Source organism: Pyrgilauda ruficollis, unplaced genomic scaffold, assembly GCF_017590135.1.
Source record: "Pyrgilauda ruficollis isolate IOZ18807 unplaced genomic scaffold, ASM1759013v1 scaffold41, whole genome shotgun sequence".
NCBI classification, from domain to species: Eukaryota; Metazoa; Chordata; class Aves; order Passeriformes; family Passeridae; genus Pyrgilauda; species Pyrgilauda ruficollis.
Window position 1 is genome coordinate 9,128,286 of NW_024525601.1, and position 110,850 is coordinate 9,239,135.

The 110,850-nt window shown below is 42.1% G+C and overlaps 1 protein-coding gene across 1 annotated transcript; it reads left to right on the plus strand.

Moving 5' to 3' along the window:
- The first annotated feature begins 19,268 nt into the window (after positions 1 to 19,268).
- Positions 19,269 to 90,691, plus strand: TAF4B (TATA-box binding protein associated factor 4b). The gene is given in 16 exon segments (XM_041477801.1): positions 19,269 to 19,554; positions 19,557 to 19,679; positions 34,506 to 34,654; positions 35,401 to 35,508; positions 39,711 to 39,878; positions 39,984 to 40,106; positions 42,180 to 42,269; positions 45,396 to 45,974; positions 51,060 to 51,195; positions 51,794 to 51,899; positions 56,913 to 57,082; positions 59,785 to 59,915; positions 64,344 to 64,469; positions 65,430 to 65,486; positions 77,749 to 77,868; positions 88,768 to 90,691. Coding segments are annotated over 16 exon segments (2,469 nt in total). The 5' UTR covers positions 19,269 to 19,436; the 3' UTR covers positions 88,933 to 90,691.
- Positions 90,692 to 110,850: the final 20,159 nt, after the last annotated feature.

Genomic DNA, 110,850 nt, shown 5'->3' on the forward strand with positions numbered 1-110,850 from the left:
TGGGTCTAGGCTGGCTCCTGTCCCCGGCCCCATGACGATTACTTGTGCTGCTCTGCTGTCTGAGGATGTGCTGTGGCTGCCCCTTGCTTTTTCCCCTTGACAGCCAGTTCCCGGGCTTGCTGGCTCCAAGCTGTTGTTGCATTCCTACAGCGTCCCACTCCCTAAGGGCTCGCCAGCTGGGCCTGATGCTCTGTGTTACCTGAGTGACACTTCTTCTGCCCTGTCTTTTCAGATTATACAGGTCCCAGAGTTGATGTGATGCTCATCTGGCTTGCTTTTCTCCAGGAAATATCTGTGGCTCAGTGCTCGCCCTGTAGGTTACACTAAGATGGAGCAATGCCAGCATCTCCATTACTTTGTGTTTCTAGCCATTTCACTCATCACTGTGGTCCATTTTTTGGACTATTTTGGTCCATTTTTTTCAGTCTGCTACGTACTTTATCATCACCATCATCATCATCATTGTCACTACTATAATACTTGTAGGAAACCAAAAATAAAAGAGGAAGATTTGAAGAAACCGTATTTTTCTAAAGTTGATATGCTTCATGGTGATCTGTGGTTATTATTACGTGGTCTTGGAGTGGACTCAGAGAGTAACTGTTGTAGTACCTGTGTGTTCAAATTGGTACTTCTATAGTTACTACAAACAGCAGCAAAGAACCCTTCGAGTGAAGAATGCATGATGGCCATGGCCAAATCAGTGTGTAATCAGAACCAACCATCTCCTACCCAGTTAGTAACAGAATTATGAAGACTGGTTTTTTTAGCATATACTTGTCCCTGGAGAACTGGTGAGGTATCTGAAAGTGTCCCAAGGCATAGCAAACATGTTCCCATGAAATACACTGAACACTGGGAATGCCACAAAATGTTTTTCTTTTTCCACAAGTGTGACGTCCAGATGTCATGCTCTGGTTACCCAACCCTGTGTATCAAGTATTTTGCACTGGGGTTTCTTGGTGATCACAGTGTTTGAGACGATGTGGGTTGGATGCCAGCCACATAAACACTGCTCTTAGGATCTGAATGTTCCATTTTGTTCTTACACACTTTCAGGTTGGCTTTTGAGTTGAGGAAGAAAAAAAAAAAAAAAAAGCTTGTGGGAGGCCACAGGTGAGGAACCTTGAAACAAAAGGAGTAATTTCCCATTTTATTTCCACAAATGGGCCAAACTAAATATGTGAATTCTTTTAGTACATTCCTATTTCCATGCAAAATACAGGAGAGCAGTATTTGAAATGCAACTCTGTCAGTTTCTAGAGGGAAGATATAAGATCATTCATTCATAGTTGTTAAAACTATCTCCTTTGCCTCATTTTGTCTGAGGATTAAATTAATTTTTTTTTTTTTTTTGCCATTTGTGATGTTTTTTCATTCATGTGTTTAACATTTTGGACTTCCACATTCATAAATAGCAACAAATCTAAACAAACATTGAAAAAAGCAAGTCTGAAGCTCTGGGGGTTTTTACCATGTAAAGGGAAATTCACATTCAAAATCAACATTTAAATAATGCCACAGATGCATACAAGCAGGGAAATAGATAGCTACAATAGAAATGTGCCACATGTCTCAGAACACATAACCACAACAGGGTGTCTATTTTATGACTTCCTTAATGCACTGCAATATGCCTAGATATCAAAGGACATATGGTATATTTTCCCTTTAATTGCACATTTCTTTGCTCTTGTGACTTACTCACAACCTTAACATTATTTAATTGTATTTTAGATGCATAAATCTCAGTCATCATCAAGAGTTTCAAATGCAAATATGTTTCAATCAGATCTTATTTCCACCTCTATTCTAACTTTTGTCAGTGTAGTCTTTCTTTTTTGTTGATCTGCATTTGAGTATGTCATACGTTTTGGAGAGAGAAGAATTCAGACAGAGGAGAATCAGTCCTATTCTGAAAGGCTTTTTCCTATGTTTCCAACTTATATTTCTCAGTAACAAGTTGTTTTCTGCCACATGTATTATCTGAATTTCCACAGAGTCATGGACATATCCATCCACAAGAAGGAAAATATGGAATGCTGATTCATTAACATTTTCAAATGTACATTTATGCTGGTGTTTTGTAACATCAACTATACCATCAAGTAACAGAACAGATCCCAAGGAAGAAGGGTCTTCCAGTAGATGAAAAAGAAATGGAAAAAATGCCATTTTTGGTTTAATATTTCTTTACCAATTGAACTTGGTGATCTCATAACTTTTTTTTTTTTTATTTTCTACATGCCTTGTCTCTGTGTTAATTAATCTTAAAATGAAGCTTGCACCTGAAGGTCTGCCTATGTAAATGGTTGATGTTCAAATTCTGTTTATTTAAAACTCAGCAATTTGTTATCAAAATACACAACAATATCAGAGTGGTTTTTAGGGTAAATGGTTCTTTTTGCTTCCTAAAAGGGAGGATGCTAACAGAATAAATTTGTCTGGAATTTATTCTGCCAGCTTCTTACCTGATTGTTTGGTTTGGGTTTTTTTCACGGAATTTTGTAACTTCTGTTCTGCATTGGCTATTTTATGGAATAGTAATAAAAAGTAGCATGTGAAATGCAAGCTAGTATGATCCAGTATAAAATGAAGTACTCATTTTATACTGGAACAAACAGCACTGCACACTTCAAGGATATTGGCGGCTCTGCCATATTCCAGAGCGGCAATAACCAACCAGGAAAAAAATCATTGGGATGCTAAACTTTTATTCTACTACCTGTCATTTTAGTCTGCAAATATAAATATTTAGAATAAAGAAGCTCACAGCAGGTTCAGCAGTTTGCACTAATGTAAGTGCAGTATCTAAAGTGAGAAAATCTTTCCATGTCCTGATTTTATTCTTCAAAAGGGAATCTCCAGCTACTAGGAACATATGTTATAAATAAAAAATAGCAGAACATCTAATCTAAACCTCCTCAGAGCTGCAAATTCCTCAAGCATTCTTAGAGGTTAATATTTTATTTGATGGCACAGAAGCAAAGTGCTACAGTTCACTAACTTCTTCAGTTTTTGAATGTTGAAAGCAAAGCAGGAAAGACAAACATGAGAAGGCACTGCCAAGCCATACTGAAGAAAAGGCAGCGATGATCTTGAAGATCAATGAACTTTCACATCTGGTAAAAGGCAACACATTTGCAGTGGAGAGTCATACTGTTCTTCTGGGGACTGTCACTTCTGCCTCATCTGCATCATCTCCAGCATCTGCCAGTCTCCATTCTGAAGACTCATGACCATGGAGGACAGAGGAGACCACTGAACAACTAGAGGGCAGTACTTCCCCCTTGTCACAGTTCCCATCAACTTCCTGAGGGGAAAGTGCAAATTATGTCGAGTGTGATTTCCTTTCAGAGACTCTGATCCCATGAGGTAAAGAAGAACCCCCTAATTCTGTTGGCAGTGCTCTTTCCAGTGCTGTCCAAGATTCTCTTGCCCTTTGTGGTGAGGGCATGTTGCTGGCTTACAGCCACCTTGTCCGCCAGGACTCCCAGGTGCTTTTTGCAAAGTCATCCCTCAGCATGAGCATGGGGTTGGTTCTCCCCAGGTACAGGACTTTGCTGTCCCTTTGTTGAACTTCATATGGTTCACGTCTGACTATTTTTTCAGTCCGCTGAGGTCATCCAAGAGCCATGGTGTATCAACAACTCTCACTCTTGGAATATCTGTGAATTTGCTGAGGGTCCAATTCCCTGCTGTCATCCAGGCCAGTAATGAAGAAGCTGAGCAGCACTGGCCCCAGCAGTGATTCCTGAGATGTGTCACTGTTGACTGGCCCCGTGCTGCTGATCCCAACTCTGTGAGACTGACAGTTCAGCGAATGTTTGGTGTACCTCGCTGTGCACTTCTTTAGTCTGTACTCCATCAGCTTGCCTATGAGACTGTTGTGGGAGATAATGTCTAAAGACTTAACTAAAGTTGAGACTATTAAAATACCCCTCTCTGCTCAGACAGTATTTCTGCATTATTCCTTCAGATTGCCTGTCCTTGCTTCCATCTCTGGTATGCCGCATTTTATGTTTAGGTTTTGTCAGGAGCTCCTTGCTCATGTTCATCCATGCAGACCCTTTGCATCTCTCCATGTGCGTTTCTTTTCAAGAATGAGCAAAAAGGAGAAGGAGGAGGATGCTTTGTGTGAGTACAGTCTGTAAGAAGAGAGTCCCAAGGCAGAGAAAGTCTGCTGTGAAAAACAGGAGAAAACATAGAAAAAATAGTAACTATGTTGATTTCTGGTATTTCTTTTACTGACGTAGCAATGCTTTTTACCGCTTTCTTTTCCTTTTATCCAGCATGAAATTTTAAAGCATGCCTCTCATAAAAAAAGATACTTTAAAAAAGTGTTATCCTATAATTGCAGTATATTCTTTTGCAAGTAAAATAGCAATATATCTTACTATTAAGTAAGTCTGAAAATCAAGTTGAGTTTGCTCTTGGTGTCAGTAAGAAAAATTTTAAGTTACAAGACTAATTAGAAACTTTGCTAATGGGAATGTAGGCCATAATAATGCTTATGCCTCTTTTATGTTAATTCTATAGGAATAAGAATTTTTTTTTTCCTAGACTATAACCTTCATTAGTAAATACTACTAGTCTCCTAGTAATGACAAAATGTGGTTCTGTGTAATTTTCTAAATACATTCACAGTCTAGCTATTAGTGTGTATATATTTTTGAAGGAATAAGGTACTATTGCTCAAATAAATTCATTATCCCATTTTGCTCTTTGCTACTCATAAATACTCTATTCTTCCTTAGTCATTCCAAGTGAGCCTTTAATTCTCCATCCATGATGTATCATTTTACCCTGTTGATTTAGCTAGTGAGAATAATTCAGTTTGGAATAATTATCTTTTGTAGGATTCAGTATTTAGATATCTATTGAAAATACTAAGCATGGATTTTATTTTTCTTTGTCTTTCTCAGAATTCCTCATAATACTTGGTCAGGAAACTTGGAAAGTTGATTAGATACAGTCAAGGAAAATAAATTATAACCCACAAATGAAGAATTGAAATAACTTTGTTCTCTGGAGAAGCAAACAAAAAAATTTGAATTAATCAGAAATTAGGAGAGCAAAGTGGAAAGGAGAGGTCAAATCTGATGAGGAGAAGCAGATTAAACCTTCTATGTTTATTGATATTTATTGGTTTAGACCAAATTTTTCTAAGCAATGTAGATAATTGTAAGGCTAGAACAAAGGACAAAACTTTAGTGGACTGACATGTAACACGAAACTGTCTATGAAAACTTCTCTAAAACAAGTACAATTGATGGCTAGATTGTATGTACCTATTGGTTTGGACTTTTGAAAAGAGCAAACATTTTATATTAGAAGTATGAAATCATAGCCTGTTATTCTTCTTAAATGACCAAAATATCAGCTTATGTCTTTTAAAATAATACACCATTGCCTACATTTTTGCATGTGATATTTTACCCTGTGTATACTTTATATAAAATAGTCACAGAAATTGTAAAGTTTGATGTTGGTTTTGATATACCAAAGCTCTGGTCTTAGGTAAATGATAAGGAGAATATTTATCGTAAGAAAGTTGTGTAAAAAAGGGATGAGTTTTGTATGTAGTGTACTAAAAGAGCTTTTCTTTCTTGAGTACTGGATAAGAACATACATTTCTGCAAGGGAAAGACTATGTGTATTCCTGTAAGCCCTCTTTTACATCAATTTATTAGTGTTAGTAGGAAAGCATCTTTGAGGAAGGCTGACTAAGCAAGGGGGGGGAGCTTATGTTGTATTTCAATCATGCTTGAGATGTTCAGCTCAAAATCCTTGTTTATCACTGATCCTATCATTCATTTAATTTCTTCGGTCCATTGCCAGATCTGACACAGTGCTGGTCAGTTTTCCTTTTTGCATCTTCTGAGAAAAAGGCTTTATGAGGGGAAGTTCTGAGCTTCAAACAACTGGGAAAACAACAAAGTTATTATCTGCTCTTGAGATGCTGACTAACATTTGTTCCATTCGCCTCTCTCAGAAATTTTCAAAGCAGCAGTTGTCACCTTTCTTTCTTTCCTTTCTTTCCTTTCTTTCCTTTCTTTCCTTTCTTTCCTTTCTTTCCTTTTTTCCCTTTCTTTCTTTGTCTATAAAAGGAGCTTCTCATAAATCTCTGTAGTGCATCTGCCTTCAAAACTCATCGCCACCAAAATACTTATGACACCAGTCATAAGCAATTTAAGCATTTAAGCTCCAGTCTGGTATTACCTTACAGCTAAGTAAACCTCACAGCAAGCTGTTACCAAAATTCATATTTTTCCTTCAGTCCCCTCTACACTCACTTGTGTTCCCACTCTGTCTCCTGTGCCATCACTTTTACTTGTCACATGTAGTGAGATGTTTAAGGAAACAAAATTGGCAGAAAACCATTTGTCTTTCTTTAAAAGTGCTTTTCTGCCTCATCAGTTTCACAGACTGGGAGGAGATGAGTTTCAATATCAAAGCAAGGGAAGATTATTCCAGGGCAGAAGAGTGGAGCAGCTTTACCCTTCTTTGTCAGCAGTTAACTTTTAGAAGATTGTAGCCATGACTGCACCTATAAAGAGTGCATATACTGAGAATACTACTCACCACACTGATCTGTGCTGACTTGCTGTCTCCCTAGGCTCTCATGTCTGTAACCACCTTATTTACTTTGAAAAGATGAACCAATATTCGGAAAATTCCAGGGCCTACCTATCTGTACTGTATTTGTAAACTACAACTTTTGCAACTTCAAAACTTTTTGGTGTGATCTTTATCATACCTTAGAATTTTTTCCTTCTTAACAGGTGTCAGACATTATTATTATTATTTCTAATTTGGGGAGGATGACACAGCCTCCAGATAACTGTTTGCCAATATCCTTGTGAAAAGACTTATTATTACAATGTCTCCTCTGCATAACATAAATAAATATTTGGGATAAGAAAAATTTGTCCTTGTTTAACAGGATGGAATTTGAGGGCCTGATACAGCTGTGTTGTGTATATAAAAACACAAATGCTGCCAAGCTTCAAGAGGAAAGAGCTGTGAGGAGAACGTGTGCACTGGTTGATCACGCCAGTTATTGGTAGATTATTGATCCCACCAGTTATTGCAGGTATTGTTACCAGATATTGCACCACAATATGTTGCCTTGCAAGTATATGGTACACAGGAGACCTTTAAAATTGAATTTATGAAGATTGAATTTATGAAGATAATTGAATAACTATGAATTTATGAATAATATTGTGAGGATGGACACTATGGTTTGGGACATTGATGCTAGGACACGAAGGCTTCTACACAACTGTTTTGAGCGTGGCCAAGGGATTCATATGGGGCCAGTGGGAATAATTATTTGATTTTGCAAAATTAGTGGTACTTTTTTTTTTTTTAATCATCTTTAAGATGTCTGTTTGCATCTCATTATTAGGAGCAAGCCACTTGGATAGCAGAAGTTGCTCTTTACTAATTCCAATGTCAATAGGCAGACTGAAAGGGACAAGAAATGCTAACCTACAGATAAAATTCATCAAAACAAATGAGGATGATATTGGAAATATTTCTGGAGACTTGGAACACAACTGTGGGCTTAAATCTCTGCTGCTCTCCTCCTCCCCTGCCCTAGCTGCTGCCTCTTGACAAGTCCATCTCTTAAAAGAGACCCTCTTCCAAACATATATAAGCCAATGCTTTAGAACATTTTTCTCCACAAGGAATATTTTTCTTCAGATGAGGACTGAATGAAGGCAAAACTGCATGGAAGCTCAGCAGATGGTTAGCAGAACTGCCTAGAGCACACATATCATCCCCCTGCACAGTTCCATGGCACCCCTAAACCAGCTGGTCATTGCTACCTGGCATCTCAAGGCAAAGGTCTTACTGCAGGTTGTGCTCTCCCACTGCCACTTCTGTGCTGGCCTTGCTGCCTGGCTGGGGTGTGGTAAACCAGGCTGGAAGCCCTGCAGGGCAGAGAGATAAGCCAGGAAAACCAGAGAAGTTTTCTGCAGTGTCTCACCCCAGCCAGGTGAGAGCCACAGACTCAGAAGAGGAGGCAATTCAAAGAGCAGTGCCACAGCACTGACTTAGATCAGTCTAAACTCTCACATTAGTGTGTGCTACTGGGTGGTGGCACTTCTTCCTGCCTCTGCTCCATCCTAAGCACTGTCATCTTCTTCCTGGTGCCCTTTCCGATGCTGCTTTGGAGCCCTTGTGAGTTGACTCAGCTCACCAACCTCCCAGAAAAAAAAAATTTTAAAAATCTTCACTTTCTTGTTGCATTGATTCAGTGGGCAGCCATATGAATCCCATACCTGTCAGGGAAAGGGGGAGTGAAGGAAGAAGTTGGGGGAGGAGATGTAACTGTCCTTTTTTGGGGGTCAGACCATTAATGTCACCCACTGAGGGTGCAATTTGATATTATACCCAACCAGCTGTGCGTGCAGGCTGCCACTGGAGATAATTGTGCTAAACTCAGCTGATCTGATGCAAAGTGAATTCTTTTTTTTGGTGAGTTGCCACAAAGCTGTGTGGTTGTTAAATCCAGTCCAAGGAAAGCTGCAGGAATGTCTGTGGAAGTGGTTGGGAAGAACAGAACTGCTGCATTTTGTGGCAATCTCCATTTAGGTTATGCTATCAGGAGGTGAAGCTATCCTCTTTGTGTGCATTCAAAGGGATGAAAACAAAATTCAGCTTGTCAAAAAAAATTACTTTTGAGTTTGATCCACACACAGGTGGATCCACAGTGATTTAACATCTGTAGAACTGCTCATCTTAAAATAGGGAGAAAATCAAAATATGCAGTGAGAGGCAGGAGAGAGGAGAACCTCTTCTTTTGTAGCAATGGGCTCTTAGATTGGCTGATGCTAAATGTGGAACTCCCAAGAAGGGGAGTCCAAGTGATCAAAGAAATTTACAGCTTTTTGTAGTAAACAGCTCATCAGAATGATCCAGCTTAAAAAAAAAAAAAAAAAAAACTATCTTTTTTACCTTTGGAAACTGCATGTTTTCACTTGCCTCACAAAAAAAAAAAAAAAAAAAAAAAAAAAAAAAACCTATCTTTTTTACCTTTGAAAACTGCATGTTTTCACTGGCCTCACAAGCAGGTGAATTTGTGGGACAACGAGGAACTACACCAGAGAGTGAATAATTTACTAGGAAATTGGGAAGTAAGGAACTTACTCAACTTGCTTTATCATCAGGAACTTGTGATGTGGTACTGTGCTTTGGATTTTCTACAGCATCTTGTAATGAAGAAGAAAAAGGATGTACCTCAGTAGCCCTCTCTTCTTACACACTATTATGCTGCTGGCAACCCCCATTTCCTGGTACTGTGGTTGGTGGGAGTGGTACAATACCAAAACCATGATATGTGGTATCTCAGGAAGAAGGTGCTTTTCATATGTGTTTTTGGAGTGGCTAAACCCATATTTAATTATGCAAGTTAACTTTCTGTAAACTTAAAAGCTGCTATGGCCTGAAATTTACTTAAAATTGCTATTTCCCAGAATAAAGTTACTTCTGTGTCTGGTTTTAAATTTGTCTGTTTTCACCTATGTTGCTCTCTTAGCAGTTTTTGACTTTTAAAAAAAGTTGCAATGGTTTCCTCCTTCTTGAATAACAATTTGTTGTTAGTTAATGAAGGACTCTTTGTGAGGACTTTATCACTGTGATTATGCAGACCTGACTGCTGGTGCCACAATAGTGATTTAAAGCACCATAAACTGAGCCTTGAGAGTCCAGCCACAGCAGAATACATCACACACTGCGTTGCAACTTTAGCAGATAAGGTCTGACACTTTTAGGTTTCTGCTTAAAAGTGTCAGATCATGGTGAGTATCATGAAGAAGCAGGGAAGCTGGTTGAGGAAATCCTCTGGCTAAAGGAACAGTCACACCTGACAGCAGCTGGTGCTGTCCATAGTTTGTACTCAGTCCATCAAGTATTTACCACTATAATCCAGTGGAGTAATTTCATTGTTGAGTTGGTGCTGAGTGGATTCTGGAAGCTCTCACAGTGCCTGAGCTGATGGGTGCCTCTTCACTAGTGAACAAAACTGCTGAAGACCAGGTTTCGTCCTCGAGACCATGTTCCAACCAGAGTCTGCTTGCCTCCAGAATGGACCAGCTTGTGCCCTGGCTGCAGGTTCCCAATATATGCCAGAGACGACTGAAGAAACAGAGATGAGCCTGCTCCAGTGTCTGGTGACCTTTCTGTTCTGGCATAGGTATAGCTAAGGCAGCTGGACGTTGCTGCACTGGATTTGTCTCCCAATGCACAGCAGGAGTGGCGTCCACCTTCGCTGCTCAGTTTTAATTAGTTCTCTTTGGTAAGGCTTAGTAGAAGAGGAGGGAGAAAAATAGTGCATCAGCACATTTTGTGATTTCTTCCATTCTTTGGTTATGAGTAAATTGGAACAATTTTTCTGTAGAATTACAACTCCCCCAGACCTGTAAGAGTATGTGCCTTGGTGAAGGCAAAATCAAGTGTCTTTGAGGCAAAGGATTGAGGGACATAAGGATCCTTTAAAGGCTTACACTAATTTTATATATGTTCTGTGTATTTTATTAATTTCTCTGTATTTGTCCATCAATGAAATAAAAAAAAAATTCAAGGCTGAATTGTGATAATCACTTCTGTATTGACTTATCTTTATTTCTAAGTGGGTAGTTTTATTACATAAGTACTTCTCATTACTGTGTTGATACTGTAAATGATAGTTTTATTAATTTGTTATTTTTGACAATTTTCTTTAACCTCTTAATGTTATTGATGCTTTGAAGTAGTTGCTAGAACTGGTAACTAAGTACACACTTTGTGTTGTCTCTACTTAAGAACCTTGGTGGGGAAAGTTGCTTTTTGATAATTTTCCAGGTGGTAGCCATTCTTGTTGTTACCATTATCTCCCTCTCAATTCCTTTTTGCTCAGAGATTTGGGCTCTTAACTTGGAGGTTATGGACAAAAGGTAATGAAGAATCCTAATTCCTTTTTTTTTCATTCCTTAAGTATTGCATGTTTGTTTGTGTGGATTTATTTTTCCCAAGATAAGCATAGAGTAGCAGAGTTACTTATCAATGCAAGTGGTGGTGTTTAACTTTGCAGTCTTCTACTGTTCTATACACTGATGTGCCCATCACACCTTCTTGGCTCCCTGTCCTGCTGGGACCTGCCTGTACTTGCCTCTTATTCCCTAGTTTTTGCCTCAAGAGTGTAGTTAATTGGATTACTGTTCTCATTCTCTGTTTGATTCCCAAAGGAGAGAAAGCAGGGAAGCCCTTGCCCCATCTGCTTTTCCCATCCTCTGAATATACTTTTTTTTCCCCACTGTAAAGAGTGCAGGACACCTTTCTTGCCATTCTGATTTTAATTTTTAAAAAATGCTGATGGAAGAGGCTTGTCTTCAGGACTGGTGAACATGTGTTGGCAGTGGGACACCAGGGATACAATTTATTGAAAAAATCATGGCACAAGTGAAAATGGTTATAATCAGCTCTTCAGTAAACCCAGGTGAAGCTTCTGCCCACCTTCTGCATCTCTTCTAAATGAACAAATGCTACTGGGTTTTTGTTTTTGGTTTTTGTTGGTTTTTTTTGGGTTTTTTTTGTGCTATTATATTAGAATAATTTTTTATTAATAAACTTCAGGATGGGAAAGATAAGCATTGAACCACTACAAATATCTATTCTCTAGATAATGTGGGAAAAGAAAACACAGCAGTAGAAGCTAGTCTTGCACATTAGACCATGTGGACAATCTTCAATTCACTAGGAAGTTGATAGTGATTTAGATGCCAATGAAACTGGAAAAAGTTTGGAATTCCATTTGAGAGAAACCCTGTGCATGCCTTTTTTTTCTTCTCAAATGTACAGAATTATGTACCAAACTTTGCAGTTATTTCAAAAGAGCTTCTTGGCTGTTTTTATAAAAAAAACCCTGCCTAACTCAGCCACAGCATTCCTAAAATGCTGAATATAGATCTACATGTGTTAGTGAAATAGTCTACATCCCACCATACTCGGGATGCTTCTACGATGGACAGAATTTGAGCTCCTTCAACTGTTGTTCACAGGAGTGTGTTAAAGGATTGAAGTTTTTGTGCTTTCCACAGCTGTTGATCAGAAGAGGTTTTGGCTAACAGGAGTTGCCAGAGACTAAAGAAAAAGACATGTGGCATAAAAATAGCTGAGAACTGCTGCTCTCATGTATTTATGTTCCTAGATATCCTACGGTGAAGTACTGGAACATTAGCAGAGTCTAACTATGAGCTGCAAGGGGAAATGGTTGACCTGTCAGACAGAAAAGTTGTGCACTGCATGTTGCACAGTGACTGTGAGGGAGTCCCTTTGCAAAACGTACATGAGCCTTTATAAGATCAATTTCAGCAGGTAACTTCATGTGTGTTGGTATGATATTTGCAACTTCCTTTCTTTCATCTGCAATTGGTGGCAATGCTAAAGCTGGGAAAGAGTTTTTGGAACAGAAATACCCTGAAGTTACTCCAGGAGCTCAAAGGATACCATCAAATTAGCTAAGTCATCCAGTACTACGTGCACGCTAAAAGCTTCAAGAAAAGCCTGGGCTTCTTTCCTTCATGAAAATGCAAAATACTTGGTAAATATACTTGTTTTAATGTATGCTACACTGTGAAACCTGATGGAAAAAAATATTGAACTTGCTATAACAAGGAGAAACCAGCCATTCCAGGTATGTATTAATAACCCTATAGGAAACAATTATATAAATGGTATGCAAAATCTTCTCACAAAAATTATTCCAGGTGACACCTGTGCATCCAATTTGATGTATGAAATCTCCCCTAACATCTGGTGGTACAATGTTACATGACTTTTGTAGTGTCTCTGTAGATTGATAGTGCTGGGAGCTATAATGGTTGCTGCTGATTTATAATAGTGTAAGACACTGTTGGGAACATTTCAGGCAGGAAGCTGTGTAGGAAGGTGTATGGCAACATGCTACTTGTGTGGGTTGTATAAGACATTATCATTGTCTTTGAAAATGATGAAAATTATAGCCGTGTTTCATCCAACAGTGATCCTTACCACAGTGTTTCTGACATGATGTTGTCCCTTTGTAGCTTAATAGCTTCTGTTTCCATCACAAGTGGAAGATACAGGCTGTATAGTGTATAAAAAAAAATTGCATTAAAATATTATCAGAATGCAGTATTGTCATTTTTCATAATAGTTACTGTAATACTACCTCTATAAAGTACTGCCAGCAGATTAAAGGAAGACAAACTTTCCTCTCTGCTCAGCACTGGTGAGGTCACACCTGAAGTGCTGTATTCCCTTCTGGGCTGCCCAGCACAACAGAGACATGGATATACTGGAGAGAGTCCAGCAAAGGGCCCCAAGGATGATGAAAGGACTGGAGCATTTCACCTGAGAGAAAAGGTTGAGAGTGTCAGGACTGCTCAGCCTGGAGAAGAGAGGGCTCAGGGAGATAAACTCAACGTCTATAAATATCTGATAGGCTCAGACTGAAACATGGTAAGTTATACTGAACATCAGGATTTTTTTTTTTTTTTTTTTTTGCAGTGAGGGTGATGGAGCACCAGAGGGTATTGCCTATCTCTAGGTATTCAGCTTGAATAACAAATTTTTTAACAAGTGTGTCCTTTGAAATTCAGTACACAATTCCTCTCTCCCAGTATGACAGTACAGTATGTGACTGTGACTTGGATGTTTTGGAAACAGCACAGAAAAAACAGGGGAGGGGACAATATGTAAATGCATTTTCCCAAGTGTTCAAATAGGGCAAACAATTTGCTTTGCATTAATACTTTTGAAATTAGACTAATTTTTCAGTTTTAACATTTGTTCAAAGTTTAAAATACCCCTCTTTCCTCCTTCAGATATGAAAAATGTGTGAGGGAGGGAAAAGGAAGGGAAAAAAATCTCAATCCTTTTATTAATAACCTAAAGGAAAAAAAGATAAATCCAGATGTTCTTTGCAGGCACTTTTTGATCAAGTAAACCAGTTTCTTTGAATTATCCATTGAACAAAAACAAGGAAACAAGATTGCACTTCCAGGTTCAGAAATCATTAGCTTTCTATGCTTTTATGCTCTTTATGCATCAAGGGTGAATCAAATTATGAATTCCTGGTGGGAGATCAGCAGTTCAGCTAAAAAACATGCACCTGCTTAATCTAAGACAATATTCAAGCATAGGGAGGTGAAAACACGTCACTCCAGCAATAGTCTTCTACAATGTGATACTTGTGAGGATAAAGGAAAAATAGATTGGAGCATCACAACTGGAAATCCATGGCATTAATAATTTTGTTTTACTCAGATTTTTAATGCAAAAGATACTGAAGTGCAAGTTACAGAAGCAGAGAAGGAAAAAAGATCTAAGTTACAGAACAATTATGACAGCATAAGGTTTTTGAAGCTTTAAGAGGCAGTAATTGTCCACAGCGAACAGAGTTGCTGAATGAACTTGTTTCTATCTAAGCCGTTTTGTGGTTTTCCTGAAACATGATAGAGCTAGAGTTGTGCTACTTCCAATATGCTTGAGATGTGTAAAATGAGGATTTTATTTTTCCCTTGCACATATATTTGCCACAAAAAATTGCTGGCGTGTTTCCAGAAGCTGATGATTGGCCTGGCTTACTGGCGATACAGGATTTGTAAAATCTGTCAGAACCTCTTTTTTCCTTCTTTTTTATTGTAATTTTTGCAAATGGGCTAATTACTGCTCAGTGGTACTATGAGTCCAGTAAAGATCCTATTTGTGTTCTGTTTCATTTACTAAGTGTTGCAATACTGTACATTATTCATGAGCAATATCAATAAATAAATAAATAGCAATGTCACCTTACATAATGCTGTATTATTATAGGGCACTGCAGCATCAGTGATAAAACTATTTTTTTTTAGTGAGTTTGACTGGATAGCAAGTGGTATCCAGTATAATGTCATAGTATAGTTCTGTAATTCTTAACATATTATGTCTGAGATCAATTGGTTTTATTCTGTGTTCTGTTGAGAATATATTTGTGCCCATTGGCTAAGCTTTAATTTGTGGATCTCTTTTGTAGAGGCATTTTTACTGTACCTATTTCCTGTTACAGTATATTTTCAGCTCCTCTTGGCTACCTCTCATGCCCATTCCTCCCTTCTTTCTTCCTTTGTTCACTTTTTCTGATCTATCTTTCTCACTTAGAGCCAAGCTTGTGAGGTGCATGTGCTTTCCAGACCTTCCCACCTCACCAGGTCACTTCCAGCTGAACGTGAGCCAGCTGTGCCCAGCTGGCCAAGAAGGCCAGTGGCACCCTGGCCTGTGTCAGGAGTAGTGTGGCCAGCAGGTCCAGGGCAGTGATTGAACCCCTGTACTTGGCACTGGTGAGGCTGCACCTCAAATCCTTTGTTCGTTCTGGGCTCCTCAAGGCAAAAAGGACATGCAGGTGTTGGAGCATATCTAGAGAAGGGCAACGGAGCTGGGGAAGGGTCTGGAGCACATGTCTGGGGAATGGCTACGGGAGTTGCTGGGAGAAGAGGATGCCCTTATTGCTCTCTACAACTACCAGAAAGGAGGCTGTAACCAGGTGAGAGTTGGTCTCTTCTCCCAAGTAACAACTGATGGGACAAGAGGAAATGGCCTCAGATTGTGCCAGGGGAAGCTCAGATTTGAGATCAGAAAAAATTCCTTCACTGAAAGGGCTGCTGAGCATTGGAACAGGCTGCCAGGGAAGTGGTTAAGTCATAATCCCTAGAGGTATTGAAACAATCTGTACGTGTGGTACTGAGGGACAAGGCTTAGTGATGGACTTGGCAGTGCAGGGTAATGACTGGACTTGATGGTCTTGGTGGTCTTCTCCAACACATATTTCTATGGCTCTGAGATGTAGCTTGGGGTTCCTCAAATCAGCTGGCACTGCAGGTGCACAGCCAGACAGGAATTCCTTTGCTGGGACTTCATGTGCCTCACTGTTAACCCTTGCTTAGTAGCTCAGTATAGTCAACCAAGTTTTATGCCATGTAACAGTATAAAAGTATATGCGCAATTCTTTTATTATACCTTCCTGTTGTACTTTTAAGTGTTTTATAAGGTTTTAAACCTGCAGGGTATTGTACCTCATGGAACAAAGACTTTGACTTATGCAAATCTGTATATACATTGTGACCTGAATACCTGAAAGAGGCACCTCCATAAAAAGATCATCAGTCAAGACAAAAAACAGGGCAGACTGTATCTCTGACTATAAACAAACAAACAAACAAACAAATCTACTAAAATTGCAACCAAAATGAAGGTGTGTTTACTGCTGATATTAAACAGCTATCTGTGATTTCACTTCATTAGTAAATAGATACACATTTACAACTTTGATTCCCCTTACTTAGTCTTTTTGCTCATGTATTCTATTCCTGAATTTCTAACTAAGAGAATATAAAACTTTTGTAAAAAGAATCGTGGACAGATAAAAAACCCTTGATAGATTTTATAGGATTATGGGAAGCTGAAACCATTGCTCTATGTGAAACTGGCTTAACACCTAAGGACTTAAAAAGAAGAGTTAAGGCCCGCTGTGTGGACAGAAATTTTGGAGGGCAAGTGGCTTTATGGAGGGTGGTTTGTGTTTTAAATATGCTATGTGAAAGCCTCCAGAAAGCTTAGAACAGCACAGACTGATTCAATGTGCACTGTGAAGGTCTCAGCTGTTGGAAACAGGTCATGCAGAGCAAACTATGGGCAGTATCTATCCAACCTAATAGCTCCTGGAAAGGAAATCTGAGCTGCTGTTTGCTGTAATGCTTTCCTGTGCCTGGAAGGTAAAGAAGGGAGTTCTGTATGAATTTCAGATGCACCCATTCATGGGGTATTTGAAGTAGTAGAGCAGGTCAGTTTGCCAAGGCCGGGTGTTCATGGAAGGAACAGTTCCATGGTGAGATGCATCTTCAGCTGACTTTGAAAAGCAATTACCATGTTTAGCAGTATCCCCCAGACAAGGTCTCAGGGTAAAAAAGAGTGTAGACAAGAATGATTATTTAATTCAGTGTTTTTCAGTGTATCGGGGTTTTTCTGATGGTGGCATTTACCCAAGAGAATAAAGATTTTTTAAAACCCCAAAACTCCACGTAATGACAAAAATAATTTCCTTACATGTGCTGTAACCGCTTCAGTTATGAAAACAGCTTTCAAGTTCCAGATTCTTTCTTCCTTTATATTCTGAATGATTTTTTGTATTTCCCTTAACTTTGTATTTCCTTTCCCTTGCTAATAAAGAGTGCATACTGGGCCTCTATGATAACACACATTTCCAGTGTGGGAAAAAGACTCTTCCTTTTATTTCCTGTGCAGTTTCATACAATGATGGTGCCTCTGCTTTGTTTGGAGAAGATACTTATGGCACTTTAACTTTTTAATTTTTTTAAGATATGTATATTTCTACATTTTCTAGGTATTATTTGTTTTCCTCTTTATTGTAATTGTGGTATGCCTTTTCTTGTAATGCATTTCATATTGCTTCCTTTGCTCCTTGATTCATGTATTTCTTTCTCTCACTATGCTGTATTTTCTACTTCTCATTTTCACACAGTGCTGTGCTTTGCAGCTTTGGTGCATACACTTCTGTTGTCTTTCTTTTTGCCTCCTTCAAATATGCTTTCACTCCTGAGCATTAACATGGGGGTCTCAGAGGTTCCCTCTAAAGTCCAATGGCTGCAAGAAGATAAAAACTTGGCTTTAAGCAAGAAGCCAGCTCCACTCTTCCTGAAGTCCAAGAATAACAAACACGATGCCTTGCTTTGCATCCTCTTCCCTTCTGCCATCAGTCACTGCTGGTCTTTGCTGAAAATGAAGCATCCCTCTCTCCTGGTCTCTGTGCATCCTTTGGCATGTAGGAGGTAACTCGCTGTACCCTGGTTGTTACTTTATGTGTGTAACACAGCTTCATATGCGTAAGAAGTGATGTAATTTGGTCAGACTTGGCAGAGCTGTAAAAGGTACAGAGGATGCTCTCTCTTGCGTTACCACCTCTTCTTTTTCACCATCTTCTTAGCTTGCTCTGACACTTGGAAACTCTGACCATTGCTGCTGCCACTTCTTTTGAGATTTTGGGCTGATTTGTTCTGGAATAGAGTAGGCATGGCAAGAGGTGAGCAATTTCTCTTCTCTGTTTCTGTTGCTGCTGACAGCAATACAACACACTAATGCTGTGGAATCGCAGGCCAAGTTGTTACTCGAAATGGCCAAAAAGAGGAGTTGGCAAGAGGTGAGCAATTTCTCTTCTCTGTTTCTGTTGCTGCTACAAAACACTAATGCTGTGGAATCGCAGGCAAAGTTGTTACTCGAAATGGCCAATGGTTTCCCTTTCTTGTCTACATTTCTATCTGAAAAACATAGTTGCTAGGGAAGTGTAATACAAGAGTAATTTTTTTTTCTCCTAGTATTTTTGGACTTTGAGCTTTTTGTACCACTTTAATGAATCATACAATAGGCCCTGTTTTTTGTAATTGCTTATGTTGTGCTCAATTTGGGTAGTTATATGCAATACCCCTTAAATTTTATGCATAAACTAAAGCATGTGCATCAACATGCTTCAGAATGTAGTGAAATTTAATCTAGACTTGGCTATGATACACAACAACCTCAAAGCAGAATTACTGAAGGTCATGCCGAGTTCCCTATCACACATGCAAAAACTTTCCATTATATTTTAAAATTTGTTTTTAGAGCCGTGTAGTGTGTATTCTGTCAGGATGACCCTTGCTTTACAAGGGCGACCGAGTTCCACGTCCTCCCTCAGCCTTTCTTCAAGTCGAGCCCCGGGCATGAAGGTCAAACGGGACAACGCTGTCCCCTTCATCCGCACAGGTCCGCGCTGCTTTCGCCGTCTCGGCCTGTCAGCAAGTTCCCATCACGACACGACGAGCTCTCACGCTTGCCGGAGCAGCTCACGTTTTGAACGGAAGCCCCAAGGGCACCTGCAGCCCAGGTACAGCCGGGGGTGCTCTGGCGCAGGTAGGCGGGCCGGAGGCTGGCACGGCGGGAGGAGCGGCTCCGCGCCTCACCCCATCCCGGGGCTCCGGGCGCGTCCCCCTCCGGCCGCCCGGACTCCCCCCGCTGCCGCCAACTTCAACGCGGCACAAGCGCTGGAGTCCGCATGGCTCCATAAACACGGGCGGGCTCAAAGGGGCGGCGGGGCTGGGCCGGGCGCCGCCGCAGTAGGACGCGCTGGCGGCATTGGCCCGCCCTTCTTCCCTCCTCCCTTCCCTCCCTCCCTCCCGCCGCCGGCAGGGGAGGCCGGGCCGGCCGGGCCCACGTGCGCGGCGCCCGGGAGCCGGAGGAGCGGCGCTGCCATGTGTTTCGGCGGGCGAGCCGCCGGCCGGGGCACCGCCTGAGCGCCGCCCGCCCGCGATGCTGCGGGGCGCCGCGGGGCTCTGCGCGACGCGGCCGCCCCCCGTCCCCTCGCCGCCTCCTCCTCCATGAGCGCCTCGGCGGCCCCCGTCAGGCTGATGCCCGGCGGGCACCCGGAGCAGGCGGCCGCCTGCGCCCCAGCCGCGGGCTCGGCGCCCGAGCGGGGCAGCCCCGCCGCCCGCGTCCCGCGGCCGCCCCCGCGGGCACCCCGGTGGTGCGGGGGGCCGCTCCCGGCGTCCCGCGGCCGGTGGCGCCCAAGGGGCCGCCCGCGGCCACCCTCCAGTTGCCGGCCAACTTGCAGCTGCCCCCAGGTGAGTGATCCCTCCCGGGCTGCCCCAGTTGCGGACATGTCCCGTGTCGCGACTTAGCCGGCATGTCGCGGTCGTCGCTGCCGGGGGGCCGGTGGGCAGGACGGAGCCCGCCGCGCTGCCCTTGCTGCTAGAGACGGGCCGTGGCGAAGGACGGGCAGGGCGGCGGGGGTGGCGGTGGTGTGGTGGCGGTGTGTGTTTCGGGCTGCTTGTCCGCCCCAAACTTCTGGGAACCGGCGTGTGCGTGTGCCTTGCTGGGCACGGGCAATGTGACTGAGTTCCGTCGGGTAGCGCTGGGGATGCTTACAGCCTGTCTGGAGGATAGATCTGGAAGTCTCTGGATAAAGGCAACTTCTTACTTTGCTGGATAGCACGAAGAGCAGGAGAAGTAACCAAAAACTCAGCGGCCAAGTTCCCCGTATACGTGACTTGAAAAGGACTGCTCGAGGCTTTAGTGGAACTTGGATGAAGGAGTATCCCGGGGCGGGGGTGCGAGCGTGGCTTGGCGGCTGCAGAGCGGCTCCGTAACTCACCGGGCGGGTCAGGCTGCCCGCACTCACCTCCGGCCGGGCTGTCCCGAGGGAATTCTTGTCACCGGCACGACCAGGCCGATGCGACTGTGGATGGAACAAAATACCGCCGTGCCTAAGGAGGACAGAGTTGAAAGTTCATTACGTGTTGCTCCTTGAAACCTTTTTTTTCTATAAACCCTCCGTGGGAAACGTAAGGGTTCGGGGAGATGCCGTCCTTGCAGATGTGCTTCCTATAACAGCAGTGAAAATATTTATGTAGGAATTGCACAATGCTGATACAGACATCTTAATACTTTGGATAGCAACAGAGGATTAGCCAGGTCTTCCACCTGCACTTTCTCTTAAGAGGGAGAAGGTGCTGTTGGTTCTGAACTTCCCACTTCTCCCTGATGGGCTGTATTTAAGTGCTTTAAAAATAAAAAAAAGTGACTTTGCTTTCATTGGTTTTGGTCTTGCTCTGTTGAGACCCCAAGATATGTAATGACTTCATTGCTATTTGATGCTATAATTATTTCCTGCCAGGATAGTTCTGTTGTTGGAGCATCTGTTGCAATTACTTTCAGGTTGGATATTGCTGAAAACATTGACTGGCTTTACAGTAATCCCTGTGCTGGTAGTGCATATTTGGTTTTTTTTCCTATGCTCATTTTTTTTTAAATGCCAGTGTCTTTATCAAAGACATGCACCTCCCAAGGAAATATATAATGCTAATTTTTAAAAAAAAGTCTTTAGTCAGTCAGTTTCACTGTAGATTTCCCAGCACTCGTGATGCTGTAATGTCTGGGTAGTCAGCAGTCAAGGATGGGTTTAAATCCTTGCCAACTTTCCTCTGAAATGAACCTAATGGAAATATATTAACTTCTTGTAGCAGGGCTTCCCAGGTATTCAGGTTTTGTATCTAATACTTTTGCTTTCTGGAACGTATTGACGTTGAGTTAAATACCTATCTGTGAAGGTGGGTGATCATGCGAGTTGCCTGTGGTTTGGGAACTACAAGTTAGCAAAACTTACGGGGTTTTTGTAATGGCTTAAGTTTGACTGCATCCAGGTATACTGTTGAATGTCATCTGACTTGTGTTGTGGTAGGAAGCAGATGTCACAAAAGTAGTATTACCCCTCAGTTGCATCAGCTTGTTTTCCTTGCTCCTGGGACAATGCAGTCTTTGTATCAGAAGTTCAGAGGTGCTGGTACTCTGCAGCATTGTAAATAAAAATAACTGTGTGGACTTCAGTGCTTCAAAAGAAACTGGACGTTGTCAGATTTCAAATGGATCAGTGTTTCAGGGGAACTTGTCTATGTAATTGTTGCAAGGTTATATAAAAATGCATTCTGTCTTGAAATGGTGTTAGTATTTTACCTCTGTCTCCTAGGTGGATTCAATTTTTAATTAATAATAAAAAATGCAAGATGGATAGCATTAAAGCTACAAGTCTTAGCAGCATTAAGAAAAAGAAGTGGAATAAACCACCAAATTCCTAGGCTTGAAAAGTTTTTTATTTCAAATAAACTGCCAAATCTAGCCATACAGGATAAAATACAGAAGGGAGGATGCACTTAGGTTTAAAATCATGGCATTCATCTTTTGTGGCACGTGTTAAGAAAAATGCATACAGAAAACATCCTTCCTTCAAGTTTCAAAGGGAAGTATTTGAAGTGGCTTGTTCTGAGGAAGGCTGGACAGCACTGCCCTTACTGGTCATGCTGAGTGTGTGATGAACTGATTGTGCCCAGGGTGGGCATTGCTTCCATAGCACTGAAGTCTGGGGAAGGAAGGGCACCAGCCGAACTGTGTTTGACCTGGAGGGCAGCGGAGGTTCATGGAAATCTGGGATTTATGCTGTTCTTTCTCTTCCGTCTCTACCTCCCCCTTTCTCTTGCTCAGCATAAAGCCAGGAATTGGGAAAAGCAGATGACTAGCTAATGATGGACTCCTCATGTCCCTGAGCACAGATTGCCCATCTGCCAAGTGCCTCTTTTTGTCTGATTTTGTCTGATTTGTCTGAAAGACCACTGAGCTTTACAAGTTCTCTTGGTCTTGAAGGACTCAGGCTTGCTCATGAGTAGCAAGGATTTTTCATCACCTTCCTGTGATTTCCTCCACAAAGTGCTGGTTTTCAGCGGAGCAGCCAGCTGTCAGAGCAGTGCTGCTGCTACCCAAGGCCATCCTCCTGCTCCAGTCCATCCCTGGCTGACCACCACTGGAGGCTTGAGCACGAAGTAGGACTCCAGCTGGTCTGACTTCAGGGATGAGTTTAGTCTTCTTGTCGTGCATACCATCAGCTCGCAGACTCAATGGCTGGGCTGTATCCTCCCAAATGAAGAAGGGGATTTGATCTGCCAAAGGGACCTTTCCTCAGTTGCCCTCCTTGCTGACAAGAGCAGCGAGGCTAGCAGCATTTCAGAAGGCTTTGCACGTAGCAGTCTGGGTCTGCAGAGAGCAGAGCGGCGTGGTGAGCACAGTGCTGCCTCAGTCCTGAGCTCCATGTGGCCTGTGCTGATGCGTACAAACCTGCAAAAGTCTCATGTCATGGACCATCTGCTTAACAAGAAATTGTGTCCTTGGTTAACCTGAGCTTAATGGGGGGGAGAAATGGATGGGCTGTGCTATTAGACAGGAGGAATTAATTGGGAAGGGGAAGGAGAGACAAAGGGCCGTGACAAATGTCTATAGTTCTCCTTAGTGTCTTTGGGCCCCACACTGCTTTGGAGAAGTGGAGGGTAGAAAAAGAGCATAAAAAGAACAAAAAGAATGTTGTTTCTTGGTTTTGTTTACTTTTTTTGAACTTAGGTTTTTGCCACTTCTGTGCCTGTTCTTTCAGTCTATCCCTGGACCTGGAATGTTCATAACAAGCAGGTGTTGAAAGAACAATTAGTAGATATATCTGCTTCTCTGCTGATAGGATGAAAAAGGACAGAACTGAACCAGATGCCAGGGATCCTCCATTGTTACCTTCAATTCGCTTAGAGCAGGAAAATTCTTTGAAAACCTCACCTCATGCCACTGTGGCAACAGCTGCCATTCTCTCCACTGTAGCATTGGCTGCCTCTGGTGTGTGTATTTCTGTTTTATGCTTTCCATTACTGCTAACACCAGTGGGGCTGAGCAAGCACAGTGTCAGCAAAGAAAAGGTGCCCTGAGTGTGCTGTAATTTCGCTAGCAGTGTGGTGCAAGGCATGGTCTCCGTGTAAGGTTTCCTTCGCGCCTGACTTAGAGGGGAACAGCAGCAAGTTCAGCTTCTTGGTTTCTGTTTGCAGCTCAGTTGTCTTTGCTTGGATGTTTTGCCTCGTCTGTGGCAGGTTTTCCACTGCCTGCAGCTTATCTAGGCTGATAGTGGGTAACTTCAGAAAGCACAGCCACTGTTTGTGTCAGGTGGCTGGGCTGTGTGGCATGAAGTAGGCAGGCAGCGTGTGGACTCCTGTGGGTGGGAAGGAGAGAGCCGGTGTGGGTATTCCAAAACTGCAGTGGGGTGGTATGGAGCCTGGTCTTGTCGAGTTTCTCTTAATTGTCTGTAGAACATAAGGTAGGTAACCTGAAGAGGTAAGGGCTGATAAGCATCTGGATGCTGCTGCCTTCTGCTTTCGAAGTTGATCTAATAGGTCTCATGCAGTGCTGTGAATCTCCCTCGTTATGTTCTAGTTGTTGTTTTTCAGTGGTAAAACCGTGAAGAATTCGATATTTTCATATTTGTATCTGGTCCGTCACTTTAGAACAGGAGGAAACACTGATTTAAAAATACTTCTTAATTTATATTATGTTGAGTAGGAGTAGGTTGTCTAAAGACTTCTTGTTTCAACTGGCAGAAAACCCTAGAAATTCCTTTAAAGTATGCAGTTTCTGGTTGTTGGTAATCCCATGAAGTCTGAGCATAGTGCTTGTGCTTAGACCAGTGGGGGCTAAATAATCGGTGCTTGTAACTTTTTGTATCCCAATAAGGACGTCTGTTTAGCAGGCTTCTGGGAATGGATTCTCTGCAAGCTTCTCTCTTCGCAGTAGGTGACGCTGACCAACTTCTTTTTCTTCTGAGGAGGGGTGTGCAAAGCTTTGAAAAGCTTGAAGAACTAAGTCAAACTTAGATAATAGCGAGGAAATGTGTTGTGCTGTAACTAGTTGAAATTTCAGCTGCACTGTAGGACTTGATTTTGCTTTCAGGACTGAGTGTGTCTAGCAAAATAATGCCTTCAAATTATTAAATGCACAGCCATGTGGGAATTAAGATTTAAATCTTGGCAGAAGATGCAAAGCTAATGTCTAGATTTATTGTTTTCCAACACACAGAAAAAAAATAGATGCATTCTGAATACTGAAGCATGGAAATATGATGCTCAGTAAAATTAATGTTAAATGCTATTCAGATTTTACAGTCGATTGGAGTGTATTGCAAAGAATTACAGCTACAGTTTGGTGAACAGTAAACTTTTTTTAATCCTTAGAAGAGAGAGAACGTGAGCATGACTTGTGTTGCTTTTGCAGTATTTAAAGGACCTTTCAGCTTGTAGCAGTAAAAATAGCATCACTCACACAAGTGACAGCTGGAAGAAATACTAATTATGTTTCAGTATTCTTTTTCCCAAAGATGCTGATAAAATCTAGGTAAGCTCATGTGTTGTTATTTTGAGTAGTAACCATACCAGGTTTTTAAAGTCATTTTAGAGAACCAGGTATTTGTTATGCCACTTGACTGGAGTCTGTGCTGTGCCTAGTGGGTAGGATTGTATTTACAGATATATGTGTATGCAGGTTTTGATGTAAAAAGCAACGCTTTTGATAACTATCAGAGATGAAGAATTAGTACTGCCTTAACCATTTAGACAGAAGCAAAAGGCAAATACTTTTTCGAGAATTCTCTTGGCATTTTCTGAAAATTGATGATGTCAGAAGAAAACCAGGTGTAATTTGCAAAATGGAGAAGATCACCATAGATGTTTTTTAAGTGTCTTACTGTTCAGATTGCCAGGATTAAGGTCTGCTCTGCCATCTGGATCACCTTTAGAACAAAGTCCACTAACAGATCTTTTCCAGTGTCTTGAGGAAATAGTCTCTGATTGCAACTGAAGTGGGGTAAAAATAGCAATAGATGGAAGATCCTTGTTGCTGATGAGGAAATCTAGGGTCTGTTAAGGCTGGAGAACTGGTGAAGCTCAGTGATTTTACTGTGCTGTAAGAACAGTCCGATGATATGGTAACACTTAATTTTCAGAGCTCATGTTTGCAGGCTTCTTCCCGAGCACACTTCCAGTTTGGTGGAGGCAGAGGAGATGGTTTTGTTAGTATTGGCTGCTCCTAGGAGTTGCCTGGGAAATCAGAGTTCCTTGGGTGGATGTCCAGGCTGGAATAGCGACTGGATGAAACGGCATGCCCTGGTTGGCACAGCCCCTGAAGACTTTCCCTGGCAGCTTGCCCAGTGGCAGTTGCAGCCTGTTCCCAGTGGAGCCCTGGGAGCCAGGTCCAGCTGACTGATGGGTGGTGCATTCATTACCAGGCAGTCTCAGTGGGGCAGCCAGTGCTCTCTGTTGAAGGGGGTTAGTGCACTCAAAACACCTTTATACACAGCTGGCATACTAGGCACTTCACAAATATCACAGAGTTTCCACAGTGACAGTTTCCACAATATCTGTGCAGATGGAAGTTAATGCTTCCCATGGAGGTTTTGCTGTCTTCTGCAATAATTTTTGTTTGCTCCGTCACACTTAGGGCAAGGTGGTGAACAGTGTTAAAATTCAGTGTTGATTTCTTGTTTGCAAGTGAAAAACCATCCAGCTGAGTAGTGAATTTGCACTTTTAGAAGTGGAATTCAACTTTCTTCTGGTCCCCAGGTGAGCAATGAGGAAACAAATGTCCCATTGTAAAATTAATCTGAATTAACTGACTTGATTATCTTCTTATTTAAAGGAGATACAGATTTAAAGGGAACTGATTTTGTCCTTTGTTAAAACACTACCGAGGCACCAATGATGTTTTCGGTAACTCTTGGTTTAAAGTTAAGATTTGTGGTTCAACATTTCAGCTTCAGATTTCTCTGTAACAGCTAGATGGCTGTTCCAGAAATGGCAAGTGCAGGGTGTTGTTTCTGGTCCTTAGAAAGCTGTCTGCTGTATATATATGGCTGCAGTGTGCCAAGCATATCACTTGCTATTTGAAGAATTTCACTCCACTGAGTACTAGGAGTACACAAGAGAATGTGGTATAGAGACTCAATGCTCCTTTCAGTGCAGTAGGAATTGTCTTGAGAGTAAGGAAGTGTCTCTTGGCTCCTTTGAAGTACTACTTCACTGCCATCAGCTGAGTCCCCAGCAAATATTTGAAGCTCCTGTATGAGGTAATTTGGGTCCTGGAGAATGCTCAAGTCAGATCATCTTAGCTATAGACAGTCCTAGAACTGTCTGATTACTCAGATAGGAAAGCAGCCAAGCCTCAAGGTGCAAAGTTGCAAACCACGAAGATGCGATGGGGAAATGTTGATGGGAAATGATCCCACTTGCTGAAAGACGTGGCCCAAGGACAAGAGCTAGATGCTATCACAATATCAAATAAGGCTCTGCCTTTTGGTGCACAGTGTTGGCTGGGAATCCCTGATGCTTACATACAATAAAAACAACACTTCTTCGATTCAAGTGTAATAAATACACTCTGAATCCAAATAGAAATGGCAGTGCTGTCTTGTAACTATGCCCAGAAAACCTATTGGTTGGTTGTTGTTGGTTGTACAGTTATACTTTTGCTTAAGAGTTCTACTATAACTGTAAAATTATGTGGATATAAATGTGTTCTCAAGGAAAGAAGCTCAACTGTGTGTGCAGTCAAGAAGAACTCTTTAAGCTGAAACGTGGGCCTGTATTCTGTGAAAAGGCATATGAAAATGTGAAAATTAAGGGGGCCTAGTTGCTAGACTGTTAAACAGATATCCATCTGGGCACCAAAATGCATTGATGAGCAGCTAGTCTCCAACAGCTTGGATAAGACTTGCTTGTTGAGCAGTGTGTGAAACTTGGCTTCAGATTTTTGCAGTTTTAGCACTTTGTGTCTAGTTCCTGCAGAAAGGGAGGGAGAGGGGACTTCGTTTACACTCTTGAGAAAGATGTGTGGTGTCCATTATTCCAGACCGTTTTAAACAATAGGACACCAGTCTGCTCCATCCTGCCTAGAAGAGATAGCAACATCCCTTTCCTAGCTCCCTACACTTGGAAAGTACCCTGTACTGGATATCTCAGGAGCTGGTGCCTGCTGTTAGCGCAGAAAGATGCTTAGCCAGAGAAAGGTTTGAGTTACTGGAGGCAGCAGCCTTTGCTGGGACTGTAAACCCCTCGAGGTAAGTGTGTACATGGTGGTTGTTTAAAACACTGCTCACAGCAGCCCAGACAGTCTGGGGAACATTAATGCTGGTGGAACTGTGCTGTCAGCTGGGCAGTGATCTCTGCAAGGAAAGCTGGTCACTGGCTTTGAAAAGGTGAGATGTCAGACATCAGCCTTGAAAGTTGTATTCCGGAATCTGCATGAATCTGCAGTGCAGTTTGTGCAGTTGGCAAAGATGCCATCAACATCTTTAAAGAACTTACAGGTATAGCATTGTGTGTAGACTGTGTTCTGTTGTAGCATGAAAGAATATGGGCATTATGGCCTTTGAATTTTTCACCTGACATGGAAATTAATGATTTTCATGTCCATGTGCAAAACAAGGTGTCTTTCATTGGAATTCAAAATCTGACATTTCTTTGTGACTCTGCAATATCTACATGCTAGTCACTGGTCCTGAGCCATTACTATGAAGACCCATTAGTTTAGAAGCCTCCCTGGAACAAAGGGAAAGAGCACAGAGGGTGATTTCTGATATGTAATTATTTAGTTTGTGAAACGAGATGTGAATGGAATTAATTGGTTGATGGCTGGGATGTGTGGTGAGTGATTCTTGTTGCTGCAATAGCAGTGCTCGATTGTGGGTTGGACATTGCTGAATTCTTTTTATATCAGCTAGAATCAACTTCCACAGGTTGGAATGATTTGCTGTATGGAGTAAAATGCTTTGTGGGTGTAGTGTAGATGCTGAACAACTTATCTTGATCCCGTATAGTGTAGATGAGCCCTCTGTCCTGCTTATATGGGAAATATGAGAACAATCACAGGTGCTTTTCCCAAGAAAAGCCTAAAACAATCAATCTTTGACTTCACAAAAGATCTGTTGTCTGAAGTCAATTGCATTTAAAAATAGAAGTTAGAGATCATTATTAAGAGCCTATGATAAGGTAACTTGGTGTAGAGCCTCTAGATCATTGCTGTAGCTTCATTCCTAAAATGGTGAAAAGCACAGCTGGCTGTTGCCTCCAAATTGTGCTGTTGTCCTTGTTTTTTAATCTCCACTACATAATTTGCAGTAGACATCTAGGAAAATTCAAGTACTGAGTGAGGTTCATAGAGAGTAAGTAGTCCTCCTGCGTGAACTACAGACCATACTTCATCTGAAAACATTCCATATCCTTCATATTAGAAGGATCGTGTAAATCATGTAGAAGTTGAGTTACTGTCTTTCCCAGTATTTCATTAACACTTTGTGCCTCTTTAGCACTCTTTTCCAGCTAACCTACTGACATAATGCACCTTGATGCAATCACTGCTGGAACAGTCTACATCTCTAATAATGCCCTTTTTTGGTCTCTATTATTCAGTCCTGTGATGTATTTTTAAAAACTTTTAAGTTTTTAAAGACCTATTCTGTGGGACTCAATAAGTGGAATTGAAGAGGAAAAAACAGGCTTTATTTCCTAAAGGATAGCTTTAGAGAGAAAAATTGTATCCTATCCTGTTGCATTGATTAGTAGTGTTTGGCATGTTATTTTCCAAGTTTTGAATGATCCTAAATAGTCAAAGGAACTTAAAACCAATATTCCCTTTCAATTGCCACTTAGTTTCCTATTAAAACATCCCCTTTAAAGCTTGGTTTTAGCTTGAAATAACTTCCTTAAAAGCTTTTGCTCTGTTTTGAGTAGCTCAGTGAAAGAATGGAATTTGTTTAGGAACAGAGAGCTCTGACACATTACTGTTGTTTTAAAACATTTTTGTTGTTTTTTTACTGATTTGAGACCTGGAAGTCCCCATTTAGCCTTGTTTTTATAATTGGGTTTAAGTGTACTTTACTAAGATTGGCAACATACCTGATAAAGGCACTCCTTGTTTTGAAATAAGCTAAGTTTACGCTTCTTTGAATGCAGCTTTTGTGACTTATGTTCTCTTAAATGACTTTGGTCTCATTGTGGTTGGTTCTTGCTTGTATTTTATTTTAGGAGCAAAAGACTTCTCTTCATTTCCTCATGTTATTCCTTAAGCAGCAGTTCCCATGAGCTGTTTGGTTGAGCAGTTGGGTTAGAAACCTTGTAATCAAAGTGGTGGCTTAACGTGACAACTTCAGCTTCACCTGTAGTAACAGCATAAGGTGGATCTCCACTGGAGCACAAACGCCAGCTGCTTCATCTCAGAAAATTCCTGGGGGAAGTTCCCCATCAGAAATGTCTCAGGCTTGTCCTACGTGGTGGAAGTTGCCCTTACAGTGGGATGCTTTTGCATCATTGGTGTTCAGTGCTGCTGGATGAAGCCCAGAGCTTCAGTTGGCAGCACAGGTTTGTGTTAACAACATTGTGGTTTCCTTAACACTATTCCCTGAAATACAGTGAAGCCCATGCAGGTGGCATAAACAGATCTCTGCCGTTATCCCACAGCTTCTTGCTCATGGCTCCAGTGAGGTTTTGGTGCTTTCTAGTTAAAATGCAGAGGTATCTGGATGCTGCTAACCTGTGTTTCTTGGTTCCTGGGTTGGGTGCTAAACCGAGTTCAGAGTAAGCTGGTTTCCTTTACCAGTGGTGTTGGGACAGTGCAAATTTGTAGCAGAGGGATCTCAAATTTGCAAAATGAAATTAAATTTCATTAGAAGGCCTCTGATTTTCCATTGCTCACAGTGCTGGCATGTCTAAGTAAAGGCTGATCTGGGTGGTGGCTGCCAGAGCTTTGCAGGACTGTTGCCAGGCTCTCCTCCTCAAGGCAGGGTACCTGCAGCCCTGGTTCCAGGAGAAGGCAGGGTGCTGGGTGTAGATCTCAATGAGACCTCTTCAAGGTAAGAAGGTATAGCATGGCTCCTTCTGTGTAGCTTTGGAGGAAACTGAGTTGGGTTTTGGTTGTCAGGTACTTACTTCCCCTCCAGCTCCCTTCAGAGGGTTACAGCTGAAGAAAGGTGTGAAGAGAAAAAATGGCTGAAACAGCTGATGGTGCATTAACTGCCTTTTCAGCCAGTGTAGGAAAATCAAATAACTTTCCAAGGTATGTTTTTGGCAGGACAGGCAGAATATCTAAGGACAGAAGGCTCAATTTGTTGCAAAAAGGGGTTTTTTTTTAATTTGCAGGAGACACCTGAGTCCTCCAGTGAAGCATGTAAGAAATAATCCCTGATGGTAACTGGTCACTTTGGTTTGAAAATAGGAACAGCTTTGTAGCCCCAAAGGGATTGTGCCTTGCTCTTCTTATCAAAGTGTGTGAATAGTGAGGAAGACGTTCCTGTTCTGTGAAACAACTCCAGTAAGACTGTGAAACAATGGTCTTGGAAGTGCAGCCCAAAAGAGGGCATCTCTAGTATTATGAGGATGCTTCATCAGTCTTTATTTACTACCATTGATGCTGGTATTTTGCTCAGATTGCCACTACCTTTTCTGTTTTTAAATGCAGTGCTGAGAGGTGTTAGATGAAACTTCATGCTTCAGCTGTTCAGAGGTCCTGTGTTTTGTGTGTTGTCTCTTCTTTTCCCCCATTTTCTTGTGGAGTTGCAGTGACTGCAAGACATGATCTGTTTTCACATTTATTTTGTTAGTATTTGCCTTCTACTGTATGTGAAAACAGCTCTTGATAGGAAGTACTATCTTTCCCCCCTGCTAAGTGAAGAATGTGGATTCTTGCACTTACCTTCATTTCTGATAGTAGAGTCTTGGTAGCTGCACGAGTCTGTTTATGTGACCTTCCTATTGAGAGCCTCAAGGTTACCATCACCTGTTCTCTCATTTCACACTTGTGCAGCTGTATAAAGTGTATGAGACTTCAGTCATTGGATTTGAGAGCCATGGAACCTCTTCTTCGAGCATAAGAGACCTCCTGTGCTGCCTCTTGGAGTCTACTGTTGACTGTAGTGTGGGGTTATTGCTTTTGTTTCCAGGCAGAAGGGGAGTATCAAAGTTGTGAAAAACTGTGATTAAATTGTGGCAAGGAGAAGTAAAAAATAAGTGCTGTTCTCAACAGCTTTCAAAGTGTTCCAGGCAATTCATGTGTCAGTTTACTGTCCCTTTGTGACATTGGGTTGTAACTGCCCAGAACTGTCTCTCGTGCTTGGACAAGATGTGGCTCTTCAGTGTGTGGAACTGTAGCTCTAACAGCTGTTTCAAATATGCCTTCAGCTTTATCTGTGCATCAGGCATCAATAGCATTAAGCCTGCAGAAGCAGTAGTTAGTAGATTACCATAATAAATATGGTTTGGAGTTATAATTTTGCCAGTGTCACAAAGAGCTGCTGCCATGAAAAGGTTACCATGCTGTATTAAAAATTCTGCCAAATGGAACAAAGATAGGGAAATGATTGTTTGTTACCCTAGCTTATATTCAAGTAACAGGCATTATCACAGTTGAATGTTTCAATCAAGGCTATGGCCACTGGATTGGCCTTAGGTAACTTCTTCTGTGGCTGCTCTCACCACTTGAATTCAGTATGGAGGTCCTTGTGTTGCCTAATCCTGTTGCTATGGGTAAAGTTGCTTTACGTTTTGGGTTACATCCTTTTTGGGATCACTGCTGTCCTGCTCAAATGTAAAGGCGTTACTTGTTTACCTTTTCTTTTTTGAGATGTTAATGGATTTACATATGAACTGTATTGTATTTGCATAAACTTTCTAGCTCACTCGAGGTAATTTCCTGTCGAGCAATTAGATTGTGCTGGAAACTCACCCCATTCAGGTGACTGGAGGATGGGATACTTTTCCAGCAGGGTCTCCATCTCTGTTGAATGCCAACTGAAAATGCAGAACAGTAACGAAAAACCAGTCCCAGCCCTGTAATCAAGTTGTCAATTTGGTTTCTCAAATGCGGAAGTAGAAACTGCACTTCTGATAATTTGACTTAACAGACAAATGTAATGAGTAGTGACAAAATATCCAAGTACATGAAAACTAACTCTTAATGAATTCTAAACCTCGAAAGGAATGAAATTATAAGTTCATATTTACCTTCTCAAAGTAGTAGAGCTGTCAATGATATTTTAAACCAGGATTATAAAAGAAGAGCTTAAAATCTCCAGGAGCAACACTTCTGCCATTCTGAATGTAGATTCAGAGCAGAGAGAAATGCTATTGCTAGCAAAATATGGTCAGCTTTCTCTCTTTCAGTGAAATCTGCATAAGCATGTGGTCTGAACAAGGGAAACAATGCCCTTTTCCTGGCTGATGATAAATTGTTTGCCATGAATCACTGTCTAAATGAGATGGCGTGAAAAGAAAATGAGAAATATAATATGTTTTCTAGAATTCCCGCTATTCATTGATTAAATTAAATGATCCATCTGTACCTAAATATAATTATGGTCAAGTCATCAGTGGAGGAGGAGAAAGCTGAGTTGTCAGATGGAGTTAACAGTGTTTTTCTGAATGTGCAACTGCCTTGTGCATCTGCCCCATGTAGTAAAAGCTGCTTGAGAAAGGAGGGGATCATGTAGATGCTGCTCTTGCAGTTCTCAGCTTGTGTCTGCTATGTAAATGGCAATATGTTGATGTTACAGACTTTTATACCAGGTTTTGTGTTGTCTTGCAATATCCTCTTATGCTTTTAGATGTGGAGGATGAAACGCTGTTTCTAAGCATGTGGTTATAGCTTGATTATTTAAAAAAAACCCAAAAAAAAACCCCAAAACATACTCAAAAAAACCCAAAACAAAAAACAAACAAAAAAAAAAACACACACAAAAAAAAACCCACCGAAAACATACTCAACAAAACCCAGCTCGTGGAGCTTGTGGCTTTTTCTGTTGTATGCGTTTAAACTCAGACAGAGGCAGTGTTTTAGGCTGTATTGTATGGTCATGTTTTGTCAGCTTTCAGACTAACCAAGTAGTAAAAAGACTTCCATTACAATCTTGTTTTACACTAGGAAGGGTTGTAAGTGTGCATAGAATTCTGATCTGGTTTCAGATGTTGGATATCTTGCAAGAAAGTTTAATGCAGTCCTCCAGAAACATTGAGCTAGTCTTATTTACATATCTGGATTCTCCTGTACCTCCTCCTTCCTTTTATTTGAAAGGTCGGTGTTAAATGACGATGTTTGAGGATGATGCTTTCAGTGCGGGACTTTGCAGCAGCTGCTGCTGGAGGCAAAGGAGGTGAGGCACCACAAAGGCAGGGTCCTCTGTAGCTCCTTGGAAGGACCTGACATGGTACAGACCAAGTATCCAGCTGGCATTTTGTTTGGATTGTTTTGATTGTTTGATTGTTTTGTTTGGATTGTTTTGAATCCTCTGAATTTTTCAGAGGTGAGCCCTTAGGGGAGGAGAGAGGAGGCTTTAATAGCTGGTCTTTTTTTTTTTTTCTCCCTTTCCTTTTTTAATTCTTTCCCACTGGAATCTCCCTATTTGGCTTCAAACTGCTTCAATAAAACCCTGGGTTTTAATGCTTTTGGACACACCCTTGACAGAGGGACAGCTTCAATTACCTCAGCAACCTTGATTTTCAGGGGAGACCACTGCCCTCTTGACCAGGGAGGATGGTCTTGATACAGGTGGGTGAGTTGATACTAATCAGGCTTCACTTCTCACTACTGTTTTCTCTAAGCTGTGTTTTCACCTCTAAGTATGTGCCTAAATGTTCAGAAACTGAAGAGGCAACCAAGTGTGATAGTGGTAATGAATTTTGCAGTTGAAGGACTGCTTAAAATTAGTGCTAAAGTAATCCCAGACTGTGTGTATATTTTGAGTGTCTGTCTTTTTAATGTTAAGAATATCTTTTTGACTCAAATGGTGAACTGTTTTGCAATTTGCATGTTGTATGCCCACCATGTTTCAGCGTGGCCAGTGGTTAAGTTTTTCTCTTGAATTTAGGAATTATTTTCTGTCATAAGATGCATAGTAAAACTGATGTGCACTTTATTCTTCTATTTCTTGGCAGCTGTTCCTTGGAGTAATAAAGTAAATATTACATTATCAGTGTGGTCTAGTTATTTCTTCCACAGAAATACAGGAAAGCCATAATATAACTTAATTTCACAGTCTGACTGGTTTTTTTTTTCAACAGGAACTGTTCTTATCAGAAGTAGTAATGGCCACCTGATGCTGGTATCTCAACAGTCAATAGCACAGAACCAGAACCAGACACAAAACAACACAAGTGTGAGACCATCTGTGCCAACCAGCACACCTGCAATCAGAATATGTGCTGTGCAGGTAACTTCTCTCTTAACTTTACTTTGGCATAGCTGTATGTTATATAGTTACAGCATGGTTTGCAAATAAGTTGTGGAGGGTTAAATAAGCATTTTAACCCTTTCTGAGTGGGGTGATGGTGTTTGGTTTTGCACCAATAAACATCAATATGTGCTTTGCTTTCTTGCTTGGGAAAAAACTTGTGAGCTGTTACATATGGTAAGGTAAAGGTCAAATTAGTCAACTCCTCTCTGATGATGATAATATAAACCATTTTAAGAAAAAAATGCCAGCCAAAACTGTCTCAATGGTTACTGCAAGTATCTAAAACCTTGTGATCCTCTGTTGGGATATTTCTCCAAAGCTGAGTAAAGCTGAGAACCTTTCCCATGTCCCTAGGATGTTCCTCCTTCCCTGAACTCTGCTGGCTTTTTTGCTTCCAACTCTTGTAGTGTGGTCAGCGTGCAAGAGTGAGGAGCTACATAAAAGTAACAATTTACCTATTTCTTTAACCATTTTATTCTGATTATGCATTATCTCTAAATGTCTCTGAATCTGTTATTGAATATTAAACTGGTAGACAAAGAGCTTTGTTGAGCAGTGTTTAAATTATATGGACTGTGTGAATGACGCCTGTATTGTTACTGTAAGAGGATGTGTCTCAGTTTGTATCTGACCCCAACTTCAATGTCTGTTTTGTCATTGACTTGTCTGACAACTGTTCTCTGTCCGTGTGTAATTATTTTTTTATTTTTATTTTTTCAAAGAATTCTGGCACACAGTTAGTAAAGAAAATAGCAGCTGCTCCTGTGAAAACGTTATCTCAAACAACAAATGCTGTGGTTTCTGCTGTTCAGACACCTGCTGTAATACAGGTACTTTGCAAGCTTTATAGTGTGGTGGAATAAGTGACAGAAAGAACTAGAGAAAATATGGACGCATTCTTGTTATTTCTAACTGTAATCTGGTTTTCAGTAAGCTTAGTAACGTTTGTCCTCATAACAAATGTTTCCCAAATCTGTTTTTTTAAATGCATAATTTAATTAGGCTTCTGTCAGCATGTGTCAGATAATCTTAGCCCACTACAGTGGAAAGCACATGAACAATGAATAAAAGAAATAGTTCAGAGAGCCATTTCTAGTGCTTTTGTACACTGTGACAGAGCTCCTTCAATCTTTTGCTAAATCTTCTCTGGGAGATGTGCTTCTGTTGGGGTTCCCTGATTCCTTAGTGGGGAAAAAGGTATACCTGAGATGATGTTGGGGGAAAATGAGCAGTCTGCACCAATCAAGCTGTTTTTCATGTGTATGATGTTTTTCCCCCTCATTATAAACTGAAGGAAGGTCATAGCTGAAGACGTGTTCTCTAACTGAGTGTGGCAGATGGGTTCCACAGGTACAACTGTAAATAGGCAGTGGTTGAAAATGCCTCATTATTTTCAAATAGTATTTTTGTCTTATTTCGTAGGTCATCCTTTGCTTTTTTCTAGAGAAAAATGTTGTAGCTGTCTTCTGAAGAGGGTTTTATCACCTGCAGAGTATGAGGTTTTTCCTACATATGGTTCATCCTCTTCTTGGGGACGAGACTTCTGGATATGCATGTGGAATTAAAAGAAATGTACATTTTTATGCAGATAGTATGTTCTGTTCATAATCTGGAGGAGAAATGAAGAAGTCTGGCTTGTACTTGTATTTTGTGACAAGACTTCGAAGGAGACTGAGCTGTAGCAGTTGACAAAACACTCAGTAAATGAGCAAGATCGGTCATTCAAAAAAACATACTGGATGTATGTTCTTGACCCCGAGGGTGTTTGAAGGGTTGGGGGATGTGTGTGCTGGCAGTGGTAACAGTCTGACTAACAAGTTCATCCTTCTGCTGTTCTTCTGTATCAGCAGCTGAACACTACTCACACTCTGTGCTCTTTTTTCACTTCCCTCTCACTACAGATGGATAATGTTGGGGCTAAAGTGGAAAACCCAGAGGTCTCTCTTACTACATTTTCTATTTTGTTCAGAATGTATTCTTTGTGTCCAAATACAGTAATGGATATTCCTCACTTTTGTTTTGGAATACTAGCTTGCAAACCCTGTGTTTGTGATCTCTGCAGAGAGGTCTTTAGGATATAAAAACAATAGTTATCTACTATACTACCCTTGCACTGGGGAAAAGAGATGAAGGTCATCCATCATCTGATGGATGAAGTCGCATGCAACCTCACACTCTCATGTGGGTAAACACTGAGATTCATCATGCTATTAACTTCTCTTTTTAAAACTTTTATCTGCCTTTGGCTTGGTTTTTCTGTACTTTAATTCAGTTTTGATGTAGTCTATTGAACTTGTGTTCTTCTGAGATATATAAAGACATAGACTTGGAGTATTTTTTGTAAGCTGGGGTTTTTTTTTCCCCCCCACTGTAGAAACTGGAACACTTGTAATGAGCTGTAGGGCTGGATTTAAACAGCAGGGATGACGACTCTAAGAAAAATTAATAGAGCTGTTTTGTTTAGAGTGGCTTCCTTGAAGCCCCTCTGCTTTGCAGAAGATTTCAAAGCCCTCTGTACGAGCTCCTTGTACAATGAAGAGTAAATAGATTTGCAATATGGATACATCTTGCCATCATGTGGTCACGTTGCTCCTCACCCTGGGATGGACAGGAGAAGAGTGCTGCAAAGGGAGTCATTACAAAAAGTTGATGGAACCATCTGGGGAGAGGATGGCTGAGCCCTTGAGTCTGATTTCCTTGGCAGCAATTCATTCTACAGTCTTAAAATAACTTCTTGATCTTAGTCTTGATAATTTTTGAGATCACAGTTGAGGAGTGTGGTGTGGAAGTATGATGTCACCACAGAAAGTCGTGGAGAGTGGAGAAGAAATAATATTTGGCTTGGTTTTGCATCTCCAATCTTTTGTGAAATACAAGTTGGAACACTCTCTGCAAAACTCTGTAGGTACTGACTGCAGGATTATTCTCCTCATCAATGAAAATATTTCCCTTTTCTGACATTCCTGAATGTTTAAGCTCTGAGGTTAGACAAAATTACCTGCGTGTTCTTATTTTTTACCTGTTTCCCAGATGGGGTAACAAAGCTGCAAAGTGTCTAATTAGCATCATGCTGGGGCACCTTCATTTAGATGCAGAGCACTTCTGTTGAAATGACTTCAAAATATGCAGGATTAATGCCATTTTTTGTGGTGACCATTTCTCTGTTGCTCAAAGTGAGAATGAGAATTGTCAGTAGCGAAAAAGGTTGATGGCACATGGCAGAAATTAATTCCCAGATATTCATTTTCCTGGGAAAAGGGTCCAGCAGACTTCCTGTTGTTTCCTCCCTCAGCTGATAAAATGCTGTTCTAGTCTTGATGTGTAAGCATGCTGGAATTTGCAAGAGATCAGCTCCTGTTTTCGACTTTTAAAAGCCCAGGGCATTGCAACTTGGCAGATCTGCACTGTGTCCCCTTCCATCTTCCTCCTGCCCATCTGTTTGTGGGATTCTTGTGCCCAGTTTGCCTCCCTGTGGTCTCAGAGCTGTTGAGCCTCATCCTTGGAAGAGGCAGTGGTGGTGGCAGAGATCCTGCAGAGAGCTATTAAGGTGTTACCGACAGTGGGAGCCCAAGCTTTCTGGTACCTGCCTGCTGCTTTCATGTCAAGCTGGCAGCAGCTTGGGGAGGGGGGGGACACCCACCCAGAAAAGAAAAATTGTAAATATGTGACAAAAGCATTATGGTTTTGCTTTAGCTTTAAAAGTTTGCTTATTAATTTTCCCTATCCTGAAAGACTGCTATTCTATGTGATGTCTGTCCCCGTTTTTATTAGTTTTTGTTTTATCCATGGTATGGTAAGTTAGACTCCTGTCTGACTCTCTTATGATTGATGCAATTAGCCAGTGTTAGTTGTGCTTCTTTCACTAAGCAGGGGTGCTTAAATGGAGTCAGAGTTAAGAGTCAGTGAAAGCCATTACATTGTGCAGATCTGAAACTAAAATTTGGACTACAAAACCAGACTTTCCCTTCCTCTTCACAGCCTTCACAGGAGGAAAGATGACACCCAACTTTAGGTTTCAGATGTTAACCTGGAACTCTATCTGTGGGTTCCTTCTGGCTTTTCAGTTTTTAATTTGAGGAATCAAAAGTAGTGGGTTTTTGCATGGGCAGATTCTTTTATTCATATTGTATTCTGTTGTATCAAATTAACTGTGTTGGTGTTTTGGGTATGGTTTGTTTGTTTGTTCTCTTTAAAGTCTGAAGTAGAAATACTTCAGTTTAGTGGGTTTTAGATTCAGCCTAGTTTGCAAAGAAGGGAGGTATTTCTTCCTAAACCTTAATTACTCTCCTGTTGCTGCAGCTTCTGAATCTGTTGGTAAATTATAATGAGCTTTTAAAAAGAGGTCTTACAATAACTGGATTTTGTGAGAATTTCTGTCAGGGCAGAGGAGAAGGAGATCCAAATTGCTGCCCACGAGGAAAAAGCGGGAAGAACTTGTTAGATCCATTTGCTGAGCTGGCTGCTTCTGCTGGCACTTGCCTCCTTCCAAAGTTGACATGATGTCTTTTGCCTACTCTGTGTGTGATAGGAAAAGCAAGGGGTGTTGCAAATGGGAGAGGAGCTTCAGGGCAAGACTGGAAGATAAATAATGACTTACGGTTCTGCTTGTCTTCAGAATGGTATCACCTGGCTTAGCATTGTCCAAAATCCATTAGTCTTAGACTATAGTAGCCTGGCAAAGTTAATATATTGGTTTCTTCAAGACAATTTTACCTTCCTCTCTTCCTTCAAAGTTGCAGGCAGTGCTTTGGTCTGGATATGCCTCTGTAATTTCTTCCCCCCACCCTTCATTTTTAAATAGAATTATGGCTGTGGCTGTCACTTACTATATTAAATAGAGCCTCTCAAAGCAAATTAATCTAACTCTAAAAACAAAGAGAGGAATTGTTTGTGTTTCAGATAGCAGTGTGGAGGGAAGCTGCTACCTTATATGCTAGCAGAATCCAGGGAAGTTGCTGCCTTATATGCTAGCAGAATCGAGTATGTTTGTCACGTTGTTCCTTGGTTAAAAAGTGTTAATTTTTCTCTTCAGCCAGCAGCTGCAACAGCTAGTGTTACTACAGTTACTGCTGTAAAGCCTTTGAGTACTGGAACACCTGTAAAACTTCCAGTTACAGGACCACCTGCACAAGCTATCTCCCAAAAGGCAGTCTCTGTGAAAGCAGAGGGCACAACAGTAGCACAGACCAGCGCTTCTACAGTAAGGAAAAAAAAGTTTTTAATTAAAAATTAACATTCTGTATGTTCATCAGAGGTTGAAGAGACAGTGCAGCATCTAACAGTCTTCTCTTTATTTCCACACTAGGAGATGCTAGAGAATGTGAAGAAATGCAAGAATTTTCTTGCTACACTAGTAAAATTGGCGTCTAGTGGACCTCAAGCCCCTGAGATGGGGCAGAATGTGAAGAATCTGGTGCAAAACCTACTGGTGAGACTTTTTTTCCAAAACAAAGTCTGCATCATTTGTGTATAGATTTTTGACATTTACTTTATCATAGTTTTGTTCCTGTTATTTTGTAGTGCTTTTTTTTTTTTTTTTAACAGCTCAAGAGTTGGATTTGTGGCTGGGTGCATCTGACCCTTGTAAAGTCTTACATTATAAATCTTATTTTAACTGAATCCCATGCTGTGTTACTTCCCTCCCTCACATTTCTATTTCACTTTATGCACACAGGTAACTGATAGCAGGAGCTGGTAGTGTTAACACAGTTTCTGGGTCTTTTTTTTCATGTTAGTGTAGTTTTGAGTCCTCAGTAGCAAGAATCTGAGGTGGAGGTTGCAGTGCAGCGCTAACTCCATACTACTGCTTTACTCCAAGACAGAACTGAGCAGTGGAACAGGAATGACATTATCAATAGCTTAAAACAGTAGGATGGAGCAAACAATGTGGTGGCTGCCAAGCTCTCTGTCCTTGCAGGTGGCTTCCGTATGGTGCTTTGTGCTGTATCCCAGCACAGCTGGGTTTTCCTGGTAACGATTTCTCCTGCCACTTCTTGTCATGGCATTTGACCGCTGCTGCTGTGTTGTTGTTCCGCCGTAGCAGAAGGCTGTGTGCTGGTGGAGGGGGGTGGCTTTGCTGGTGGTACCAAAGGGCTTTTCAGTCTGGGAAGGTGTGATGTACACAGGTGTAATTTCAGAGAGAAGACTGTTTTAAGAATGCAGCCTTGCAAAAATTTGATTCCTTAGCCTCTGTCCCTGCTGGACGATACACCTTTCTTCTGTGGGAAAAATTGAGCTGTTCTTTCTTGTGCTTACAGTACTTGTTGTTTTTTGGTTTTCTTTCTTTTAAGAGCAGTTATTAAGAGACGTTAATACATTGTTAACTGCACACTTGTTTGCTTTTTGTAGTAATTTAAAAATCTGCTACTTGATATGTGTATGATTTAAATGCAAAATAAAGTGACACTTTGTGTATGAGAGAAATTAATAAATTGCAGCTGGGCAGCAAAATGATCCTTAAGGCAGCGTTTAATGAAGTGCATGTCAAGCACCCTGTGTGCACTGAGCCTTAGTGTGCCAAACCACTTGCATCTGTATCAATGAGACCTTGGTGACCCATGTCTGCATCTCAGTGAGATCTAACAGGCAGCAGATCGAGTGGCTAAATGGGAGAGCTGCTGGAAGCTCTGTTTGTCTGCAAAAACACAGTCTTTAAAATCCCTGTTGTGGTTATGTAGCAACTTGGAACAGTTTCTCCAGAGGTGAATATGGGTGAGAGGAGTAATTTCTCAGCAGAAATGGAGATTGGCGCTGCTCTTTGCATGTCTATACCTTCTTGGAGGAGGTAATGATGACTCTGGGAGGGTGAGGAAGGGCAGCAGAGTCTGGGGCTTAGCCCTGTGTACAGTGAGGGGTCTCAGAAGTTTGCTGCAGCTTCCCAACCCTCCCAAGCCCTTGCCTCAGGTGTTTGTGTTGGGAGAGGCTGGAAAGCATTAAGAAAGGAAACAGTACTCTGCAATTCAGAGGACTGTTACCATGGGGGTATGCAGAAATGTTTTGATTGCTTTTGAAAGACTGTGTTAAATGTTCTATTATGCTGTGTATGCAGAATTGTCTTACCAAAACTGCTAAGTTGTCATTAGTCTTCAGTGCCTCTAAGTTTATTTTTATGCACATAAACTACTGAAAGAAGTACTAGTAGTAGATTTAAAATACATCTACATAACAATGAGATACTCAAAAGGGTCTGTGTTGCTTAAACTTTTTTCTATCCCTTCACTTCAGTGACTGGGTGTGAACACCTATCCCTAAGTGTGTTAACTGCCTGTAGTTGAGGAAAGTGTAAACGACTGGGCTAATACTGTATGAACATTACAACATTATTCTATCCTAACTCCCCTTTTTTCTCTTCTTTAAATAAAGGAGGAAAAAAGCCTTTGAGTACTGAAATTGAACAATGCCATGATAATAAAAGTTGCCATGACCTTTTGATATATCTTGGGGAAAAAAAGTGGGGTGGATTCAGCTGTAACTTACTATTGTAATTATATTTTCCTCTTAGGAAGCAAAAATTGAACCAGAAGAATTTACAAAAAAGTTGTACACGGAGCTTAAGTCATCTCCACAACCATATTTAGTTCCTTTTCTCAAGGTAAGTGTCTGATTATGGATTTGTAGTATTTAAAAAGGGAAGGGAGGAGGACCAGAAGAGAAGAGAGTTGGGGCGTTCAAATTTGTTCAGGTCAGTTGAAGAATGGTGCTTAGGATACCTCTGTGACTGCTGTGCTTGGAAAGGCAATTCTTAAGGGGAACAGGAGTTTTTGAGGAGTAGTTTATGCTGTGTTTCCAATGTTGTAGAGTAATTGCCCCTTAGGTGTTAGTGGAGAATAGTGTGTTGGAAGCTGTGCATCTAATCTACAGTAGAGCAGCTGTGTTAAGATGACCTCCTACTCTCTCATCAAAATTGTAGCAATTCTGAGTTCTAACTCAGAGGCTGACAACAGTGGTGATGCACAAGCTTATGCCATGTTAAAGATCAAAGAATCTGCATAAAGCTGTTCATCTTCTGCTGGGATATGTTTAGCTGGAGGCAGAAAAAATCTCTACCCCTGCTCCAGAAAAAGACTATTGTAGCTTAGGAAAAGAATCCCAGGGACTCTACTTCCATTCAAGCAAATAATCATATAAAGGAAAAAAAATGCTTCCTTGAGATTTTTAATCATATTATAGAATGATATTAACAAAATAAAAATTAATTATACAGCAAACATTAAGTCTCAGTGAAAACATGGAAGACTATGTTAAATTCACTAAATTCCAATGTACACCATACTCCTATGTTTTTTAGACCTGTACGTTCATTATAGGCATGATGGTGAATAAAGGAAGAGTAGTTAAGTGGTAAAGCTGAGACAGAGATTTTCTGGAGTTTGCCCTTTTCCTTGATATTTGACGGGCCATATAACAATGCATGTGATAATGTTGATATTGCTCTAGATGGCTGGTGTTAATCTGCTCAAATCTGGGATAAAAATTTTCATTACGGTGGCAACTTTCAAATGCCTTGCTAGCAAGTTTGCCATGAGTCTGAAAGAGTGCAGTCATCTCTACAGGACCTTAAGCTGAGATGGGAAATTCCGATTTGATATTAGAAAAAAATGTTCACTGTTAAAATGGTCAGGCATTGGAATGGGTTGCCCGGGGGGGTGCTGCAGTCAACATCCCTGGACATGTTTAATAGGATCTGGATCTGGTGCTGGGTGATGAGATTTAGTGGTTTAGGGGATACAGTGGTAGCACTGGACTGGTGGTTGGACTTGATGATCTTAAAGGTATAAGGTTTCTTCCAACCTTGATGATTCTATGATACATAAAATTGTATTATTGGTCATTTATTACCTGTTTAGTTTCCTGGAGGCTTCTTAGATAGGCATGCAAAAGCCAGAAAAATAAACAGCTCTGAGAATGGGTTTTCTGCATTCAGTGTGGCTCTGGCTGCAGAAGGACCAGGCTGTGAGTACAGAGTCAGCATGACTGGCACTCTCAGAAGTTACAAGAAGCCATCCAACGATGTGAAGAGCTGCTACACCTGATGCAGAGAACTCAAGGCAATTCTGCAGGGGTTAAGTTGGGCTCATCAGCGTGGGTCAGACCCTGAGCTGTCACAGCAGAGTCCTTGTGTGTTTCTTCTGCAGTGCACTGCCAGATACTGGCATCATCTAGGCTTCTCTGACTGGAGCAGTGTCCATACCACATAATCCTTGGCATGCTGATCTCTCCCTGTTGCATGCTACATTAACAGATATACTGTGACTTCAGAACTGTTGTTCAAATATGGTCAGAGTTAGCTGACTTCGCAGTGTTGCCAGTCCTTTAAAACGTCTTGCACCCAGATTGCCTTTTCCTGAAACACTGTAAGGATGTGTGGCTGATACACACAATTAGGTTGATCTGTAACTCTGAGCAGCTGTGACAGGACTGAGTGCCAAATGGAGGATGACTTCAGGAGCACTTCTCGAAGGTGCTAAGAGGATCAGTGCTGGCCTTGTTTATGGGGGAAATGTTTGCAGCTTGAGTCTGGAAAGAAATGTGATACGGCTTTTTGCCAATCCACTTTTAGCTAGTGAAGTGGAATTTTAGGGAGGTCTCTCTGGAGTCAGCTCTTATCTTTGAGCTGCAGGTTTTTGATGAAGTTGTGCATGTGTTTCGTTTTGTCTGTTCGAAGAGGTGGAAAAAGTACAGTGGCTTTGGCTGTGAAGCCTGCTTGATTTTCAAGTCTGCTGGATGCTTTTGGTACATAAATTGCATCAGGAGCTAAGCAGCTTTTTAAAAGAAAAGGAAGTGAATGTTAAAAAACAGATGGGCTGCAAAAGGTCCAGTTGTGCAAACAATATGATTGCTTGGTATGCTAGCATGTGAGATATGCACCTTTTACATGAAGTCTAAAGTGGCAGCACTCTGTTAGGAGCTCTTAGAAACTTCAGCAACTGTTAAGAGAGGAAGAAAAAATACACAGGTTCTCAGGAATATACAGGTAGCTGCAGAACTGATTTCCCCTGGTTCAGAGCCATAGCAGATTATAAACAGTAAAGGAGAAAAATCTGTAGAGAGTTTGAAGATCATTCTGTCCATTAACCTTCTCAAACACAGCTGTAGTGAAAATGAGATGTTGCCAAATTCCTTTACTTTTGTTCTCCTATTGCAGAGAAGTAGCTGGCTGAAGTTGTGTTGCTGCAGCTCTACAGACATTATTAAAGTGGTATCCCCCCCTAGTGTAGATACAGCTGTATTGGTATAAAAGTTTTCTTTTCTTCAGAGCTTGTTCCTGACTTCATTGGATAATTCGTAGCTCCCTGTCAGGCGCCGTGAAATAAACACAGCTGTTCCAATATAGCAGGGGTCTTTGGCAAAACAAAATTCTTTGAGGTAATAAAGCAGTTAAAATCATCTTACTCTGAAACACAAATTCCAAATTGAAAACTCTAAACAGAAGAACAAAGTTATGTGTGAGTTTCCCCATAGATGGGATTACAATGTGTAGCATAGCTGTGGTGATGGTTGACCTTTGCTCAGCTGGTGTTGGTGTTTCTTGTCATCTTCACTGAACAAGATTGTCATCAATTTAAGCGTGCCTGAAATTTAGCAAAATTTGTTTGCCTTTTACTGCCTCATGAAAAATTTAATTGGAAAATGAGGAAGATGATTCAGTTACTAATGTATTATTATTGTGGAAAAATCTGCTGTTACTACATCCCATGCTTTTTCATTTTTCTTTTAGAAAAGCATGCTTGCCTTACGGCAACTAATGCCTAATCCTCAGAGCTTTATCCAGCAGTGTATGGAGCAGCCAGCTCCAACCCAAGAAGAGGTTTCCACTTGTCCCTCTGCAGTACCAGCTCCTTCGACAGGAGTGGCGACCTCGGCTGTGGCAACAACTGCTCCTCCAGCTGTACAACCCACGCCTGCCTCTGCAGCAGTCACAGCCCCTGTGGTTATCACCCCAGTCCTTGCCAGCACTTCGGCAGCAGCTCCTCTGCAGGCTGTGAGGGCCATTCCTTCCCGTGCCACGGGGACAGCAGCGCTGGCGCCCGCGGCTTCCGTCCTCGCCACAGCCGCGGCGTCGTCCGGGCTGGCCGCCGTCCAAGCCGGCAAGCCGGTCTTCACCTCCGCGGTGCCAGCGGCCTCTCCGCAGTCTGCAAAGCCAGTGCTGGTCTCTGCAGTGGCGTCTTTGGCAACAACCCCTCTCCAGCCTCTGAAACCAGTCATTGGAACGCCAATTGGTATTAAAATCTCGCAGCCCAGCTCCGTCGTGGCGCGGTCAGCGGGTGCTCAGCAGGTGGTTAAAGTGAAGCAGCTGGTAAGATGGATTCTCTGCTTCTCTGTAATAATCCTGCTCCTTTGCTTTGATTCTCACCATTTAATAGAGGATACCAATCTGGACCTCTGGTTCTTCTTTCGTTTTTTCTTTTAATATCTGAAGCTAGTTTGTCTTGAGTCCATCAGTTATGTTTGTGATCGTTTAGAAATGCTGAGCCCGTGCTGGAAAGGTGGCTCTAAAACCAAGCTGTCAGCTTGGTGTCTTGTAAGATGTGTTGACCATCCATCATTCACCAGACTGAATATCAATCCATAGCTGAGTCACAGGGGGATATGAGGTCTAGCTCCCACTAGGCTCACAGCCAGGCTAGGTTAGCACCTGGAAGAAAAGTTAGGAAATGCAAGTGTCAGAACCAGAAACTGCTGATGGGATACTTACATTAATTGCTCTTGGATGCCCTGTTAGGGCTGTGCCTCAGCTAGCCACCAGGGATGCCAATCTCTCTCCCCTGGTAGTTCCTGCCCTGGATACTTGGCAGGCACAGGTGACTTGATACTGTTCAGTGATATGTTGTCTGAAATGCATGAACTACCTCAAGGAGCTTTTCTGAGCTGAGTTCTGACCTCCACATTTACTAAGACATGTTAACTATGAAGTTGCCCAAAATTAGTTTTTTCTATCAGGCCTCATTAGCTAACAAATTCCAGGAGGAATAACTGTCTTATTAAAACAATACCCTCAAAAGCAATGCGTTAAAGTTTTTTATTCTTGGCACAGGTTAACTTCTTGCTAATATTAATATTAAATACCAAGAAACTGTGGATCACAGGTATACCCGAAAGAGCAACTTTGTGAAATAAATTAGGTTTGGCTTATAGGTGTTTAAGATACCAAGTAGCATGGTGTCCAGCTGGTCTACCTGTAAGTAATGCTTTCCAGTATTTTGAGAGAATTAGTCTCCCTTTGGCAGATAAAGAACTCAATTCTTGCAAAGGAATTCCTTGTAAAGATTATTTTTCTTTAAAAAGTGGGAAAACCATTAGACTTCCTGTGAAACTAGATTTATTTTTCACAGGTGTGGTAGGACATCTGCTGTGTGAGTTTTCTTTTTAGCTTGGATATAGTGTATACTTGATTTAACAGTGTTCAGACCCCTAAAATGTTTTGCTTTTTTAGTTCCTTTCCTTTCAAAGGACATAAGGTAGATGTAATACAAGAATCCTGCATTCTAAATAAAGAGTTCATGCTATAGTAGCATAAGCATGAGCTTTTCACCTTTCCTTAAACTTGCTTAAAACTTGCTTAAAACACTATGGGGTGGATGGGGAGTCCTTTTTCTGAGTGGATTTGTTAAGTTAAAAAAAAAAAAAAGAGGCACAATACCCTCAACCCCAAAACTCCAAAGAGGAGTTATTAAGCATATGCACTGACAATCTTGGCTAGTAGTAGCTGAAATCAAATTGGAAAAGGAGTTGGTACTCATATTGTCTTTGAGGACTAAGTTTGAAATTCCAGCCAGAAGAAAAGGAGAATTTCTTAGGTAGTACAGGGGCAGGAGAGCAGTTTGTTGGCTACACAGCAAGTCTTGTAATCCAGGAAAAAGGTTGACCATCTGTACAAATAGGCAAGGAAGCTTAGCTCCACACAGGGGAGTCAAAACACTTCTTGCATTTGATATTGGTGAACTCAAGAAGTGGCTTCTGCCTCTACACTGCTGGACTGTGGCAGTCTGCTGCAATTGCTTTTCTTTGCTGTGCCTTACATATATTGACTTGTACACAAAACGTGTTTTTATCCTCATTTGGGTAGGCACAGTGATTAAAATACTTGCTCTTCTCAGATGCAGTTGAAGGACTGAGTTGACTGCTTCACAGCTTAGCCGTATCAGGAGCTGGGTGTTTGTTCAGACAGCTTACTAGCACAAAGGGCAAGTTATTAGAAGTGGCTGTATCTCCTATGGCTACCCTGATGCCTTCTCTTGAAAGGGCAAAGGGTCTATCTTCTCCCATAAGAAAACAAATCTGGACCTGCCCTCCCTAAACAGAAAGGTCCTACTGCCAGCTGAAAAAGGAAACACCCTGCCAACTGTGCACATCTGTCCATGCAATGCTGCCAGCAGTTTTTTCCCTTTTCAGCCCACAGGGATGTCTGATGCCATACACTCCCTCTGCATGCCCCTTCCTAATTTTGGCCTCTTGTGCTTGAGAGAATTTGAACTTCCACATGCCAGCTCCATTATAATGTTGGTGGTGCTCAAGAATGCAGCACTGCTGTATTTTAGTATCAAGTTTGTGACTGGAGTGATGCAACATGAAACTTGTCATTTCTGTAGCATTGTTATCAAAACTCTGTGTGGAAACTAAGGGGCCTGTTCTTCAGGGCTGCTGTTGGAATTGATTGCACTCCTGTGCTGTGGCAGTTGCATATTTTCAAGGATTTTCTCCTGTGACTTTCTTAACACTGCCTCATTTAAGGGTGTTGGCTTACAAAGACATTTCTTATTGGAAATAAAGTTTGTCTTGCTCTAGTATTGCTTTGTCTCTTGTTAAAGCACAATAAATGAAAATTTACGTTACCAGATGCTGGCATCCATTGGTGAGAAAGCTGCTGTGAGATTACAGCTTCATGTCAGGCATAACCAGTAGTGGTTTATGGTGTAGTCCCCACAGTTACCAGTGTGACACACTGCCTGGAGGTTATTAATGATTGAACCAAGGAGTGAAGTGTTTATGCTGTTGCAACTTTTTGTTCTTAGTCAGTTGTTAGTGTATGTCCCCTCGGAACTGAGCTTTCATGAACAATCTTCTCCATTATTTTTTTTTTGTCCTGGTTATTGCTCTTGCATTCAATTAGTGAGGCTTCCTTCATGAAACAATACTGCTTGTATGTGATGATACCTCAGCATCCCTCTGCTGATCTCCAAACTTTGTTTATGAATGTAAAACAGGTTCAGTGAGGCTAATCAAAGTCTCTTTCAGGCAGCTGTCTCTTCATTGCCAACTGAATGTTGTGTTGCATTTTTCTTAACTTAAGAACATCAATGATTTTACTCTGATGTCTGTGTCAGCCTGCTTAACAGGACACAAAGGAACAGTCCATTTTCTTTATTATTCCTTACTGGTAAGCTGAAAAAAGGATATTCTCACAGATATTACTGATGTTGGTAATGCTTTGTTCTGGCATTGGATCCATGTTGAAATTTCCAGTATTGTTCTCTCCCACTGCAACTCTCAAGGACTTCCAGCTTTTGTTAGTCTAGAGCTAGAATGACAAACAGAAAATGAGCTCTACTGCCAGCACATCCTCTCTGTTTCTTGGCAATGTAGCCTCCTTGGTTACTTGACTTACATCCCAGTCTCCACTTAAACCATGGTTGTAACATTGCTATCTCTGCTCTTTTGTCTGCTGTACCTCGGTCTGGAATGCTTATGTTTCCTCCTGTGCTGTTCCAGTGTTTTGCATGCTGAAGATGAAGCATCATTCTTCCTGGTGGTAAGGAGGATCTCTAGGTGTGTGTTAGTGCTAGTGGAGCCTGTGAGTAGTGTGTCCAAGCTGGTTGTCTCCTCATTAGTTACTCGAATTCATAAAAGACGCTGCTAACATTATTCACAGCTTGCAGTTTCGGAAGCTGGACCTTTCTGAGAGATCAAACTGAGTTTTGGGAAAAACACATAGAAGCAAATGTTAGCATCTGTTCTGCTCCATAAGCAAGTGCTGCATATGTGACCCTCATCTCTGTCCACAGTCTGTCCCTGTATTCCTGTAGTTCTCTCCTCCTCTAGATCTTAACGTTAACTGTCTGTCAGGTTTTCAGATACCACTTTCACATCAGTTATCTATTACTGCTGCTACACCAAGTTTTCATGCTACCAGTACAGAGATGGTTGAGAGGATATCTTGACTCTTTGTTACACTAAGTACCTCTTTTTGTGAATGTGTGATGCTTATGTTGATGATACTTATTAATAGAGGAGAAGTTAGGTGACAGGAGACAGCCTAACTTCTGAGGTATTGTAAATGTCAATTCTTTAATTACACTTGTGCAGTCTTGCTGTACAAGCACTCATTAGACTTTCTGAAGTAAGAATAAAAGATGTAGAGGAGGAAAATGGCTGCTTGACCCTGACATTTTCTTTGTTAGTTTTCTGCTGCTAAAAAAACAGGATTCAGTCTGAAGATGTTGATTTTATGATTTGGTGAAGTGGCATCTTTATACTGCCTGTAATCAAGAACTTTTTTAAAGATGTATCTAAGTGGAGCCCACATTCTAAGCTAGGAGGCTTAGAAGTGAGATTTTTAGGGATGCTGTAATTTTATTACTTTCTTGCATTTTAATAGCTGCCCCTGAAGAGGAAGGATTAGTATTTATGGGCTGTGCCTGTAGGTCTGTGTTGTGATGACATCCTGCTGTCTGGTTTTGTTTCTTTGAAGAGTCTCTTTAAACAAAACTATGAACTGCCTTCCTTTTTACCCTTCAGCTGTGTACTGGTGTCTTTGTGTAGAGGCTCTACTTGCTATAGGTGTTGCTGTTTAGTACTTTTTGTTCCTGGCAACTGTTTAGTGTATTTTAGGTTAACACTTTAAAACTCAGCATCTCAATTTACAATTGATGTTGCAATTCCAAAAACACATCAGTAATTTTATAGCAAGTACTCTTTAGTTCTTAGCAAGTACAGTATTTCGTGTAAGACTTCAATTGTTTTGGTGTTCTCCCTTTTTGACTAGGTGTTGTGATACCTACCCCTTTGAAGTTACTGGCAGACTCACTCTTTAATAGCTGGCCTGCTGAGCAAGACTTATGTAGAGGAAAGCCTCAGTGTAATGGCTTGTGTGATAATTAGTGGAACTTGTCCAGTAGAGTCATCAGTAGAGAATAGGGGTGAAGTGTCTGTTAGAGCTCACTGAATGAGCTTAAAGCTCACTACCACTTGTTAAGATGTCTTGACATGAAGTTTAACAAAAAAAACAAAAAGGTCTTTTCTGAGCATGCTGTTTGCTTTAAACTGAAAACTAGACAAGCATACCTGCCCAGTGGCACTTCTGGCTAAATGGAAACATTGATACTTTTTACTTCTCTGTATTTTTAGCTCTTCTCACTGTTGATATTGGATATTCCTCTTCCAGGTAGTCCAGCAACCGTCAGGAGCCATTGTCAAGCAAGTATCCACGCTCCCACAGCCCTCAGTGCTCACCCTGCAGACATCTGCTGAGAAGAAGATGCCGCTGAATACACTTGTTCAAACCAACCAGTTTCCTGCAGGTAAAGTGCAGGAACCTCTTTCATGGAGAAGGGGAGGACTCCTGAGGTATAGAAATAAGTGCAGGCTGTTGGTAGATTGTAGGAATGCAAGAAGGTGGCTGTCAGGAGCAACCAGCTCTGTGCATTAAGTTGAACATCTTTACTGTCTGGAGCTCTGATGAGAAAATCAATGTCGCATCTACTTCTGGCACTTGTGAGGAGTGTGTCAATCAAATATTTGTACTTGTTAAAATACTGTAACTGAGCTCCTTGCAGTGAACTTCCTCTAAGATGATGATTTTGAGAGCTGTTTCATGAGGCCTTGCTTTTTCCTTCAGCAGGTTCAGGTTGATGCACAATAAGAATGTGTCTCGGCCAGTGAGTTTTCACTGAAACATTTCCCTGGTCAGGACAGAAGGGAGGATGTTTGCTAGAGAGCCTATGAGGCTTTGGGCCATACAGAACTTGTAGAATGTAAGATTCTAGAGTGTCTGGTTTTCAGATGGACCCAGTTAGTTGTTACTGAGTATGCAGTAGCCTTGCCTGGAATAATGAACTAACTAAACAGTTGTTTTAGCATTTTGCTTTCTACCACAGCATGTTCTTTGTTTTGTTGTAGGTTCCATTCTGAAGCAAATTACCTTGCCAAGAAATAAAATTCTGTCGCTTCAAGCATCTCCTGTTCAAAAAGTGAAAATGAAAGAGAATGGAGCAACATCCTTCAGGTAAAAAAGAACAATATCAGAAGTATAGAAAGGAAAAAAAGGAAGAAACAAGTATAGAGGTGGGAATGGAGCTCAAATAATAGCAACTTTCTTCAGAAACTTTTTTTCTGATACACGTTTTTCACGTCACAATACTCATGGGCAATGGGTAACCTTAAAACTTCTACGCAGATGTTAATTATTCTTAGTGTAAGAAAGCTGTCCTGGTGAGGTTGGGTTTTGTGTCAGTTTTTCACTAACATGTTTTCCATCCTATGAATACAATTACTTTACTTTGTAGTAAAGTCTCTCAGCAGGATTAAAGCAGATGGAAGTCTGGTTTTTGCGTATAGTCTGATAGCATTGAACTGTTACTTGGACTGGCTTGGAACCTGTCTAAAGCTCTGTGCTGCATTTCAGAATCTTTTATTAGCTCTTCTTACAAGCTTGTTTCTGAGTCTATGGGTCTTTGACTACATCTGTGTCTAGCCTTTGATTACATCTCTAATCATGATTTCTAACATATTCTCTAGGCCTTTAGATTGCAAGAGTGCTTAAAGCTTTTAGTTCTGGCAACTGATTCACTTTTCAAAAGCAGAAATTAATTTTGCAGCTATGAAGTGTGATGTTGGAACAGAGGTACATTCTGCCATAAGCATTATTAGTCTTATCACTTCAGGGCAGGTTTGATACTGCTCTTCCAAGGGGAAAAAGCAGACATGATGATGACACCTCTATCTTGTTGACCAGTTGACTTATCATCTGTTGAAAGCCGCAGCTTTGAATGCACTGGTATAGACAGAAAGCTGCTGCTGTTTACAGTAACAGACAGTATACAGTGAACACTTAAAAACAGTGGTTGCCAGAAGCTGAAATGAAAAGCTCATATTAAAGCAATAGCTCTGTTCATCTGCCTCAAGGTCTTATGAAATATACTTTAGAATGTAATGTGGGATGTAATTTTGGGTAGTGATGTTTAAAAAAAAAAAAAAGCCTTCAAAAATATCGTAATTTAAAAAAGCAACAATGAACAAACTCATACCCAAAAAAAAAAAAAAAAGAAAAAAGAAAATTTTTCCGTGATCTTCCAAATGGAATATATTAGCTGTCTTACATGGGAAATTTGAATTCTTGTAAGTCGTTCCCTGAATTGTTAAATTCATAGTGTAGGAGAAAAACCTGCTTTTACAATGTGATTCTATAGAGATTTCTCTTCTTGCTTTTGGATTGTGATCTTCAAAGTAGCATAAGTCCATGAGAATTTAGATAGGAAATTTCTAACTCACCCTAAATTTTCTTTGTAGAGTCTCTTGTCTCTGAAGAATTCGTCTTTGGACACACCCTTGGTGTTTCTTCTATTCAAAAGTTTGCTATAATCAAACTTTCTTACCTGTGATCAATGTGTGAGGCAGAGAGAGGCACCGTGGCCTGTTTTCACGTTTTGTGATGAAATTTGTTACAAGCACAGAATGTGTCTTGTAATGGATGTGATTATACCTGTGGCTCTAACAAGAGTGCTCTTGCTGTGCACTCTCATTACAGTGTGTCATCGACCCCGACTCCCTCTGCCATTCTGTGACTAGGCTAGTTTAGGATTTGAGGACATTCTGCTCACTAAGCTGTACTTAATTAGCTGCAGTTTGACCTTGTCTGCTCTCTAACATGCTGCTTTAGGTTGCCCGAGATAAGCAGTAGAAAGAGTGGTGATTTCCTGCCCCCCAAACAATCAAACAGGAAAAAAACCAACAAAACACAAAGCATTCCAGCCTTCTAGGTGTTGTTTCAGCTTAGCATGGACATTGCACCATGCCATGTCAGGAAATAGTCTGTTTTTAAAAAATCAAGATTTTTGTAAACTGATCTACACATTCCTGTAAAGTATATGCTGGAGCACTCTGGAAAAAAAATAAATCACATATTTCATCTTGAAATATTTGTTTTGAATTTGTTTTGTTTAATAGAGTTGTTCTCCGAAGCAAATGCAACTTTCTGGCTTGGCTGGAATTGTTCTGGCCTGGGTGGTTGTCAGGGATGGTGCACAGAGGTTTGGGTTCAGTGTGTCTTTCTAGTTTTTCCTTTAACTCTTGGATAAAATGGAGTAAATTAGGGGGATTCAGAAGACGAGTGCGGTCCTCAGACACCAGAGGGTGCCACAGACTCACTTTTCAGGCAGCAGGCAAATTCAGAGCTGTGAGGTGCATCTGCATTGCTTGGGCTTCTTTTGCAGTGAATATCCATAGAAATGTCAAACCTGACATTGTGTGGTGTATCGCTCAGAACTCCTGAGTTCTGCTTTCCACCTTGTCCTAGTAAGCCTAAATCACTGGAGGCTTGTAACTGCTGGGTGAGTTTTTCCTGTTCATTTCTGAGTGTGACATGATCAAATGTAAAGAGCATTAAAGGAAGTGGTGCAGAAAAGGGGCTTTATGGAGGGATTACTGAAAGTGAAAGCAAGTCAATATGTATCAGAAACACCTTTGTGTACACTCTGTAATATTTTAAATTTATCACCTTAGTAGAATTATTCCTACAGCTTACTCGAAGTACATGATACCTTACTTTAAATGATTGAAGTTCGTTTGAACAAAGAAAAAAGAGTAGTAAAAAGTATGAACTTACCGTGGCTTCTGAAACTTTCATTAATCTTTAGTGAGCACTTTTCTAAGGAATATAGTGGTAATTTCTTTGAGTAAAATAAGTGCAACAGTGTTTTCATATATTTTATCAAAGCAAACTTAAGTCTCACAGTGAAAAAGTTAGAATTGGTACTGAAGAACAGTACAGGTAGAGATGTCTGCTTGCATATAAACACTTGTATGCTTGTACACACTAGAGAGACTCTGTGCATGGAAATAATCAAGAGAATAGTAACCTGGTAAAGGCAGGTTATAAAGAAATGAAATTTCTCTATGTAGAAACATGGATACATTATAGAAGTTTATCTGTTCTTTGCTTGAGTGTTTTGAGTATGTGGCCAGATTAAAAACAAAAATGATTTCCTGGAACTGCATGCTATGCAGTTGTACCTGGGATGCAAGCATCCTTTCTGGGATTCCATAAACACTTCCACTGGAGTAATGTCAGGTTCCAGCACAGATAGCTTGTGATGTGTGTTCCTGGTGCTGGATGTGCTGATTTTGTCAGCAGATATGTGGCAGTCACTGTGCTTCAGTGGAATTCTTGTCTCTGCCATCAGAAATGACTTCTCTGTAGTGGTCACTGTGAAGAGGAAACTGGAATGTACTTGTGAAGATCAGTTAGCACTCAATTATCATCCCATGAAGCTTCACTGACACGCATGGTGAAAGTTCAGGGTCTCTGTTAGGCTGATAGAGCCTGAGTGTACACTTGGAGCTGCTCAGCTGCTGGATGAGAAGGGGTAGGAGGAGGGAAGCTGTTCTGACACTGTTGGCTTCAGCTTCAAATTGTAGCTGTGGACATCTAACTGTTCTGACAGTCCTGGGATTTAACACTCTTCTTAGCCTGATGGATTTGGGGCACAAGCCTGGTTGGGAAGCTATTGTGTCTAGTTAGACATAAAGAGCTGGAGCTGGTTTGAGAATCTATTGGATCTCCTTTTCCCTGAAGACATGCACACCTAGGAACTGCTAGCAATGAGGGCACACCAATGGAAGGAGGGGTAGAAGAAGGCTGGACTCAAGGCTGGACTCCTTTTCTGTCTGAGTCTCTGCTGGAAGTTTGCAGAAGATTTGTGCAATAGAAATATACTGAAACTCAAAGGAGAAAATGCATCTATAGTTTTAAGAAAAATATCCTAACATTTTCTTGTGTCTTTTGAATTTGCTTAACCTCAATCCCAACTCATGTTCTAATAACTTCAGCTTCTGTTTCTAGTCAGTCAAAGGATAGCCTCCAAGAAACATCATTTCACCTTAGAATGAGAAATTCCTGGCTAACCCTTGTTCAAGAGTTATTGAGGCCACACAGTGTTTTCTGAAGGTGAACTTCATCAAACCTTGCCAGAGAATGCTCTTCAGGGGGGTGTGTGTGTGTTGGTTTTGTTTTCTGTGCTTTCCAAATAAAAAGATGGTCAGATTGAGTGATTTTACTTATTTGCCTAATACTATGGATGTCTGTTTTGGATTGGTCCTAAATCCCTGAAGCCACCATTAGGGCCTTTGTCACATTGTGAAGTAAAAATGCTTTTTCTTGGTGGTTTGAACTAATTTGATAAAAACTTGGATTGTTTCACTACCAAAGTAGTGCAAAAACTTTCCATCTAAGATTCATTCAGTATTTTAAATTATCTCTAAAAAAATCATTGGGCTGAAGCACATTGGCTACTATAGTGAGTGATGTTCACCCTAACTGAGCTTTTATTTTGAACACACAGTCCAAAGCTGCTACATGAGAATCCAGCTAATGGTGTTGCCAGCTAGAGCTCTGACATGGTGCTTCAGAGGCAGTGGCATCTTCCCTGCTATGTACACACGTATGGTAGGACTGATTCAAAGTACAAGGTCTGGATTGGTTTTAGTAAGTAATCAAGGAATGTTTGTATCCTGTGTTTTAAGGGAACTTGCTAAAGAAAACTGAAGATCATGTCTGTGCTAATAAGCCTCTGCTTTAAGCCTCAGTGTGCAAGATATGCATCTTGGTTAGAAAATGGGCTTGTTTATAGTCCAGTGAGTCAGCATTCAACTTCATTCCACACTTGGTTCTACCTGGAGAATTAGTTTTAGAACAAATTTCAGGCTGCGAGAGTGGTGGTGCAGGGTTAGGGGTTGTGGGAACTTTTAATCTGTGTTTAACTCAGTCCTAGGTTTCCAAGCTGGCTCAAAATTTCAGTTTCATGTAAAGGATTTGCATGCCTAGCAACTGAGGCATTAGCCAAATTAGTGTTTCAGAAGCACCTTGCAGAAATGTGAGAGCTTTTAGGAGCTCCCTGTCCACACCCACGCTGAACATCTGTTGTATACAGGATATGTGAATGTAGCTGCTTGTTGATAGTTGAGACTTTTTCTTTGTGTCTGTTCTGAACAAAGCATAAAATGTTGGTCTCCTCTTTTGTAGAGATGAAGATGACCTAAATGATGTGACTTCTATGGCTGGGGTTAATCTCAGCGAGGAGAATGCCTGCATTTTGGCAGCAAACTCTGAGCTCATTGGCACGGTGATTCACTCTTGCGCAGATGAACCATTTCTGTCTTTGGAAGCTCTTCAGAGTAAGATCTTGAACATAGGTGAGAACAAAGCACACACAGCAGATATGTATGGATGTAGTGTTTCCTTGCCTCTTTCATCAGCCAGCCTCCAATCTTTGAAGAAGGACCTGGAACTATTATGATCTACTATCTCATGTGTTTCTACCAAACAATACTGAGTTTTCACTTCCCCTTCTAGGAAACAACTGTCCTTTAAGGTTTTCTTTACATGGAAACAGTCTGAAGCACAACCAGAAAAAAGAAACTGATGCCACTTCAACATGTGAGAAGTGAGCAACTTTCTTACTCTTAAACCTAATGCAACACTTAACCATAAAGGTGCTAGTGTCAAAACACTTAAATGTGCTTTTCTGTCTCAGCAGCTTCTAACTTGATGCATTACACTGACTTCCCTAACAGTTTTTCCATTCCTCAGCCTGTTCAGGTATATGTACTCTATCAACTAATATTAGGGAGAAGTTTCAAACTTCCAGTACACACGGAGCAGAGCTTTGTTTATGACTCCCTTCATGGAAAAAACTTTCGTTAATTTTATATAAAAGAGATGTTGAAGGTGTTTGTCTGTGTAATGAATAATACTGCGGAATGTGTGTTGAATGCCTGTGTTACAGGAAGTTTCTAATGTAGCCATCATTTCAGCTGTTACCTTTTGAGCAAAAATAATAAGTGCTGCTTAGTAATGTTGTATTATGTCAGAGCAGGGAGCATGTAATTGTGTAGCAGCACACTGGCTGGTTCCACTACAGTTGACAGCAAACTCGATGCATGTTTCTCAGCTCCTTGCTCTTGCCCTCTGTCCAGTACTTGCTGTACTGGAACACTGAGTTTTACAGCTGAGCATCCAGGAAAGCCTGAATGTGCAGTCACAATTCTGTCACAGTGGCTTAACCACATGTTCACAAAGTCTTTTTGTTTACACACACGCCTGGTTCTTAGTCCAGAGTGAGCAGCTAGCCTGTGACAAGCACGTAACCTGCAAGTGCTACCTGTGACCTTGGTGCTCCTGCCCTGGTCAGCCACATGTGTCATCTCAAGCTGTATGGGGCATAGCGAATGCTGTGTTACCAGTGGCAGAGGGAAAATGCACATCAGACCTGGTGCCTAGAAGATGTTCTCAAAGTTCAGTAGAAGATTAATCAGTCATTCGTGGGAAGTGGACATAAGGAAAAATAAAGAGCTCTGCAAAAACAGAGAGAGTATTTCTAGAATAATTTGCTGGTTGTGGGTGTAAAGACATTGTGTTGAAACATGGAAAATAGAAGCCTGACTGTTTCATAGCTAGAATGGTAGTTGTTCCAAATTAATAATAACAGTAATAGCAATATCAATAATTCATGTCATAAATGATAAGTGCTTGTTTGCAAGGAAAGGAATGCTGCCAGGGAGTGGAGCAATTCAGAAAGTTAACATGTCTGCTTTTGAATCAAGCCATCTTTGGATTAAGAAATGTGTGTAGGGAGATCTTGAGGTTTGGGGGGGATTTTATTTTGTCTTTGAGTTGGTGTTTCAGTAATCTGATAGTCTAGTGAGAAGCTGCAGAAGAAGTATTGAAAGGAGCTTGTGCAAAATGAGCTTTGTACTCAGTTAAGTTACAGGCCGGTGCTTACTGATCAAACGGGAATGCTTTGATTGTATCTGGGAAAATATTCTAGGTTCTCCCTGCTTTGCGAGATTGTCATTCATTTTCAGTTACAATAGCAAAAGCAAATGAAATAGGTGATTAGTTTTTTTACAGTGCGCTGTTTATCCATTCTTAACACTTCACTTGGCAGTAAATACTGAAATGGGTTTTGAAGGCGTGCTGTATATTGCATCATAAAGTATTACAGCTGCTGTAAATGCAGTGTAGGGCAAGGAAAAGTGCTTCTGACAGGTACAACGTATGAGGCATGTGGAGCTGCTGCCTGCCGTGCCTACCAGGGAAAAGCCGCTGCCGCCCAGGTGTCTCGAAGGAGCCGTGCTGAGTGATGGATGGTGTCAGCCATGGGAAGGCTTCTCCGGCAGCAGCCTGCAGCCGCGGGAAGGTCACAGAGGTGATGCCCAGCTCTGGGTGCAGGGCCAGCACAGCCTTGCCTGGAGCTGTCACCAGCCTCGGTCACAGCTGCTGAGACGCAAAGATTCAGCGGCAGCCCGAGAGGAAAGGTTGAAGGTGATGGCAGGATGGCCCCGGTTGGACTGGAATCCGCGCTGTCCGAGCTGTGGGTCCGTTGGGTCTGTCTGCCCCTGTCGGTCGGTCAAGGCAGTTTGGAGGGTCTCGTGTGCCTGGAGTGCGCTGCAAAACCCATTCCTGCTCGTCAAATAAATGTCATGAGTTGTTAACAAGCGCGGTGTCAAGCAGGGCAAAATGTAATTCTGTATTTTTTTAATTACTGGAATTAACAGAATATGGCACTAATTTCTACAGCTACCGCTTCTCCCCCTCCCTGAACATGAGGCTTGATTTGTGTTCTTATTAACTTTGTCCTATAAATGACCTTGCAAGGAGAGTGGTTCTGGAGGCTAAGTGAAACAATGTCTATATTTTCTGAAGCTCCAGGCTAAGTTTTATTAATGTAATGTCTGAGATCTTTGAAGTTGTGACTTTACCAGGAAAATCATAATCTCCAAACCTTTATTCATAATGGGTATGACTTCCAGGGGGAACAGAATACCTGCTGTGCTAATTATTTCAATTATCAGCTACTACTAAAACACGTAATGGATTTTCTCTGCTTCCACAGGTAAAAGGCATGACATTATGGAACTTAACTCTGATGTTGTGAACTTGATCTCCCACGCTACACAGAAGAGATTACGAGGGCTCCTGGAAAAACTAACTGTAATTGCTCAGCACAGAGTATCAACCCACAAGGTAAAGGAAATCATTAGCAAGTTTTGCACAAAGTTTTCCTGCTTTGCAGCCTTGAAGGTAAACTTCTTCCATGTGTGGGCACATCACAGGCAACATTTGCGTTCTCAGTATCTACCAAAGGCTGGGTTTAGCTGTGTCAAGCCCAGCATATAACTGTTCCATTTGACTTGTTGGACAGGTGCTCTTAAAACCCAGCATAAGACTAAACGCGTATTTTTCTTCTTTTCCATAGCAGTGGTGGCTGTTGTGCAAAGTCTCTTACCTGATAAATGGAAAGCTGATTCTGAATGCTCTTGATGGTGGGTTGACTTAGGGACTTGTGTTTTCCTTATGCATTTACTGTTGGTGGAATTGCAGTCAGTATTGGCTCAGTAAAAAGCCTTGGGAAACTGAATTGATTATTTTACTTTTAGAAAGTGGTCCGTGAAGGCAGAGACCCTTTTCATCTTAAGATTTTTTTTCATCTTAAGTCTTTTTTTAGCTTCATTCAGTATAAAGTATATTGTGTCCCAGTGAGCTGGTATCCCTTAAGATGCTTGTATGGTGCAAATGGGAAGTGATAATTTACTGGCCAAACCAGCTCTTTCTTTTTTTCTTTTGTCATTCAATAGCAAGATACTAATCCTTACATCTTTCAATGTGAAGCTGTTTTGGAAAAAAAAAAAGAAGTGAGAAGCAAATGTATCTGTCAACTCTTAGTTTCCTGTTTGTTCAGGTTGAGTTTTTTTACAAGAACTTTATACTTAATGAAATTGAACAAGAGCAGCCAACTGATGGAATAGGAATTATTTTTGTACTGAACACTTTTTATAGGCTTTTCAGCACTGGAGCAACAATAGTAAAGAGGAGCAACTATTTGGAAACTTCTGAGTATTTATGGAGTTTTCTGGAGCAGTAGGGGTATTCTGTTCCTTCGCAGCAGAAGATGTAATAGAAAAGAAAATCAATACAGAACAAGTACAGAATTTTGTATGAAAAGACTTCAGAAACTGCACTTGTTGTTTTCTCCAAAGTGGGAGGTACAGTAGAGCTTGTGAGCAAAAGTGAGGAGGAAGCTGAAGTCCAGAGTAACCAGTAGGACATAGTGTCTTGCAGACACCAAGAACAGAAGGAAATGGTTTTGGACAGTAGGCTGGATAGGGCTAGTTTCTTTCTCATTGAACTAAAGCAATAGAAAAACGGGGTTTTGTCTGATTGAATTGCCAGAAGCAATGATAAGATTATAAGATTGCAATAAGCTGGCTTTCTTTTCCTCTTTTCTCAAAAGCAAAACAAACAAAAAAATCAAAACTAACGGGCACAGTAATCTTAGAGGCACAGATACCCTCTTTTGTTAGGAAGATGGTATTACGCGACAGAGAAGTGTCCTACAGGATTCCCTTTGTGAGCAGTGCTATTGTGAGAGATGCTGACAGGCTTTTAGAAAGCTTAAGTTCAAGTAGAGAACACTGCAGGGTGCTGGGGTCCTGTTATGTGTTAATGTAGGTATTTATACAGCCCTGTATTACATCTGCCCTGGTGCTTACCTCCTGTTCTCTTTTCCCTCATGGCTTTTGATTGGTACCCCTGCACAGTGTAGGCTGTCTATGTCAGATAAATTCCCAGAGTCTTTCCAGGAGGGCTGGGTGCTTGCTTCATTAGGAGTTTTGTACTGGCCTATCTTCACTACAGAAAGACAGCAATAGGGGTAGTTGTGGTGTAACCAAAGTAACTATTGTTAGGATGAGAGTTGGTGTAAAAAGACCAGTAATTCATGGGATCATAGTCAGGAATCTCTTCTTCCCAGTTTGCTCAGCTCATGCCTAGCAGCTTTTGTCTGATAGATAGCCCTGCAGAGAGAGTGAATTGACAGGGTAAAAGCTTCATGCTATGCCATCTTGTAGACGTGTCAACTTTAGTCCTTTTTTTTGTTAAATTTAAGCAAAGGAATTAAAATTGGAAGTCACTGACTTCACTGGGACAAAACTATGATGGTGGTCTCTTTATGTGAAGTAGGAATAGCCTTTCAGATGGTTGGGAGCTGCTTTCTGTGATGCAGATTTTGTTGCAGTGCTCTTATAGAGCTTTTGGAAGACCATAAAGGGAAAGGGTTTTTATGTGGATTCATCCCAGCATGAAACAGCTGCCATGCTCCTGTGGTTGGAGGCCCTGAGCTCATGGCTCCAAGAGGCATGGTGTGGTGCTGAGCTAAAAATGATGCTCCATGAAAACATTTCCCCCTCATGCAGTAGCACTGAAATACCACAACACTAAACTGCATTATCTGTAGGGCCATGGGATGTGGGTGATAATGCTTCATCATAACAGCACTGGCTACAAGTCATGAACAGGGGTACAATGTAATGTTTTCTGTCTCAGCAATTCCCTGCTAAATGACTGCAGCGAAGCTCATTGAGTAGGACAAAGTATAACTGCAGGTGTTCCTCTTTTAAAAATTCCTGAAATAAGCTGTCTTAAAACAGGTGATGAGCTGAAATACTGTTACAGATGCACCTATTTCTTGTCCCATATAACCTCATGGTAGTGCATTGGGGAGCTTCTGCTTGAGAGACTTAACATTGCTGGTTGGTGTAGGGTGATGGATTTGTCTTAAAATGTGTAAATAACTGGCTATTCCAAAGCAAAACACTTCTAAACTTTGGAAAAAATAATCTTCTGGTACTACAGCTTTCTTCTTTGTCCTTTTAAAAGGATTGTGGCATGGTGGTGGATTATTATAGACTGCTGCTTCAAAACAAGTTGTACTGATGTACTGAGAGTGACTCAGAAATAGCTTATGCTTTGTGGGGAGCGGTTAAAAAAGACTTGAGCAGTGACAGAAGAGGAGTGGAAAAGGTTTTTGGACTTTTTTGCAGAGCCACAGATGCTGCTTGGGAAAGTCTCTGGTTGCAGCATATGGTGTGTTTTGAGCCACAGTTGGTAATACGTGACAATGAGGTGGCTCACTGAAAAGGACCAAGCCTAATACCAGAAAAGGGATTGATTTCATGCTTTGACTCAGTTGTGAAAATTCAGATCACAAGACAACAGTGCTCCACAAGAAAACTTTTACTTTCCTTCCGTATTTTCATAGTGCACAACTGGGTGTGAGAAGAAGAGTCTGACTATAGTATCCTTGAAAACTAAAAATTGAGTAACTGAAGTCATGGATAGTCCATATACTTAACATATAACCTTGCCTAAAATACAACTGTGAAATATCCTGTGCTTCTTTTAGAATAGTTGTATGTCAGAATTGTACAATGTGAGACTAGTGTAAGATAGAACGAAGAGTCACTGAAAGTACATGGTGTTTTTGGCTGATAAATGCCTCAGGATAAATTTCTCAAGGAAAAAAAAAAAACAAGTTCACAAAGTAACAGAGAAAGAAGACAGCTGTAGGACGTGCACTAAAAAGTGGTACAAACAGGTGGCACAGACATGCCTCATCTAGAATGGGCTCCTTGTCTTGTGTTGCCTAATTGCCATCTGGCCAACGCATGGCTCAAGAAGTCTGTCTTTGGAAAAGCAGAGTAGTAAAACCAACATTTTCATTGCCAGTTCACCATGTTTTGGATCTTTTCTTTCTCTGCTTTTCTGAGCTAAAGTAAATGTCAACTCAGGCTTTCTAGTGGGAGCAAAAATAGAATGTAAAATAAACTACTGATTGCTATTCTTGAGACCAAAAGGACCTCAGTCCTGTTTCAATGCCTGTGTGTCCAGTGATTGTTGGACTAAAACTAATCATTAGTATTCACTGGCCCAGCTTTTACAGGTGGCTGGACCAGATGACTTCCTATTGGAATGTTACCTTTCAACATTAGCTATCCTGGGACTTGAAAGATTCACTGAGGCAAAAATATGTATTCTTAAAGCTATAATAAACCGTATATAATATATTTCACCTTCTTCACCCCTAAGATTCATTATAACTGGTTCTAGACCGCCCCTCCAATACATAAATAATCTTTTTTGGAAATACCAGGTGATGCTTGTTTCAACTTCTGCATTAAATGGCTGAAACTGGAACCCAAAACACTAGAAACTTATAATGTCGAGTTCTAATTTTTTTTCTTTCAAAGGAGAAAAGATATTATGCCCAGCTGCTTTACAATTCCTTTTTCTTCCTGACATGTTTACTGGATATGAAGTTGGTGGTTTAAAACAAAATTTTTTTAGTCTTTAGTCTAAGGTTAGGGAAGACTTCTGTTATTATAGTCAGTATAGACTGGATGTTGTTAATGTCACTTGTTCAATAACCTCTTACTAGTCACAGACACCTGGAAACATGCTTCAGTGGAGAGGAGATGTGTAAATGACTACCTACCACCTGAAGTCTTTATAAAACAGCCCATACTTTTCAGCTTTGAAAAATAGTGTTGTTCGTCTCTGATTGTTCCCATTAGGTTTATGAGCTCCTGGTTGTCTATAACTAAGTTCTTTTTTCAGGGGAGCGATAAGTACATCGTATGTAGTGACACCAGAGCACAACTGAGATTTCTTGAGAAGCTCGATCACCTAGAAAAGCAGAGAAAAGATGAAGAGGAACGTGAAATGTTGCTTCGAGCAGCCAAGGTAAGACTCTTAAGTTTCCAAGGAAGTAGTCATGTCCTCTAGATTGGTGACCATCTTCAGGTTTCTCCTACTTCTGCTTTAAATATAGTAACCATTAATTCTGTCACTGAAAATCTATAATGTTTAGGACAATTGCAGCTATACAGAAAAGGATTTAACCTATTTACATTTTTTTCAAAAGTCCACAAGAGTTCTTTGAAATGTGTGGTGGGGTGAACTACTCTTTTGAGATTATTTCTACTGGTCAAAATGAAGTAAAAATCTATAAATGTCCTTCCTGTATCTCTTTTTGCCTCTGAAACAGAAGCCTGGTGAGATTTTCCACCCTTGCAGGTGTATTTGTTTCCTGTAGTCAAGTTCAGAGGGCTAGCCTTGGAGCTGGTACCACAGCATCCATGAACCCCTGATGGAGCTATTGCTAGTACAGAATAAGTTTCTTCTCTCTTCCTTCCCCTCAGGAAAAGGAGGGAAAAAAACTACGACAGTAGATGTTGCTTCATCAGCTGTGAATTGACCATCTTCTCTTGATTCTTTTCTTTTGGTTTTGTTTCAAGACGAATTCTGGAGCCGCTTGGGTGGAAGCCTAATCTAGAGTTGAACGAACAGTGTTGTGCCTGCATGAATAGAGCTCCCTTTCTTTCCTATACTTCCTGTCCTTTTTAAGTGTCTGCTGCTGACATGAACAACATCATGCCTAGACTGGACCTGACTGACATTGTTAGCATCATTTTCAGCTTAATCTTGCCTCTGGCTAGAGCAGAGGCAGCCGGCCCAGATGAGGAGCGGTGTGCGCGTATGTGCGTGGAGGGGGATGGAAGCCAGTCTGGATTGAGGCATTCACCCCTGGAGCTAAATCTTTCAATCACCAGAGAAAACTGTCATTTATTAAATATTTAACAGATAGGATGGTGTTTGGACGCCAGTAATTTCTGTTCAATCTTTTTCTTCTTCCTTTGGTAGAGCCGTTCCAATAAAGAAGATCCAGAGCAACTGCGGTTAAAGCAGAAAGCGAAAGAGGTAGGAGTTTCCAGTTACCATGCTTGCCTTTGTGTGTTGAGAGAAGGTTGGCAGCCCTGTCCTGGCAATTAGGTCAGGGTTTATTTTGCTGCTGCATACCATTTGCAGAGGCCTTGGGGAAGGGCAGGAACTGCCACAGGCAAGGGCAGTGCTTCAAATGAGGTCAATGAATTATGAGCTCTCTTTTTTTAACATTTTATTTTTGCAGTTTCAGTCCTGTCTCGAAACAGTCCTTTGTAAACTGCAGCAGTACGCTTGGTAGGAATATAATGTGGGATTAGAAAAAAAAAAAAAAGAAACTTTGAGATTTAGCATCTGGGACTGTACAATAGGCTACATTTTTCCAGGGTAATTGTTCGTTTTGTAAATCTGATACTGCTTATAATTCTTTGGCTGGGAGGCGGTACTGGGATTTAGTTTTAAATGGAAAACGCCTCTGGCTTTTAATTTTCTGGGCCCAGCAGTTTTCTGTTCTGGAATGGAGCCCTTGTTTCACACAGTTCATGTTTAGCTGCAGGGGTTTTAGTTTATAGCTTAGACTGGTTAAGCTTTTACTCCCAGAGGCCTCTGCATAGCAACTGTAGAAATCAACAAATAAGTTCATTTATGTCTGCAGCCTCCTCTCAGTAGCTGACTTTTTACATTTCCCAATATCCATTTCCTGACTTTTCTAGCCTGAGAGAAAAAAGCTCCACTAATTGGAGCTTATTTTAATTGAGCCTTAATATTGGATCTCACTGGAGTTGCCCCCAGAGCTACTGGGAACAGAATGAAATGAAAGTACCTAAGGTTGAAGATGTGTGTGCATGTGTATGTGTGTGTGAAATTTTTCACTTGACCTACAGATTCTTGTCCCTGCTGAATAAATCATCAAGCCTGTTCACATTTCTGATTAAGGATCTGACAGCAGACGATAATAAAGACAATTGAGGTGTGAGACGTGTGATACAGAGCTGAAGAAATTGGTTTCTATAGTTACTTGACTGATTTCATGCAATTTTTAAGGATCTTTGTGCTAAATGAGAGTGATTTTCTGAGCAACCTTTTTCCTTAACTGTGCCTCTTGAACTATGAAATTTGTTGTTGCTTAACATTGCTGCACTTGGCTCCTAGGTGCCAGCAGCAGCAGGTTATTTATGAATGCTTTAAAGGCCCTTATTGTTTGGATTAATGTAGGAGCCCAGGCAAAACAAATGGAAATCCAGTAAAATAGTATTTGAATCAATGCTCTGAATTTGCACCATAGTAGATGAAATTTGTAAAATGAGAAAGAAGGAACTTGCTTTACTATCTGTCTTTTAATTCTTCGTTTCTGCTTACAACTCTTCCTTCATTGCTACAATCTGTGAGTACAAAGTTGCCCTAAAGCCCTTCCCAGTTTGCCTCTAGTGCCACCAGGATCAACAATCAGTGGGTGATGCTAATCTTTCTTGTTTTGTAGGTGACTTTACCTCTGCATCAACTGATCTTTTCTAGATGTACTTTCTTTTAATAACAACTGCAAAGCAATTCATTTATGCAGCTTCTTTTCTCTTGTTTTCTGAACAATAATGTGTAAAATCATTAAAAGTATTCTGTGGTTTGCATATTTAGAACACAAAGAAGGTTAGATTAGATTCACTGATATTTTTCATGAGATCTCTTTTAAAAAGTGGCATGGTGGTGCACAAAAAAAGGAGCCAACAGAGCAGGGAAGGCATATAATTTTAGTGCTTGTTGTTATAATATGTCTTGAGTTCCCCTCCTTCAGTGCATCTCATCTTGTGCCAGACTAACACAACCTGCATCACTCTTTGTCCTGTGTGTTTCTCCATGCTGTGCTGCTCCCAGAATGACAGTCTGCAACTGTTCCACCGAAAGAAGAGGAGGCAGGTGTGCCTCTTGGGGCAACATAGATCTTTGTGTTGGTATTCACTTGCCCTCTGTCCTGCTGCTTTGTTCTCCAGAGAATGAGGCAGCCAGAAGCTTCTCCAAGCTTCACATGGAGAATGGGGATGCCCAACGTCTGTGCCAGTGGTGCTTTTTCATCTGGGACCATCTCAAGATGGAGAGTGGAAAAGAGAGCAAATGCAGCTGGAAAAAATTAGCACTTTATTGACTGGTCAGCACACATTTGCATTGAAAAAATGCAAGCATGAGTAGGACTGGAATAAGAGCAAAATAAAAATCAACAAATATCCTAAGACTAAAACTGGTAACACAGAAGCATGGTGTACATTGGGATGAAGGCTTGAAATGGCTTACCCGTGTCTGTCTGTCTTGTCATGTTGTGGTTATAGTCTGCTCCTAAGGAACCAAACTTGGAAACTTTGATGCCTCTGTCATCTGGAATCAGATCCTTTCCAGGTCATTCCACTCAAGTATCTGCCGGAAAGCCTGATCTGATTGTCTGCTTATAGTTCTTTAAGAATTAATATGGACCTGCCTTCCTCAAAGCTGTCTTTTGTATGTTGATGGTGACCCCCTGGGAGAAGGAAGAGGGTGTGGAGTAATGGCACTGTAGCATGTTCTAAAGCAAAGTTTCCCAAAATACAGGGTGTACATCCTGACAATGAATACTTATAAATCCAGGATGTGCTGTCATCCAGTAGCTGGAAGCAACATCTTAACATTGCTGGAAGTACATCCAGAGACTCTGCAGTGGATTCTTTTATCCAAAAGGCTATAGATAATTGCTGTGACCTTTTCATCCCTTTTTGCATGACCTATTGCCTCAAACTTCCCCTATGCTAAGACATTTACTTTCCTATATTCTTAGCCTATGTAGCTTGCCATGAATTAAGTCTGTATTTATTTCCCTCTTTCACCTGTTTCAGCAGATTTTAATACCTATGGAAAGTGCACATTCCTTCTGAGACAGCTGCAAGGCTTGCCCCAAGCTGCTGCTTTGTGCACTCAAGAATTTTGTCCTTGCTCTCCTCACGGACCAGCTCTTTGTGCAGTGGTGTTCCTGCAGTCTGGGTAAATTACCCCTGTTTTTCATTCTGCTTTATCTGCCTCTTCAAGCTGAGAGGATGCAGTCCTCTCATTGTCCATGATGTTTGCACTATTAAACCCTAACTTTTTTTAGGTGATTTCTGCTGTTTCCTGTTCTACTTTCTATAGTGCTTCCAGTTACAAAGAAAATGTTCAGTCAGTGTGATTCTTGCTGCTGTATTTATGGTTTATCTGTGGCTTCTTCCCCTTTCCTGAAATGAGCTTTCCTAAACTGAGTAGGTGTAGGATACTGTCAAATGTGCAAGCCAGCCATATGAACAGTTCATTGCAGAAGACCTGTAAAAATGTCAGTATTAAACAGTGTGTACTATAATTCTAAATATAAACTCTGATCCCTTAGAATTGTTTAGTTTGGAAAAGACCTCTAAGACCTCTAAGATCACCCAACTGTTAACCCAACACTGCCAAGTCTTGAGCCATCACTAAACTGTGTTAAGTGCCACATCTAAATATTTTTTAGATCCCTCCAAGGATGGTGACTCAACTGCTTCCTAGGACAGCCTGTTCAAGTGCTTGACAAACCTTTTGGTGAAGGAATTTTTCCCAGTTTCTTTGTACTTCTGTCCATCCTCTTCAAGAGTGTGCTTTTGTACTACAGCTTCAGGAAGCTTAAGGCTGAGCCTGGGCAAACCTCTCAGAATGTATTTGGGCAAGATACCTGCTTGTGGTTGAGCAGGTGAAGAGGTATTTTAATGAGAGCATCTTTGCTTATTTCCACAGCAGCCGCCTTTATTCCTGCTCTTACCTTGTGTCACCTTGTGGCGCCTGTCAGCGCATGAAGGGGAGCAGCTGCATCTGGTGCTAGGGAAGGAGTGTGTGCAGCAAGCACCTGAGGGAAGCAGATCTGCCTGCCCCATTCCTTGATCTCTCAGGAGCTCTGTTCACTTGGGACTGCACAGATCTTCCCACTCCTTGCTCCTGCCTGCTTGATTCACTCGTGCATTTTTTGACACAGATACAAGATGGCAGTAGATGAGATGCTGAGAAAATTCAACACCTTTAGTGTCAGCTGACTGCAAGGAAAACGGCAAACCCTAGGGTTTTTGTAGAGACAAAACAACCCCTATAGAAAACATCAAAGAGCCAGCATGTTTCCATACATTCTTGGTCTTACATAGTAATGACTGAATTTGAGTTGTTCTGTAGTATCTTTTCAACATTTACCATCTTTTTTTCCTGTTTCATATAATCTTCTAACTCCCTTATTTCCTCTCACTCTCAGGTAACAAGTTACTGTAACTTGATTCTTTGCTGCTTGCCCTACCACCTCCAACTCACATTTTCAAGCTGTTTGTTTTCTTTTTCCTCTTGTGCTGCTTCTCTGTCTAGTCTTCTGGACCCAATGGTTCAAATTATTTAAGACCACTCTTGTGGCAGGGCAGAAGTTAACCTCTCAAAAAAGCAAGTACAGGTTGCTGCAAACAAAATAAGATCTCATAGTTATCAATTGGCTTTTTTTATGAGCCTTCAATGGCAGCCTAAAAGCTTCTGCTTAATTACTTTATTTTTATTATCTTTATTGTTCTGTAGTGTTTCTTACCTGCTTCTGCATGCTTTGAAAAACAAAATAACAAACCACGATAATCAAAGAGACATAAATTTTATTAACTGCAATGTAGCCTTAAAACTTACAAAGGGCAATCTCAGAGATTCGGTGTGTTACAAGTCTTGTAGAAAGTCAGGCATAGAAATTCCACAATGTGTTAGATTATTGGGCTAGCTGCAAAGCAAACCGAATGCCTGTTTGGGACACTTATATTGGTGTTTTGAAGGAATGTAAAAAAAGAGCAGCTGAGACACTGCATCTAATACCCAGAAGCCGTTTGCCTGAAAGATGGCAACAGCTATCTTTAGTGAAAAACAGCCCCACCTCCCCAAACTCCATTAAGCATGTTCTTGGATTTGCAAATAGCCTTTTCTCCGTTTGTCTGTGAGAAAGAGAACATAAAACTGGTTGTAAGTATGGCCTTGGATTAGAAATTTGCTAATAGAGGAAAATTTAGGGCTGAAAGTACAAAAAGAAAATGATAATGAAGATCCAGAGAGTTGTCTGCCAGGAAGAGTTGGGTGGACTGTATGATGAGATGGACAAACCTGCCTGCTGATGGTCATTGAACAGTCTTCTCCTAAGTGATAGCATCTGAAACAAAACCTGTGGAATATGTTTCATTGGTGTGGGGTGCTGTAGTCTTGTTTCTTGTCCTTGCAGCACAGTTAGCCTAAGCAGTGTCTGAAGGCACGTAGAGAGCTTGATTCTGGATGCCAGACACCCAAGAACTTCCCTGGGCCTCCAAGTAAGGCAAGCTGATGGGACTGCACAGGGGAAATCATGTTCCAAATGTCCCAGGAAACACAGAAATGTATCAATAATAGCTAAGCAAACAAAAAAAAAATGTGCAAAAGGAAATGCACACTCCAACATACTGGAAATTCTTACCAAGAGTGGGCAAAATAAGGGGTCAGGAAGTCACTGTGTCCTGGATTTTTACCTCATGTAGAGTTAATTACATATTGAAATATCAACTCAGAATACCAATTTTTTTTCCCCTGCTCCTATGGGATTACTTCATGGGTATTCTAGAAAAACCTCCTGTTGTTCTCCAGAACATTTAATTGCACCCTTTTAGAGAGGCAAAGCACCTGGTCTTGGGGCTCACAGCCACAGTAGGGAGTATTCTGCCACTGAAGCAGGTATGTGGGTTATTAACCTGAAAGAAATCTACAGTATTACAAACAGCTCTGTTATAAGTCAGGGCTGCATTTCAAACCAGTGCATGCTATTCTGCCTTTCTGCTGTTAAATCTAAATTACAACAGAGGGAAAAGTCAGTGGAAACTAATTGTATGGCTAATTAAAACAGTTTGAAAGGAAGCAATTGCAAGAAGAGAAATTGCATTATAGGCAAGAGGAGAGGATGGTAAATGTTTAAATATGCAGCCTCCAAGTGTCAGTTTTCCTCAGAGAATGTCCCCCATATGAGAAGTCTGCTATTCAGCCGCGTTCAACCTGTAGGGCAGAAAATTTTGTATAGGAAAGGTAGAGGCTGGAGGCAGTAATGCTCATTGAGCTTTATGACAACCAGTGTGAGAGGCTTGGGATTGAAAGCAGATTTTAAGGTTTATTTTTCATTTTCTTCTCAAGTTCCTTAAAATGCTTAAAGGGAATGTGAAAAAAATTGCAGTTCTTTCTTCCAAAGACAATGAAGAGAGAAGTGACTGAGAGCAGTAGACAACTTTCAAAGCACTAAACAGAGGACATAATGAAACCCAGTGAAACCTTGCTTGAAAAAGCTGGTCAAAAAGAGAGAATGGATACAAAAAAGAGAAAAGTCATTTCAGTGGGATAAGTGGACCCACTAAAAAGGTATCTCAGTGTTTAGTTCTTTAAAAATACACAGTAAAGGGCAGTAAAAGGCTCAGATGGGTCCTGAAGTTTCTCCTTCACAGATGTGAGCTAGAAGAAGGTAGACATTGAAATTTGGTCACAGTTTCTTTGACTGACTATGACTTTTACTATTTGTTAATTTATTGTTTAGTTTCTTTATTGAGGAAGCTGATAGTGTTGGGAGCTTCTGTCTCTTTTGTATGCCTATATTCCTTTCTTTCCCCCCCACAAGTCTTATAAAAATTCTTGTTCATCTACTTTAGTGCTTTTATTACTCCTGATGTACTTATTGCTGGATAGCACACATAACCCTTAGGCATACATTAAGTTGTCTTCAGCCTTCCCTGGTTTCCTTTCCTGCCAGTTCTTCTGTTAGTTTAAATATTTATTTAATCTGTCCTGTACTCTATCTGCCTGTAATGTCGTATGTGGAGACATCCCCACTTTTTACTTAATATTAAACCCAGTATCTTGTACATGTACTTTTAAGTCTTTCTCTTATATTAATTATAACTAAGTCCAGAATTGTGGTGTTTAGCCACATCTGTCTTGCCAGCATTTTTTCTGTGCTCATTTACATCCATGGGGCTGTATTTATTTGTTATTGCATTGCCAAGACAATTTTTTGGCTTTTTTTTTTTTTCCCCCAGGCATAAGTTCTAGCGTTCAAATGAAGAGAGATTTCTTTTCTCTGCTCCTCAGATTTGTTTCCTAGTACTTTGTATATTGAAGTGCCTGCAGAAGCAGACAGTGGTATGAATTTCTCGTGCCAGCACGATGCTGGCATGTCATCTGCTGGACAAGGGCCGCCTGTCTGGCTTTTCTTTAACCTCAGTCCTGTTACTGCTCTGTGAGCCCTGGCTAAGACAGGTGATCTCATCTCCACCTGTAGAAAAACCTTCCCTGGTAAAACCGTTTTTTGAGGATCTAGAGAGCAAATGTTTCGTGTACTTTGTCCTCTATGAAAGGTTATATCAAATATCTGAATCCTGTCCTGGGGACTTTGTGGCCAGACACGAAGACTTTAATCTACTCTTTTTCCAAGGTGTACTTGTATTCAGCTAGATAACACTCTTTTTTTTTCCCACCTCTGATAATACAGCCACCCTCTGCTGTACACATCATGGATTAGCTGCTGTGAATTAGTTGACTTTATTTGTAGCAGTGTATACTTTTCATCAGTTGTGTTTAAGGGATTCTTTCTCTTTAGGGAAAGCCATGAGATTTGCATAACTTGCATTATTGAGGCTCTGATAAGGCAGGCAACCACATTATCATGTACTTCGTAAGCAAAAGAGTTTAAAACCAATCTGCAGTATTGCTTTAAGTAAAAGTTTCAGCATCTTATATCTGAAGTACTTCTTGTCTTCTTATACAACTTGAAATTTATTTTTTAATATTAAAGTGCCTCAAAAATGTCATTGGTGTAACAGTAAAAATAGATTTTGCGTATTTTCTGCAATGTGGTGTATGAGACGTGAGAGAGTTTCTGTGAGCAGGAAAAAAATACTTTCCTCAGAGGATTGAGTGAAGAACAGAGAGGTCAATTTTAAAACCTTTCATTTTGTGTGATTACAGCCATGCTGCAAATGCCATTTCACTATAAGGAAGGACTTTAAAACGTACCTTATTTCCTGATTTCTGCTGCAGGTCAGATTAACTAAAATGGTTATTGTGTCACCCTAGAGATTCCTGCTTGCTGCAAGACCAGACTTTAAACCCTATTTTTATTATTAAAAAGGCCAGCAGCAACAAAGACTATTTTACAAGTTCTGAGACGGAGACGTTTTCATAGCAATTTGATCTTTATACACAGGTTTTTAGAACTCTTTGTACTGCAATTCTTAGCATATGTGAAATGGGGAAGCATCGGGGGGTAAGGAAGCATGAACATTCATTTGCCCCTTGCCTGGAACCCATCCCCTCTTATTGCCCTTCTTGGGGAACAGATTTTGAATAGAGCATGTGTTGGGTTCTTGTGTTGTGATGGAAGAGCAGCATCTTTCAGCAGATGATGTAGGTCGGGTTGAGGGGCAGCCTGCTGGTTTGGGGGTCCAGTGTATGGTGCAGCTCCCTCCTGCTCCTCTGGAATTGCCATCACACACTTCAGTCTTCAAGGAAGATCAATCTGTTGTCAAGATAAGGATGATGGTATGATTTCACCTGGGTGTGACAGTTCTCTTTGTATCCTATCGTACTCAAAGACACCAACGTTAATAAAACTGACCTGTAGAAGGGAAACTGTGCAGCTTCTCTGTGTTATATTTTAATAAAGTGTATGTACTACTTTTACTGACCCTTATGCAGTGATCTTTCTTCCCTAACTTACGTGCTACAAAACTAACTGTTAAAGAAAGATTTGACTCCACACAGTCACCTCTTGCTCTTTCCTAATCTTGTTTAGGAAAATCTGGCCACAGTTAGCCAGCCAGTATCCTCGAGTATCCCTTGACATTATCTGCTTGTCTTTTCTCCTGTGCTTTTAACTGCTCACACAATGTTTAGGCCTTTAATGTGCAATTTTTAATGGAACAAAACTCGATGAAAAGATGATTTTGCTGGCTTCAGCAGGGTAATTTGGATGCCTGGCCATATCGCTTAATGGGGATCTGTTGAATCCATTATAGAAATTGAGTGTTTAAATTCATTTGTCTTAATTATGTTCTCAGAAAAATCCCTGAGATGTATACAATGCAACAAGACTATGATTTTTTTTTTCTTTTGCTCCAAACCCCTGGTGAGATGCTCTATGATTTGAAAAATCCTTTGACTAGCTAGGAGGTGGAAAACGTATCAGAGAGAGCAGATGTTGGTAATGATGTGTGATTCCGGCATTGTCTTGGGAACTGCGTGGTCAAAGATGCATCAGTTCTGTATCTAGAAAGCACATCTTTTTTATAGAGTCTCCCTGTCATCCTCTCCTTTGTTACCTCTGCCAGCACTGCCCTCCAGCAGCATTGCTCCTTCCTGCAGCGTGTCTGTGCCAGCAGCACGCTTGGTCTCTAGAATTCCATGGGGATGGTGCCAAGGCACTGCCCAGTCCTCAACCAGAGCAGCATCCTGATGCTCCACCATGAGAGCCTCAGTTTGCCCAGTCCTCTCCACCACATGCTGATGCCAACCCAAATCCCTCTTGGTGTTTAATTCATAGCTCTGCCTTTTGTCCTTACACTTGACCACGGCTGCCCATCTACAGCAGCTGTAAAAAGGAGAGAGGGGCTTATTTCAATGCTGCTTCAGGCCAGAGGTGTTCAGCAGACACACGTTTTTGACAAGTCTAACTGCAGTAATGCTGGTTGGTGTGTGTTTTTTGGGTGGAGAGGGAATGGGGATGTGTTTTCCAGTGGTTCCCAGGGATGGAAGCATATGATTAGACTAATAAAGGCTTTCGTTTGTTTTGCTTTGTCTTAAGTTTAATGGTTTTAAAAGTCATTTTACTTTGGGTGCAATGGTTCCTAAATTAAAGCAAATCATCTTTCCCCTTCTGGTTTTCTCTTTCACTGGAGCCTTTAGGAATTTAATCTTTCCTCAGAGGGGTGCTGTGTGCGTGGCATGTTGCAATGCCCCTTCTCATGGCAAGAAGACATGACACATGTACACATGACCATTGTGATGACTGAACTATCCTGCTGGCAGGAAGGACTGCCTGCTCTACTTCTGCAGGGATGCTCCATAGCTGCTGTAAGGATGAGTGGCTCCAGGTGTTGGAAGCCTGGGCAGCTGAGGCTGGAAGTTAGCACCTGCCTCTGCCAAAAATCTCAGCATTTTATTGCTGAGATTTAACACTTATTCTAGGCATTTTATTGCTCCTCCCTGCCTCAATCTTTCACAGTTTGCAAAGTTTCAAATTTTTATTTTAATTTATTTTCACCTTTCCCCATCTCTGGCTGGAGTGTGTTACTGAATATAAAGATACGAGATTTAATCTATATATGAGATTAAAGGAAAATTTATCTTAAACATTTTATGCTACTTAAGGTGGCTAAAGTCAACCTCTGACAATTGCAAAATACTAGTAGTTTGAAAGTTTATAGTCTGTAAAGTATTATTGAAAGCAATCCTGTATATTTGGATAAAAACAACTGAATTGAGTGAATTTTGATAAATAAGGTTTTTATTGTGTACACTGCACACAAAAGCAAGAATAGTGTATATGGTAAGTGAATGATGGTATCTGGCTTTGAAGAAATACTACTGTGTGAAGAAGTACTACTACAATAAAAGCCTACATTGGGTGATCAAAGATGACTTGCAAATAGTGCTGTTTTCAAAACTGAAACATACAAACCCCCATAAACTTTATTCTCAACATATTTGTTAAAATCTCACTTTCCCTGATTTCTGCTGGAAAACCTTGAGCAGTGTGAGTCTTCCAGGGAACACTGTCCTTTCAAGAATCTTGCCCTGAAATACTGTTTTTATTTAAATAGCCTAGTTGCTGCAGTACCTGATGTGAAGCTGCCACCATCGCTAAAGTCTACTTAGATATGTAAAGTAAGGCTTGTAACCCCACCCACCCTGAAACTACCCAGCCAAAGTCTCTCTCCCCCAAAACACCCCCCATGAGCCCCAAAGTATTTCACTGGATTCTTCTTTATTTAAGTGGTAGCAAGTAGGGGATTTACACCATGTAGGGGCTGCAAGCTCAGTTGTTATCAGCTGCTCTTCTCTCTCCAAGTGGGATCTCTGAGAGCTGAAAAGCAACCAAAATCAGAGAGTGTTACAAGCTTGGTAAGCAAGATATCTTGTTGACTGGGTGAGGAAATCCAGGTAATTCATTGGGTTTATGATGGGGGAGATTTGGATGCTTTCCTGCACATGGTATGGTTGTACTTCAATGTTTTTAAGACACGCACACACATCCATGCAGAGAATCCCCATGTGAACAATCATCTAAGTCCTGGGAATGGGGAGGACAAGGGCTACAGAGCTGTACTAGTTGCATGTGAGACCATCCCAGGGTTGACATCACCCAGAGGTTTATGTTTGGAAAACCTTCCTTCTCCACCCATGCTCCAAGTTGGACAGCTACTGCATCTGGAAGCAGTGTGATTGTGTTAGCAAGGTCTGCAGACAGTAAGTCTGTCAGCAGACCTGACTGGGTTGAGCTCCAGAGCAGCTAGAATGGATAGTTATTGAACAGAACATATCTCAAAATACAAGGATAAAACTTTTTTTTTTTTTTTAATGCTCTTTACTGTGGGCTTCTATCCCATCCCAAGTTTACCTAACCCAAGTGAAGGTTGTTTCTAATGATTTCTTAGTGTTCAACAGTTTTGGAGGTGAGTGAAAATAAACATGCAGTGTATCTCTACCTTGCTTCAGATGTTCCTGAACATTCAAATATGTACTGGGAAAAGAAAGACTAGCAGTCAACTAGCAGCATCCTGTTATAATGGGTAGTACAATGTTTCACAAAGGCAGTATTAAGTGCTGAGTTCAGGTGATAGAGGAAATTTGGTATCTTGTTTGTGCTGTCAGGAATTGAGATTTTGAAATAAGAATAAAACCAGGTCACATAACCTGCTAACTTCAATTTTTTAATACTAATCCAGCTTCATAAACCAGTTCAGACCAAGATTTTTCATTAACCAGAAACAACAAACCTTATGAGGTAAGGAAGCAGCTGCAAGGCTCGTGTTAAGGCTGCATTGATACCACAGTGTGGTCTCCATAAAAGGTGTTAGTTAAACAGTGCTGTCCATAGGGCTCCAAGCATGACTGAGTACTGGTGTTTGTCAGAAGTGACCAGAAAGAGGGGAGAGATGCTGTGAAACACATTGTTTCTGTAGGAGCTACAGAGCCATCTGAAACAGCTCTAAAAAGAACCTTGAACATAATGTGTATCATAATTAATGTAGGTTTTTTCTTTTTAAATTAGATGCAACAGCTGGAATTAGCACAGATGCAACAAAGAGAAGCCAACCTCACAGCTTTGGCAGCCATTGGACCAAGGAAGAAAAGACCATTGGATTCACTGAACATTGGATCTGGGCTCGAGGTACAAACCTGGCTTGCAATGACTTGCATTGTGTTACATCTTCATACTGAATTAATTGCATTTATCTTTCCCTGTAGGAAGAAGTGTGAGTTCCCTCATACAAAATGGTTTGTTGCATTCTGTAGGAAACCTAGTTTGTGTGTTAGGTGCTTGAAAGGATTGTTTCTGGCAAATTTGATGGGAGTGTGTAATTTTGTGTTAAAGGAAAGAGCGCTGTGTGTAAAGGACTAAATGAAATGATGACTCAGAGAAATTCCTGTCTGTAGTGGAGAGTAACCAAGCTGTGGTGGCTTTCCACACTGGGTAGTTGTCATGGCCCCTCAGGTGAACTCACAGTTCCTGGTTTGGATACTTGTGGAAATGGTTCTCGATTTGACATTTGACTGTAGACATTAATCCATGCACAATGCATAGGGACTCTTCTCAAATATTCTGTGAGTTCACCTTGGCTAGGTTCTCCCAAAAAGCAGTAAGTAAGTCAGTAAAGCTTGACCATTGAATGGTCAATGAGCCTGACCATCTTCTGTGGCTCAAATTGAATACTGAAAGTGCTTTTAACAAACCTTTTCTGAGCAAATCTCTCAATGTGCTGAAGAGTAACAGTTCCCAGTACCTGGGAAGCTTTTGTGACTGCAGAAGTCCTGAGGAGACTGACAGCCTACTTCTGTTAGAGGTCATCATCTTTGCTGGAGATGGGAGAAATTGGTGTTACAGCAAGTTTTGCCTCTCTATCATGAAGCCTCGATACCGCTCAAGTGAAAGTCTGGTTGGCCTGACATAACCACAATGATCAGGAGCCTGGAAAGTAACTCTTGTGTGGAGGCAATGGTGGTAAAGTTGTTCTTTCTGATGAATCTTCAGTCTTTTTCATTCTTGTTGTCTGGGAAGCTTAAATAGATGGTAGGATTGAAAATACTTTGTCATTTTAGCATAGCAGAGTCTGAGAGGACCTTGTCCTCGGTTATTTGCATTGTAACTGAGACAGTGGTGGCAACTGTCCCATAGTTTTTTCTTCATCTGGACTGTGACAAGAGGCCTCGCTAAGCAGATGAGATAGAGCTGTTTCAGTGAATTTTAAGCTCATTTTTTCCCTGACATGGATACAGAATTAGGTCTTTGAATGCTCCCTGTTAACCACAAGTGAAGGGCAGCAGTCTTTCTCTAAACAAGCTGCGGAGAGCAGCCTTCACAGCTTTTGAGCAGTTTTTCTTCTCTTCTTTGAAGTTTTTTAATGCACTTTCACATGAAGCTAAATGTATGGTTATTATTTTTTTTAAATACCACTGGAAAAACTTGAAAAAATCTGTCTAGCACAAGAACAGTTTTCCCCATCCTTTTCTCATCTTCCCCCAAGCTTCTATCGGGTAACTATTCCTGTTCTTCATAGTGGTTTTCTGTAATTATTGTCGGATTTGTTTCTGAATATTTAACAAGTCTGCCTGTTAAGTACTTTTCAGTTATTTCTCATAATCTCTGGTATGTCTGCTTTATTAAAAGCTTCATGAGATTATGCCAAAGCGAGACAGATAACAGTGTTGCTGTTGAAAGCTGGTTATCCATTATTTACTTTGCCACTTTAAAAGAATGTGGACACGACACGCCTAAAACTGACCATAAACCTTGATAACATTCCATTGTCACAAATTTACGTGCTGTATTTTAAGCAAGTAAAAGCTTCTCATTTAAGCTTCTCATATGGTTGCTATATAGACTGATTTGTTAGGGCAGTAGGTGAAAGTAATTCTGACAGTGGAACCATTTTTGTTTCTTGCATGCAAGCTCACATTCCAGTGCCTAGTTCTTAGGCTCGTGCTACTGGAAAGCATTTCTCTTCAGACCTTTTTTTTTTAATATTTTGTGAAATTATGCAGGATAGCAATCCTTAAGAAGGATGTTTAGATTTAAATGTTTTTAAGTGTCCCAATATATCTGAGCAGGATTTATAAAAGGCTTAAGACTTCTTATGTAGAATAAAGAATGGTTTTGACAAACACTCTCTAGTTCAAGAAGCAGAACATTTGTAATACATTCATGATAACATGGCAAAACATCCTGAGCAGTAAACAACATTCCATTCTTCAGAGATGAAAGGAGGTCTTTGAAACTGAAAGCAAGTACAATATGGCCTTAGGCTGATACACATTTGGGCATCTTTAGAATCATCTTTTTGGGCAACCTGTCTGAGAATAATTTAAACAGGCAGGATGTGCTTTTTCATTTCAAATTGCAAATACAGACAAAATACAGAGAGCTTTACTCTCAAATAATCTTAAATGTCAGAACTTCTAGACTGTGCAATGGCAAGTAAATCTGTGCACAATACTCCTGAGACATTCTTTTTTTATTATTATTATTTTTAAAGGCTAATAACTTGGTAGACATGTATGATGGAAGAAGTTATTCCTAAATATGAATGATATTTAACATTATTGAGTGAAATCACTGATGCTAATTGGATTAAGATTTTTAACTACGACTTCAACTTTCTTTAGATAATGTTCTTTGTACAATGTTTGTGTCTTCTATGGCCGTGTCAGCTCTGTGCAGCTTCTTTTTATGGTTGCCTACTGCAATAATTAAAGGAAAGGAATTGTTTCAAGCAATTATTGATGCAAACCAAAGCCCTAATGTATTTGGGCAGACAGGGAAGAAATAATCAGTTACAGTACGTATTAAAAAAGTGAAACTCTGTAAGCAAATTTGTCATATATTTGCCTTTCTTTATTCAGTACCAAAACGTAATGGATACTGGGAAAGTTCAGTTCAGCAGACTGGATTGGTTGGATCTGTTGCAGTAAATGTGAAGGGCTCAAACCAGCATTTTAGGGAGCATGGTATGCTAACTTATCCAAAAAGAAGTATCTGTGTTTAACTGGGATGATTCTTCAGCCCAAGGTTTTCTATTTCTCTACACTCTAGCACTGGGTTTTGCTCCTCTTCTGAAAAGTGTTCTTCCCAAGATACTTGAGCACATGATTCCTGCACGTTCATCTTATTTTGATGTCTGAAATTGTGCTTTACTTGGGTCTTTCCAGGAGACCTGTTATGGGTCATTTTAATGTGGTAACTAGAACATGTGGTGACACAACCATGTGCTTTCCAGCTGGAAGCCTGCTTGCCATCACCTCATAGTGTAACAAGTACAGAAAGAGGCTCTTGTTCAGAGGAGTGCCTGTCAACTAATTTGGACCTAAAAGCAATATAAAAAGAAAAATCTATATATTGCCATGATTGCTTATGTATCTCTAAAGTTAAAATAGCAGTAGTAACAAATCCATGATGATCATGCAATGAAAAAATAAGGCTAATGCTCTAGGCCTAATTAAAAATAAAAGAAAGAAAAGACATCAGTGTAATGGGAATTCTTTTTCCTTTCTTGTTGGAAACACTAGTTTGGGTAGTTTTGCATGTTCTCTTTACTGCAACTTAACATTTGAATGGTATTGTTCAGAAAGCAATTTGAGAAAGCCTTGGTAAGAAAATCCCTCTGTTGTGAAAATGTGTTAATTGGTGCTACTTGTAATCCAGAGGTGGCAATATCTTCATTTCTCTCATTCTTATCCCTCTGGACACTTTTGGAAACAATGAATAGGAGAGGCCTTTGGATTTCATTTATATGTGTCTTGGGGTTTGTGCATTTGTTACCCACCTCTCCTCCTCCCCTAGTTTGAGGGCATGTGGTAAACAGTAATGAATTAAAGGGTAGGAAGAATTGAAAACTAACTCATCTTGGGAAGGGAGGACACTTCTAAAACAAATAAGAAAAAAGTAAACTTGAAACCACAGACTCATTTTCCCAATTCTTTGTTCTGTTTCATAGCTTTTACTGGTTGGTAACACACCCCATAATGTTTTCAGTGCTGATAAATAGTCAAGGATTTTTTATATTTTTTGTTAAGTTTTACTGCTTTTCTGTTGACAAAGCCATTTTGGAAACAGCTTTTTCTCATTTCCACTGTAACTGGAATTTGAAGACTACAGTTCTGAGTCCTTAAACTTTCTTTCGTTCTATTCAGATGTGTCTTGGGTGCAAGGTCATCTTTGGCCTTGAACCAAAAGCTGTGTATTTCTGCAAAATCATGGACCAGAGAGGAAAGACGTCTGCACATGTTTCTGAAAGTAGACTCAGAAGACTGGCTGTTACACTTACGGTTGTCATCTGAATGCTGTGGTTGAGCCCTTCTTCTACTTTGTATAGGAAAACCAGTACTTCTGTGTAATTTTTTGGGGTGGAACACTTGCTTTGCGCTACTTTTCTGGCTCCATGATAACACCTTAAGTACTTAGAAGTGATGCAGTCTCTCCTGCCCCAAAGTGCTATTGGTGCTGAGTTCTTCACTTGCTTTCTTCCACGCTGGTTCCACTGACTGACTCAGGGGTATATATCTCGTGTCTTTTCTTTCAATTTGCGAGATCCAATGGCAAAGGAAATTCCTCTTTCCAGATCCTGCTTGTGTCTGTTCTGTCCCCTGCCCAGATTGGCTGCTCTGTTAATAAGTGTGGGTCTTGCCTTGTCACAGATAGTCTGGCTTTGCTGTGGAAACAAACTATGCAAGTAGTTGCTACATAAGTAAATCATGCAGCTGTGGTCAGTGCAGAGCCATTCAAATACTCCCTTTCTGTTGAACTCCTAGCCCTGGCCAACATACTTGAAATAATGTGATACTTCCAGGGCTGTGCACATCTAATACAGCAGTCCACACTTGCATTCTCCTTCTGCAAAGAAGTTTGGCAAGCAAAAATGGAAATGCCTTGTTTACCACAGTGGTCATTGTTCCATTTTTAGTATTGACTGTGGGTGGAGGAAATGAGCTTGTCATCTTCTCTTGTGTCTGCAACATCTGATCATTGTTAACAGAACTTACCCTTCTTGCTTTACAACTTTGGGATGCTGGTATGCACGTTGATTCAACATATTCTGTATACGGTGCTTGTTTAAGCTTTGGAAATGTTCTTCAGTTTGACTGAGGAAGAACTAAGCCTTTGAGCAACAAGTCCTTTCTGCAGAATGGAAGTAAACCCAGCTCTTCCAAGTGATTGGGGAAGAGACATGATTTGTTTTTTCTTGTGTGTGACAATCCAATGGCTTATTTTATTTTATTTTTTATTCCAGAAGGAGTTTATGCTCTTATAAGTGGTAACTGTAGAAGCTACTGCCACTCTTCTGGGCCATAAACTCTTCTGATGAGGGAACACACTAGCACAATTCATCAGCTTCAGTATTGGTGTTAAGGACGTGAGTGTGTCTAAGTGTGAATTTAATGGCATGAATTGGCTCTGTAGCAAATGATAGCTCCCTGTGCAATGAGGCCACTGTCTGGTCTTTGGCATGGGTACATGATAGTCTGCTAAAGTATTTTCTGAGAAGCTACATAAAATTAATTTAAAAGCAATCACCTCAAATTGGGCTACTTACATATAAGTAGGTGCTCATAACAAGGCTATAAATCTGTTTCTACACTTCAGTGGTTTTCCTCACTTTCTCTGTGTCTCTTTCTGTCTCTGTCACCCCTTCCCCCAGCCCATAGGTATTAAGTGATACTGGAGGGTGAGGTTTTTTCTACTTTGCATGTGCTTGATGTATGCAGACTCTTGATTTACATTTCTGGTTTTTATTTAAGCTCTTGGACAACTGAAGTGTCTATGACATGGTCATACCTTTGGGGAAGAAGGGAGCTAAAAGTCACTGCAATTATAAAACGTCTTCAGCATCTTAGTTACTTGTTTTAAGACCTAACAAAGCACAGCTCTGTTAGCTAAAGAGTTTCAGTTTCTGCGCTGGATTTCCTGGAGTCTGTCAGTCTAGCCTATACACTTGATCTGAATTTTTCCCCATGTAAATAGGCAAAAATATTCTCAACTGCCATTCACACACTTCAGAAATACAGTTCATTGGCCCATATCGTGCCTTCTCTGTGCTAGAGATGAACTTAATTCTTCTTATATGTGAAAGAGATCTGCAATTTCAATGACTAATTGCATTGTAGCTTTAGGCTGAACATATTGGTAATGCACAAATGTTGATGACATGTGAAGGGTCAAGAGATTTATAATTTAGTTGACAATACATTGCTTAAAATGATGTGGCAAAGAGCCAGAAAATTTCAGCTTAATAATTGTCTGTTAACTAACATGACATATTTGTATAGGATTCATTACCTCCAGGTACAGATTAAGCATCTGATGTACCCATAAGAAGTGACATGCGTACATGAATCTTGGGCATAATAGTGAATAAACTGACATTGCATTCACAGTAATTTGTTTCAATATGTAAAACATGTTGTTGCCTACATTTGAAAGGACTTGTAGGAATGTTGCAATGATATCTGAAGAAAAATGTGTAATTGAATGGAGTTTTCTATTATATAGATCTGACAGCTCTGAGAGGCTTTTTTGTAGGCTGCAGATAACATCATAGATACATATTTGTTTTCAGCTACACAAGAAGTAGTCTGGATATAAAGATCTGAGTCTTTCAGCCATTGGCTTGAGCTATGCTAATGTTCTATAAGGTTAAAAAAAAAAATAAAATCCCCAGATCCCAACCTAACACAACCAACTTTATTTTTAAAAAAGAATCCTATAAATACCAAGTCATCTAATACTTCATTGTTGTGAACGTGGGAGTATTTCTGTCAGACTGAGGTTTGTTAGAATAGGCAGCATCAGTAGGCTGGCTTACCACCAGACTGCTATCAACTTCTTTCACCTTGTTTTCTCTGGCCTAAATTAGGCACTTATGTGTACGAGCAAAAAGGTCAAAATTTTGCCAGGGTCTGTTCCTTTCCCCCTGGCTGCTGGAGGAGACTCAGGTAAGTGCTTGAACACAATGTGTTAATGGTTTTTTAACCCTTGTTTCCTCCTATGAGACAGGGCTGTGTCCTCTGTTTTACAGCGGGGAGACCAAGTACAGCAAACACTAGATATCCCTGATCTCAGTGTAACCACACATGACAGAGATGGGGGTTGAAGCTGGAAGCTTTTGCTTCAGTTCACTAGGTGCTCTTACCACATCTCTGCTGCACACATCTGTCATTTTTCAGTGTTTGGGAAAGTCATTGAAAAGTGTCTCATGACTTTGCTTCCTTTTGCTGGTGGTATTTTTATAATGTGCAGCAGAGCTGCAATAACAATTTGCTGTCTCGGGATCTTGGCTCTGAGCCTGTGATATGTTTATGCCACACCAAAAATTGAAATGAGAACTCTTTGCTTGACTTTAGAATGTTTGACTGAGTACTTTTCTCCCTTAAAGTGTTTCCTTCCCAAGAGTTTAAAATTTTGAATTTTGGTTGGTGTGAAGTCATTGAATTTGGGAAGGGAGTGTGTACTCCACCAGGAGCAGCTCACTGAACCTGACTGGAACTTGGTAGGGAGGGAGAGGTTTGCAGACCTCTAGGAGCTTTGTGTCAAGGCCTGTAGAATAACTCTGAGCAGTTTTGAAATCCTTGTTGGTATCCATGATCCAAACTTGCAGATGCCAAGCTCCAGATACCTTGCAGACTAGAAGTAAGGTGACTCTGTATTAACTTCACGCTTGCCTTCTCAGAGAATTGGTATATCATTCTCCATCCAGCCACTGGAGAGAGCTCTAGAGATCTTTAAACAGGTTTCCAGAGCACCTCTGAATGAAACTGGCTGTTCAACAGCTTGGGACTACAGCAGGAGCACCACAATGGGTTCTGCTGCCAAGTGAGTGTAATTGATCTCTGTCAGGTGTTTATAAAAGGCTCTAAGGGTGACAGTGTGCTGCTGTGGAAAACTTGCTGATTTGGGCTCAATTCTGAGGATAGTTCAAAAGCAGGACTGCTGCTGTTGTGACCTCCTGGGGCTGATTTTAAGCCAGTTGTTGTCTCAGTACTGGGATGGGTGGTTTACAGTGGTGCAGTTACACTGCTGTAGTGCCTCACCTGGCTTACAAACAGGGCCTGTCAGCTGTGATACCCAGGCTGACTGGTAGAATCTACACTGGTAGTTGGCCCTCCTGGACTGCGTGTCTCTGTCATTTCCCTTTTGGAAGGAGGGCAGGGTGGTGAGGGTTTACTGAAAGGCAGGAACTTCAAGGTGACAAAAAAAAAAAAAAGCACGAGAAAAAAAAGAAGTTAAAGAAGTTGCTAGTTAGAGCACTAATAATTAGATATTGCAGAAGGGGGATGCAGGCTGTTTGCAGTACCCTTTGTTAGAATTGATTCTACAGGGATGCATTTTCTATTTGTTTATCTTTGTACTTGTCTGTGACCTGGTTGAAAAGCAGCACTTTTCCCCTAGAAATGGACAAAGCTATCTTAGGGTTTGCTGAAGACTAGCAGTGAAGAATCCCCCAAAACAGCAAGACACAAGTGGTTGCTGCCCGAATGGGAGGAGCATAATAGAGATGTCTGGGAGCAAGGAGTCAGCTGGTGGTTTTCAGGTCTCAAAAATTTTGTGCTTCTGAGGATGGGGTATGTGAGATCTAAAGGAGAGGATTATTGCCTAGGGCCATGGGCCAGACAAAGTTGACCTCCTGCCCAATAGGAATTTGCTCAAGTGGAGCAGCAGAGGACCCTCCCCCAAAGTGTCCCTTGTGTCAGCTTGAGAGCTCAGAGCTGGGCATTTCATAAGTAAAGTCTTGGACATTAACAGAGGGCTCTGTGATGGTTCTTTTGGATGTGCAGATCTTGGACCGCTGCCTGGTCTAAGTTCCAAAACAAAACCAGGAAAAAACAGTGTTTCAATACAACTGTGGGAGACTGTAGCTAACAGGAGATAGTGCTCAGCACTGCATAAATTCACTTAAAAGTGGGTTCCCCAGTATGGTCCCTATCTGGACTGGAATGACCTAGGCTGTCTGTTGGCTTCTTTAATTTTAAACCATCATGTACTTTGAGAGAAGGACACTTTGTTCTAACTTATGGTAAGAGCTACAGCTGGTTGTCAAAGAGCTCCCTGACCCCTGAAATGCTGTGCTCGGTAGCTTTGATAAGCCAGAGTGATGCTATGGGAAACTTAGAACTGTGAATGGCTGTCTCAGTAAACAGGGGCCCAGGACAAGCTTTGTCTTTGGATGTGTAATATCGCTTTATGTCTCTGCACTGGGCATGATGGGTAGGAATTTAAGAATAAACACATCCATAACTCTGTCTCAAACTCAAGCAGCTTCTGCTCTGTTGTAGCATCTTGCAGCTACAGCAGCAACAGCAGCTTCCAAAGAGGGCTGGGTGATTTGTGCCGTCTGTCTCCCTTTTTGTAAGAGTGAACAGGATTGAGGTGGCTTTGTTTGGTGTCTTTTTAAAGGTAAGACTTCCAGTCTAATGACTTATTTAGAGAGAAAATACTTTCACCTCAATAAAGTTCTTTGAATTATAAAGGACATTGCTGTTGGGTTACTGAAAACCCTTGGGGTTTGTTTCATTTATAACATTGCCTCGGGCCTTCTGCTGCATCCTGTTGGACTGACCTCCTTTTCAACCCGTGCTGGCAGCTGCATTGCAGAGCTATCTTTTCCCTGGATCCTTCAGGGTTGTCATATGACAAACTTGAACTGTGACCCTTTTGTGTCTTACCAGGACAGCAGTGCCCTCTGTGCAATGTGGCCAGCAGTCTTCCCCATGCACACATTTGTTCCAAGCCATTTAACAAACTGAAAGTTTCAAATGATGGCATTTCATAGTGTTTAATAGTATTGACTGTAAAGCAAATGAAATGGTGCTGAATACCCTGCGTGCTGCTTGTAAAAAAATACAGCTTCCATTTCTGCAATGTGCCCTGGGTTTTCTGTGGCCAGCCTGTGCTCTCTGGTGAATCTCTTTATATTTTTAATAAATATCAATGCTTCCACCCTAAAAACAGTAGCATTTGCTGCTATATGTAGTCCAGCACTGATAGTCATTTCTAATAAATGGGGAGTTTAAACATATTTCTCTAAGCAAAGTGGGCAAAGTCATTTTGCTGAAGTCTTGCAGAGTGTTAGGGTAAGAATTGATATAGTTAACACTGCATCCAAGCAACACCATCTCCAAGTGGTGTTGATGCTGGCAGGCATTGCCTTGCTGAAGTTACAGAGACTGAGCACTCGTATTTGTACAAATTACATTCATTACCAAGAACCCTCCAGTAGTGATAAGAGACTGGCTGTGCAGCACAGATTGGCTCCAAGATAAGTAGCCAGTCTATTGTGCAGCTCATGGTAATCTTCCTCTTCCCCACCCCTAATAATAAATCTTGGGGCATTTTGGAAAGCGTGGGGGTTGCTCATTCCAGTAGCTTGAATGTAAAACTACTAAATGTCATCATCTCCTACCAATTGTATTTTCATAACCAAGCAAGGCAGCTGACTGAGGTGGATAGGCTCAGATACAGAGTTCTGAATATCTGGATGCTTTCTCTGAGTATGTGTTGCCCTCTTAAAGGACAGAGCACAGATGATGGCTGGGATGAGTTTCTCCTGGCCATGTTCCAAAGTTAGGGTGCACTCACAGTGACAGTTTTCCTCATGAAGAGATGGAAACCTCTGGAGCAAGCACTAGTAAGAGCTGTGCACAACCTGGGATTCTGCATAGGTACTGTGTTAGTACCTTCTTCGTAGCTGCCCGATCCTTTCTCAGTGCAAGTCTGTTTAGCAGACTTCAGTGAAACAGCAGTTATTTATCTTACCATATTAGTATAGTTTTAAAGGAAGAAAGAACTTTGTGGTTGCTTTGACTGAAATAAACCATCAGCTGGCAAGCACTTGCTTTGTCTTTTTCAGTATCTAATCTGCAAGGATTTTTGGGTTGCTGGTTTTCAACGAGGAAAGCTGAACACCAGTGGGCTAGTTTTATAGAAGTAGGCAGTATAATCCAACCAGTTTAGTTAAAACTTCTATTTACATGAAATCCTAATGTTTCTGATGGGTTTTTTCTTCCTCTCTCCTCTATTTAGGGTTTGAACGGCAATGGAATTGCTGGATCATCAGGTTTCAGCCTTACGAAGCAGATGCTCTGTCCAAGAGTAACCCGTGTCTGTCTCAGGGACTTGATATTCTGCATGGAACAAGAGAGGGAGATGAAGCATTCTCTACGCTTGTACCGTGCCCTTCTGAAGTGATTTGAATCTTGCATTTCACCGTGCTGTCTACTGCCAAAGATAACACTGAAGCATTGTTGCACTGTCTTGAAATTCCAGTTTCTGGAAAATGATCCGTTGTAAGGATAACTCTTGTTTACAGATAAACATTTTTATTAAATACCTAACTTAGCACCTATAAGGTTTTTAATAATACTTGGCTTAAATCTGTCTGTAAACCAGTGAAAACACTGAGCTGCACACATAAGCACCTCTCTGCTTGCATTTAACTGTCTTAAAAGCTCTGAGGGCTTGATAAGTGTCCCTAGTTAATGTATGCCACTTGCTTCAGTACTCCAGAGTCTGCAACATCTGTTCTATGTGTAGTGCCACCTTCCAACCCCATCTTATTTAGGGAAACAAATATCATCATAATGGCACAGCAGAGCATGGCAACTGTATTTAATCATGAACCAGCAGCCAGTAAACACAATAATGTATTGCCTGTGTGACTCAACATCCTAAATTTTCTGGGTTTAGAATTACTACTGGATGCTCACTTGTGGAGATCAAAGTAGTAAGCAAAAGGAATGAGGGGCCCTTTCTACCCCACACTTTGCCTCAGTTGCCCTCAGCCTTTCCTCTGAGAAAGGAACTGAGGGAAGGAGGACAAATCAGTCATTCTTGTGATTGAAGTACATCACACAGTATAGTTAGGGCATATTTGAATGGTCATGGAAAACTTGAAGTTACTAAAAATAAAATGAGTAAAAGATCCTAAAAAGGGAGGGTAAACAGAAAAAACAGTTTGTCTTTCTTTGGATACAAAAAATAGCATTGAACTTGAGCATAAATGTGGAAAGATATTAACAAAACCTGTTCTGACTACAAAAAAGGAAAAAGTTAAGATGCATTGAAACTCTGGAGCTGAAGACTCTCCTTGGAGAGGAGCAGTGTTTGCAAAGCACAGGATTCACTGCTTTAGAATATTGTTTTAATACTTTAATGTGGTGTAACAGGGAAGCTTCTCAAATAGAAAGTATTTAGACAGTTGCTTTGTTCCCATTCAGTGAGAAGGAGGACTCTGGATTATAAAGACTGTTAGAACAGGTTCAAAGATTGTCTACTTGCTGGTAAAGACTGCCTTGTGGTGGAAGGAAAGCCCTCTGGGTCACCCTCCTCCCCAGGCTCCAAACATGTTGCCTTTCATGACACAGCGCTGTATAGCATGGCTGTTTCCCAGGACTGGTGGGAAAGACACTGACTGCATTCACAGAATCACAGAATATCCTGAGTTGGAAGGGACCCCACCCCCCAAGGATCATCAAGTCCAACTCTAAAGTGAACTGCCTGTACAGGGATCAATCACAGAACATTATTTGCACCATGCTCTAACCAACTGTTGAATGGCTTCCTGCTGAATTTTCTTTTCTTTGACAAGAAACAAGCTTCCTAGGGTTACTTGGCATGCTGCTTCAAAACTTGAAGCAACTATTCACACAACTATTCTGCACTGTCAGAACCACTGTAGATGGTTACCAAATTCACAAAGTTGTGAATCGGTTATGTTGGTTTTTGTTGGAACAGTAGTAAACAAATCTAGTAAATGAATGCTGTAAATTATTTATATATGTATATATAGCATATATATATATATACAAGAAAAGCAGTACTTTGACTATAGTTTGCAAGATATTGATGGCATTGGGCAAAATTGTTTTGTATTATTAAATGCTTAGCTTTACTTTTTATGTAAAGTGCAGCATTTTCCATATTTGTGTACTGTTATCTTATTGATCAGATGTTAAAAATTATTTTAAATACTGCATTAAAGCAATTATTTTATTAAAAACAACACATTGGTGACTTTGTTTCCTGACGTGAGAAGTTCAGCATGTGAAGCTGTCAGCACCCTGACTAATGGTGTGACTTGGAGAGCCAGTCCCAGCTGTCTGCCCATCGCAGGAGCTGGCACGGTTTCCTCATGTGACATATTAACTATGAACATCTTTGTTTGAAGGAGTTTTAAACAGAAGTAGGTGACAGGGAAAAGGATTGCTGGAAAGGGGAGGGGTGGGCAGGGAGGAAAAGAAATGTCTCATGTTTGATTTCCTCCTCTCAGTACAGAGACTGGGTTGTGGGGGTTTTCGGTAACAGCCGGGCAGAGATGAGAGCTTTGCACATGTTCTGGGAAGCAAAAGCATGAACTGTGTCATACTTCAGCAGTGTGCTGTGGAAGCACTGTCCTAAATTATTTTTAAAGCAACTCAAAATTAATTAAATGCAGGCTGGAGAACCACAAGAAGCATCCGCATATTGGCCTGCCTTTTTCTCTTGAAACCAGTGCAATACTGAAGTGAAATATGTTGGAAAGAATAATTGATAAATAGATATATCTAAAGGGTTATGGATGATTCAGGTGTTTTTATGGCCTGCCTATGATCACATGATTTTATTGCTGCCAGAACAAGTTGTCTCTCACAGGCAGATTCTCCCTGTGTGTTCCCTCTTCCCCCATGTGTCATGTCCACACCCACCCCACTCCTAAAAGACCTCTCAAATCCAAAATTTATACTGTAAGGAGTAGCAGATGTTTCAAAAAGGTTTTTCAGCAAGTCTTTAGGCCTAATTTCAGACAGGAACAGTCCTTGGTGCAAAAACTGAAAATACTTGTCTCCTTGCTAAGGGTTCATCCTGCCCCCCAGCTGAGCTCAACTTTGCTTCTGAGGGAATTGTCCTCCTAAAGTGGCATTTAGAAGATACCTGGGCTTTGCTCAGCTACATCAGGAGAGATCACCAGGGGTTCACTTTCATGCTTTTCCCCACTCTTCCTGCCCTTTATGGGAATACTGAAATCCCAGTCATAAAGTTATGACGACAAAACCTGCTATCATGCTCCCTTGCCTTTTAGTTCTCGGTATGCTCATGTTCAAGCTTGGGAACCTAGGGGAACTGTCTGTGCCACCAGTGCTGGGAGGGCTCTAAAGCTTGCTCCAGGCACTTCCTGCTTTCCAGCTGGCCTGCTAGCCTGTAGTGGCTGTTTCTGATGCACTGAGCTGGCTGGGCAACTATCCCTGCCACTGAAGTGCTCAACCTTCAGAGAAAAGGGTATATACACTTGGGGGGGAAAGCTGTTGTTGCTTGCTCTTTACTACTATCTCAGCAGCATTCTATGCCAAATTTTGTGTGTTACTTGCTGACAAAAGGGGGTCTGTACTGTTTCTCCTCCAACTGCTGCTTTTTCCTTTTATTGCCATTTTCAAGTCTTAGCACTGAATCTAGCCCTTTGCACTGTCTTTGACTCCAGCTTTTCCCTTCTCCCCATGGGAAAGCCTAGCTGGAGTGCACTAACACACCCTGCAGCTTTGTTCGAGGTTTAATGAGGAAGGTAGCAGGGGATCGTGAGACATTGCTGGATGATTCCTCAAAGCCATTGCACTCTCTTGGACACTTTGACACGAGTAGCTTAAGGCTACTGTTTGCATCAAGTTGTTCTAGGCCCCCTCTCTTTGTAGGCACCTGTGTCCTGCCATGTGAGTGCATTGTGCTGAGCAAAAGTGCTATCAGCTGTTCTCCAGGTTCATTTCTTTGCTCTGTTCTTTGCTTTCCTCTTCATTTGTAATCACTGGGGTGAAGAGAGAAAAACTAAAGCAAGTGAGGATGTCCTGAAGGGGCAGACAGTCCAAGTGACTGGACTTGGTGAAACAGGCTTGTTCCCAGCAGCTTTTCAAATGAGGGCTGCTGGCTTTCTGAGGCCAAGTGCTCCACACTCTTCCCTGTGCACATAGCACACTATGTCTGCACATGCTGTGAAAGCAGGATGCCATTGTTGTCCCAGGTCCCACAGCTGTAGCTCTGGAAATAACTACAACCTGTACTGAAGGCTTTACTCCTTCGAGGGGTGCAAAGCTGAGCACCAAGACTGAAGAGCACCGGACCTGTGCTCCACCGACTCTGGGTTCTGAGTTCATTACCACGTGTTAGTGGCTTGTCCCTCCCTCACTGGATACAAAGGCTGCTTGTGTGCAGGCCACAATGCCACTGTTTCACTTGGTGCAGGCCTTCAGCAACATAGATAAGCACCCCATTCGGAACACTGAAGGAATAAGCAATAAACTTCGTCTTTTCCTTTCAGATATATCCTATGGGCTCTTCTTTTCTATTGCAGGCATGAGATGGCCACTCATTGCCTGCTCTCTGTAGCTATTCTGGCATGTTAGCTGATAACTTTGCTACCCAGTCTCTCCTCATGAGCCCCTGCTCCACAGTTCCCCTTCTGGGGAGCCTGGTTTTGAAAGGGTTTTTTTGCTGTGAAGAAGGGAGGAAAAGGAGGATTTTCATCCTGGACTTTAATGGCTATCCTGGAGTGGAAGGAGATGGTGGCACAGATCAGCCCACAGCCCTAAGGCTGCTACTTTCTGTACCAGGAAGACCCTTGCAGGGTGTTTCATGGTGGCTAAGACTTCCGCCATTAAGTCCTACTTCAGGTTTTCTACAAGGTCCTTACAGCACTAGGTGCCTGCCATCTTCCAAGGGATGTTTCCCTGGCAGAGCCATCTAAAATTCCTCCTGGACACCCTATCAGAGATGGTCATCCATTCTCTTCCCCAGCCCCATTTCATAGTCCCACAGCTCTTCCATGTGTCTCATTGTCCACCTGTGTGTCTCAGAACTAGCAAAGGGTACAGAGCTTGTTTTGTGTGATGCAGGTAGACACTGAGCGGTGTCAGGACCAACACTGAGGCCCCAGATGTGCTTCACCAGAGTTCTGCCCATTTGCAGTGTCACTAGAAGACTACCTCCCCTGGGGCTGCGCCCTGCTGGGAGGCAGCAAAGGTGGGGTTCTTCTGCATAGGTACTGCTAAGGCATAAAGTGCCTCTTAGCAGCTTGGCATGCCATGCTCCTGCTCCACAGGCTTTGTTTGATAACTGCTCTGCAGTTATCAGTAAGCAGTTACTGTTTCTACCAGATCACAGGGAATAGTATTTTTAAATCTATTTGAAATGAAAAATTATCTGACAGATCATCTGTATCTGTTTTTGAGAGCTAATTCATAATTATGTGTAGTTCCCCCAGCTTCTTGAGATATTTGCTGTTCCACTTTGAAGTGTTTAGCATGACAAGGTTTATTATTTACAGTTATTTTAAGGTGTTTCTTATTTCTGTTCTTAGAAGCTGGAAGGGAGGATGGAAGTATTTTTTTCAAGTAATTATGTGTGAATATACATGTACTCTGTGTGTATAAGGATGGCTGAGTAACTTTTAAAAAGAAATACTCTGTGTAAAGACTGAGTTATAAAAGCTCCCAGGTGTGAAACTCCAGCAACAAGGAGAGAGGGAGGAAGGAGATAAATTATCTTCTTTCTTTAAGAGGTTTCAAGTTTTAATGTGTTAAAATCCTTTGATACCTTTGTGCAAAATTGGGCAGAGAATAAAGACTCCCTTGAAGAGCTGATTAGTGGGAAGTCTCAAGAAGGAAGGGTAGGAAAAGGAGAATGCATACAGAGAATCGAAAACAGAGCTTGCTCCTCTCTTCAGGAGCTTCAGTGATGCATTTATGTGCATTCTGGCAGATGCTTTGTTTTAGAGAAAAGACAGAAAAGGACCTTCCCAGAAACAAAGTAGGTGAGTATGTGTAGGCAGGCTGTGTATTTAATGAAGCAAACTTACTGAGGAAGAAATCCTTATATTGTTGATTCCTGCTCAATGCAATTTTCATTTTTAACTTCACGTCTCAAAATTTGGAAAACCACTCTGTTATCACCTCATCTCTCTTTGAAGGAGTAGCAAGTACTATCACCAGCACAGAACTGAGCTACTGTGGGCTGTGGGCCACATGCTGTCCACGGGAGTTGGTGGCCCGATGCTGAAAGAAGAAGATGGAGTAAGGAGAAGATGTGTAGCTACATTAGACATACCAGGAGCTGTGTAAATACAGCATGGGCTACTCAACATCTTGTAGCTGAAGCAGTTTTCCACTACTGACATGAATAAACCATGGTTGGAGGCTTATAGCCCATGTGAGCTTTGCCTCAGCGTCAAGCTGAGGTGGTAATCAGGCTTGTGCTACCTCTTGTCAAGGCCAGGTCTGTAATTTTCTGCACCCTGCCTTTCACCAGCCCATTCCTTAGCCCTTTGCAACCGGCTGGCAGGTGGTGAGAGCTCAAAGAGGCCTCATCTCACACAGCTCTCAGTCTTTGCTTCTAATTTGAAAGCTTTAGCCTTCTTTATTACAGGGAAAAAAAAAAAAAAAAAAAAAAACTGAAAGTGACCCAAACGTCAGGTACAGAGGGCAAATATTAAAAGTAAGCTTGTTTTTGCCTTTGAAATTCCACACTTCTTAGAAGCTGTTGGTGAGCGATGCCCCAGAGCTGGGGAGGATGGCTCCAGAAAAAGATCCCCTCGAGTGTGCAATCAGCCCTTCACAGCAGTATGCTGGGGATGCTGGAACAGAAATCAGCGTTTCGAGTTTTTTTTCCCATGCGGTAAAGAAGAACCTGTGGGAAGGTCCTGCCTATGTCCTTACACAAAACCAGGATATCCAGTTATTAGTGAGAGATACCTCCAGGGCAAGCTCCAATTTTGCAACACTTCCCAAGGCAGGGAAAATGCCCTGGGCTAGGGCAGTCTTGGGAAGAGAATTTTTTTTTTTTTTCTTTTTTTTTTTTTTCTTTTTTTCTTTGTAGTCCTGATCAAGCAAAAACTTTGTAGGGATGAACACTTTGCAGAGACCCAACTCTTCCAGACCTCCCTGTACCTGGGTGAGGCTCCTCCACCTCCTGAGCTGGACTCCTGCCCTTTCGGGCTTTTTCTCCTTAACAGGCTCAACTTTCTGCAGTCCTGAGCCACGCCTGGAAGCAGGGAAACCGAGCTGACCCCAGGTGCAGCATCCCCCAAGGAAGAAAGCCTGGGAGGTGCCACCCAGCCCTCGCAGAGTGGAAGGGTGCTGCCTCATTTGGTGATTCTTTCCCCTCCCCAGAAACACACGGATGATTTAAAGAAGGGATCAAGAAGAGATTTCAAATTCCTGTTTAGCTGTCACCCGCCTTGGGCGGCACCTGACAGGGAGCATCAGCACAGGGCTGGCGCAGGGTGGGTGGCACAGGGCCGATGGATGGCGGGAGCTGGCGTTTGACCCTCCGGCACCTCCTGCGCGGCGACCCAGCCCCGGGAAGGGCGGAGAGGCTGCGCTAGCGGAGGCAGCCTTGAGAAAGCTCCGGCTTGGCTCAAGGCCCGGAGGAGCCAGCACCGCCCTGCTGCCCCAGGGCCGCCGGGCCCGCCCGGCCCGGCCCAGGCCCTGGGGGAGGCCCTGCCCTGGGCAAGGCCCTTCCCCTCGGCGCGCCGGCGGCTCCCGGCCCGAGGGGTGTGGGAGGCCTCTGAGCCATGATGTGACATGGCACCAGCCTCCACAGGCACATCTCTCATTGACAAGGTCTCCTTGAGAAGCCAGTCTGCATCACAGGCAGTAAGCCATACATAAGGGGCTCAAGTTCCTCACTTCGGGATGCAGCACAAGCACTCCCTGGCTCTTGGAACAAGCATCCCCAGGCACATCTGACCAACATGCAGTGGCCCCACTCCTCTTTCCCACTCTTGTCCCCTCCACCTGTTTTCTGTGGTGTTCGATCTCCTTCCCACCAGTTCTTTACCCCTACAGCTGCCTTAGTTTTGCATCTTTCCCCCCTGCTTGTGCCTTGCACAAACCTGCTGTAGCACTGCCTGCCTTCCCTTACTGTTCTCCCTGGCCTTCCCTTTCTCAGTGTTTTAACCCCTGGGAATGATACTTTGGAAGTATAAGGTGTACCCCCACTAATAAACAATGCTGGGATAGTGGTGACAGCAGATGAGGACAAGGCTGAAGTACTCAATTTTTTGGCTTCAATGGCAACCTCTCTTCCACATCACTCAAGTGGATAGACAGCAGGATGGAGAATTGGGGAGCAAAGTGTTTTCCACTGTGTAAGCATGACCACCTGAGGAACCTGAACATATGCAAGTCTCCCACAATCCTGAGGGAATTGGCTGATGTAGTTGTGAAGCCCCTCTCTATATTTGAAAAGTCATGCCACTCAACTGAAGACCCAGGTGACTGGAAAAAGAGAAACATTGTACTCATCTTTGGAAAGAGTAGAATGGGCAACCTTGGGACCTATGGATCTGTCAGCCTCAGCTTCATGCCCGGGAAGATCATGGAATAGATCCTCCCAGAAGCTGTGAGGCCTCTGAGCCATGATGTGACATGGCACCAGCCTCCACAGGCACATCTCTCATTGACAAGGTCTCCTTGAGAAGCCAGTCTGCATCACAGGCAGTAAGCCATACATAAGGGGCTCAAGTTCCTCACTTCGGGATGCAGCACAAGCACTCCCTGGCTCTTGGAACAAGCATCCCCAGGCACATCTGACCAACATGCAGTGGCCCCACTCCTCTTTCCCACTCTTGTCCCCTCCACCTGTTTTCTGTGGTGTTCGATCTCCTTCCCACCAGTTCTTTACCCCTACAGCTGCCTTAGTTTTGCATCTTTCCCCCCTGCTTGTGCCTTGCACAAACCTGCTGTAGCACTGCCTGCCTTCCCTTACTGTTCTCCCTGGCCTTCCCTTTCTCAGTGTTTTAACCCCTGGGAATGATACTTTGGAAGTATAAGGTGTACCCCCACTAATAAACAATGCTGGGATAGTGGTGACAGCAGATGAGGACAAGGCTGAAGTACTCAATTTTTTGGCTTCAATGGCAACCTCTCTTCCACATCACTCAAGTGGATAGACAGCAGGATGGAGAATTGGGGAGCAAAGTGTTTTCCACTGTGTAAGCATGACCACCTGAGGAACCTGAACATATGTAAGTCTCCCAGAATCCTGAGGGAATTGGCTGATGTAGTTGTGAAGCCCCTCTCTATATTTGAAAAGTCATGCCACTCAACTGAAGACCCAGGTGACTGGAAAAAGAGAAACATTGTACTCATCTTTGGAAAGAGTAGAATGGGCAACCTTGGGACCTATGGATCTGTCAGCCTCAGCTTCATGCCCGGGAAGATCATGGAATAGATCCTCCCAGAAGCTGTGCTAAGGCACATGAAGAACAGGGACATGATTTGGGACAGCCAGCACAGCTTCCCCAAGGGCAAGTCTGCCTGACCAACCCAGTGGCCTTGTATGATGGAGTGACTATATCAGTGGACAAGAGAAAGGCTACAGATGTCATCTAATTATCTGTAAAGCCTTTGACACAATATCCTACAACATCCCTCTCTCTAAATTAGAAAGAGAACAGTCCATCCAATTTCATAGATGAACTGTTAGATGGATAAGAAATTGGTTGGATGATCATATTTGGAGGATAGTGGTCAATGGCTCAGAGCTCTGAAGGACATCAATGACAAGTGCTGTCCCTCAGGGGCCCATATTGGGACTGGTGTAATTTAATATCTTCATTAACAACACAGACAGAAGGATGGAGTGCACCTTCAGCAAGTTTGCAGATGGCACCAAGCAACAACAGCTGTGCAGTTGACACACCTGAAGGATGCTATCCAGAGGGACCTGGACATGCTCAAGAAGTAGGCCCATGGAAACCTCATGAGGTTTAACAAGACCAAATGCAAGTGCTGCACCTGAGTTGGGGCAGCCCCAGACATGAGTACAGATGGGGGAAGAAGTCACTGAGAGCAGCAGTGATGAGAAGGACTTGGTGGTGCTGGTGGATGAGAGGCTGGACATGAGCAAGCAACATGTACTTGCAGCCTGGAAACCAACTGTGTCCTAGGCTGCATCAAACACAGCATGGTCAGAAAATCAAGGAAGGTGATTCAGCCCCTCTACTCCACCTGATGATTCTATGAATTCTGAACTGGGAGGGAACTGTCTGCTTCCTCCAGGCATCCTCCAGCCTGACCTGAACTTCTGTGCTTAGGCGAAACCCAAGTGAAATGCTCATCGACCAGCAACACCCGGACCAGGTGCTTCCACCTTCATCTTTCACAGCTGTTGGGCACTTCTGCTCTGCCCAAAAGCCTGCCTTCCTCTTCAGCTTCCATGGCTGCTCTGATTCTCCTCCCCATCCCTCAAACAATTTATTTCCCTTGGATGACTGCCATCGCTTCTCAGCCTTCTTCAAGTTTGCTGCTTTGATTGCCTTCCACAGGAGACGTCTCCTGCACAAGCAAGTCCTCAGCTGCCCCTTGTCTAAGCTGAGAGCTCACAACGCTTTATCGCAAACCCATTGTCCAGGCAGGAGCTGTGAGCACTTGGGGGTCCCTGTGGGCATGCTGAGACATTAAATCAGTTTGAACAGGGCTAAAATAGGGCTGTTACTTTCTCTCCCATTATCTTTGTTAATGAGTAGGCAGTGTCAGTCCTGTGGTATTTGTGATCTTGAGAGCTTCCAAACCTTGAATGTAACTTCTTGAGAGCCTTGAGGAGTGCTGACTGCAAAAGTCACTGCTGTCATTTCTGCCTTTCCAAGGTGTCAGAGAAGCAGGTTCCCGTTTTCCCAGGGAAGGACAGCTGGGGTGGAGCATTTTTCCTTCCCTAGATTCCTGTGTGCACCTCCTGCAGAAAGAAGGACGCTGTCCCAGGCAGCTGCAGTGCTTTTAGGCTATTAAGCTCTTTCAGATGTCTCGTTCAAGTTGGGCTTTGCTGTGATGCCAATAAAAACTTGCTGGTGTGAGGCTTCTGCGGCATCACGGAGAATGCCATAGAAGGAAGCACTCCTCAGCAGCTGAAATCCTGCACTGGGGATTTCCCTCCATCTATTTTTTGGTACTTCCCTTTCCCAAGGTGCCATCCTCTGTGGATGTCCATGGCCCATTGCTTGAGGCAATGTAGACCAAGGACAGCACTATATTATACTTTCATAAGATTTAGCACACAAAGCCTTTTCCTGAAATTAGCTGTGAATCCTAAACTGACTGAAAGGTCACATCTTGTAACACCTCCGAGCATGTGGGGCCACTGTGGGGGTGGCACTTTTCAAACGTTCTCCCTCATCCTTTTGCTTCCTGATTCTGCTCTGTCTTCAAATGGGCAGGGAGCTCTCAGAGAAAATGGAAAACAGTCTCCACTCCCATGGGTTCGTGGTTTTCCCAACCATTGTGCCAGCAGCAGGCTGTCTGAGGGAATAAAAATGTTGCCCTGCACAGGGCTTGGATAATTAATACTGTTTCTTTCAGCTACAGTATTACTTATGCCTCTGGTTGACTTCTCCAATGATAAAGATACAGTCATTTCTGTGACTGCACAAAAGAAATATATGGGAGGAAAAAATGGAATTTTTGCTGGTCCCAATTAATATGGGCCCAAAACTCTCATGTTAAATCTCCCAGAACAAAACCATCCTATTTTTGTGACCCCAGGAAAGGCCCTTAGATGCTGTCCCAGGAGCTTATGTATCTCCATGTACCCAGACCTCCCTCCCCAAAGCAGCTGTGGGGGACAGGAGCTCACCTTTCCCACAAAAACATGTGGGGACAGATAGGTCACATCCACCACAATGGTACAGGGCTTGTCTGCCACCCCCAGCAGTGGGCTGCAGTGGGGGGATAGCATTTTCCTGCTGCTCCCTGGAGAGAAAAACCCTTGCTCAGTATATCCTGCCCCAAGGCAAAGCAAAAGCCATGAGGAGTCGCTCCAACCTGCTGTGGTTGGTTTAGACTATAAAATTGTGGGGGATTTTTTTTGCTGTTATTTAGTGAGCAACTCACTGTGAATTTAATAGATGAGTTTTGCTATCAGTAACAACCCCTCTAACCCCCAAGCAGTTTATTTCATGTGTACAAGAGTAAAAAAAGGGAAAAGTAAGAACACCTCTGGGGAAAATAAGGGTTTGGGAAATGGCTGTAAGTGTAAGCACAGGATTGCCAAACCCACACGTTCAAAAAGTATGAATCAGATCTCCAGGAATCACAAGACTGGTGGTCTGAATTCCAAGTATGAAATCTGGGCAGTTCCTGAAGGGTATTTCCCTCTATGTTTTCAGCGCTCTAGGGGAAGCTGTGTGCCCTCCCTTGGGGAGAGAGTGTTGGTGGGCTGGAGTTGAGGCTTATACATGCTTATAAATGCATTCTCCCTTTGCTGGAGCCTGAGATGGTTGTCATGCCCTCCAAACCCCCAAGCCTGCCTTGTTGCAGTGTTCTCCCCCACTGGGAGCATTGCTGCTGCTCCCTCGTATCCCTGATGCTCCGCCTGGAAACACAGCCAAGCCCCAGTGCCCAACTTGCCACAGTGGGGGACGATAGCTGCTTGTACCAGGGTTATTCTCCTCCCTGTGGATAGGTGGTGAGGAAGAGGCGTCTTCATTTAATCCTCAGACTTTAATAGGAGAGAGACGCAGCTTTGAATAATCCAAAGATGTACTTAGCCAGGGCCATAAAACCAGCTCAGCACTGCCCGAGGTAGGGAGAGCTGCCTGCAACACCTGTTCTGGAGGGACTTAAATTGCTTTTCTGTACTATGCAGGAACTTGCTTTAAGACAAAGTTGAAACTTTTTTATCTGGGGGTACAAATTAGTACCTCCTCCCCCAAAGTTACCCAAAGCCCCCAAAAACCTGAGAAGAGGAGTGCTGTGGCACAATTCCTCTGTACTAGACCAAGTGGCCCAATTTGTTGGTGCCTGAGCCCCCAGGCAGGGAGCAGCCTTCACCCACACCTCCAAATATGGATGTGCTGGCAGGAGAGAGGAGCTTCCTCTGTCTCCTGCCTCACTTGAGGGCCTCTAGATCTATAACTGATCTAAACTGCAGTTGCCCAACTCGGCCTTGCAGAGTCAGCTTTGCTGCAAGTCCTTTCTTGTTTCCCTCTGGAGTCCCTCAGTTACCATCCGTGCCGCAATGTTGGTCCTTGCAGGCTCTTGGGTCATGCTACAACTGCTCAGCTACAGCTGTCCCCACCGAAGGAGCAGCATGACCTCCATGGGAGAGGACTCCCACCCTAGGTGATTAGCTACACAGCACCATGAGATGGTCTACCCTAGCCCAACATGGTAGGGTCGCTTCCCTGGACCAACATCTCTTCAGTTTCAGCAGAAGCCATTCTCATCCTTGTGTGTTGCCTCCTTGTTGCTCTTACATCTCAGCTCATACCAGTCAGGACTCATTGGTGTGAAATGTGGGGAAATCCCAGGCTGCATGGCTCTTCCTGAGCTTCTGTTGGCTAGGCAAATCACCTGTCGCAGGGAGAGGATTCAGAAGTTAGAGGGAATTGCATGCAAATAGGAAGAGCAACCAAAGAGCCCCAATTCTCCCAGATCTGCTGAGGTTAAAGACTGCAGTAGGCAGTGCACCTGCTTTGGTGAGGGGTGGAGCTGCGGCATTGCAATGGGTAAACCTCACAGCCTTTCTCCTTCAAAGCCAAGCATCATATTTTGCTCCAAAGCACTTGTACCACCCACCTGTGAAAGAGGAGTACCAGTGACTTCCAACTGGATGGACAGCAACCAGCAGGCAGCGAAACCACTCACTTCTAACAGAAGCTGCAGCTGTTGTAATGGTAGCTGATGAGCAGAAGCTGGTTGGTTTCCAGGGCAGGAATGACTCACAGCCCATCTATGATTACCTGTGAATCCTCATGCCCAGCTCCCAGCTCCCCAGGGCCTGGTGCAGCAATGTTTGCTTCCTGAGTTCAGTGAAAGCAAAAAGGTGCCTTGCTCCCTGTTGATGAGTGTGGATTAATCCATGCTTGCCCTTGGTTGGAGGTAATACCAATAGCACCAGGCACTCCCTCCTGCTGCATATCAAGTCTGGGAGTATCCTGGCCTGAAAGACCAGACATATTAGCCAGACCCATAAGTGAAGCATCTGCATCAAAGAAGACGCAAGATTAACATGTGCATGGACAGCTCGTGGCAGCGACCTTTTGTAACTATGCCTGCTTGCCTCATTACAGGCCCTTTATCTGGTAGATGGACTCATTTGCCAATATAAATACACCCTTGCCAGGGTCGAACACAGTGCATAAAGTGCTGGAGAAACTGGAGGAGCAAAATGTGTCCAGCATACACGGCAATGCCAGGAGAAGAGCACTGTTGGAGCCCAGGAGAATAGACCCAGCCACATCACAGCATAGTTCTTGCTTTGATTCCTCTTCCCCCAGTCTCTATAGCCACGGCTGCCTGAAGGGGAGAGAAAAAGAACAGAAGTACCTTTCAATGCTCACTGCAATCACATAGAGTACATCACCCCACGCTGTTGGTTGGAACAAGGTGGTGGGACATTTGTCTGCTCCCTGGCCAGCTCTCTGCATTGTGGTATCTCCAGAGCAGGAAAGTTTGCTCTCTCTTTGACTCTCAATATACACCTGGCCCTCACAACCCTCTCTTGTTTGCAACAACAGAGCAACCTGTGTGAGCCATGCTTCCTAGGGCATCTGCCAGCACAAGACTTGAGCCTCCTGCTCTCCTACAGCGCTGGCTCCAGGGATGAAGCATGTGGATATGACAAAGATGTCTCTGCCTCTTCCTTCCCAGCAGGAGCTCTGCTGCAGTTGGTTCTTCATCTGAATTCTGCTCTAGGTCTGTACAGTGAGCACCCTCCAGATCTCTGTGGAGTTCCCACTCTTCCTTGGGACCAGGAGTTCACAGTGCCGGGTGCTAGGCTTAGGGTACCAAGATTTAATCCACATTGCAAGCCTGGTGAGTGATCCCACTTGCTAGATTTCCTGATATGTTTTTCTATGTTCAGATGCTGCCCACAACCCATCTGGAGAGCCATTCCCCACAACCGCTTTGTACACTTCTTCCAGTTGTCTCTGTCTTGGGAGTCACATGCAGAGTGGATATTTTGAGACTTGGAATGTCAGTCCACAAGCAGCAAGTGAGCACTTTTACCTGTTCCAAGCTCCCCATTATGTTCTTCAGTATATGCAGACTCTAAAGAGCTATCAGGTTGTTTCTATGACAAAGTACCTGTCTGGTTGTAGCTACATGTGCCATCACTCTGCTGAATTCTCCTATCCTTTGAATGGGGAGGGATTTCCCATCCTTGCTGTGAACTTTCACTCATGAAAGAGCGCTTCAGTGTGGACAAGATGGCCTCGCAAATGATGGCTCCATTCTAGAGTTCTGAATACTGCTGACTCTTCAAAAGACTGGATTTGCTGCTCAGCCTTTCCCTCAGAGTAGCAGCCCTTATCCAGCTAAATTCAGCTGGGGGAATTCCACCTGTAAGATGTGCAAGTAAGGGCAAAGACATCCTTTGCCTTGTCCCTGTCAAGTTTCTGCTCCCCAAGGCCTTGCTTTCTCTGTTGGTAGATCCTGCATGCAGCAGCAAGTCTGCTCCCCGCGTGTTTCGCTAAAGCCAAGATGCCCACACATTTTTTCCATTGTGAACCTGGCTTCATCCCTGCCAGCTCACGCAAGCAGCTATTGTTAAGTAATTGCTTGAGTCATCCACTGAGCCCACACCCAAGCAGGCTTTTCAGATTTAGAACATGGGAGATTCACTGCTATTGGCGTGGCTTTGGGGTACCCTACCTCCTGCCTCTGCCCAGGAGGATGGCAGCAATGAACACACTCCAGATGGGCCATTTCATGCCCATCCTTGCTTTCCCAGCCTCCAGCCACCAGTAACAGAAACTTAATGCAATACAGAAGAGCCACCATCTTGCACGCAGGCTGGAGCAAGGGTTTTTTCTTCTGATGCTGCTGGATTTCAGAGGTATCCCTTTTTTCCCCTTTTCTCCGTATCCCCATTGTCATTACCAGAACAAATGTCCGGGCTGCTTCCCTCACCAGTGATGATGCTTCCCCCTCAACTCTACTTGATGAGTGGGGTTTATACTTGAATTTTAGTTTGGCACAGTTGCTACTCCCCAACCCTGGCAATTAGAGGATTTGAGAGGTTCATTATTGAGCCCTAAGTTTTCATATGGTCATTCTGGCTGACACCACACTTTTTACCACCTTTTTACATACACAGCCAAAATACTTGGCACATTTTCAGAAGAGGGAAGATTAAAAACGCAACCAAAAGAAAAAAAAAAAAAAACCCAGAAAAAAAAAATAACCCAACAAAACAAAAAACCCAGGAAAAAACCCAAAGTGAATTACTAAAGTTTATAAGGCTAATACTTTATAGGGCTAGTATGCACAGGCCTGGGGCCTTCAAGATAATATAATCTAATACTTGGAGATCCCCTGATGAAAGGCACTATATATGCAAAGTGCTTTATAAACATTAATTAGTTAATGTTGAAAATTTTGCCCAGGGCAAAAAAAAAAAAAAATCCTACCAAAAATCCCCCTTCCCTCCCTCTCTCTAGTCCCTAACTATACAAAGTTAATGATTCTGTGTGTGCAAACTTAGAGTACATTTTAATTTCTGTTTACTTCTGGGGAGATGGAAGCACTGGAAGTACTTTCATATACGTTATGCTTCTGCAAGCATTAGTAACATGGTGCCTTCTCCTATCAAATGCTTTAATCTCCATGAATGAGGACACCTCAACATCTACAGCATAACTTTGGACCACAGTGTTTGCAGCAAAACTTCCCAGGCTCTGCTTGCTCATCCCTTCATAGTCTGTAATCACCAACCAAGCAAGCAACCAACCAACCCATGTGTGAAGGTCTTTGTGACAATAGTTTCCATTCCAGGCCACCTTTTCAAACCTTGGGCAACCAACAGGTGGTTTCAGTGTCATCACCACATCATATGTGACCACATAATGTATGCACAGGGAGCAATGAACAAAGTAATACACGTGTTGCTTATCACAAAAGGAGGGAGTCTGAAGGACAGAGCAGACCTTGCAGGATGGGGATGTGTTTCAAATTAGGGCAACAAGTTCTACATTCAGTGATATGTCCAGCAATGATATTCCAGGTATATTTCATCTCTCCTTCATGATCTTTCCCAGGGAAACATACAGCTTTTAGATAACACTTGGGGTTGTTTTCCCTGGAAGCCCACATCTGCTCTGGCATTAGTAGTCCACCACAGTCCATCCCACTCCTTTCAGAGCACTGTGCTCACTTCCAGGCTTTGCAAAACTTGGGGACCCTCATAGGCAACACTTTTCTCCTGAAAAAAACCCTTTGCATCCCTGACAAAGCCTTTACAGAGTCCACTCAGTTCAAGCAAGTCTGCACCATGCATGCTCATCGTATGCCACAAACTGCCAAATCAGCTGCCTGACTCGGACTTCTCTTTACAACATCCACCAGCAAAGGACCAGAAGGCCCCACGCCCTATGGCCAGGGTGGGTGACTGCTTCCCACCACTCCTCTCCCAGGTGCAAGGGCAGCAAAGACCCCAAGGGAAGAAGATGTGCAAGCAAACCCCTTCCCTGAAAAGCTGGTGGTATCTTCTGGAGTCCTTTTTCCCCATCTGTCGTGTTGGAACCCCAAACTCATGCCTGTCAGCCCAGACACTGGGATAAAAGTGCTTGATGGAGCAGGAGAAACTTTATTGAGTGAGAGGCAGAGCACAACCTGCTTGCAGGAGCAGGGTCTGGCCGAGCAGGGTTTTTCAGGGCTGGGTCAACCAGGTCCCCATGGCAGTGGCTGGATGCAGAGAGACCTTTTATCCTGCATCTGATGCCTTCCCTGCCAGCTGGGTTTTTGCAGGCATCTGATCTTTTCCCAGCACCCACAGCAGCTAGTGCTAGCTCCCTGACAATGGATCTTTGGTGGGGGATGCTTTTCCCTTCCCTCTCCTGGGTCCTTGTGGTCTCAAGGGCTGCTCTTAGGATTTTGGCTCCCCATAGTTCCACCCTGTGAGATCTTGCTGTGCACTAGCAGCAGGACACTAAGCCAGACATTTTCTGTCTGCCTAGACTGTCTCTGGAAGAGGCAGCATTAAGGGATGAGACCAAGGCAAGGTACCACCATTTCCCTTGGCTTCAGACTTGGTAACTGGTATGAGCAAAGTCTTAAAGTGAAGTGGAGTCAGCCCAAGTGACCACAGACCATGCTGATGGTGGCTGTCTTGTGCCTCCAGCACTTAGCAGCCAGGCAGCTGCATGGCTTGGGAATGCATCTCTTCTCCAGCAGCTCATGAAGAGGTAACTTATTGAGCTTTGCTGCATGTGGGTGCAGTACTGTGATGAGGCCAAGGAATCCTTGCATTCCCAAGGATCTCAGCTCTCATGACAGCCCCCCTTAATATCAATGGCAACTATTGATGGAGTCTTTGGAGAATCAAAGGCTGTAAAGGTTTGCTCTGGTCTCTTCCAATCACTGCCTCCTCTGGGCACAGTCAGGTTCAGCTGAACATCCGACTCAGGCGAGTCATCTTGGGGGAGTTTTGCCTGTACACGAAAGCAAGATCAAGCTAGCGGAGAGCAATTGCTTACACAGGTGTCTAATGCAGACATACCTGAATGAGCTAAGCTATACTTTCATCTTGTGAAATGTTTAATTTTAATCCTGTGTCAATGGGGAAAAAAATTGTGTGAAGTCCTAATAAATAAATTATGCTGCCGAGTGCTCAGATCAGCACATCCTAGCTAGAAGCAGTACAGAAAAAGCCGCCTTCCAGCACTGCAGACTGCTTTAAAACATCCCTTCAAATAGATGTTCTTGCAAGCCAGTGATACCAGCACTGTTGTGTTGGCTTCAGATCATGAAGCACTTGCCATTCTGAGGGTGTGCAACTCTAAGGAAGAAGAAAAATGAGAAATATTTAGTAGTATTTGACAATCAACTTGAGAACTCTTGAAGAACCCTGATTTTTCAAAATCATTGCGCATTTGCTCTCAGACAGCCTGGCTGCTTTCAGGCATACCATGCTGGGCACATGCCAAGGCAACCACTGAAGTTGCAAGTCTGCTTGGAAAATCTAGATGGGAGATTGTGATGGAGGAAACTGTCTGTGCTGCTATTGCTGAAGTTACTGATTTTTACCTCCTCTGTTTTTAAATTACTTTGCAGCATTATTTGCCCTCAAAGAGGCAGCTAGGAATGCAAGGAGAAACTGGGAACTGGAAGCATGTTTTATATTGCTACGGGCAAAAGACTTGATTTTCCTGGGATTTCTTGGATGCTCAGACCCTGGTTAAGTTCCAGGGACAACAACTAGCACAGGCAACTGTTGTGTGTAGGTCAGACACCACCAGTTTCACCAAAGGTGTTGGTCTGTGCCGCAGCAGAATATTTGGAATTGTATTAGGACAGAAGCTGTTTACCATCCACTGATGAAATTTTATGTGTAAAACGTCCCTTTCAATTTGGGCTGAAGCAGACACTTGCCTTGATAGTTATATGAAAAAACCCTTAACTTTGATTTGGGATATTTATAACCAAAACATGCAGAATTATTGCAGCATAAAATCTGCTTCACTGGGTCTTGGTGATATAAAAAAGGAAAAAAAAAAAAAAAAGAGGAAGAAGGTTAATATAATAAAATATAATAAAGAAAAAAAGACAGATGAGTACACAGAACACACTTCAGATCTACAGCACTATGTTGTCCCAGCAATGCCACCAATTCAATTTAAATCCTAAGGAAAAAGCTAATGCTATTGAAGCACTGCAAATTAACAACAGCCCTGGCCTTGTACATCACCCCTTCACAACAACCAGCCCATCAAACACCTTTGCAGCTCCACACGAAGACAGAGTGGAGGAAAACTGAAATGGTTTCTTATCCTCTGCCTGCCAGAGGCAAGTGCCAGCTCTCACTGTTGTAAACTGTAAGGCAAGGCAATCTGCAGTGCTATGGAAAGAAAACAAATACCACAGTAGCAGGCAGGCAGGCAGGCAGAATGAGACAGAGATATTTTTAATTGATGCTAGAGGAACATAAATAGATGAAGCTGGCATTAAGCAGCACAGCCCTTCTTCTCTCTCTGCCAGGTACCCATTTACCCGGGCTCATAACCAAAGGCCAACATGACATCAGAAGCCCTGTGGTGTTTTGCCTTTGGGCAACAGCCGGTAAAACTGGTTTCATCTGGCAGATGAGCATGTGAGCTGAGGTAATTGGTGTGTTCTTTTCTGCCTCAGATTCCTTATCTCGTCCTGAATATTCCCATAACCTCCCTTTTTCCAGCCCCTTTTGTTTCTCAACAAAAAAAAATATTTACATTGAAATAAACAGTGGGAGCCTGTAGATCCCATTGGGAGACATGGGCACCGGGTAACTTCAAGAACAAAGAGCAGTGCAGTGACAGCTGCAGGAAGGATAAGCTGGAAAGGGGGACTTTTCCTACTGGGGCTGTTCCTGAACAGAAGGGGTTGGAACAGACACCATTTGATAAAGGAGCCTCACTCAAAACCAGCTGCCCTTCCATTTTTCTTTCACTCCTGAGGTCAGTTTTGATTCTTTTTCTGAGGTGTTTTGCAACTGCAGAATAAAACCCACCTGAATGTGATCAGAGCACAATGTGGGGATCTTCCTACATGCCAAGGCTGAAAACAACCAGGCCTGCCCATTCCTAGGGCTGTATTAGCAGTGCTTTGGCAGCACAGCCATCCCAGGCTATGCAGAGGTTGGGCAGGCTTCCTGTGGGCATCCCCCACGTCTCTGACTGCTTTGCTCACTTGAAGAGAGCAGGGTCATGGAATAAATCCTGCCAGCAAAACTATATTTTCTAGCATATCACTGAATGTACATCACTGGTGGTTTTGTTAGATTATATATGTGGATGAGTGACTTCAGCCATCGCAGCTGTCATTTAGGGATGGCTACAGCATGTCTGCAGGACACATGCACTCAGAACACTACTGTGGGGCAGCACCACAGCCAGGTAATGTGTGACTGGGTAATCTGGGGGATTGGACAGAGATTTCTGGCTTGTTTGGAACATATGAACCTCTACAAGCTTCCCTTGGAAAGAAGTTGGAAGGCAAAAAAAGGTTCCTTCCTCTGCTGCTGAAGGACTGCCCACCATGCCTAGCAGGGACATGCTGGAGATAAGGTTCCTGCTCTGACACATTGGCTCAAACCTGGTAGGATGCTGCCTCCATCTCTGTAACTTAAGAAAATGTGGCCTGCTTTTCAGAAACCTTGTTCTTTCTACTTATAGGTCCCTTTGGAGCTAGGAGATGCTGGAAGCATGGAGAAGCTTGGGAAATCTAGCAACAGACAAACCCAGACACTTGGGTTTAGCCTCTCACATTTTGAATGTTCTCCCTCTTTTCCTATGGAAATCACTGTGAAACTTCCCACTGAAGTGAAGCTGGATCCCAGTCTGTTAATGCTGACATATTAAGAGGGAGAAGAAAATGCAGAACATAAGATGGAAAAAGAGCCTCCAACCTGCTAAACAAGGCTAAAACACAAATCCAGTGGTTATGTTAAACAGTCCAAATGAAAATTATCCAAATGTACAGGATTATAGGAGAAGAAAGAAAACAGACAACTGGAAAGAGATGATGAAAAATGGGCTAAGGGAGGCGGAAGATATAAAAGGTGGGAAATTAATTGGAAAATCCACCTGGGGATGAGAGAGAGGCCAAAGAAGATGTAGGAGGAGGACACAAGAGTAGGAAGGTTGGTGTGAAACACAGTTGGTTCTGGGTACAGGCACCAATAAGGGGGCTTTGACATCTGGGTCTGAGCCTCACATATGACAGGAAGAAACATGTGGAGGAGTGTGGACACCTCCAGAGAGGCTGGAAAATGTCTGAGCTCTTTGTGGTCTCTATGGAAAAAGACATAGGGGAAAATGTAGCAGGAAAGGAATGGAGGAGGGTCCTGTCTGACCCACTTTACTGGACACGCCCCAGAGATCAAACCTGGAGAGGTGCTGCAGGAGTTCCTGCTTTTTCCTGAGGGGCTTCAGGGTTTTTGGCAGGACTGAGAAGCTCAGGTCAGGGATGTGGTCCAAGCAGTGAGCAGGGCAAACCCAGGTGGTTCCTAAAGAACATCTCCCTGCCCAGACACACCCCCCCGCCACATCCCTCTTTGCACCATCCTCCTGCTGCCAGCTCATGGTCCAGCTCTGGGGGGGCTACCCAAGATCTGAGCAGGAAGCCAAAGGGCTGCAGTCTGTGCTGCCCTACACCCCTACATGACATGTAGATA